This window comes from Bombina bombina, chromosome 1 (assembly GCF_027579735.1).
Source record: "Bombina bombina isolate aBomBom1 chromosome 1, aBomBom1.pri, whole genome shotgun sequence".
Classification (NCBI taxonomy): Eukaryota; Metazoa; Chordata; class Amphibia; order Anura; family Bombinatoridae; genus Bombina; species Bombina bombina.
Window position 1 is genome coordinate 1,483,301,242 of NC_069499.1, and position 144,179 is coordinate 1,483,445,420.

Below are 144,179 nucleotides of genomic sequence, written 5' to 3' on the forward strand. Positions count from 1 at the left end.
CTCGCTGATCATTGAACTACTGGTTTGGAGTTTTGATGTATGGCACACTAGCTTAGCGGTTGGTCTGGGCCTTGGCTGCTGACTGGGAAGTAGAGTGATGACCATTGTGGGAGGGATGATGTTCCCAGGCTGGATCCTGGGGTTTCCCTCCTGGGTTGCACAGGACTGAACAACTCTTTAAGTCAGATCCAGTATTTTTTGCATTGTAGCTCAGGACCGCTTGATGTCAGTAGCCTGGGACAATGACAATTTTTTTTGCAGGGGTTTGTACTTTGTACCCTGCCTCCCTCTAGTCATGGGTGCTGCAATGTTGATATCTAGCTTTTACTGCATTCCAGTGCAGACACATGTTTGCATATGTGCGAATATATATCTCTCTACTTAAGCGCCAACTACACCTTTGTGCCCGGATAAAGGTGAAACCTAGCTTCCACCAAAGAAATATAACTACAAGTCAAAGGAATTCCAAGGCGCCAATAAACAGAGGATAGGTATGACGAGATTACAGTAAAGGTTAAATTTTAATAGACAATATAGCTATTAATAATAGCAAAAAATAAAATATAAAAATTCTGTTAAGATTAAAACAGTGATAAAAACAGTGGAACAGGTTGTAACTTCTAATTCATGGATCCATGAAAGTGCAATACAATAAAAAACAATACAATTAAAAAGATATGCTTAAATGACCTTAGTGTGATCAAAGGCTTGCATAGATAAAAACCATAGGTACTGTATAGAGCTGGGTCTATAACAGATATAACAATGATTGGAAAAATAATGAAAATAACAATAACAGCATGTGTCCGGATAAAGTGTCCTAAAAGTCCTGATACTGGTGACCTAAAATTGAAGATCAAAAAGTCCCATGAAGATAACGTGAATAAAGTCAATCCCAATCCTTAGTGTATTCTTAAAATGATTAAAATGATTGTAACAAATCAAAAATTGTGTCCCAGAAATATTTCAAATCCAATGTATCCAAAAAATGAAAAAAATGAAACAGAGTGTGAAAAAGTCAAATTATGAAAAAATAGAAAAAAATTAAAAAATGAGAAAGTGAAAAAATGTGCTTAGTGCTGATAAACAAGTACTAGAAAAAATATGCTTAGTACTAAAAACAAATCTTAGTGGAGTGTTCCAATCCTAATCAAAAAAGGTGTAGAAACTTTCTTATCCATGGTTCTTCTGTTATGAAGGTGTGATGCACAAAGTAAAAAACAGTCATACAAAAAACTGAAGAATACAAAAAATACCTGTGGAGAAAAAAGTATAGACAATGTGTGGCAAATTCTTAAATAATAGCTCCAATAGAAAATAGGCTTACCAGTCTACGCGTTTCGGCCCCTCTAGGCCTTTATCAAGACTGGTTATTAGTATGTAGACATGTGCGGTTCGTTTCGGATTAATTCGGAAATTCGGTAAATTCGGTAAATTCGGAGATTCGGATCGATTCGGATTTCCGAATTAAAATACTTCCGAATCTACCGAATGAATCCGAAATAGCTGCCGTATCTCCGAATAAATCCGAATTAGCTCGTTAAGATTCGGCATTTCCCCATAGGAAACAATGGGAGTTTCGGCTGAAAAAAAACTAACACCGCAGCCCCATTGTTTCCTATGGGGAAACACTAAGGCCTAGATTTAGAGTTCGGCGGTAGCCGTCAAAACCAGCGTTAGAGGCTCCTAACGCTGGTTTTGGCCGCCCGCTGGTATTTGGAGTCAGTGATTAAAGGGTCTAACGCTCACTTTGCAGCCGCGACTTTTCCATACCGCAGATCCCCCTACGCCATTTGCGTATCCTATATAACTAATAGTTACTTTGTAGCTATTTTAGGATTTATTTTTATTTTACAGGCAACTTTGTATTTATTTTAACTAGGTACAATAGTTATTAAATAGTTAATAACTATTTAATAACTACCTAGCTAAAATAAATACAAATTTACCTGTAAAATAAATCCTAACCTAAGTTACACTAACACCTAACACTACACTATCATTAAATTAACTAAATAAATGAATCATATTTAAAACAAAATACTTACCTGTAAAATAAACCCTAATATAGCTGCAATATAACTAATAGTTACATTGTAGCTATTTTAGCATTTATATTTATTTTACAGACAACTTTGTATTTATTTTAACTAGGTACAATAGCTATTAAATAGTTATTAACTATTTAATAGCTACCTAGTTAAAATAAATACAAATTTACCTGTAAAATAAATCCTAACCTAAGTTACAATTAAACCTAACACTACACTGTCATTAAATAAATTAACTACAAGTACCTACAATTATCTACAATTAAATAAACTAAAGTACAAAACCCCCCCACTAAATTACAAAAAAAACAAACACTAAATTACAAAAAATAAAAAAATATTACAAGAATTTTAAACTAATTACACCTAATCTAAGCCCCCTAATAAAATAACAAAGCCCCCCAAAATAAAAAAAAATGCCCTACCCTATACTAAATTACAAAAGTTAACAGCTCTATTACCTTACCAGCCCTGAACAGGGCCCTTTGCGGGGCATGCCCCAAAGAAAACAGCTCTTTTGCCTGTAAAAAAAAAACACAATCCCCCCCCCCACATTACAACCCACCACCCACATACCCCTACTCTAACCCAAACCCCCCTTAAATAAACCTAACACTACCCCCCTGAAGATCTCCCTACCTTGAGTCGTGTTCACCCAGCCGGGCCGAAGTCTTCATCCGATGGGGCAGAAGAGGACATCCAGACCGGCAGAAGTCTTCATCCAAGCGGGGCAAGAAGAGGTCTTCCATCCATCATACAAGTACCAAAATACAAACAAACACTAAATTACCAAAAATAATAAAATATTACAATAATTTTAAACTAATTACACCTAATCTAAGCCCCCTACTAGCTATTAATATAGCTTCAATATAACTAATAGTTACATTGTAGCTATTTTAGGATTTATATGTATTTTACAGGCAACTTTGTATTTATTTTAACTAGGTACAATAGTTATTAAATAGTTAATAACTATTTAATAACTACCTAGCTAAAATAAATACAAATTTACCTGTAAAATAAATCATAACCTAAGTTACAATTACACCTAACACTACACTATCATTAAATTAACTAAATAAATGAATCCTATATAAAACTAAAGACTTACCTGTAAAATAAACCCTAATATAGCTGCAATATAACTAATAGTTACATTGTAGCTATTTTAGCATTTATATTTATTGTACAGGCAACTTTGTATTCATTTTAACTAGGTTCAATAGCTATTAAATAGACAATGACTATTTAATAGCTACCTAGTTAAAATAATTACAAAATTACCTGTAAAATAAATCCTAACCTAAGTTACAATTAAACCTAACACTACACTATCATTAAATAAATTAACTACAAGTACCTACAATTAAATGCAATTAAAAAAACTAAACTAAAGTACAAACCCCCCCCCCCACTAAATTACAAAAAATAAAAAAATATTACAAGAATTTTAAACTAATTACACCTAATCTAAGCCCCCGAATAAAATAACAAAGCCCCCCAAAATAAAAAAAATGCCCTAACCTATACTAAATTACAAAAGTTAACAGCTCTATTACCTTACCAGCCCTGAACAGGGCCCTTTGCGGGGCATTCCCAAAGAAAACAGCTCTTTTGCCTGTAAAAAAAAAACACAATCCCTCCCCCCACATTACAACCCACCACCCACATACCCCTACTCTAACCCAAACCCCCCTTAAATAAACCTAACACTACCCCCCTGAAGATCTCCCTACCTTGAGTCGTGTTCACCCAGCCGGGCCGAAGTCTTCATCCGATGGGGCAGAAGAGGACATCCAGACTGTCAGAAGTCTTCATCCAAGCGGGGCAAGAAGAGGTCTTCCATCCATCAGAAAAGTACAAAAAAACAAACAAACACTAAATTAGCAAAAATAATAAAATATTACAATAATTTTAAACTAATTACACCTAATCTAAGCCCCCTATTAGCTATTAATATAGCTACAATATAACTAATAGTTACATTGTAGCTATTTTAGGATTTATATTTATTTTACAGGCAACTTTGTATTTATTTTAACTAGGTACAATAGCTATTAAATAGTTAATAACTACCTAGCTAAAATAAATACAAATTTACCTGTAAAATAAACCCTAACCTAAGTTACAATTACACCTAACACTACACTGTCATTAAATTAACTAAATAAATTAATCCTATATAAAACTAAATACTTACCTGTAAAATAAACCCTAATATAGCTACAATATAACTAATAGTTACATTGTAGCTATTTTAGCATTTATATTTATTTTACAGGCAACTTTGTATTTATTTTAACTAGGTACAATAGCTATTAAATAGTTATTGACTAATTAATAGCTACCTAGTTAAAATAATTACAAAATTACCTGTAAAATAAATCCTAACCTAAGTTACTATTAAACCTAACTCTACACTATCATTAAATAAATTAACTACAAGTACCTACAATTAAATACAATGAAATAAACTAAACTAAAGTACAAAAAAAACAAACACTAAATTACAAAAAATAAAAAAAATTACAAGAATTTTAAACTAATTACACCTAATCTAAGCCCCCTAATAAAATAACAAAGCCCCCCAAAATAAAAAAATGCCCTACCCTATACTAAATTACAAAAGTAATCAGCTCTATTACCTTACCAGCCCTGAACAGGGCCTTTTGCGGGGGCATGCCCCATAGAAAACAGCTCTTTTGCCTGTAAAAAAAAACACAATACCCCCCCCACATTACAACCCACCACCCACATACCCCTACTCTAACCCAAACCCCCCTTAAATAAACCTAACACTACCCCCCTGAAGATCTCTCTACCGTGTCTTCACCCAGCGGGCCGAAGTCTTCATCCGATCGGGCAGAAGAGGACATCCAGACCGGCAGAAGTCTTCATCCAAGCGGGGCAAGAAGAGGTCTTCCATCCATCAGAAGTCTTGATCCAGGCGGCATCTTCTCTGTTCATCCATCCGGAGCGGAGCGGCAGCATCCTGAAGACATCCCAAGCAGAGCATCCTCTTCTTTCTTGATCCGACGACTAGGTGACTGTACCTTTAAGTGACGTCATCCAAGATGGCGTCCCTTGAATTCCGATTGGCTGATAGGATTCTATCAGCCAATCGGAATTAAGGTAGGAAAAATCTGATTGGCTGATTTAATCAGCCAATCAGATTCAAGTTCAATCCGATTGGCTGATGGAATCAGCCAATCAGATTGACCTCGCATTCTATTGGCTGTTCCGATCAGCCAATAGAATGCGAGCTCAATCTGATTGGCTGATTGGATCAGCCAATCGGATTGAACTTGAATCTGATTGGCTGATTGAATCAGCCAATCAGATTTTTCCTACCTTAATTCCGATTGGCTGATAGAATCCTATCAGCCAATCGGAATTCAAGGGACGCCATCTTGGATGACGTCACTTAAAGGTACAGTCACCTAGTCGTCGGATCAAGAAAGAAGAGGATGCTCTGCGTGGGATGTCTTCAGGATGCTGCCGCTCCGCTCCGGATGGATGAACAGAGAAGATGCCGCCTGGATCAAGACTTCTGATGGATGGAAGACCTCTTCTTGCCCCGCTTGGATGAAGACTTCTGCCGGTCTGGATGTCCTCTTCTGCCCGATCGGATGAAGACTTCGGCCCGCTGGGTGAAGACACGGTAGAGAGATCTTCAGGGGGGTAGTGTTAGGTTTATTTAAGGGGGGTTTGGGTTAGAGTAGGGGTATGTGGGTGGTGGGTTGTAATGTGGGGGGGGGGTATTGTGTTTTTTTTTACAGGCAAAAGAGCTGTTTTCTATGGGGCATGCCCCCGCAAAAGGCCCTGTTCAGGGCTGGTAAGGTAATAGAGCTGATTACTTTTGTAATTTAGTATAGGGTAGGGCATTTTTTTATTTTGGGGGGCTTTGTTATTTTATTAGGGGGCTTAGATTAGGTGTAATTAGTTTAAAATTCTTGTAATTTTTTTTATTTTTTGTAATTTAGTGTTTGTTTTTTTTGTACTTTAGTTTAGTTTATTTCATTGTATTTAATTGTAGGTACTTGTAGTTAATTTATTTAATGATAGTGTAGTGTTAGGTTTAATAGTAACTTAGGTTAGGATTTATTTTACAGGTAATTTTGTAATTATTTTAACTAGGTAGCTATTAATTAGTCAATAACTATTTAATAGCTATTGTACCTAGTTAAAATAAATACAAAGTTGCCTGTAAAATAAATATAAATGCTAAAATAGCTACAATGTAACTATTAGTTATATTGTAGCTATATTAGGGTTTATTTTACAGGTAAGTATTTCGTTTTATATAGGATTAATTTATTTAGTTAATTTAATGACAGTGTAGTGTTAGGTGTAATTGTAACTTAGGTTAGGGTTTATTTTACAGGTAAATTTGTATTTATTTTAGCTAGGTAGTTATTAACTATTTAATAGCTATTGTACCTAGTTAAAATAAATACAAAGTTGCCTGTAAAATAAATATAAATCCTAAAATAGCTACAATGTAACTATTAGTTATATTGTAGCTATATTAATAGCTAGTAGGGGGCTTAGATTAGGTGTAATTAGTTTAAAATTATTGCAATATTTTATTATTTTTGCTAATTTAGTGTTTGTTTGTTTTTTTGTACTTTTCTGATGGATGGAAGACCTCTTCTTGCCCCGCTTGGATGAAGACTTCTGCCAGTCTGGATGTCCTCTTCTGCCCCATCGGATGAAGACTTCGGCCCGGCTGGGTGAACACGACTCAAGGTAGGGAGATCTTCAGGGGGGTAGTGTTAGGTTTATTTAAGGGGGGTTTGGGTTAGAGTAGGGGTATGTGGGTGGTGGGTTGTAATGTGGGGGGGGGGTTGTGTTTTTTTTTACAGGCAAAAGAGCTGTTTTCTTTGGGGCATGCCCCGCAAAAGGCCCTGTTCAGGGCTGGTAAGGTAATAGAGCTGTTAACTTTTGTAATTTAGTATAGGGTAGGGCATTTTTTTTATTTTGGGGGGCTTTGTTATTTTATTAGGGGGCTTAGATTAGGTGTAATTAGTTTAAAATTCTTGTAATATTTTTTTATTTTTTGTAATTTAGTGGGGGGGGGTTGTACTTTAGTTTAGTTTTTTAATTGTATTTAATTGTAGGTACTTGTAGTTAATTTATTTAATGATAGTGTAGTGTTAGGTTTAATTGTAACTTAGGTTAGGATTTATTTTACAGGTAATTTTGTAATTATTTTAACTAGGTAGCTATTAAACAGTAAATATCTATTTAATAGCTATTGTACCTAGTTAAAATAAATACAAAGTTGCCTGTACAATAAATATAAATGCTAAAATAGCTACAATGTAACTATTAGTTATATTGCAGCTATATTAGGGTTTATTTTACAGGTAAGTCTTTAGTTTTATATAGGATTCATTTATTTAGTTAATTTAATGATAGTGTAGTGTTAGGTGTAATTGTAACTTAGGTTATGATTTATTTTACAGGTAAATTTGTATTTATTTTAGCTAGGTAGTTATTAAATAGTTATTAACTATTTAATAGCTATTGTACCTAGTTAAAATAAATACAAAGTTGCCTGTAAAATAAATATAAATCCTAAAATAGCTACAATGTAACTATTAGTTATATTGAAGCTATATTAATAGCTAGTAGGGGGCTTAGATTAGGTGTAATTAGTTTAAAATTATTGTAATATTTTATTATTTTTTGTAATTTAGTGTTTGTTTGTATTTTGGTACTTGTATGATGGATGGAAGACCTCTTCTTGCCCCGCTTGGATGAAGACTTCTGCCGGTCTGGATGTCCTCTTCTGCCCCATCGGATGAAGACTTCGGCCCGGCTGGGTGAACACGACTCAAGGTAGGGAGATCTTCAGGGGGGTAGTGTTAGGTTTATTTAAGGGGGGTTTGGGTTAGAGTAGGGGTATGTGGGTGGTGGGTTGTAATGTGGGGGGGGGGATTGTGTTTTTTTTTTTACAGGCAAAAGAGCTGTTTTCTTTGGGGCATGCCCCGCAAAGGGCCCTGTTCAGGGCTGGTAAGGTAATATAGCTGTTAACTTTTGTAATTTAGTATAGGGTAGGGCATTTTTTTTATTTTGGGGGGCTTTGTTATTTTATTAGGGGGCTTAGATTAGGTGTAATTAGTTTAAAATTCTTGTAATATTTTTTTATTTTTTGTAATTTAGTGGTTTTTTTTTTTGTAATTTAGTGGGGGGGTTTTGTACTTTAGTTTATTTAATTGTAGATAATTGTAGGTACTTGTAATTAATTAGGTTTAATTGTAACTTAGGTTAGGATTTATTTTACAGGTAATTTTGTAATTATTTTAACTAGGTAGCTATTAATTAGTCAATAACTATTTAATAGCTTTTGTACCTAGTTAAAATAAATACAAAGTTGCCTGTAAAATAAATATAAATGCTAAAATAGCTACAATGTAACTATTAGTTATATTGCAGCTATATTAGGGTTTATTTTAGAGGTAAGTATTTTGTTTTAAATATGATTCATTTATTTAGTTAATTTAATGATAGTGTAGTGTTAGGTGTTAGTGTAACTTAGGTTAGGATTTATTTTACAGGTAAATTTGTATTTATTTTAGCTAGGTAGTTATTAAATAGTTATTAACTATTTAATAACTATTGTACCTAGTTAAAATAAATACAAAGTTGCCTGTAAAATAAAAATAAATCCTAAAATAGCTACAAAGTAACTATTAGTTATATTGCAGCTATCTTAGGGTTTATTTTACAGGTAAGTCTTTAGTTTTATATAGGATTCATTTATTTAACTATAGTAAACTTATTTCGTTTTATTTAAATTATATTTAAGTTAGGGGGTGTTAGGGTTAGGGTTAGACTTAGGTTTAGGGGTTAATAACCTTATTATAGTAGCGGCGACGATGGGGGCGGGAGATTAGGGGTTAATAATTGTAGGTAGGTGGCGGCGATGTTAGGGAGGGCAGATTAGGGGTTAATAAAATGTATTATAGTGTTTGCCAGGCGGGAGTGCGGCGGTTTAGGGGTTAATACATTTATTATAGTGGCGGCGATTTTCGGTCGGCAGATTAGGGGTTAATACTTGTAGTTAGATTGCGGCGACGTTGGGGGGAGGCAGATTAGGGGTTAATAACTATAATGTAGGGGTCGGCGGTGTTAGGGACAGCAGATTAGGGGTTAATAGCTATAATGTAGGCGGCGGCGATATCGGGTCGGCAGATTAGGGGTTAATACTTGTAGTTAGATTGCGGCGACGTTGGGGGGAGGCAGATTAGGGGTTAATAACTATAATGTAGGGGTCGGCGGTGTTAGGGACAGCAGATTAGGGGTTAATAGCTATAATGTAGGCGGCGGCGATATCGGGTCGGCAGATTAGGGGTTAATACTTGTAGTTAGATTGCGGCGACGTTGGGGGAGGCAGATTAGGGGTTAATAACTATAATGTAGGGGTCGGCGGTGTTAGGGACAGCAGATTAGGGGTTAATAGCTATAATGTAGGCGGCGGCGATATCCGATCGGCAGATTAGGGGTTAAATAATGTTATTATAGGGTTTGCGATGTGGGGGGGCCTCGGTTTAGTGGTTCATAGGTAGTTTATGGGTGTTAGTGACTTAGTGTACTAAATGGGTGTTAGTGTAGTAAAAACATACCGAATTTCGGAACGGAATAGAACCGAATTCAGCCGAATCCGAATAAATCCGAAACGAATTTATTCGGATCCGAATAAATCCGAAACGAATTTATTCAAATTTTGCCGAATCAGATTCGATCCGAAACGAAATTCTAAAAGTCCGAATCGATCCGAACCGAAAACGAACCAAATTTTTTAGCGGTGCACATGTCTATTAGTATGTGTTATCGGCCTTTTATAGCCCTCTTGTCTAATTGACCGGAAGTTAAGTCTTCCGGTACTTCCGGTTTCGCCACTAAATGCAAATTTATTATATTTTATTGTTGTACCTTTTCTAAACACTACTGTGTAGTGGTATTGTGTCAGTTTGTAAAATTCTTAACGATTTAATGTCTCAGATCTAAAATCATGACCAAAATTTTTTTGACCGAGCTTAGCCTCCGTTATGAGTGACGTCACTTCCGGTTGGGGTGGTTGCCGATAATTGCGGCTTTTTATCAGATTTCCCAATTCGAATTATAGATATACTTTATGTTATCTATATAGTGAGAATTCTTGTTATTTATTTAATTATTAAAGTCCAACATCCGAATTTTTACTTATTATTAATATCCCGATTTTTGGGCTATCCCATTGGTTGTGACGTCACCTGTTAGCCACATGGTGATTGGTTGTCATAGCGAATGCATGTTCTGCAATTGCTTTTTATGTTTAGTGATACTATTGTTGGCACTTAAGTTTCTTAAGCTGATTTATGTTTGATATGCAATTAATATTATTTGATTATCATGAGGGGTCTAGTTTTAAAATAGCGCTCGGAGACGGTTAACAATATACCGATTTCTGAGCTATCTGATTGGCTTAAACTTATCTTCTAACTACCAATAATTGAATATTTTCAAGAGTGTATAATGAATGATCCATACTTATATTTTCTTATCATATCGACTGGAGAAATAGGTCACTTCACTTAATAGTATTCAATACCTATTATTCTGAGTTATAGAAAGTCATTATTATTTCTTTTTAGGCGTGATATTGCATTAATCTTTACTCTACTTACATATATATGTGTATAGTTCCCTAATGCTTACGATCTGGTGGTGGATTATAATTGTATGATTGAATTATTCCAATTCAGATATATTCTATGTCAGAGGAGTGTAATAATTTTTTGATATACATTTTTTTCAAATTAGAAAAAAGCTGGTAGAGAGATCTTTTATTCAACTGTAGAATATATTAATAGCAGGAGATGTTAATGAGAGGTACTTAGTTTGTATGGAGTGTATAAAGTATATAATGTTTATGCTTAGAATAAGTTTGACCTGTCACTTATATAAAACCTTTAGTGTACAGTGCCTTTGGTGTGATCTAAACATCATAAATCTTTAGTAGATCTCTATAATAAACGACAGTTTTACTGTCAGCGGAAATGTTATTTCATAATTTCCTAATAATGGAAACCTATTGGAATCTGTATTTACTGTGAATGGATCCTTATTGTAGTCTTATATAGAAATCTGGGTTTAGGGAAAAGGCTTCAAACCTATTAATTTAACTGTATTAAGTTCAAGTGTGCTCTATGTCTTACTGGTCATTTCTGGTTGTATATAAATGACAATATAGAATAATTTCTTATTGACATATTGTCCTTTAAGTGCGTATGACTGACTCAGGGGTCATTTTGTAAAATTATGTGTAAAATGAAAATAGAAATGAAAAATAAAAATAAAAATAAAAAGCAGCTATCCAAATTGCTTATCCTTTATGTCTAGATAACTATCCCAGGTATTATACTTATAGGTTATACTTAGGAGTAAGTTTTAATATCAGTAAATTCTATCTCGAGAGATAAAGCTGTTTATATAAAGATAAGGTTTAAGATCTCTGGGGCTCAAACAACTTGTGGAAGTTGAAATGAAAATGGAGGGGGGGTGTCGATATTCTAGTGGGTCAAAGTTACAATGTGAAAGCAGACACATAAGTCATGTTGTCCTTACATTAGGGTACTTAATAGAATCTATTTACACAAGACCACCTAATGGTACCTCTGATCTAAGGGAAGATGCCTGGTCTAATAATAATTTCTGTATATGTTATGAGGTAGATGTTATGTACAAATATATCTATTTTCACGAGACCACCTAATGGTACCTCTAGTTTAAGGAATGATACCTGGTCTAATAGTAATTACTTGTATAAGTATGAGGTAGATGTTAGGTGTATATATATAACACTATATATATATATATATATATATATATATATATATATATATATATATATAATATATGTATGATCCACACAGATTTGTGTGCATGCGTATATATGTTCTAGGGGAGAGGGGCAAGATCTTGATATTGTCAATTCTTTATATAATGATAAAAATTCGATAGGAGTGGTCCTTAAATTATTCTTTGTCTTTGGAGAGGGTTACTATAATGTTTAATGATGACCTATAATGATTGAGAGTCAAGTACCAGGAGATGGAGTTTGTCTTAATACTTGATGGTGGCCCATAACGGTTGAAAGTTAGATGTAATGAGGTAATGTAGTATGGGTCTAGCAGAATTATCCAGCCATATAGTAGTTACTTGTTGAGTATTGGCCTCGTCTAGCTTGTACTTCTGACTCATTTCTGAGGGTATCAAATGATGTTAAACAAATGTGAGAGATTTTCTTTATTATTTAGACCTTTTGGGTACAGACAGTCTAGATTAAAGATCCATTTGGATTCGGCAATACATAATTTCTTATTGTAATTACCACCTCTCCAACATTTTGTTACTTTTTGTATTTCCATAAATGATAGGTCTTTCGTATTTCCTTGGTGTTTAGTCGAGAAATGGCGATATAAGGCTGTATCCATATTTAATTTCTCAATGAGAAGTAGATGTTCACGGATTCTATCCTTCAAGGTCCTCGACGTTTGGCCTACATATTGAAGCCCACAGGAACATTGTAGCATGTAGATGACCCCGCTGTCCTGGCATCTGATCAGATCTTGGACATTATATTTTTCTTTTGTATGATAACAATGGAAGGTTGCAGATTTGGTACCATGCTTACAGGCCTTACATGATAGACAGGGGAAGAAACCTTTTATGTTGTTTCCATATACATCTTAACTCCTGGTTTTGGCGCCTGGGAATTCCTTTGACTTGTAGTTATATTTCTTTGGTGGAAGCTAGGTTTCACCTTTATCCGGGCACATAGGTGTAGTTGGCGCTTAAGTAGAGAGATGTATATTCGACCATTGTTTACCTCAGCTAGCACTACTTCAGCAGCCACCCCCCTTTCAACTATCACATCTTAGGAGTTATTTATCGATTACTGATTGGGCACATATCCTTTTACACATGGAGTCCTTAGCTACACTAAGACAAGATGTTCTTATAGATGTTAATAAACAATCTAAAGTAATTAGTATTAATTTAGAGGAAGATGATACTGTGGATATACAGTCTATATTTAGAGATCTAGAAAAACTTCTCATTTCAGAGGTAAAGTACAAGGAGGAAATTTCGTTTCTAAAAAAGTGTCTTGAATTACAGGGAGTGCAGAATTATTAGGCAAGTTGTATTTTTGAGGATTAATTTTATTATTGAACAACAACCATGTTCTCAATGAACCCAAAAAACTCATTAATATCAAAGCTGAATAGTTTTGGAAGTAGTTTTTAGTTTGTTTTTAGTTATAGCTATTTTAGGGGGATATCTGTGTGTGCAGGTGACTATTACTGTGCATAATTATTAGGCAACGTAACAAAAAACAAATATATACCCATTTCAATTATTTATTTTTACCAGTGAAACCAATATAACATCTCAACATTCACAAATATACATTTCTGACATTCAAAAACAAAACAAAAACAAATCAGCGACCAATATAGCCACCTTTCTTTGCAAGGACACTCAAAAGCCTGCCATCCATGGATTCTGTCAGTGTTTTGATCTGTTCACCATCAACATTGCGTGCAGCAGCAACCACAGCCTCCCAGACACTGTTTAGAGAGGTGTACTGTTTTCCCTCCTTGTAAATCTCACATTTGATGATGGACCACAGGTTCTCAATGGGGTTCAGATCAGGTGAACAAGGAGGCCATGTCATTAGATTTTCTTCTTTTATACCCTTTCTTGCCAGCCACGCTGTGGAGTACTTGGACGCGTGTGATGGAGCATTGTCCTGCATGAAAATCATGTTTTTCTTGAAGGATGCAGACTTCTTCCTGTACCACTGCTTGAAGAAGGTGTCTTCCAGAAACTGGCAGTAGGACTGGGAGTTGAGCTTGACTCCATCCTCAACCCGAAAAGGCCCCACAAGCTCATCTTTGATGATACCAGCCCAAACCAGTACTCCACCTCCACCTTGCTGGCGTCTGAGTCGGACTGGAGCTCTCTGCCCTTTACCAATCCAGCCACGGGCCCATCCAACTGGCCCATCAAGACTCACTCTCATTTCATCAGTCCATAAAACCTTAGAAAAATCAGTCTTGAGATATTTCTTGGCCCAGTCTTGACATTTCAGCTTGTGTGTCTTGTTCAGTGGTGGTCGTCTTTCTGCCTTTCTTACCTTGGCCATGTCTCTGAGTATTGCACACCTTGTGCTTTTGGGCACTCCAGTGATGTTGCAGCTCTGAAATATGGCCAAACTGGTGGCAAGTGGCATCTTGGAAGCTGCACGCTTGACTTTTCTCTGTTCATGGGCAGTTATTTTGCGCCTTGGTTTTTCCACACGCTTCTTGCGACCCTGTTGACTATTTTGAATGAAACGCTTGATTGTTCGATGATCACGCTTCAGAAGCTTTGCAATTTTAAGAGTGCTGCATCCCTCTGCAAGATATCTCACTATTTTTGACTTTTCTGAGCCTGTCAAGTCCTTCTTTTGACCCATTTTGCCAAAGGAAAGGAAGTTGCCTAATAATTATGCACACCTGATATAGGGTGTTGATGTCATTAGACCACACCCCTTCTCATTACAGAGATGCACATCACCTAATATGCTTAATTGGTAGTAGGCTTTCGAGCCTATACAGCTTGGAGTAAGACAACATGCATAAAGAGGATGATGTGGTCAAAATACTAATTTGCCTAATAATTCTGCACTCCCTGTAGACATTATTCCGAAAGGCCTGATGACTCATAAAGAGTGTGCCTTCCCTCTCTCCGATTCTATCTCTGAGAGATGGAAGACAGTCTTGATTAACACATCAAGGCAACTTATTAAACTCATTATTGAATATAGAGAGTCACTCACACTGGACATGGACTCGAAAATTAAAGAAAACGAGGAGATTCTATTAAACTTAGAACACTCTGGACAAGAGTCAAAAGACATATCAGATAAAAAAAGATAATTTATTCAAAAAGGTAAAGAAAGTGAGAGATGAAGTAATTCAAAAAAAGACAACAAAAACTTATGAGGGAATTAGAGAACAAGGATACTAGTACTATTGAACATGAGACTAATGACATTAGGGAAAATCTAGAAACAAATATAGGGAAAGAGTTAATAAATACAGTTGTCAGTTACATACACGAAACATAACATTCAGCAAGGGAATTATCATTTCACTGAATCAAATCAGGATTTCAATAGACACAACATCAGAAATGACCATTATGCGTCTCAGAGATCTAATCATTATAGACCACCTCGGAGAAATTTCAACCGAGCAAATCATCCTACATATCAAACATACAACAAAGGAGGACCTATTATGATAATAGGAGATATGATGAGAAATATCATAGAAATGATGATAAAGATAGAACCTTTAGATCTAGAGGGGAGTACTCACCTGATAGAGGAAGAGATTTCCAGGAAGATAGATGGGGGAACTATTACAACAGGACACCTTATCACTTAAGAAATAGGAATGATTTTAGACATGCACCAAGAGGATATCATGAGGGGAGAACACAACAATATAGATATAATGATGAGGAGCGAGAATATCAATATGGACATAATGGTTTTGAGCCTAGATATGAGGATGAGAGGGATGTTCCTCCTTACAACAAACAGATAAGAACAACAACATTCACCAAACCCCAAGAAATGGTTATAGAATGCAACAGAATAGAGGAGGATATACTCCTCCAAGAAAAGACCCAAAGAATGAACAAGTAAGGGACGAATGGAGAATTCAACAAGGTGCAAAACGGATTGAACAAGGAGAAGGACCTCAAAGGCCGATCATTAATACCGAAATTAATTCACCTTCTTTTTTAGAATCAAACAAAACACACAGCAGGGAGAAAGAGAGGGTACCGAAAACACAAAGAGAAATAAGGCCAGAAAGACCGACAACATCGACATCATAAAGAAGAAGAAAAAAAAACATTGTGGTAAGAGAGGAGGAGCAAATAAAAATAAAAATAAAAATTATAACAATGAAGATATTGAAACCAACCTAAAAGTTGAAGAAAAACTAGGAGGTATTTTTAATTTAAGCTCCCATACACTCTCGAAAGATGAAACATCTGTCTTGAAATATGGCCTTTCCTTTGCTCCTACAAGGAGTCTAAATAAATTCCAAAGGTTTATAAATGTAAAGGAGTTTATTCGAAAACTCACTCTGAAGCGATTTTTCGCGAAATCACCTATTGAAAGATCAATTTACACTTCACAGGGAACTACTGACGGCTACAAGCATACAGATTTGAAGCCAAAGTCAACATTTTACCCCACAAATATTAAAGGAGCAGCCATTGAATCTTTCGAAACTATAGTTTGCAAAGAGATAAGAGAGATACAGTCGGGCAAACTAAAAATAAAAAAACACAATCTTTCCAAACAACAAATAAAGACCATTAGGTCCCTGGAGGACAACTACAATTTAACGATTAAACCCGCGGACAAAGGAGGGGGAATTGTCATTATGGACAAAACAGATTATAAATTGGAGAATACAAGGATCCTGAGTGATGAAGATACCTACCTAAGACTGCCAGGGAATCCAGTAACATCATATAGAAAGGAATTACTGACGATTCTGGATCAGGCCAAGGAACAGGGGATACTCACTAATAAAGAGTACGAATACATTAACATCGATCACCCCATAACTCCAATATTATACCACTTGCCCAAAATCCACAAATCGCTGCAGAGACTACCCAGAAGACCGATTATTTCAGGCATTGGCTCCTTAAGCTCAAATCTATCAGAGTATATCGACCTGAACCTCCAAAGATATGTAAGGCAGTTATCTTCCTACTTAAAGGATTCCACACAGGTATTGAACCTACTAGACGAAATAACCTGGGAGGACGGATACATTCTAGCAACGTGCGACGTCACGTCCCTATATACATGCATTCCACACGAAGATGGTCTCGAAGCGATGGAATTCTTTTTGGATAAAGATATGGAACGTCAAGACGAACAAAAGTCATTCATCCTAGAAGGGATCAGATACATTCTGACTCACAATTACTTCTATGATGAAGGAAACTATTACCAACAGTTATGCGGTACGGCGATGGGGACCAGGTTCGCACCTAGTTACGCCAACCTATATATGGGTAAATGGGAAGACATCTTCTGGGATTCGTGCCCAGCTAGTGCGGACCTGGTCCTCTATTGACGGTACATAGATGACATCATCATCATATGGAAGGGGACACAGGAAGATCTTGATTATACCATTGAAGTGATGAATAGGAGTACCACCAACCTAAAATTTACCTATACTTGGAGCAGGACTGAATTGGTCTTCTTGGATCTCAAAATCGAAATAGAACAAGGAAAAATAGAGACGTCCACTTTTTTCAAAAAAGTGGACAGCAATAATTTTATTCATAGAATGAGCTGCCACCAGGGCCGCTCTTAAGAATAAAGAAAAATTGCTCAACTAACGAGAAATGGGAACAACAAGCAGAACTGATTAAGAACAAGTTCCTGGACAGAGGGTATGATGAGGATAAACTGGAACAAAAAATACAGGAAATCAGCCAAGTTGAGAGAAAAGAATTGCTGAAATATAAAAAGAAACAGAAACTAATGGAAGATGACACTATTAACATCAGTATGATAACAGAATATAGTGGTAACAAAAAGATTATCGAAAACATATTTTGTAAACACTGGTCACTGTTGAAGGACGATGATATCATAGGTGAGAAATTACCATCTAACCCACGATTCATCTATAGGAAGACCAAGAATTTAAAGAGTAGGCTAGCCCCTAGTCTACAAAAGAAGAAGAAACCAGGAGTTAAAGATGTATATGAAAACAACATAAAAGGTTTCTTCCCCTGTCTATCATGTAAGGCCTGTAAGCATGGTACCAAATCTGCAACCTTCCATTGTTATCATACAAAAGAAAAATATAATGTCCAAGATCTGATCAGATGCCAGGACAGCGGGGTCATCTACATGCTACAATGTTCCTGTGGGCTTCAATATGTAGGCCAAACGTCGAGGACCTTGAAGGATAGAATCCATGAACATCTACTTCTCATTGAGAAATTAAATATAGATACAGCCTTACCCAAAAGGTCTAAATAATAAAGAAGATCTCTCACATTTGTTTAACATCATTTGATACCCTCACAAATGAGTCAGAAGTACAAGCTAGACGAGGCCAATACTCAACAAGTAACTACTATATGGCTGGATAATTCTGCTAGACCCATACTACATTACCTCATTACATCTGACTTTCAACCGTTATGGGCCACCATCAAGTATTAAGACAAACTCCATCTCCTGGTACTTGACTCTCAATCATTATAGGTCAGCATTAAACATTATAGTAACCCTCTCCAAAGACAAAGAATAATTTAAGGATCACTCCTATCGAATTTTTATCATTATATGAAGAATTGAAAATATCAAGATCTTGCCCCTCTCCCCTAGAACATATATACGCATGCACACAAATCTGTGTGGATCATACATATATATATATATATATATATATATATGCAGTGTTATATATATATACCTAACATCTACCTCAAACTTATACAAGTAATTACTATTAGACCAGGTATCATTCCTTAAACTAGAGGTACCATTAGGTGGTCTCGTGAAAATAGATATATATGTACATAACATCTACCTCATAACATATACAGAAATTACTATTAGACCAGGCATCTTCCCTTAGATCAGAGGTACCATTAGGTGGTCTTGTGTAAATAGATTCTATTAAGTACCCTAATGTAAGGACAACATGACTTATGTGTCTGCTTCCACTAGATTATCGACCCCCCCTCCATTTTCATTTTAACTTCCACAAGTTGTTTGAGCCCCAGAGATCTTAAACCTTATCTTTATATAAACAGCTTTATCTCTCGAGATAGAATTTACTGATATTAAAACTTACTCCTAAGTATAACCTATAAGTATAATAACTGGGATAGTTATCTAGACATAAAGGATAAGCAATTTGGATAGCTGCTTTTTATTTTTATTTTTCATTTCTATTTTCATTTTACACATAATTTTACAAAATGACCCCTGAGTCAGTCATACGCACTTAAAGGACAATATGTCAATAAGAAATTATTCTATATGGTCATTTATATACAACCAGAAATGACCAGTAAGACATAGAGCACACTTGAACTTAATACAGTTAAATTAATAGGTTTGAAGCCTTTTCCCTAAACCCAGATTTCTATATAAGACTACAATAAGGATCCATTCACAGTAAATACAGATTCCAATAGGGTTCCATTATTAGGAAATTATGAAATAACATTTCCCCTGACAGTAAAACTGTCATTTATTATAGAGATCTACTAAAGATTTATGATGTTTAGATCACACCAAAGGCACTGTACACTAAAGGTTTTATATAAGTGACAGGTCAAACTTATTCTAAGCATAAACATTATATACTTTATACACTCCATACAAACTAAGTACCTCTCATTAACATCTCCTGCTATTAATATATTCTACATTTGAATAAAAGATCTCTCTACCAGCTTTTTTCTAATTTGAAAAAAATGTATATCAAAAAATTATTACACTCCTCTGACATAGAATATATCTGAATTGGAATAATTCAATCATACGATTATAATCCACCACCAGATCGTAAGCATTAGGGAACTATACACATATATATTTAAGTAGAGTAAAGTTTAATGCAATATCACGCCTAAAAAGAAATAATAATAATTTTCTATAACTCAGAATAATAGGTCTTGAATACTATTAAGTGAAGTGACCTATTTCTCCAGTCGATATGATAAGAAAATATAAGTATGGATCATTCATTATACACTCTTGAAAATATTCAATTATTGGTAGTTAGAAGATAAGTTTAAGCCAATCAGATAGCTCAGAAATCGGTATATTGTTAACCATCTCCGAGCGCTATTTTAAAACTAGACCCCTCAAGATAATCAAATTATATTAATTGCATATCAGACATAAATCAGCTTAAGAAACTTAAGTGCCAACAATAGTATCACTAAACATAAAAAGCAATTGCAGAACATGCATTCGCTATGACAACCAATCACCATGTGGCTAACAGGTGACGTCACAACCAATGGGATAGCCCAAAAATCGGGATATTAATAATAAGTAAAAATTCGGATGTTGGACTTTAATAATGAAATAAATAACAAGAATTCTCACTATATAGATAACATAAAGTATATCTATAATTCGAATTGGGAAATCTGATAAAAAGCCGCAATTATCGGCAACCACCCCAACCGGAAGTGACGTCACTCATAACGGAGGCTAAGCTCGGTCAAAAAAATTTTGGTCATGATTTTAGATCTGAGACATTAAATCATTAAGAATTTTACAAACTAACACAATACCACTACACAGTAGTGTTTAGAAAAGGTACAACAATAAAATATAATAAATTTGCATTTAATTTAATTTCCGGTCAATTAGACAAGAGGGCTATAAAAGGCTGATAACACATACTAATAACCAGTCTTGATAAAGGCCTAGAGGGGCCGAAACGTGTAGACTGGTAAGCCTATTTTCTATTGGAGCTATTATTTAAGAATTTGCCACACATTGTCTATACTTTTTTCTCCACAGGTATTTTTTGTATTCTTCAGTTTTTTGTATAACTGTTTTTTACTTTGTGCATCACTTCTTCATAACAGAAGAACTAGGGATAAGAAAGTTTCTACACCTTTTTTGATTAGGATTGGAACACTCCACTAAGATTTGTTTTTAGTACTAAGCATATTTTTTCTAGTACTTGTTTATCAGCACTAAGCACATTTTTTCACTTTCTCATTTTTTCATTTTTTCTATTTTTTCATAATTTGACTCTTTTTTCACACTCTGTTTCATTTTTTCATTTTTTGGATACATTGAATTTGAAATATTTCTGGGACACAATTTTTGATTTGTTACAATCATTTTAATCATTTTAAGAATACACTAAGGATTGGGATTGACTTTATTCACGTTATCTTCACGGGACTTTTTGATCTTCAATTTTAGGTCACCAGTATCAGGACTTTTAGGACACTTTATCCGGACACATGCTGTTATTGTTATTTTCATTATTTTTCCAATCATTGTTATATCTGTTATAGACCCAGCTCTAAACAGTACCTATGGTTTTTATCTATGCAAGCCTTTGATCACACTAAGGTCATTTAAGCATATATTTTTAATTGTATTGTTTTTTATTGTATTGCACTTTCATGGATCCATGAATTAGAAGTTACAACCTGTTCCACTGTTTTTATCACTGTTTTAATCTTAACAGAATTTTTATATTTTATTATTTGCTATTATTAATAGCTATATTGTCTATTAAAATTTAACCTTTACTGTAATCTCGTCATACCTAGCCTCTGTTTATTGGCGAATGGGAATTCCTTTGACTTGTTTGCATATGTGCAGCAGCTTTCTATCAGATACCTGCCGTGAAGCCTACATTTCAAAAGGGCAGCACCTATAATTATAGGCAGGAGCATTGTCATGACCACCTCTCCTAATCAAACTGTGCAGGTGAGGCTGTAACTGAGATGCTCCAGAAAGTACAAAAATCCCTTTATCACCACCCACTATCTGCATCTTTAACTCTAAATGCTGCCACCATGAAGAATATTTAAAACTGGGAGTCTTTAATCCCCCTACTTAACAGAGTAAAATCCAAAAACACAATTGTGCAAAAATCTATCTATTGGTGTTTATAAAAATACAGAATCATATTCATTGTTACCTGTCTCTTAATAAGCATGAATTCAAATGGTAAGACCAAAGCCAACACTATAAGTAATATTTATTATGACAAAAATGATCACAGTACATTAACATTAACAAAATTACAGAAAAAAGATACAAAGATACACGTTGCAATACAGTTTTAAAAGTGAAAAGGATTAAAAGAGAAAGCCTATATACTCATAAACAAGCAAATTTATATACGTTTTCCCAATCAAGGAGAATTGAGATTCAGACCCTGGGTCACTCACGCATTTTCAGCGAATGACATTTTTTGTGTAATTTTCCTCACTTTATACATGGGAAAACTAGTTCAGGTTCCTAAGCCACCCTCTCTGGGTTAGAAGGTAAAATAATCCACCCCCATCTGTCATGACCCTTGCAACCTAAAGTAAAGAAACACACAGACACACTTAATTTACTGGCAAGGTAGTCCAATAAAGTCATTAGGCCGCACAGAATTTTTTGATACCAAACACCATGTATTTTTCATTCTTTATTTTTTCACTTCAAAAACAAATATATTCTTAACTGATGCTTAGCTATGAACTTGGGAAATGACAGAGGTAAATTGCTTCTTGCCACTACAGAACCCTAGATCTGTGGGTCAGTATAGACAGGGATCATGTATACGTTGAGTCAGTATAGGCATGGATCCTGTAGATTTCTGGGTCAGTATCGACAGGGATCCTGTAGACCTATGGGAAAGTATAGCCAGGGATCCTGAAGGTCTCTGGGTCAGTATTGGCGGGAATCCTGTAGATCTCTGGGTCAGTATAAACAGGGAATCTGTAGATCTCTGGGTCAGTATTGGCAGAGATCCTGTAGATCTCCGGTCCAGTATAGAAAGGGGTCATATAGATCTCTGGGTCAGTGTAGACAGGGATCCTGTTGTAAATTGTAGTACATATAATTTTCCTTTGTGTAAACTAGGGTGCCCATTTATCATGTTCCGGGCATTTCTGTCTGACATCGATAAATGCTGACAGCATAGGCTGTCGGCATTTATCATTGAACAAGCATTTAGTGTAAAATTATTGTACAATACCGGCCCCAGCACATTCACGGCCAATCGGCCGCTAGCAGGGGGTGTCAATCATCCCAATCGTATCTGATCGGGATGATTGCTGTCCGCCGCCTCAGAGGTGACAGATAAGTTAAGGTGCAGCAGTCTTATGACCGCTGCTTCTTAACTCCTGATTCCGGCGAGCACGAAGGCTCGCACAGAATAAGCAGCTTGACTGCTTAATAAATCGCCCCCCTAGGTATCAAAGCTGTAAAGTTATCACTTATTTGCATGAAGGGTGGTAGAAGATGTGAGTAGAGAGACATATAGGTAAAAAATCTGTCACTTTCATCATGACTGATAAGCACTGATAAGCTTCCCAGCCATAAAAGAACAGGTGTTTCAATCTATACATTCTATAGCAAACAGAACAGCATGTGATTCCTCACACAATTAGACAAAAAACACATTTAAGTCAAAACTCTGGGACAATGAGCAGGATGATTAGACACACTTATCCTGCCAGTAATTCAGACACTGATTTATGTGTTTATAGGTTTACATTTTAATCATTTATTGAATCATGCTATTGTTTTTGTTGAGCACAATTGATATACTACAATGTGTTATTTTGTTCTCGGCTTTGTTCGAGTATTACAAGTTGTTTGTTTAGATGTTTAACAAAAGAACTTTTAAGGTCTCAAACACAACCTTTTTCTTTCATGATTCAGATAGAGTATACAATTTTTAACAAGTTTCAAATATACTTGTTTAATCTAATTTACTTTTCTTTTGTTATTCTTTGCTTAAAAGCATACCTAGGTAGGCTCAAGAGCATTAAACCACTAACTGTGTGTTCAGCTGCCTCCCAGCAGTCCATTGCTGCTCCTTCAACAAAGGATACCAAAATAATCAATTAAATGTTCTAAGCATTAGAACAAATTAGTTTATCATGAACTCTTTGATATTACTAAGGAAGCTTTGATTGAAGTATTACCCAGCACAAATTTTCAGACAGTCTCACAAACTGCTATATAAATCATACACCCCTAGATTACAAGTTTTGCGCTAAACTAACGGTGCGAAACTAAAGCCAAAAAGTTGTGTTATTTTACTCTCCATAGCGCTGCCATTACAAGTTACTGAAAAGCCTCCTTGTGCGTGCGATATGGTGGTGTTAAGCTCCATTCCGCACAAAATCTAAGGGCTGATTTGACGTGCTTGTGCACGCTTTCCCCCATAGACATCAATGGGGAAAGAGTGTTAGAAAAAAACTAACACCTGAAGTGCAGAATGAAAAATCTCTGTAACGCAAACCCATTGATGTCTATGGGGGAAAAAAAAGTTACGTTTAAACCTAACACCCTAATATAAACCCATAGTCAAACACCCCTAATCTGCTGCCCCCGACACCGCTGACACTAATAAAAGTTATTAAAAGTTATTTATTTTTTGGGTGTTTTTTTTTTTAGATTAGGGATGGTCACTTGTAAAAGAGCTGAATGCCCTTTTAAGGGCTGTGAAAAAAAACTGAATGCCCTTTTAAGGGCACTGTCCATACATAGGGGCAATGGGTAGTTTAGGGTTTTTTACAGTTAGTTATTTTTATTTTGGGGGGTTGGTGGATGGTGGGTTTTACTGTTGGGGGGACTTTGTATTTTTTTACAGGTAAAAGAGCTGTTTAACTTAGGGCAATGCCCTACAAAAGGCCCTGTAATTGTTTGTTTGTTTTTTGATAATTTTCGTTTATTATTTTTTGTAAGCTTAGTGTTTTTTATTTTTCATAATTTAGTGTTTATTATTTTTTGTAATTTTAGATTTTTTTTATTTTTTTATAGTGTTAGGTTTTTTTAAATTTGTAATTTAGGTTTTTAATTGGTAGTATTTTTTTATTTTATTAAAATAGTTATGTTAGGTTAATTTATAGTTTAATGTTAGGTTTATTTTTATTTCACAGGTAAGTTTTTTATTTTTTTAAATATATTTATAATGTAATTTTAATTTAAAGTTAGGGGGGTGTTAGGTTTATGGGTTAATAGTTTAATTAAGCGTTTTGCGATGTGGCAGGGCTGGTAGTCTAGGGGTTAATAGGTTTAGTTTAGTAGTTACGATGTGGGGGCTGGAGGTTTAGGGGTTAATACTTTATTATAGTGTTTGCGATGTGGGGTGGCGGTGGTTTAGGGGTTAATAGGGTTCTTTAGGTGTCGCGATGTCAGGGAGCATCAGATTAGGGGTTAATTACTTTTTTAGTGTCAGCGATGTTGGGGAGCGGCGGTTTAGGGGTTAATATATTTAAATAGTGTTGGCGATGTGGGTAGGCTGCAGATTAGGGGTTAATAGGTGTAATATAGTATTTGCGATGCGGGAGGGTGGCGGTTTAAATAGGTAGTTCATAGGTGTTAATGTACTTTGTAACACTTTAGTTATGAGTTTTGTTAAACATTTTTGTTACACAAAATCCATAACTACTGCTCTAAGATGGCGGTATGGATCATGGCGGTATAGGCTGTAATGCAAGCAATTTTTAGCCGAACTGCACAACCTGCGCTGTGAAAATACTACACAAAAACGTAATTTTTGAGTGCAGAATGGACATTGCGTTACAGGCTAAAATGCTTGCGTTACAGCTTGCGTAATATGCGTTCCTGGCCATTCCTGGCCATTCCAGCGTAATGGCCAATTTTTCAGCGTTAAAAGCCGCACCGCACCATAACGCAAAACTCGTAATCTAGGTGATTGTTATTAATAATTATTTAATAAAGATAGAGAAATATTTATTTTACCTTTCATGAAATTGTATCTTGTGCATATGTACACCATTTCTCAGCAGATTAAATAAATGATTGGCTGGAAACAATATCTTAAATTAAATAAATCATCATCCAGGAAGTACAGAAGAAGAGCATTCTGGGAAAGATAAGTCACCTGATATAAACTGTATGAGGCGTAAAAAGGAAGATACAGCACTAATTGTAATCAGCCACTTAGTATGGAAAGGATTAATGTTCTAATTTATAACAAAAAGAACACAAAGTGTGTGTGGGGGGAAGCAAATAAATGAATGGCTTACTAATTAACAAGCTAGTACTATATCCCCGTGGCAACGCTGAGAAGTACTGAATAATAAAACAGAGCACCACATCATGCTTACAATCTCTTCTTTTTCCATATAACAACTGATACTCTCAAAGTACAAAAATGTTTTAATATTTACACAGAACCAACCCAGGTACTTTTCCCATATTTATTATTTTTTATTACACTCAAAATCCCCTTCATTAACATGTTGAATGAAGCCTGAATAACCCAACAATGTACTTTTAGCAAGCATATGAGCATACATATATTAATCTTGTCGCATCACAAGATTAAAATAAACCAATTAAAATAGAAACAATTTTTTCCGCCAATAACAAAGTGGAAACAAGTGGCAAGTAAATATGGTCTGCACATCAATTTTGCAACACACCCCACCCTTAGAAACATAAACCTGCCTGCTTTGAAAATTATTTTATGCTGTGCATTAATTTGCACATCTGTTAATGACAAAGAAAGTGCATTTAGAGGAATACATTTACAATAATTTATAAATGTTCGCACTCAACTTATTCATTTATAATTGGTTGTTGAGTTGTTGTTTTTTAAAAATATATTTTTTTTTATCTCAATGCTCAGCATTTTTCAGAAGAGTTGTATATCATAATGAAATGATGAAAAAGTAATTAAAATAAAACAATTTTTAACAACACATAAGCTAAATAATAGTATATATTTTTTATTTCATATCGATTAATTACTATTCAAATTATTTAAAAAAAATATAAAAAATTGCAAAGTCTCATTATGAAAATGGAAATATATTGCAGTTGAGGTGTAAGTAAATAATTTAAAAAGGTAAAACTGATTTATTGTATTTTTTTAAAAAAAATAATCTATTTTGCATTTTCAAATTATCTGATTTCTAAAAAATGTAGACATTTTATATATGAAAGCTAAATATAGTTGATGACAAATATTTTTTTAAACGCTATTTAACAAATTTCTTAAACTTTCAATACAGAGAAACTCATCAATGATAAATCCAAATGATCACACACAAACTGATTTGTACTGCTTGATTTTTTATTTCGCAGTATGAATTTACTGACCCATAATGTGATCTGGAGATCAGAGCTCAAATAGTATGTCACAATTTTTCAGAGAGACATGACGTCTCTGAAAAAAGCAAATTAACTTTTCTCTGCTTGTTTACCCTATACATGATCAAAACCAAATGCAGATAATAACAACGTTTTTCTTTGCTTTGCTATGCTAAAGTGACCTTGAAAAATTATATTGTAGCAAGATATGCGTGTAAACACACTGATCTTTGATTCCGTTGTTGCTTTTGTCTGTGAGTTTCAAAAGATGACACGACACTACTATTTCAGAGCATGAAGTCAGTTCACCATTTATACAAGTAACAAACAAGGTATATAAAAACAAGAGGGAGGGAAAGATGGAATCAAGGAACCATCTAGAATTTTCTATGTGCACAAATAAATGAAAATGACATAAACACTTAATAAATATGTGAAAAGTATGTCAGGCCTGAACTCTTATCCAGAGTAAATTGTACTAAATATAATATTATAACTATAAGGCTAGATTACAAGTGGAGCAACTTTGCCCGTTTTAGGACGCACGTTAAATAAACAGCCATTATGGTGTTTAGTGCTACTGCACGCTCGCGGTAGCATTTTGCGCTCAGTGAATTAACAGACCTCTGGTTAATTCAAAAAATTTCCCCCAATTGCCCCAAAATACATTGTACATATCCTTTAAAAAATAAAAAAAAAATATGAGCATCTTTTTTAAAATAAATATAACTGTACAAAGCAGATATAAGGGGTTAAAGTGAGCGGATGTGGGGTGTTATAAAAAAAATGACACTGAAAAGTGCCTTTAAATTGCTGTCTATGGGGACTGTTTTTTAACTTGAAATATATATGTATATGATTATATAGATATACATTTATGTGTTAATATACACATATAAACACATAAATATATATGTACAAATTTATGTATATTTAAATTTTACTGCCCATCACTGCGCGACTTACCCCCGTCACTGTGCTAGGTTCTCTGCCATGATTATCGGCATGTGAACGAGGCTTTGGTCGCGTTCGCATTGCCCTTAACCTTTAATACCAGTGTACATTTGCGTGCATTGGTATTATTACGAGTGGATCGCAAATATCGTGCTTGAGAAAGCACAATTTTGCACTCCACTCGTAATCTGGCCCATACTGTTTAGGAAAATTGTATCTTCAATAATGAAAAGCAGCAAGTCCACATATTTACAAATTGCAAGCAGCATTAATTTGTTTGTCAGTAGTGTCCTTAAAGGGACAGTCTACAATATAATTTTTTATTGTTTTAAAAGATAGATCATCCCTTTATTACACAGTTATATTAATATACTTTTTACCTCTGTGATTACCTTGCATCTAAACATCTTCTATCAGCCCCCTGATCACATGACATTTTTATTTATTATCTATTGACTTGTATTTAGTATTGTGTTTTGCTAAATCTTAAAGGGACACTGAACCCAAGTTTTTTCCTTCGTGATTCAAATAGAGCATGACATTTTAAGCAACTTTCTAATTTACTCCTATTATCACATTTTCTTCATTCTATTGGTATCTTTATTTGAAATGCAAGAATATAAGTTTAGATGCCGGCCCATTGTTTGTGAACAACCTGGGTTGTCCTTGCTGATTGGTGGATGAATTCAGCATTCTGAACTAAAAAAAAAATCTTAGAAGCCCTCTTTTTCAAATAAAGATAGCAAGAGAACGAAGAAAAAGTGATAATAGGAGTAAATTAGAAAGTTGCTTAAAATTGCATGCTCTATCTGAATCATGAAAGAAAAAATGTGGGTTCAGTGTCCCTTAAAATAACTCCTTGGGTGTTAACACATTGTTATCTATATGGCCCACATGTACTAGCAGTCTCCTGTTGTGAAAAGCCAATACAAAAGCATGTGACTAAGAGGCTATCTATAGTGGTTTAGAAACAGGCAGAAATGTAGAGGTTTAAATGTTATAAAGTATATTAATATATAAATGTTGGTTGTGCAAAGCTGGGGAATGGGTAGTAAAGGCATTATCTATCTTTTAAAACAATAATATTTTTAGTGTAAACTGTCCCTTTAAGGAGTGTATAGGGCACAACTTAAATAGACTGTGGACATCTTGAAATTACAAAATGTTTTGCAATCTTCTAATCAGCAGAGTCTGAGCTGTATTACAAAAGAGTCAGACTAACAACTTGTTTACTGAAATTGTTTTAAAATGGTCAAACATTTTCCACCACTTACTTATTTAGAGGATTCAATCGGGTTTGACAGAATTTGCCACTGGCATTGTGCTAAAAGAATCTCTATTGTTTGGTTCAAGCATAAAAGTTAAGACAATAAACTGCACAAAGAGAGAGATATTTGGCAAGGTTTGGCATTTGCAGACAGTTTCCAAGACAGAATAATCCACAATTTGCAATCTTAAATTAAAATGAAAACTTTGCTATAATGTTATAATGTCACTTTGAATAATAGAGTATTTCCTCTTACAATATCTCTTACTCCAATATATACAAGTCACAACCCGGACTCTATTAATGCATCTTATTCCAATATAACAGGACTAATTCAGCACAGCTAGACAGTTACTGCCCCATGGAGACCAACAGATAAATGGGTCAATTCACACGTAAAAATAGCCAGCGGCTAGGTGTACGGAATTAATCTTACAACTACTTCCAATCACTGGTCACCTCTGAGCGCACACTCCCACAGTTGTACCGGCTCCTACCTGGGGTTGGATTCTATCCCGTGCGCTCAAGAGGGCTTATACAGTAGTGTAGCACCCATCTCCTTCCATCTTTATCTCTGCACCGCTGTTGTGGATTCTTTATTATTCACGAACTGTTTAGTAAACCGTCCTCTCCGGCTGTACACAACTGAGTCTTAGGATAATCCGCATCCAAGCCTCAATGTCGTCCTGTGTCGTCATGGTCTTGAGCCCTGGATCCAACAAACAAGCTCCTCTTTCGCTCGTCTGAGGGTCTATGATTGCGGCACAATTGTAAGCTGAAACGCGTAAGACCGTTCTTTTTTCTTCACCAGATTTTTTTATCCAACAAATTGTGTATTTCTTAAGACGCCTGGATCGCTTCTATCTTTTTCTTATATATCTCTTACGTTCCCTTTAAAGAGCAGCTCTGACATTTGGCTGTTTAGTCTCTCCAGTCTCTTTTAGTTTTCCAATCTCATACTGACACAAGTGATGGGCAAATGTGTTTATATTCGAATTTGAATGTAAGAAAGAATGTTATTTGTAGAAATTCGATTTACATAATCGAATGTTGATAAAAACAAATATTCTTAAAAATTCTATTACCTAATGTTATTTACAGTTTTCAAAATTCACTTTCGAATTCGAATGTCACATCAATGATAAATCTCAGTGATCACACACAAAGAGATTTTTACAACTTGATTTTTTATTTTACAGTATAAATTTACGGATCCATAATGAATTACATTTCAAAATTGAATGTGATATAAAATACATAGCTAAACATTATATTATTCAAACTAATATTTTCGAATGTTATTAAAAAATTTGAAAATAGAATGTAAATATTCTAAATTTGATTTGAACGAACAAATGTATTTCCTGTTCTCCAGTTCATTGTGCTAGGCTATGTCCTCTGTTCCTAGTCTTCTGTAGTTTAGTATCCTCTGTCTTGGTTTCAACCCTCTGTTGCAGTTTCCTTGCTTCCAGCCTAGCTATTCTTGTGTCAACCAGTAAAGTATACCGGTATCGGCTGGTGGATGGTAAACCATACTTTCATTCCTGGTGTCCAGCAGTAGCAGTCTGTGGTTTCTGATGCCAACCAGTAGCCTCCTGTGTTTCATGGTATCCAGCCACCAAGTAGCTTGTCGTCCTGGAACACAGCTGGGAGCAGTGTGTGTTCCTAGTACCCAGTTTACAGCAACATGCCCTGTATCTTGGTCTTTCCAGTTACAACTTGTATTTCTGATTTCCTAGTTCTACAGTAAAAGTGAAGAGAAGGGTGACAACGTTTATAAGGAGAATGGAAAATTTGCATCATGAGGTAATGCTGGAAAGGTAGCAGTTATTTATACTGGAAAGTGGAAAATAGGTGTCTTTAAGGGGATATGATTATATACATATATACAGGGCCCACATAAGCAATTATCTGCTGTTTATCAATAGGACTGTACAAAGGACAAGAGGTCATCCACTGAGACTGGAGAATCAGAGTTTTCGCCTACAATAAGGATATGAAATTTTCTGCCTAATGAGGTTATTTTAGCAAATTCAGTACATGCTTTCCAAAAAGGTCTAGATGCTTTTTTGACAAAATGTGATATACAGGGATATAACAGATAGTATTGACAATATTGTAGTTTGTTGATCCAAGAAGAAATCTGATTGACATTTTAGTGTAGATTATTTGTTTTCTTCAAGCCACAATTGGAAATAACTTTTTTTTTCATTTTTGCTTTCTTCTGCTTCAGCAGTAACAGGAATGCAAGAAATGTTGAACTTGATTGACTAGAATATTTTTTCAACCTGTATTACTATGTAACTAGGTACTATGTAATTGTTTGTAAGTGTCCTGTGTACTTATGTTCAACAGCAAATTAACCTATGTCCAGAGGTATATTGGTATAGTATGTAGTCCTGTTTTCAGCAGCCTGCAGTCCTGTTTCCAGTAGTCTGGTATCCTGTTTTCAGCATCCTATAGTCCTGTTTCCAGCAGCCTGTAGTTCTGTTTGTAGCATCCTCTAGTCCTGTTTTCAGCATCCTGTAGTCCTGTTTCCAGCAGCCTGTAGTCCTGTTTTTAGCATCCTGTAGTCCTGTTTCCAGCAGCCTGTAGTCCTGTTTTCAGCAGCCTGTAGTCCTGTTTCCAGCAGCCTGTAGTCCTGTTTCCAGCAGCCTGTAGCCCTGTTTCCAGCAGCCTGTAGTACTGTTTTTAGCATCCTGTAGTCCTGTTTCCAGCGGCCTGTAATCCTGTTTTCAGCAGCATGTACTCCTGTTTCCAGCAGCCTGTAGTCCTGTTTCCAGCGGCCTGTAGTCCTGTTTCCAGCAGCCTGTAATCCTGTTTTCAGCAGCCTGTAGTCCTGTTTTCAGCAGCCTGTACTCCTGTTTCCAGCGGCCTGTAGTCCTGTTTTCAGCAGCCTGTAGTCCTGTTTTCAGCAGCCTGTAGTCCTGTTTCCAGCAGCCTGTAGTCTTGTTTTCAGCAGCCTGTAATCCTGTTTTCAGCATCCTGTAGTCTTGTTTTCAGCAGCCTGTAGTCCTGTTTTCAGCATCCTGTAGTCCTGTTTTCAGCAGCCTGTACTCCTTTTCCAGCGGCCTGTAGTCCTGTTACCTGACCATTGGTAACTTGAATGCACTCTGGATACCCTACCCTTCTCTGCTTTCCTGAATCTGAGAACTGTGTTTATTTCTTTTAAGCTGTATTTCAATTACAAAACAAGATTTGTGATAATCCCACCTGTCCACTTAGGTTCTACTAACGTTTTAAACTATTTTTTTGTATCTTTCTACTTGTGTAGTGCATTTAAACCACCTGATAAACATGACAGGTTGCTATATTCATACATATTTTAAATAAGAATATTTCAGTTCCATGGTTTCCTATAGTATCAGTTATTTTTTTTTCTAATGTATTATGTGTGCATTTTAATTGTGCATCCCAAAAATATAGAATTGGTTTAAATTCATATTTAGGCCTACATTTATGAAAATAGAAAAGTAGAGTTTAAGACATTTAGTATAGCCATTGACCTTTTTGTTTTATTTATTTATTATTTATTTCTTTTTGTTTTTTAACATATTTACATTTATTGATTGAAGAAGCACTGTTTCCCGGAGTTATTTGAAAACAAGAAGATGGGGGGCGGAGCCAACATGGAGTGAGATCGGTTGCACGCAGCAAGAGCTCCTGACTTAATTCTTCTAATTCTCCCTAATATCCCCAGTTTTCCTCTCCATATTAAACCTGTGGGTACTTTTAATAACTTTTAATAACCTCGGTGCTCAGAGGGAGCCATATTGAAGCTGCCTAGAGCCGAACGCCGAGAGGTTGAGCACTGCCAGCTTTCAATATTGCGGGCTCTAGTTAAGGAGGGCCCAGACTAGCGTGCAACAGTAGAACAGGAGCCTGAAGTTGGGAGCGTGTGCTCTTTATTTAGCTCTTTGGTCACAGACCTTTCCCTGGAGCCTCCGCAGCTGTGACACAGGTAGTGCGACCCAGAAGCCATCTTGGTACGGGTCCTGACCCACGTCAAGCATAACGAAGAGGAATCCTCTCTACGGTAGAGTGCACAGCTAACCAGACACCCACAATCCTCATAGAAGGGTCAACTCTGCAGTCCGGACAGAAGAGAGAGACATTTGGGAGATCACACAAGTAAGTCTCAGGGGTCACACTGCATATTAGATAGGTGCTCCCAGGCCTTTAGGCCCTTGCTCACGCCACCACTACACTTAAACCTGTGACTCACTAACTACATATACATGGTAGTAGGCTTTCTCGGACCTGGCTGGGTTATTATAAGGGACAATTAGGGCTCAAGGGCCTAACCCACAGGACGTATCTAACTTATCCACAGCTACCGGGGGCCTCCCAGGAACACACCTGGCTCCACTGAGATAGTAGATGACCCTTGATAGCCCATGAGAAGTGAAGGCATTGGGGATAAACTGTTGATTACTGGTTCCTTTTGCAAGTCTCTTACAGTCAAAAGGGATTGCATTAAATAAGGATAGAATAGAACCCAATTGGCCGCACTCGTCTGTCCACCACCCAGTGTCCCTAACTTAATATCAGAATAATATACCTATACAGTCTTCCTTTTATATTTGGGAGCTTCCATCTGTCATACATATATACTGGACATTTCTCTGTCTGCACGTTCCCAGGTCGGTACTAATATGTCTCAATCGGCCAGAAAGAAAAATAAGCAGCCCTTTCTACCAAAAAAGACAGTGATGGATCACTTCAGTTCTGCCACTCCTGGGCCACACAATGAAACTGATGCCCCAGACTCACCCAGATCTGAAGCTTCTGAGCTTACACTCTCTGCTATGCAGGACATTCACCAATCATCAGGTTCAGATGTTACTACTACATTTATTTTAGATTCCCTGAAGTCGCTGCTAGATAAGCACCATGCTTCCTTCACAGCCAAAATTGTGACCTCTACGAATGAGCGTATTGACACTTTGGAGAGAAGGCATGAAGACTTATCTACTGAACAAGCTAATATTCTTAATTTTACACAACACCTTTCAGATTATTTTGATGTAGTAGAAGACAAGATTGCTGACATGGAGGACAGGTCTCGGCGCAACAACCTTAGGATCCAAGGGGTACCGAGTCTGTCTCCACAAGATGTCATAGTCCGCCTGCACTACTTCACCTACAAGGAGAGAATTCAGCGAGCCCATTTCCAGAGACCAGCCCTACCATATAAATTTTAAAATCTACAAATTTTCCCTGACCTGTCTGTAAGGACACTACAAAAACTAAAGACATTCTCGGAAATTACCTCTACTCTGAGGAAAAACAATATAAGGTACAGATGGGGATACCCTATTAAGCTACTTATATTCAAGGACAATCAGATGTATACCATACTGAAAGTCTCCAAAGGGTATGAACTTTTGCAGTCCTGGAATCTTCTGCCTTCACTGAGAGAAAAGGCCCAATCATCATCTCACCAACTGAGAGCTTCAGCGGAGGAGTGGTCTTCTAATGCTCAGCCAACTTCTAGACAAGACTCACCAAGGCCGACAACAGCCATAGCTTCTGAAAGAGCTTTGTCTGATTCACAAAGATGCACTCAACACAAGTACTCTGATGAAACAAGATGGACAGCTTTACTCCAAAGGTACAGGTCCAGTTCTCCAGACACTTAGGAGAAATACCTGCTCTATAATAAGGAACTGTCTCCAATTGACATTACTCCTAGTCTATTTCGTCGGCTAGGTAACCTGCCTTCAATTGACTGCTCATCAGTTGATAAGTAAAAGATGGCAACTGCCTTTGTCTTTATCTGTATTTTATGCCATATGTCCTTTTTTTTCATATAGTTGTCCAGAGATATGAATCCTTGTTTAGGGGTATGTAATTGTGAGGGGTATGTAACTGTGATCTAAGGTTCAGACAGTCTGGTGTGTGTCCTCTAGGTACTTTTCACTACCTCACTGTACTTAGGGTACACTTATAATAATGGTTCCTAACTATGAGACTCCCACCTTGGGGCCCTCTGACTTTAAACATATATTACACTACTTTTTTGCCCAGCACCAGCAATATACACTAGTGCTTTTGTCGAGGGGGTGACCACAGAATATATTTAGCCTTAATAGCCTTCCCCAAGAAAGTAGGGACTAGTAATGGGGGACATAGGGTGGTTGGTGACATTAAGTGCAGAGAGACCCCAGTTGAGGGCATTCAAGGTTAGATAATCTAAGCCCACAAAATGCAGATATGCTGGCGGGTCACCTACTTATCGTAGTCAGGCCCAGAACCCAAGATACACTGGTTCATATTCAAGAAAACTCTAGATAGAGTGCGCTGACTAGGCCCTCGGCAGTAGATGGACAGATCCCACGCCATAAGGAGGGATGTTATATCCTAACATTCCAAAAATATAAGTATGACATCCTTAGACCTAATATCGCAGTTTATTGACCCACAGACATCCAGGGAAATTTAGGCTCCACACATACATGTCCTGTATTCCTCTCATACAGTTCCTGGAATGCATGTTGTTATGTCCCAGTGGACTAGTCCTAAATCCTATTAGGAGGTAGCAGGCATATGATGGATATTAGGAAACGCACATCATTAGGAGGAAAGGAGAGATAAGACTACTGTTGTTTGTTATTGCTTCAAAACTGTCTCTGATGTATCTCACTGTTTACTTGACTAATGTTAATCACAGTAATTTGTCCCCAGGAAGCTGCAGGATTGACTCCAAAGCAAAAACTTTTACCACCACCCATTCATGTCCACAGTGCATCTCATTGTGGATATCTGAGTCCGCTTAAAACCTGACCTTATGCCAAACATATACCATGTAACACCCCCCCCTTGAGGGTCCCTAATCCTGTAGTATGATGCCAATATGGAACCTTGCTTACTCCCCAGCCACACTGAAAAAAAACTAACATTCCTCTCAGAGGGCTTAATGGGAGGCCACAACTCACACCCGGTCGCCATGCCTAGGCATATACTGTAGTTATTTTTAGGAATATTTTGTGTCCCATATTAGATCTTTGAGCCCCGAGTCTGGGACCACTAAGAAACTGAATTACAAGATAGGTGAAATGCATCGCAAGGCCGGATTGGTTTGCGCGATCTCCCCTAAAACTATAGAGGACCCGAGATTATATTGCTAGCTTGTAACTGGTGTCTGGCCCAGCTTGTATGTTAACCCCTCCCTCTTTTTTGTTAACTGACTATGCCTCCGATGTGCAAATATACTAAAAGGGCAGCAGGGGTTTGTGCTTTGCGAGACTGTTCCTGTTACTATTTCTTTCAATGTTGTCTCCTTTTACAGGATGTTTATAAAGTTGATGTTCTTGTTCGTTGACGATTATTGGTTGACTGTGGTATAAAACTCACATGTTTCCTTTCTTTTTCTTTTCTTTTCCTTTCTGCATTTTGTAAATTGTACACTGAAAAAATGTTTGCTTGTTTTCTTAGGTGTTTTCTAACGTCCCTTTTGAATAGACAGGTGATATGGCCGTTACCCTCCTGTGACTTTTTCTTTTTAGATTCCCTTTTCTCCTTTACTGGCCAACCGATCTCTATACTGTGAAAAAACTACTGGACAGTAGTGTCCACATCCATAACCACGTACCCCCCCCCCTTAACCAGTAAGGAACCCCCTTCCCATAGGGGAACTATCTAAGTGGTTTCTCTTGGCAATACTGCTACCGTAAAATAATTGCTACACTCAAATCTAAACCAATCACAGTGTTGTTGAGTGATTAGCCTTACCCATCCCCTTTACCCCTACTACCTTCCCTGGCCTCTCCTTGCGTCCTCCCCCTTCCCTTCCCTTTTTTTCCCTCCCATCAGACATGTCCTTGACCTGTACGTCCCACAATACAAGAGGGCTTAATATCTGTAATAAAAGAAGTAACCTTCTGAGATACTTGGCCCATACCAAATTTCAAGAGATGCACTGGGCAGAAGGTTCACCTATCCCCTTGAAATCTAAGAATTACCCAGTAGTAGAAATGGCCTCTTTCTCAGGGAAATCTAGGGGGGTTGCGCTATTGATTCACAAGAGCATTTTATTCGAGAAACTTGAAACCCATAGAGACCTCCAGGGCAGGTACATAATTGTAAATTTCAAATGAGATGATGTTACATACACTCTAGCATGCTATTATGGCCCAAATTCTGGACAAATCAGCGCATTGAGAAAATTCTTAAGAGTATTGGCCACTCATAAAACCTGTAATCTGCTTGTAGCAGGAGATTTCAATATGTTATTGAATACAACCCAAGATAGACGCTCGCCTGAGCTCAAACCTTGTGACTCCCTCTCCATCAGGACTGCTAAGCAGTTTAATAATCTCCCACCACCCCTCCTCTAGAGACTACTCTTACTACTCTGTGGTTCACAATACTTACACCAGAATTGACTATATTTTTTGTGAACCCCACATGTTAGATTGTGTGCAGTCAATATGCATGCCTGGTTATGTATGGTCGGACCACTCTCCGGTTCTGATGACCTTGAAAGCTCCTACCTTGCTGTCTACTAGACCCTCTTGGAAGCTGCCTGAGTTCCTTCTTTCTTCTCCCGCTCAGGTTGCACTTATACAGATGGAAATAGTGAAGTTTTTAGAAATCAACGATAATGGCTTAGTAAAAGATTTCACCCTATGGGCAGCCTTCAAGGCGTACATGAGAGGTTTGTTTATTAAGCTCAAGACTGAACATAGGAAACAAGCAGGAGGTACTTTGGCCCAGCTACATGTAACCTTATGAAACTTAACTTCTCTTCATATGCAATCGCTTGACCCTCACATCTTGTCCCAAATAGAGGCAGTTAGATTGCAAATCAAAGCACTGGAGGCTATAAGATACCAAACACAGATACAACAGCTTAAACAGACCTTTAATGCTAAAGGTAATAATGCTGAAAACAAAAAGATGACTACGGGTTTCTATTAGAACGACTTAAAATATCTTGGGATCTACATAGAAAATGTTCAAATAAGATTGGTTTGTTATGACCCGGTCCAAACACGTTCATGTCAGTGCATTTTACAGTGCTTGCGCCTACATTATTGAACTAATGGGATTGCGCCTTTGTGAATGTGCAAGCACTGTAAAATTCCCTGAAGTGTTTGGTGAGCATTAAGGCTGCTCCCCTATAAAAACCTGTTACATATGTGCAATCTCATTTGAACATCTTCTATGCAGATACCATGTTGTGAAGGAGCGAGTTTACAGTGTCAGTACTGTTAAAATCCTGTTTAAGAAGATATCACCATTTGTCCTTCTAATAGAAACCTGTAATCTTTTTCTTGTTTTTAGATCACGGAAATTGTGCTTTGACAAACAATAAAAGTAAATACTGTAAAAAACAATACTTTAAAATAGTAGCATATTAGTTAGATTTTTAATAGGTTGATTAATTGGGGCTGTGGGCGGACATGACCGCTGCTTCTTAACTTATGTTTCTGGCGAGTCTGAAGGCTCATGCAGAAACAGCTGCATTTGCAGCTACATAAATCTACCCCTTTGTATAATGTTAAAAAAATAAACAAATCCACAACATGACTTTGTTTATAATATTTTATTATATTACTTTGTATAAACTTAAAAGCTTCAATTTGAAAAAATAAAAAATTAAAATAAAAAGTGACAACATAGCGATTGAGCAATCATACCCAGTATACCAGTTATGAAGACACCAGTACTGTTAGTGACAATCACAACGCTGCAAGTGTGACCTAGAATCAAGCATTCACAGAAAGAGATTATTCTTCGCCATTTGTAGATGTTGGGGTCCTGACCTCACCTTTTCTGCAGATCCCCTTACCTGTACAGGATATCACATATTCAACATATACAAATATCATAAATAAACCTATATATACAGTCATGGGAAAAAGAAAGTACACCCTATTTGAATGCTATGGTTTTACATATCAGGACATAATAACATTCATCAATTCAACATTCATTCCTTAGCAGGTCTTACAATTAGATAAATACAACTTTAGATGAACAACAACACGAAATATTACACAGTGTCATGATTTAAACCAAAATGGAAAAGCTATGTGTGAAAAACTAAGTATACCCTTACTGCTTCCATAGGAATAAAGCGGCTCAGGGGCTGCTAATCAAATGCCCTTGATTAATTGATCATCAGCAAGTGTGACCACCTCTATAAAAACTTAAGTTTCAGCAGTTTGCTGGTCTGGAGCATTCAGGTGTGTTAACACAATGCCAAAGAGGAAATACATCAGCAAAGATTTTAGAGAAGCAAGTGTTGCTGCCCATCAATCTGGGAGTCCATCATTCTACAGTGAGAAAGATTATTCACAATTGGAAAACATTCAAGACAGTTGCAAATTCTTCACAAGAGTGGATGTCCCAGCAAATTTACCCCAAGCTCATTCCATGCAATGATCAGATAAATTACAAAAAACCTACACTCTACAGGCCTAGAAAATTAAATGTTAACGTTCATTTCAGTACAATTAGAAAAAGATTAAACAAGTATAGTTTGTATGGAAGGGTTGCCAGCAGAAAGTCTCTTCTCTCTAACAAAAACATGGCAGCACTGCTTAGGTTTACAAAGTTGCATCTGAACAAACCACAAGACTTCTGGAACAATGTCCTTTGGACAGACAAGACCAAAGTGGAGATGTTTGGCCATAATACACAGCACCACGTTTGGCGAAAACCAAACTTAGCATATCAGCACAAACACCTCATACCAACTGTCAAGCACAGTGGTGGAAGGGTGATGATATGGGCTTGTTTTGCAGCCTTAGGACCTGAACACCTTGCAGTCCTTGCGTTGACCATGAACTCCTCTGTACACCAAAGTATACTAGAGTCAAATGTGAGACCATCTGTCCAACAGCTAAAGGTTTGCCGAAATTGGGTAATGCAATGGAACAATGATCCCAAACACAACAGCAAATCCACAACATAATGACTGAAAAAGAAAAGAATCAAGGTGTTGCAATGGCCTAGTCAAAATCCAGATCTCAGCCCGATAGAAATGCTGTGGTGGGACCTTAGGAGAGCTGTGCATAAATGAATGCTCCTAAACCTTAATGAACTGAATCAACTTGTAAAGAAGAGTGGGTGAGACTGATAAAAATGACTACTTCAAGTTATTGCTGCTAAAGGTGGTTTTACAAACTATTAAATCATATGGTGTACTTAGTTTTTCACACATGGCTTCCCCATTTTGGCTTTATTTTTGTTAAATAAATTATGACGCGGTGTAATATGTCATGTGTTGTTGTTCATCTGCGGTTGTATTTACTTGCTAAGGACCAGATGATTTGTATTATGTCCTGTTGCGTAAAACCATAGAATTCAAAGAGAGTATACTTTCTTTCTTTGTATTTTTGATGATTTTTTGTGTCACTTTTTTGTTGCATGTAACAGTTATACAGAATCCTTTTTTTGAAGAAGCAGCAATGCACTACTGGGAGCTAGCTGAACACATTGGGGCCTATTTAACAAAGGACTGTCGAACTTGATCTGACAGTGCAGATCAGGTCCGACAGACCTCACTGAATGCGGAGAGCAATACGCTTTCGGTATTCAGCATTGCACCAGCAGCCCCCCTGCAGATTTGCGTCCATTTGGCCCCAGCAGGGGGGTGTCAATCAACCTGATCGTACTCAATCAGGTTAAATTGCAGCGACCTGAGCTATTCAGTAGGACCCCTTTGTACTGCCATAGAGATTACATAGCCATGTGCTAGATTTTATGCACCTGTTAGCAATAGGTGTTGCTGAAACAATTGAACTCAATAATTAGTAGGGGGTTTCTACATACTTTTGGCCATGTAGTGTATATTGCTATTTTGTACTGTAGTGTATAGCTCATATTCTTGTAAAGCCACATAATACATGTAAAATGTATATCACACTGTTTGTACCTCTGCAAAATCCCATATTATTTCCAGTTATTTGCCTGAATATGGTTTGTTGAAGTGCACATAAAAATAATAGTGGCTTTGTACATAATGATCAGTCACTATATATATATATAAACATGTACATAATGATCAGTCACTATATATATATATATATATATATATATATATATAAACATGTACATTGCATTCTGTGTCCTTGCTCTTACAATAGTGTTTATTATCCTGACTGCAATGAAAAGCTTAAGGTAACCAAGGTATGCAGTGTCCCCAGACGGTGTGATGTCAGCAGGAAGCTCAACATTTGTTTCATCGTAGTCTTATCCAAATGTCCCTGTGGGCAACGTACAAGTGATCAACAATCCCAAGAAATAACACAGCAAAGCTATGCTCAAACTCATTAATTGAAAGGTTCACAATTTTTACTGTGTATTATTATTATCTTAATTTTTAATTTGCCAACAGATTCTGCAACACTATACAGGGCATACATTAAATAAAGATGACACAGGGAAAGCAGATTTGCACAGAATGATTCGAAAGATAATAGCCCTCTTTTAGCAAACAATGGACAGACAAGCTTCCTAATAAGAAAACCTGTCCACCCTTGATACAAGCTAGTGGGCAGCAAAAACTGTAAGTCCGCAGCCTGCATTTGCATTGCACTAGGAAATCCTTGTGGAGTGTCACTTTGACCAATCTTGTAAGAGCAGGGTCTGTCAATCACCTACAGGTGGTTAAGAAACAGCTATCAAGGAGCCTGACTTGAAAGTGCTCCAAATCAGCATGTTCTGGTTGATAAATGGAGCCCAATGTTTTAAACATTATGTGAAATATGAATGATGTGATCACACCGTTGTGTAAATACTTTATGAGTTTGTCTGATGAAGGGACAATGTTGCCTTTGCTAAGGGAATAAAAAACATTCTGTAAATTTGCATTTTTTTAGATGCATTTCTTAGGAATATATATACCCCCTTAAAGTATTTTACCTTAGCAAATCTAGGAGGCAATGGTTATGATTAAACATGGATTATTTAGCAATTCAAATACATTATAAACTCTGGCAAATAACAGGCACATACACATTGGCTGCTGCACTGATTAATTAATCACAGTGTAGAATGTTTAAAGGGAAACTGAACCCAAGTTTTTTCTTTTGTGATTCAGATAGAGCATGCTATCTTAAGCAACTTTCTAATTTACTCCTATTATCATTTTTTCTTAGTTCTCTTGCTATCTTTATTTGAAAAAAGAAACTCCAGGACCCTGGACAGCACTTGTATATTGGTGCATGAATTTATCAACCAATCAGCAATAACAACCCAGGTTGTTCACCAAAAATGGGCCGGCATCTAAACTTACATTATTGCTTTTCAAATAAAGATACCAAGAGAATGAAGAACATTTGCTAATAGGAGTAAATTAAAAAGTTGCTTAAAATTGCATGCTCTATATGAATCACAAAAGAACACATTTGGGTTTAGTGTCCCTTTTAGGGTGAATGATTTAAATTCTTTAGCCTGCACTCTAACCTCTCTGGGGCATTAAAAAAAAACATTCTTTTTAGTTAAATTACAGGGAAAGCATTAAAAAAATAAAACAAAGTCACATTATAAAGCTTTTTAACTACATATAATGAAATAGTTTAAAGTATATAACAATGGGCAAGATTACATATGCAGCGTCGCCCACAAAAGCCGGCGACGCTGGTTTTCACGCAGTTTTAGTATCACATATACAGCTCCGCATATAAATGCGGCACGTATATTTCACCCGTCGGCCGCAATTTTTACTCCCATAAGCTAACATAACCGCGTCGCAAATCGGCATCACATATAGTCGGAGCAAGGACTTACGCAGCGAAAATGGATTCACCTCACCACACATACATAGGCAGGCACAGCAAGCCTTGCGCTGAAAATGTGAGCTTCATAACTCCCGTAACTGCCTGAAAATATTAACTAACACCTAACCCATGCACAATATCTATCTACCTCCTGAAAAACACCTAATGAATGCGCAATATCTATCTACCTGTCAACCGCAATCCCCCACCGCAATAACTAAGAAACACCTAGATTACGAGTTTTGAGTGGTAAATGGAAAGTAAATAACACAACAAATGTTGCGTTATTTAACCCCCTATACCGCTGCAATTACAAGTTTAAAAAAATCCGGCTTGTGCGGGCGATATGGATGCATTGAGCTCTATACCACACAAAAAACAAGCAGTGTTTTGACGTGCCCGTGCACGCTTTCCCCATAGACATCAATGGGGAGAACTGGCAAAAAAAAGTCTAACACCTGCGATCGCGGAAATAAAAGCTCTGTAACGCAGCCCCATTGAGGTCTATGGCGAAAAAGAAAATACAGTTTAAACCTAACACCCTAACATAAACCCTGAGTCTAAACACCACTAATCTGCTGCCCCTGACATAGCCGACGCCTGCCTACAGTTATTAACCCCTAATATGCTGCTCCCAATATCACCGTCACCTAAATTATTAAACCGTAATGTGCCGCTCTTGATATCGCTGCTAATATACTAAAGTTATAAACCCCTATTCCGCCGCACCCCAACATCGCCGCAACTATATTAAAGTTATTAACCCCTATTCCGCCGCTCCCTAACATCGCCGCAACTGAAAAAGGTTATTAACCCCTAAACTTCTGGCCTCCCACATCACTACCACTAAATAAACCTATATTTACCCCTAAACCGCCAGTCCCCCACATCGCAACAACCAAAATTAAACTATTAGACCCTAACGTAACCCTAACCCTAACGTAACCCTAACCCTAACAACCCCTAACTTTAACATAATTAAAATAGAACTAAATTAAACTTACAATTATTAACTAAATAAACCTATTAACCCCTAAACTGCCAGCACGCCACATCGCAACAACCTAAATTAAACTATATTAACCCCTAAACCTAACCCTAACGTAACCCTAACCCCCCTAGCTTTAACATAATGAAATTAGATCAAAATTAAATCTACAATTATAAACTAAATAATTCCTATTTAAAACTAAATACTTATCTGTGAAATAAAACCAAAGGTAGCTACAATATAACTAATAGTTACATTGTAGCTAGCTTAGGTTTTATTTTAATTTCACAGGTAAGTTTGTATTTATTCTATAGTTATATATAACTACCAAGCTAAAATAAATACAAACTTACCTGTGAAATAAAACCTAACTTGCCTTACACTAAAAACTACTATTACAAAAAATAAAAAAACCTACCGTTACAAAAAAACTAATGAAATTATCCAGAAAATTAAGATCATTCCTATTATAATACCCTTTTTTAACAAAGCGCCTTTTGTAGGACATTGCCCTGATTTAAACAGCTCTTTTGCTCCAAAAAAAATACAAAAAACCCCTAACACTATACAAACCCCCATCCCCCAAACTACCAAGGGACTTTTGGGGGGGCCTTAAAAGGGCCTTTGTAGGGCATTGACCTGAGTTAAACAGCTCTTTTGCTCCAACAAACCCCCACCCCCCAAACTACCAAGGGCCCTTAAAAAGGCCTTTTGTAGGGCATTGCCCTAAGTTAAACAGCTCTTTTGCTAAAAAAAAACACCACCTAAAAATATACATTACACAAAATAACAAACAAATTATCAAAAAAAAATAAAAAATCCTATTCTAATACCCATAAAAAAACACTCCAAAATTAAAAACCTAATCTAGAAAAAACTACCAATGGCCCTTAAAAGGGCCTTATGCACGGCATTGCCCTAAAGGTAGCAGCTCTTTTAGTGAACAAAAAAATTACAAAGACCCACTAACATTACAAACCCCCACCCCACCGAAACCCACAAAATAAAAAAAAACTATCTACAAAACCTAAGCTACCCATTGCCCTGAAAAGGGCATTTGTATGGGCATTGCCCTTAAAAGGGCATTTGACTCTTTTACTGCCCAGACCCTAAACAAAAAAATAAAACCCACCCAATAAACCCTTAAAAAAGCCTAACACTAACCCCCTGACATCCACTTACAGTTTTGAAGTCCCGCTTGAACGATCTTCATCCCAGAGTTGAAGTCCTAATCCAGGCGGCAAGAAGTCTTCATCCAGGTATCCAGGTGGCCTCTTCAATTTTCATCCCGGCGGCAAAGTCCTGATCCAAGTGGCGAGAAGTCTTCATCCAGGCCGCCTCTTCAATCTTCATACAGGCATCTTGAGCCTGGAGGCGCGGAGCGGGTCCATCCTGAAGACATCCGACACGGAGCATCCTCTTCATACGGTCGAATCTTCAATGCAAGGGACGCAATTCAAGATGGCGTTCCTTGAATTCCTATTGGCTAAAAAATATGAATCAACCAAAAGGAATTAGGGCTGCTAAAATCCTATTGGCTATTTGAATCAGCCAATAGGATTTAAGCAGCTCTCATTCTATTATCTAATTTAATTTTAGATAGGGAAATTGTAATAAAAAGTTAGTGTTATGGTTAGGTTTAGGGGTTACTAGTTTAAATTAGTTTATTGCGATGTGGGGGGCTTTCGGTTTGGGGTTAATAGGTTTATTATAGTGGCAGCGGCGGTGTAGGGATTAATAACTTTAGTATAGTGGGGGTGATGTGGGCGGACGGCAGATTAGGAGTTCATAATATTTAAATAGTGTTTGAGATGCGGGAGGTGCAGCGGTTTAGGGGTTAATAAGTTTATTATAGTGGTGACAATGTCGGGGAGCAGCAGAATAGGGGTTAATAATTATTTTTAGTGGCGGCGATGTTGGGAGCGTCAGATTAGGGGTTAAAAACGTTAAAATAGTGTTTGCGATGCAGGACGGCCTCGGTTTAGGGATTAATTGGTAGTTTATGGGTACTTTTTAACACTTTTATGAGTTTTATGTTACAGCTTTGTAGCCTAAAACTCATAACTACTGTCATGTTCTGTCTCAGGATATTTTGTGAGAGCCTCATTGTCTGGAACAGTTGCTTTAAATGAAGATAAGTAGAAGCCATATAGATTGAAAAGATATCAGATTTATATAAATAACCATATACTTTGATTAAGCATATACTTGCAGAGTATTTTTAATATATACTATTCAGGTATGTTATGTCCACATACGTTAGGAGTGGAAAGGAACAAACAAGTAAGCACAGATGCAGATTCAAAAGGAAAGTCTTTCTCCTGGTAATAACTGAAGTGCAGGATTTGCACAAAGCAGGAAACAACCTTGTAAACAGGTAGCAGGTTTAAAGGTAAAGTCTTTCTCCTGGTAATAACTGAAGTGCAGGATTTGCACAAAGCAGGAAACAACCTTGTAAACAGGTAGCAGGTTTAAAGGTAAAGTCTTTCTCCTGGTAATAACTGAAGTGCAGGATTTGCACAAAGCAGGAAACAACCTTGTAAACAGGTAGCAGGTTTAAAGGTAAAGTATTTCTCCTGGTAATAACTGAAGTACTGGAAATATGTTCTGGCTTGTGTCAAAAAAGAAACAATGTCAAGACAATATGCTGGCCTAACAGCTAGCCTAAAATAGGGAGGTTTTGTACAGGATTGGTTCTAAATCCAAAATTGAGAACACCTGTGTTTTGCACAGGTGTAATTACAAGTAAGACAAGTACTCATTTCACAGATCTTTTAAGTTGCATTTGAAACTCCTAAACTGCTAGAAGTGGCTGTGGCTCAACATACAAGCAAACAGAGTAGTAAACACAGAGCCACAGGTTAAAATCCCCGCACAGCCCTTTCCAGCAGAATGCCTCCCAGACCATTTCTTTTTCTTTTTAGCCTGGAGGCTTGGTTCATGACAACTACTGACTTTAGATGGCGTTACAGATCTTGTCCTTTTAGGCTGTAAAGCTGACTTTTTAGCCTCACTGCAAAACTCGTGATATTGGCACTATGAGAATCCCATGAAAAAACATCATTTTTAGGAGTGCGGTACTGACGTTGTGTTACAGGCTAAAAGGCTTGCGGTACACCTATACTGACAAGAATTGTAATGGCTACATTAGGGAAAATGATGCGTTATGGGCCACAATGCTGCTATTTGACTCATAACGAAAAAATCATAATCTAGGTGAAAGTGTATTAACCCCTAATCTGTCATTAACCCACATCGCAATAAACCTATAAAGTATATGAACCCATTATCCGCCATTAACCCACATCGCAATAAACCTAATAAATTATATAAACCCCTAATCTGTCATTAACCCACATCGCAATAAACCTATAAAGTATATGAACCCATTATCCGCCATTAACCCACATCGCAATAAACCTATAAAGTATATGAACCCATTATCCGCCATTAACCCACATCGCAATAAACCTATAAAGTATATGAACCCATTATCCGCCATTAACCCACATCGCAATAAACCTAATAAAGTATATAAACCCCTAATCTGTCATTAACCCACATCGCAATAAACCTATAAAGTATATGAACCCATTATCCGCCATTAACCCACATCGCAATAAACCTATAAAGTATATGAACCCATTATCCGCCATTAACCCACATCGCAATAAACCTATAAAGTATATGAACCCATTATCCGCCATTAACCCACATCGCAATAAACCTATAAAGTATATGAACCCATTATCCGCCATTAACCCACATCGCAATAAACCTAATAAAGTATATAAACCCCTAATCTGTCATTAACCCACATCGCAATAAACCTATAAAGTATATGAACCCATTATCCGCCATTAACCCACATCGCAATAAACCTATAAAGTATATGAACCCATTATCCGCCATTAACCCACATCGCAATAAACCTATAAAGTATATGAACCCATTATCCGCCATTAACCCACATCGCAATAAACCTAATAAAGTATATGAACCCCTAATCCTAGTAAAACCAAAAAAAGTTGCGCTAAAAACAGCAAGACATTGACCAGTAGAGGGATATATCAAAATTTAATTTACAAATATTAAAACTATTGCAAACAATAATCAGAGAAATTGTATAATCTCAACTACTGGTGGTATATAAAACTATAGATTATATCTATACAATTGCCTATAAAATTGCCTATTAATACACATATACTAAATAATAATAGATTAATTTAGGCAGCTTACATATAAAACATTTTAACAATAAAACTATTTTCTAAGAAAGAAAGAAAGCTAATAAATGCTAAATAAAAGGGCAAGACTGCTGATATTCTTGATATAAAGAGGAATTATTGGTTCATCCAAGTGAAAAAAATGTTTGCAAAGGTCCTCTGGTATAAACCACAGTGTGCCACTCGTATCAGTTCTCTATAGTAAGTGGGGTCCCTGTTGCTCTTCAAATGTGTATGTCTTTAATGTATATTACTTGCCTTTCTTGACTACGTATAGTCCTTCAATGGCTGAAGGTAATCTTACCCCGCAGTTAGAATTGCTTCTTACGACTGCCTTCTACCTCCAAGTAACTTCCACGAACCGCTGCAGCGGCACCCTCCTTTTGTGTATCGTCTCTCCTTCGATACTCACACTTCTGGGTTCTGGTGTCACACGGGCAAGATCAGTCAATCACGGAGTGTTTCTGACTGTAATCCTCCTGCGTTAACTGTGCAGTGTTCAAATGTCTCCCTTATTCTTCACAGAGCGCTCTGAATATAGGGATTGTAGATTGCAGATTTCAATCAAGTCACATCTACGCATTTCAGCTTCCTTAGAAGCCTTTATCAAGATGACCTGTGTAGTATATGGCTTGCTTTTATAGACCAATGGTGTCTTTTGTGGGAGTGGTCACACCAGGTGTTTGTAGATTATTCTTCAAAGTAGCGGACTCTTTGCTAAAAAGTATCTGTCTTACGGCCAAAAAACAAAAAGAACACATTCTAATGTATCCATTAAAAAAACATGATATAAATATAGAGTTAAGGAAATTAATAATATATACAGATTTACAGTATATAATTAAGAAAACGATTATCACATAGAGATAATATACGCTATGTAGAAATTCAAACAAAGGAATAAAAAAAGTTCACATTTGTAACATAAATATGTGAACCATTGTTGCTGTTGATATAGCACTTATATTGATGAGCCTATATAGGAATTCAAACATAAGACTAAAGGATGAGTCACATGTGTGACATAAATATATGAACAAATATGAGTCAATATAGGGGAATCAGATAGATATATGGATATATTGTTGTTAGGGTAAGAAGGGTATATATATATATATATATATATATATATATATATATATATATATATATATACCGGACATATAAAGCATTATTTTTACTTCCTATATCACTTTCCTATAGTAATTAGACAATGAATAAGATACATATGTGCACAAAGACATAGGGATTAAGATAAGTACAATTGTATTTATTTCTATGTTAAAGTGTAAATAATCCACCATTAACCCACATTGCAATAAACCTAATAAAGTATGTGAACCCCTAATCTGTCATTAACCCACATCACAATAAACCTAATAAAGTTTATGAACCCCTAATCCGCCATTAACCCACATAGCAACAAACCTAATAAAAAGGTCTTAAAAGGCCTTAAAAGGGTTAGTTAAACAGCTTTTTTCCTTAAAAAAAATACTAAGTCCCCCCTCTAACAGTAAAACCCCCCATACACCAAACCCACCCAAATAAAAAAAACCTAACACAAAAAAATTCTAAACTACCCATTGCACCTAAAGGGGCATTTGTATTGGCATTGCCCTTAAAAGAGCATTCAGCTCTTTTATTGCCCTTAAAAGGGCATTCAGCTCTTTTAAGAGTGACCAGAAATCCCTAATCTAAAAAAAAAACAAAAAAAAAAACAGGACCTTCTCCGCCAGACTTCAGGAACGGTGAGTACCTATTGGGGGGGGTAGACTTAGGCTTTTTTTTATTTTTTGGGGGTTTATTTATTTTTTAGATTAGAGATTCCTGGGCATTCTTAAAAAAGCCCTTTAGGGGCAATGGGTAATTTAGGATTTTTTAGTGTTAGTTTTTTTTTTATTTTAGGGGGTTTGGTGGATGGGGGGGTTACTGTTAGAGGAGGGACTTAGTATTTTTTTAAAGAAAAGAGCTGTTTAACTTAGGGCAATGCCCTACAAAAGGCCATTTTAAGCGCTATTGGTAGTTTAGCATTAGATTAGGGGGTGTTTTTATTTTGGGGAGCTTTTTATTTTCATAGGGATTAGGTTTAATTTTTTTATTTTTGATCATTTGGTTTATTATTTTATGTAATGGTAGACTTTTTTATTTTTTGTAATTAATTTAAATTTAGGTATTTTTAATTTTAAGTAATGTTAGCTTTTTTATTTTAATTGTAATTTAGTATTTTTTAATTTATGTAATTGGGGTTAATTTAGGGGGTGTTAGGTTAGGGGGCTTAGTAATTTAATTAGTTATTTGCATTGTGGGGGATTGGCGGATTAGGTGTTAATAGATTTATTAGGATTATTGCGTTGTGTGGGTTTGGCGGATTAGGGGTTAATAGTTTTATTAGGTTTGTTGTGATGTGGGTTAATGGCGGATTAGGGGTTCATATACTTTATTAGGTTTATTGAGATGTCGGTTAATGGCGGATTAGGGGTTCATATACTTTATTAAATTTATTGCGATGTGTGTTAATTGCGGATTAGGAGTTCATATACTTTATTAGGTTTATTGTGATGTGGGTTAATGGTGGATTAGGGGTTAATATACTTTATTAGATAGATCACAATGTGGGTGAATTGCAGATTAGGGGTTAATAGTTTAATTAGGCTTATTGCGTTGTGGGGGGTTGTCGGTTTAGGGGTTAATACTTTTATTATTAGTTCCAATGTGGGTTTGATGGCGGATATAGGGGTTTTATGTGGTTTATTTTTGGGAGGCGGGTTAGACTTTTACGGGAGATTTGACTTTTTTTCTTTTCTCACTGGCGACTCCAGATATTTGTATTTATGCACATTTCTGGACATCGCTAGTAGTGATGTCGCGAACATAAAATTTTCCGTTCACGAACGGCGAACGCGAACTTCCGCAAATGTTCGCGAACCGGACGAACCGCCATAGACTTCAATAGGCAGGCGAATTTTAAAACCCACAGGGACTATTTCTGGCCACAATAGTGATGGAAAAGTTGTTTCAAGGGGCCTAACACCTGGACTGTGGGGATCCATGGCAAAACTCCCATGGAAAATTACATAGTTGATGCAGAGTCTGGTTTTAATCCATAAAGGGCATAAATCACCTAACATTCCTAAATTGTTTGGAAAAACGTGCTTTAAAACATCAGGTATGATGTATCGATCAGGTAGTGCAAGGGTTACGCCCGCTTCACAGTGACAGACCAAACTCCCGCAGCGGGTACACCATCATCATCATAAAACCGTACGTCCATGTGTGTAATGCTGCCTGACTGAGACATATCCCTGTTATCTACATCCTCTGGCAATAATGGTTGCGCATCACTCATTTCTTCCAACTGATGTGTAAATAACTCCTCTGACTGATCAAGTGAAGCGGCTGTGGTGCTAGTGTTGGTGGTGGCGGCAGGCGGGCGAGTGGTAACTTGAGAGGTGCCCGAAGCTAAGCTGGAGGAGGATGGTGCGTCAAGGTTCCGAGCGGAAGCTGTAGAAGATTGGGTGTCCAGTGTTATCCAGTCAACTATGTCCTTAGAACTTTTCAAGTTCAGGGTACGTGGCCTCTGAACACTGGGCATTATTCTAGGGAATCACAGCACCACGACCACGATGGCCCCTTCGGGTTGGCCTGCCTCTGCCTGTCATTTTTTTTTCCGATTAGTGGTACTATGCGTGCAAGCTACTGTGACAACAGATATGAGTGGCACTGTGCACTGGCAGAAGTTGGCAGAGTAGACGCTGTAGGCCTGACACACACGCTTGCAGACAACTAACTGCTATTCAATCTATTACAGTCAAAATTGTATTTTTTTTTTTAAATGTACACTACTGTTACACCAGATATGAGTTGCACTGGTGTGACACTGTGCCCTGGCAGGCCCTGAAACGCACACGCGTGAAGGAAACTGACTGCTATTATTTCACAGTCAAATTTCTAGTTTTTTTTTTAACCCCTTTCAATTTCTTTCCAGGGCTATTTTAAATTTCTCTTGTGTTTGTGTTTAGCTGTAATTTTCCTCTTACTCATTTACTGTACCCACACATATTATATACCATTTTTCTCGCCACTAAATGGACTTTCTAAAGATACCATTATTTTCATCATATCTTATAATTTATTATTAAAAATATTATAAAATATGAGGAAAAAATTGAAAAAAACACAATTTTTCTAACTTTGACCCCAAAATCTGTTACACATCTACAACCACCAAAAAACAACCATGCTAAATAGTTTGAAAATTTTGTCCTGAGTTTAGAAATACCCAATGTTAACATGTTCTTTGCTTTTTTTGCAAGTTATAGGGAAATAAATACAAGACGTACTTTGCTATTTCAAAACCACTTTTTTTCAAAATGAAAAGAACCCTGATATCTGTCAGGAATACCTGAATATCCCTTGACATGTATATTTTTTTTTTTTAGAAGACATCCCAAAGTATTGATCTAGGCCCATTTTGGTATATTTCATGCCACCATTTCACCGCCAAATGCGATCAAATAAAAAAAAATTGTTCACTTTTTCACAAACTTTAGGTTTCTCACAGAAATTATTTACAAATAACTTATGCAATTATGGCATAAATGGTTGTAAATGCTTCTCTGAAATCCCCTTTGTTCAGAAATAGCAGACTTATATGGCTTTGGCGTTGCTTTTTGGTAATTAGAAGGCTGCTAAATGCCACTGCGCACCACACGTGTTTTATGCCCAGCAGTGAAGGGGTTAATTAGGGAGCATGTAGGCAGCTTGTAGAGTTAATTTTAGCTTAAGTGTAGTGTAGTAGACAACCCAAAGTATTGATCTAGGTCCATTTTGGTATATTTCATGCCACCATTTCACCGCCAAATGCGATCAAATAAAAAAAAATTGTTCACTTTTTCACAAACTTTAGGTTTCTCACAGAAATTATTTACAAACAACTTATGCAATTATGGCATAAATGGTTGTAAATGCTTCTCTGGGATCCCCTTTGTTCAGAAATAGCAGACTTATATGGCTTTGGTGTTGCTTTTTGGTAATTAGAAGGCTGCTAAATGCCACTGCGCACCACACGTGTTTTATGCCCAGCAGTGAAGGGGTTAATTTGGGAGCATGTAGGGAGCTTGTAGAGTTAATTTTAGCTTAAGTGTAGTGTAGTAGACCACCCAAAGTATTGATCTAGGCCCATTTTGGTATATTTCATGCCACCATTTCAATGCCAAATGCGATCAAATAAAAAAAAATTGTTCACTTTTTCACAAACTTTAGGTTTCTCACAGAAATTATTTACAAACAACTTATGCAATTATGGCACAAATGGTTGTAAATGCTTCTCTGGGATCCCCTTTGTTTAGAAATAGCAGACATATATGACTTTGGCATTGCTTTCTGGTAATTAGAAGGCCGCTAAATGCTGCTGCGCATCACATGTGTATTATGGCTAGCAGTGAAGGGGTTAATTAGGTAGTTTGTAGGGAGCTTGCAGGGTTAATTTTAGCTTTAGTGTAGAGTTCAGCCTCCCACCTGACACATCAGAACCCCTGATCCCTCCCAAACAGCTCCCTTCCCTCCCCCACCCCACAATTGTCCCAGCCATCTTAAGTACTTGCAGAAAGTCTGCCAGTACTAAAATAAAAGGTTTTTAAATTTTTTTTTATTTTTTTTTAGCATATTTACATATGCTGTCATGTAGCATCCGCCCTTAGCCCCCAACCTCCCTAATCCCCCCCAAAACAGCTCTCTAACCCTCCCCATCTGCCTTATTGGCGGCCATCTTGGGTACTGGCAACTGTCTGCCAGTACCCAGTTTGCAAAAAAAAGTATTTTTTTCTGGGGGGGTTTTTTTTCTGTAGTGTAGCTTCCCCCCCCCCCCCCCCACAGACCAACCCACACCACCTGCCTGATCTTTTTTTTTTTTTTTTTTTTAATTACTATTTTTTAAAAAAAATTACACCAACTTTTTCTGTAGTGTAGCGGTTCCCACACGCTCTCTCCCCGTGCACACACCCGCCCCCACCCTCCCGTGCACGTGCGTGCGTCCGTGCACGCCCCCGGATATCCCCGCCCACAATCCCGCCCCCTCCACTGACTGCTATTATTTCACAGTCAAAAAAGTGTTGTTTTTTTTTAAATGTACACTACTTTACACCAGATATGAGTGGTGGCACTGGGCAAGTGGGCACAATATACGCTGTGAGCCTGACACACACGCTGGCAGGCAGGCAACTACAATTAGATTACACAGGGAAAAAAAAGCAGACATATTCTAGCCCTAAAAAGGGCTTTTTGGGGTGCTGTCCTTACAGCAGAGATCAGATGAGTCCTTCAGGACTGTAGTGGACACTGAATACTCTAGCCTAGCTATCAATTTCCCTATTAAATCAGCAGCAGCTACACTGTCCCTCCTCTCACTAAAAATGCAGCTTCCGAATGAATCTAAATGGATGCTGTCCAGGAGGTGGGAGGGTCTGGGAGGGAGGGTCTGCTGCTGATTGGCTGGAATGTGTCTGCTGACTGTGAGGTACAGGGTCAAAGCTTACTCAATGATGACGAATAGGGGGCGGACCGAACATCGCATATGACCTATATTCAGTAAACCATCCACTACAGGGCCAACAATGACTACTACAAAAAACATTGGTAATCCAAATGCACATTCAGTCCCTTTGGATACATACTGTAGTATCCATGTTGAAAATCCACTGGGACTCCCTTTGTAGCATTTGTTTGGCCCTGTCAACCCCTCTGGTACAGCTAGGTATATGATCAATTATGATGTACCGCAGATCAGAAACCCAATGCTTGTTAGTACAAAAATGGTCTGAATCGCCCAACCTAATGGCCTTACGGATGGCCGACCGGTGGTTCGCCATTCTAGTCCTAAGGTCATCCTGGGTCTTACCCATGTAAAACCTGCCACAAGGACAGTGAAGCAGGTAAACAATAAAAGTGGTGGTACAGATGACTCTATGCTGTATATAAAATTTCTTATTAGACCAGGGATGTAGAAAAAACATAATTTATGTAAGAACTTACCTGATAAATTCATTTCTTTCATATTAACAAGAGTCCATGAGCTAGTGACGTATGGGATATACATTCCTACCAGGAGGGGCAAAGTTTCCCAAACCTTAAAATGCCTATAAATACACCCCTCACCACACCCACAAATCAGTTTAACGAATAGCCAAGAAGTGGGGTGATAAGAAAAAAAGTGCGAAGCATATAAAATAAGGAATTGGAATAATTGTGCTTTATACAAAAAAATCATAACCACCACAAAAAAGGGTGGGCCTCATGGACTCTTGTTAATATGAAAGAAATGAATTTATCAGGTAAGTTCTTACATAAATTATGTTTTCTTTCATGTAATTAACAAGAGTCCATGAGCTAGTGACGTATGGGATAATGACTACCCAAGATGTGGATCTTTCCACACAAGAGTCACTAGAGAGGGAGGGATAAAATAAAGACAGCCAATTCCTGCTGAAAATAATCCACACCCAAATAAAAGTTTAACAAAAAACATAAGCAGAAGATTCAAACTGAAACCGCTGCCTGAAGAACTTTTCTACCAAAAACTGCTTCAGAAGAAGAAAATACATCAAAATGGTAGAATTTAGTAAAAGTATGCAAAGAGGACCAAGTTGCTGCTTTGCAGATCTGGTCAACCGAAGCTTCATTCCTAAACGCCCAGGAAGTAGATACTGACCTAGTAGAATGAGCTGTAATTCTCTGAAGCGGAATTTTACCCGACTCAACATAGGCAAGATGAATTAAAGATTTCAACCAAGATGCCAAAGAAATGGCAGAAGCTTTCTGGCCTTTTCTAGAACCGGAAAAGATAACAAATAGACTAGAAGTCTTACGGAAAGATTTCGTAGCTTCAACATAATATTTCAAAGCTCTAACAACATCCAAAGAATGCAACGATTTCTCCTTAGAATTCTTAGGATTAGGACATAATGAAGGAACCACAATTTCTCTACTAATGTTGTTGGAATTCACAACTTTAGGTAAAAATTCAAAAGAAGTTCGCAACACCGCCTTATCCTGATGAAAAATCAGAAAAGGAGACTCACACGAAAGAGCAGATAATTCAGAAACTCTTCTAGCAGAAGAGATGGCCAAAAGGAACAAAACTTTCCAAGAAAGTAATTTAATGTCCAAAGAATGCATAGGTTCAAACGGAGGAGCTTGAAGAGCTCCCAAAACCAAATTCAAACTCCATGGAGGAGAAATTGACTTAATGACAGGTTTTATACGAACCAAAGCTTGTACAAAACAATGAATATCAGGAAGAATAGCAATCTTTCTGTGAAAAAGAACAGAAAGAGCAGAGATTTGTCCTTTCAAAGAACTTGCGGACAAACCCTTATCCAAACCATCCTGAAGAAATTGTAAAATTCTCGGTATTCTAAAAGAATGCCAAGAAAAATGATGAGAAAGACACCATGAAATATAAGTCTTCCAGACTCTATAATATATCTCTCTAGATACAGATTTACGAGCCTGTAACATAGTATTAATCACGGAGTCAGAGAAACCTCTATGACCAAGAATCAAGCGTTCAATCTCCATACCTTTAAATTTAAGGATTTCAGATCCGGATGGAAAAAAGGACCTTGTGACAGAAGGTCTGGTCTTAACGGAAGAGTCCATGGCTGGCAAGATGCCATCCGGACAAGATCCGCATACCAAAACCTGTGAGGCCATGCCGGAGCTATTAGCAGAACAAACGAGCATTCCCTCAGAATCTTGGAGATTACTCTTGGAAGAAGAACTAGAGGCGGAAAGATATAGGCAGGATGATACTTCCAAGGAAGTGATAATGCATCCACTGCCTCCGCCTGAGGATCCCGGGATCTGGACAGATACCTGGGAAGTTTCTTGTTTAGATGAGAGGCCATCAGATCTATCTCTGGGAGCCCCCACATTTGAACAATCTGAAGAAATACCTCTGGGTGAAGAGACCATTCGCCCGGATGCAACGTTTGGCGACTGAGATAATCCGCTTCCCAATTGTCTACACCTGGGATATGAACCGCAGAGATTAGACAGGAGCTGGATTCCGCCCAAACCAAAATTCGAGATACTTCTTTCATAGCCAGAGGACTGTGAGTCCCTCCTTGATGATTGATGTATGCCACAGTTGTGACATTGTCTGTCTGAAAACAAATGAACGATTCTCTCTTCAGAAGAGGCCAAAACTGAAGAGCTCTAAAAACTGCACGGAGTTCCAAGATATTGATCGGTAATCTCACCTCCTGAGATTCCCAAACTCCTTGTGCCGTCAGAGATCCCCACACAGCTCCCCAACCTGTGAGACTTGCATCTGTTGAAATTACAGTCCAGGTCGGAAGAACAAAAGAAGCCCCCTGAATTAAACGATGGTGATCTGTCCACCACGTTAGAGAGTGCCGAACAATCGGTTTTAAAGATATTAATTGATATATCTTCGTGTAATCCCTGCACCATTGGTTCAGCATACAGAGCTGAAGAGGTCGCATGTGAAAACGAGCAAAGGGGATCGCGTCCGATGCAGCAGTCATAAGACCTAGAATTTCCATGCATAAGGCTACCGAAGGGAATGATTGAGACTGAAGGTTTCGACAGGCTGTAATCAATTTTAGACGTCTCTTGTCTGTTAAAGACAAAGTCATAGACACTGAATCTATCTGGAAACCCAGAAAGGTTACCCTTGTTTGAGGAATCAAAGAACTTTTTGGTAAATTGATCCTCCAACCATGATCTTGAAGAAACAACACAAGTCGATTCGTATGAGACTCTGCTAAATGTAAAGACGGAGCAAGTACCAAGATATCGTCCAAATAAGGAAATACCACAATACCCTGTTCTCTGATTACAGACAGAAGGGCACCGAGAATCTTTGTGAAAATTCTTGGAGCTGTAGCAAGGCCAAACGGTAGAGCCACAAATTGGTAATGCTTGTCTAGAAAAGAGAATCTCAGGAACTGATAATGATCTGGATGAATCGGAATATGCAGATATGCATCCTGTAAATCTATTGTGGACATATAATTCCCTTGCTGAACAAAAGGCAATATAGTCCTTACAGTTACCATCTTGAACGTTGGTATCCTTACATAACGATTCAATAATTTTAGATCCAGAACTGGTCTGAAGGAATTCTCCTTCTTTGGTACAATGAAGAGATTTGAATAAAACCCCATCCCCTGTTCCGGAACTGGAACTGGCATAATTACTCCAGCCAACTCTAGATCTGAAACACAATTCAGAAATGCTTGAGCTTTCACTGGATTTACTGGGACATGGGAAAGAAAAAATCTCTTTGCAGGAGGTCTCATCTTGAAACCAATTCTGTACCCTTCTGAAACAATGTTCTGAATCCAAAGATTGTGAACAGAACTGATCCAAATTTCTTTGAAAAAACGTAACCTGCCCCCTACCAGCTGAACTGGAATGAGGGCCGTACCTTCATGTGAACTTAGAAGCAGGCTTTGCCTTTCTAGCAGGCTTGGATTTATTCCAGACTGGAGATGGTTTCCAAACTGAAACTGCTCCTGAGGATGAAGGATCAGGCTTTTGTTCTTTGTTGAAACGAAAGGAACGAAAACGATTGTTAGCCCTGTTTTTACCTTTAGCCTTTTTATCCTGTGGTAAAAAAGTTCCTTTCCCACCAGTAACAGTTGAAATAATAGAATCCAACTGAGAACCAAATAATTTGTTTCCCTGGAAAGAAATGGAAAGTAGAGTTGATTTAGAAGCCATATCAGCATTCCAAGTCTTAAGCCATAAAGCTCTTCTGGCTAAGATAGCCAGAGACATAAATCTAACATCAACTCTAATAATATCAAAAATGGCATCACAGATGAAATTATTAGCATGCTGGAGAAGAATAATAATATCATGAGAATCACGATTTGTTACTTGTTGCGCTAGAGTTTCCAACCAAAAAGTTGAAGCTGCAGCAACATCAGCCAATGATATAGCAGGTCTAAGAAGATTACCTGAACATAGATAAGCTTTTCTTAGAAAAGATTCAATTTTTCTATCTAAAGGATCCTTAAACGAGGTACCATCTGATGTAGGAATGGTAGTACGTTTAGCAAGGGTAGAAATAGCCCCATCAACTTTAGGGATTTTGTCCCAAAATTCTAATCTGTCAGGCGGAACAGGATATAATTGCTTAAAACGTTTAGAAGGAGTAAATGAATTACCCAATCTATCCCATTCCTTAGCAATTACTGCAGAAATAGCATTAGGAACAGGAAAGACTTCTGGAATAACCGCAGGAGCTTTAAAAACCTTATCCAAACGTATAGAATTAGTATCAAGAGGACTAGAATCCTCTATTTCTAAAGCAATTAGTACTTCTTTAAGTAAAGAGCGAATAAATTCCATCTTAAATAAATATGAAGATTTATCAGCATCAATCTCTGAGACAGAATCCTCTGAACCAGAAGAGTCCAAAGAATCAGAATGATGGTGTTCATTTAAAAATTCATCTGTAGAGAGAGAAGATTTAAAAGACTTTTTACGTTTACTAGAAGGAGAAATAACAGACAAAGCCTTCTTTATGGATTCAGAAACAAAATCTCTTATGTTATCAGGAACATTCTGCACCTTAGATGTTGAGGGAACTGCAACAGGCAATGGTACATCACTAAAGGAAATATTATCTGCATTAACAAGTTTGTCATGACATTTAATACAAACAACAGCTGGAGGAATAGCTACCAAAAGTTTACAGCAGATACACTTAGCTTTGGTAGATCCAGCAGGCAGAGGTTTTCCTGTAGTATCTTCTGGCTCAGATGCAACGTGAGACATCTTGCAATATGTAAGAGAAAAAACAACATATAAAGCAAAATAGATCAAATTCCTTATAAGACAGTTTCAGGAATGGGAAAAAATGCCAAACATCAAGCTTCTAGCAACCAGAAGCAAATGAAAAATGATTCTGAAATAATGTGGAGACAAAAGCGACGCCCATATTTTTTGGCGCCAAACAAGACGCCCACATTATTTGGCGCCTAAATGCTTTTGGCGCCAAAAATGACGCCACATCCGGAACGCCGACATTTTTGGCGCAAAATAACGTCAAAAAAATGACGCAATTTCCGGCGACACGTATGACGCCGGAAACGGAAATGAATTTTTGCGCCAAAAAAATCCGCGCCAAGAATGACGCAATAAAATGAAGCATTTTCAGCCCCCGCGAGCCTAACAGCCCACAGGGAAAAAGTCAAATTTTTGAGGTAAGAAAAATATGATAATTAAAGCATAATCCCAAATATGAAACTGACTGTCTGGAAATAAGGAAAGTTGAACATTCTGAGTCAAGGCAAATAAATGTTTGAATACATATATTTAGAACTTTATAAATAAAGTGCCCAACCATAGCTTAGAGTGTCACAGAAAATAAGACTTACTTACCCCAGGACACTCATCTACATGTTTGTAGAAAGCCAAACCAGTACTGAAACGAGAATCAGTAGAGGAAATGGTAAATATAAGAGTATATCGTCGATCTGAAAAGGGAGGTAAGAGATGAATCTCTACGACCGATAACAGAGAACCTTATGAAATAGACCCCGTAGAAGGAGATCACTGCATTCAATAGGCAATACTCTCCTCACATCCCTCTGACATTCACTGCACGCTGAGAGGAAAACCGGGCTCCAACTTGCTGCGGAGCGCATATCAACGTAGAATCTAGCACAAACTTACTTCACCACCTCCCTTGGAGGCAAAGTTTGTAAAACTGATTTGTGGGTGTGGTGAGGGGTGTATTTATAGGCATTTTAAGGTTTGGGAAACTTTGCCCCTCCTGGTAGGAATGTATATCCCATACGTCACTAGCTCATGGACTCTTGTTAATTACATGAAAGAAACATTACTCTGTGTCAAGCCACTACAGGTAGTGCATCCACCCCACCGAAAGCAACCCTTTTTAGTGGTGCTCAACCAAGATGTTGGCATATAGCTATCACCGTTATCCGGTCTCAACAACATGTCTTTCAGTGACCTTCCTCTCTTAAATCCCACCATCGGGGTTTCCATTGTAGCAAATGGTAAGGAATTGTCACTGGATAATATGTCCCAATGTTCCTTCAGAATTTTTGAAAAATACAATTTTTCTGGAGAAAATGTAGTGGTGAAAATCATTCTTTGGTTGGTAGTTCCTTTGTCCCCCTTCTTCAATGCCTGCTCCTGGGTCATGGATAATGACTCAGTCAATGCCTGATCCAGCTGGGTGGAACCATATCCACAGTCCTTAAATTTCCTCTGCATATCCATTAGTTGATTTTCTTTATTAGAAATATCAGTATTATTGCGAACCACCCGCTTAAACTGTGATTTTGGCAAAGATTTCATTGCGCTTGGAGGGTGGCAGCTTGTGACATCCAGTAAAGAATTTCTTTCCGTTTGCTTGTGAAATAGCGTTGTACAGATTCTCATGTTATCCTTGTAGATCCTTAGATCCAGAAAATCTATACTATCCAAATTTAAAGTCAATTTAAAGCGTACCTGTGAATTGACACTGTTCAAGTCAGCAAACCAGGTTAGCAGTTCTTTAGAAGTGCCACCCCAAATGACAAACAGATCATCTATGTACCTCCTGTATAGTTTCACTCTGTGATCTCGGAAAGCATCCGTTTCAACTGTTTTGAACTGTGCCATAAAAAGATTTGCGTAGGATGGGGCCATATTGGACCCCATTGCCGTACCTGATGTTTGCAAGAAGAATTCTCTTTCAAACTTAAAATAGTTACAGCTCAAACAGAAGTCCAGCAATTCCATCACTACATCCACAGGAGGGCCTACATAAAGGTATTTGAGGAGGTGGTTGGATACTGCTGCCATTCCTTGCTCATGTGGGATGATAGTATATAATCTGGTCACATCTAGTGTGACCAGAATATCATCAGCCTCAAAATGTTGCCAGGTTTTCAAAAGATTGATAAGCTCAATTGAATCAAGGAGGAATGAAGTGGTATTTCTTACAAAAGGTTGTAGAATTGCATCCACATAGGTTGCTAAAGGCTGTAGAATGGACCCCGTGCTGATGCAATCGGCCTGCCCGGGGGTGATGTGGGATTTTTATGCACTTTAGCCAGAGTATAGATGACAGGTATGATAGGGTGATTAACCTAAAGATATTCTTTCAGGGATTTAGTGATGACTTCTTGTTGTTGTAAACATTCCAGATAGGTATCAATCCTTGACTTGAAGGATTTCATGGGATCTCCTGGTAAACGTCTATAAGTACCAGTATCGGATAGCTGTCCTAGAATCTCACGTCTGTAATTACAATAGTCTTGAAGAACAAGGGCCCCAACTTTATCAGCCTCCCGAATGACCAAGTCCTTATTGCTCTGTAAACTCTTAAGTGCTTGTCTCTCTTCCCTAGTTAAGTTATTATGGATCATTTCTTTCTTAACATGAAGATCATCAGTCATATCCCTCTAGAGTTGCTACTCTTAGGGTTAAATTTCCCTTTCCTCCGGAAACCGCCGGTATCATCTTTAGAGATGCCAAAATGTTCTTTAAGCCTCAAGGATCTTTGGAATTTAAATAAGTCCACACTAAGGGAGAACTCATTGGCATAGATTGTAGGTATGAACTTAAGTCCCTTCTGTAAAAGTGACTCCTCCACCATTGTTGGAGTATACAAGCTCAAGTTCATAATGATACTTTTGTTGCCATCAACTCCCTCTATTTGCGCCACTGCCGAGGGGGTCTACCCCTTGTTAACTTAGTAAGATGCAATGTTTCAAAATTCTGCAATTCGATGTCCAGTTGCTTTAACTGTTCACTTACTTCCTCGATTACCAATAACATCAAATCCAATGACCCTTTATTGAGAATTACACACCATTTTAAACAAAAAGTTGGGTTATTGCAACCAATTGTGGGTATGTTTTTGATTCTAAAGCCCTTGGGAATGAACAATTTTCTATGGTACTCCGAAAGGTAGCACCCATGTAACTTTAAGTCAATTTTCTTTTTCCTTAATTTGACTAAATAGTTGAATAATTGTTCAGGATGTTCCCTGTGCGTTTTAATAGTTATAGCATCAAATTTTATTCTGTTAGCATCTTCCTCAGAAAATTTAAACAGATTAGCCCCCTCGACCTTATCATCAACCAGGTTATCCTCCCGTGAAATACCTTCCTCCTCATGATTCATGATGCCCACCAGTCTATCTATAAAACTTCCACCACCACTTAAAAACAACTAGCAGCGTGCTGCTACAAATAGTCCTTTGTCCTACAGGTATTACCTGGATAAACAGGATCCCAATACACGGTGCTGTAGAACCAAAATAATATCCAAAATGTGAAGAGTTAGGAACCAGCACTCACAATGTTAACAACCTCCGGGGTGCACTTCCAATCAAAGCAATAGATCAATAGGTAAAGAAGGCACTCTCCGTTTTACAATAAACTTTTTAATTAAACGGTAAATGTTTTTGGGGTCTCCCCCATCCTCAAACCACTTAAAAACAAATACACAAATTCATTATTTATCTCACCTTACCTCCACTGTGACAGCATAATGTCAGTCACCACAGCGTCCGTGAATCGCAACTGCGCATGCGCGAACAGAGTTATGAGGAGCCGACTAGGACACATCTAGAAACGCAAAGTGGAAAAACATAATACATTACACACCAGGTTGCACAGATAGAAAACAAATGGTGTATTGCTATTAAACACACCAATAACCTAGGCACAATATTACAGAAACCGATTGTTAGTACTAGCACAGCCTAATATAAGTGATCATATTACTGAGCATACGAAAAAAAATATTTTAAGTCCCACAATACAGCAATGTTACAGTGTTACCCTCTATGAACAGTCTGTGATAGAGTACTGCATACTATCTCAGAAAAATACATGCTTTCTATCTGTGCAACCTGGTGTGTAATGTATTATGTTTTTTCACTTTGCGTTTCTAGATGTGTCCTAGTCGGCTTCCCATAACTCCGGTCACACAAGCGCAGTTGCGCTTCACGGATGCTGTGGTGACTGACGTTATGCTGTCACGGTTGAGGTAAGGTGAGATAAATAATGAATTTGTGTATTTGTTTTTAAGTGGTCTGAGGACTGGGGAGACCCCTAAAATGTTTACCCTTTAATTAAAAAGTTTATTGCAAAATGGAGAGTGCCTTCTTTACCTATTGATCTATAAATATATATATATATATACACTGTGTGCAGAATTATTAGGCAAATGAGTATTTTGACCACATCATCCTCTTTATGCATGTTGTCTTACTCCAAGCTGTATAGGCTCGAAAGCCTACTACCAATTAAGCATATTAGGTGATGTACATCTCTGTAATGAGAAGGGGTGTGGTCTAATGACATCAACACCCTATATCAGGTGTGCATAATTATTAGGCAACTTCCTTTCCTTTGGCAAAATGGGTCAAAAGAAGGACTTGACAGGCTCAGAAAAGTCAAAAATAGTGAGATATCTTGCAGAGGGATGCAGCACTCTTAAAATTGCAAAGCTTCTGAAGCGTGATCATCAAACAATCAAGCGTTTCATTCAAAATAGTCAACAGGGTCGCAAGAAGCGTGTGGAAAAACCAAGGAGCAAAATAACTGCCCATGAACTGAGAAAAGTCAAGCGTGCAGCTGCCAAGATGCCACTTGCCACCAGTTTGGCCATATTTCAGAGCTGCAACATCACTGGAGTGCCCAAAAGCACAAGGTGTGCAATACTCAGAGACATGGCCAAGGTAAGAAAGGCTGAAAGACGACCACCACTGAACAAGACACACAAGCTGAAACGTCAAGACTGGGCCAAGAAATATCTCAAGACTGATTTTTCTAAGGTTTTATGGACTGATGAAATGAGAGTGAGTCTTGATGGGCCAGATGGATGGGCCCGTGGCTGGATTGGTAAAGGGCAGAGAGCTCCAGTCCGACTCAGACGCCAGCAAGGTGGAGGTGGAGTACTGGTTTGGGCTGGTATCATCAAAGATGAGCTTGTGGGGCCTTTTCGGGTTGAGGATGGAGTCAAGCTCAACTCCCAGTCCTACTGCCAGTTTCTGGAAGACACCTTCTTCAAGCAGTGGTACAGGAAGAAGTCTGCATCCTTCAAGAAAAACATGATTTTCATGCAGGACAATGCTCCATCACACGCGTCCAAGTACTCCACAGCGTGGCTGGCAAGAAAGGGTATAAAAGAAGAAACTCTAATGACATGGCCTCCTTGTTCACCTGATCTGAACCCCATTGAGAACCTGTGGTCCATCATCAAATGTAAGATTTACAAGGAGGGAAAACAGTACACCTCTCTGAACAGTGTCTGGGAGGCTGTGGTTGCTGCTGCACGCAATGTTGATGGTGAACAGATCAAAACACTGACAGAATCCATGGATGGCAGACTTTTGAGTGTCCTTGCAAAGAAAGGTGGCTATATTGGTCACTGATTTGTTTTTGTTTTGTTTTTGAATGTCAGAAATGTATATTTGTGAATGGTGAGATGTTATATTGGTTTCACTGGTAAAAATAAATAATTGAAATGGGTATATATTTGTTTTTTGTTAAGTTGCCTAATAATTATGCACAGTAATAGTCACCTGCACACACAGATATCCCCCTAAAATAGCTATAACTAAAAACAAACTAAAAACTACTTCCAAAACTATTCAGCTTTGATATTAATGAGTTTTTTGGGTTCATTGAGAACATGGTTGTTGTTCAATAATAAAATTAATCCTCAAAAATACAACTTGCCTAATAATTCTGCACTCCCTGTATATATATATATATATATACTGTATATACTGTATATATATATATATATATATATATATATATATATATATATATATACATACACACACACACTCACAAAACATAAAATACACAAATACAACAATATAAAGTGGGTATTGAAAATAATCACCCCCTTGAAAATAATAACATTTTGTTGCTTTGCAGCCTGAAATAAAGATAGACACAGTTTTTGTTTATCTAGTTGTAATTACTCAGTGCAACTTATAACATTCAAGTGAAAGATATAACACCAACATGTCGGGCAAAAAAAAGACAATTCAAAAGCAGAATCACTGAGTTGGAAAAATGATCACCCCCTCCTAAAATTACTTATAAACTCAATCAGGTGTAGCTAATCACCTTCTCAACGGCACACACAAAGTCATTTGACCTTCATCTGTGATCAGCTATGGGCATATTGATAAGCTCATCATGAAAAAAGCTTTCCTGGAGCATCTCAGTCCCTGGTAGTGCAACTGAAGCAAACAATCAACTATGGGTGCCAAGGCACTGTCAAAAGGTCTCTGGGAAAATTTTGTGGACAGGCACAAGTCAGGTAAAGAATACAAGAAAATATCAATACCTAGAAGCACAGTGATATTTCACAGTCTATTATTAAAAAGTGTAAGGTATCTGGTACAACACAGACCCTCTCTGGATCAGGATGTTACTCCAAACTGGATGAAGCAGCCAAGAGTAAAATGGTCAGAGAGACTACCAAGAGGCTGCCCAGTTGCAGGAATTTATAAAAAAGAGTGGTCATTGTGTGCATGTTAGAACAATATCACAAATTCCCCACCAATGTGACTTGTATGGGAGGGTTGCAAGAAAAAAGCCACTCCTCAAGAAAGGCCACATGCAGTTGCAACTGAGCTTTGCCATAACACACCTAGGAGATTCTGAGACCACATGGAAAAAGGTGTTATGGTCAGATGAGACTAAAATTGAATTATTTGGCCTCAACACCAAACGATATGATCCTTTTTTCAACTCAGTGATTCTGCTTTTTAATTGTCTTTATTTTTAGCTGACATGGTGTTTTTACCTTTTACTTGTATGTTATAAGTTGCACTGAGTAACCACAACTGGATAAACAAAAAATGTGTCTGTCTTTATTTCAGGCTACAAAGCAACAAAATGTGACTATTTTCAAGGGGGGGGGGGGTGATTTGTTTCAATACTCACAGTACATGCATACACATATAAACACATACACTCAACACACAAACATACACACATATATACACAACACACACTCACACAAACACCTAGGCACACACAACACACAGTCACACATACACACACATGCACAGACAACACATGAACACATATACACAGATACATAGACAACATATACACACACACGTTCCATGAAATATCAAGGCTTCTTGATATTTACTGTCTGTAAAAGAAGCATAAGGGATATACCTCCTATTACGTCCTTACATACTCTATTGTGACAACCTTAAATAAGTAAACACACAACACCATGCTTGAGAGAAAGACCGGGCACATTCATGTTTATTAAATAAACTCAATTTAACTGTGGCTAATATTTGTCAATATTAGACAACTTTTTTCAACCAATAAATATAAATAACTGAACTTGTAGCAAGTTCCATCATAACCGGTGGCGGCATCTAATCTCTAGCTTAACTCCTACAGACAGAAGTACAAGGCTCCCTATGGTGCTTGCAGCTTGGCATCCGGTTGCTCACGCCCAAATGGCAAAGAGAGAGAGCTGTGATGCTCAGAGCTCTTCAGCCCTCGTTCGTAAAGAGGTGGAACCCCTAGGCTGGCACCTAGTGGGCGTCTCTGTTTTCTAGGCCGTCACTCCTCTCTCTGATTGCCCTCCCCCAAGGCCCTGTCTGACCGCCAGCTAGGGCATATCCTACCAACCCGGTAAGGCAACCCCACTAGAGAATCATAGAAATCCTCTAATAGGGAGTAGAAGGCTATATTTTGGCCCAAGCTTACAACGGCTAGCTCAACTAAACCTACCATCACCGAGAGACCACTTTACCCTTGCCATACCACATTGTTGCCGCCAAAATCAACATCTCAGGGGCGGGTGGGTGGGAAACTCTTCTCCTTGAAGACTGGATACAGGAAGAGTCCATCCTCACTGCTACAGGACCCTATAAAGGTAAGAGCAGAAACACCTGCCCTAAACTTGCAACATTGTAACACACACCTAGAACACTCCAGACTTCAAGTCAGATATCCCTTAATTTTGCTACAGGCCCACTAGAGGGCCCTCTACTGTTATAAGGGATATATACCTCCTATTACATCCTTACGTACTCTATTGTGACAAACTTAACCAATAAAACATATTACACCATGCTTGGGAGAAAGACCGGTCATGGTCACGTTTATTAAATAAACTCAATTTAACTTTGGCTAATATTTGTTAATATTAGGCAACTTTTTCAACCAATAAATATAAATAACTGAACTTGTAGCAAGTGCCATCATAACCGGTGGCGGCATCTAATCCCTAACTTAACCCCTACAGACAGACGTACAAGGTCCCCTACGGTGCTTGCAGCATGGCACCCGGTTGCTCATGCCCAAATGGCAAAGAGAGAGAGCCATGACGTTCAGAGCTCTTCAGCCCTTGTGTGTAGAGAGGGAAATCCCTAGGCCAGCAGTAGGCGTCACCCCTCTCTCTGATTGCCCGCCCCCAAGGCCTTGTCTGACCGCCACAAGAGAAAAAGACATAATTACTCTTGCCGCAACCCTGTAACTGACTAGGCATCTGAAACACAATAATATAAACATAGCTGATTTTATATATATATATATATATATATATATATATATATATATATATATACTGTATATATATATATACTGTATATATATATATATATATATATATATATATATATATATATATATATATATATATATATAAAACAGTCATACAACCATTGCCTCATGCAAAGCTAAACCATAAACTAATACTAATACTAATAACAGTGCTATCCTGATGTCAGCCAGGAATAAATCTAACCCAACATCCATCAGGTGCATTCCATCAGTGCGATACAGGTCTTTTTTGCCGTTATTGACTCGTGCCTGATGACAAAGTCACCAAGGGCCGTGACCGTTCTCCCTACTTCCCTGTTGATCTATTTGTTAATGTTATAGGAAGCCCTGTGTGTCTGGATTTGTCTCTAACACAGATGTGCAACTACGTTGGACCACCCAATATTCCAATACTGGAGCCAAGCATGCACCCACTTAATGTCAGACACCATCCTCCTTATTAAGTCTAATGCTGCCACAGACCCCATGTCATTCCCTCCTGCATGCAACACAATAATGTGAGGCTGCCCCCACCTCCTGAGTGCGTCCTGTAGAAGAGCTGGTAATTCCTCCCAAGTCAACCCCTTGCGGCCTAGCCACCAAAAGTTCGCCCCTGAGGGAGAAAATCCTAATTGCTGACCGTCTGGGGTATGCAGCGCCCTGATGGCCACCCACTGAACAAAAGAGTGACCAATAATCCATACTCGAACTGGAGGGGACTTCCTACCTACAAAGACAGTGAGTCACATGAATCAAATGGTACAGAACTGTGATATATACCCAACCGTTACACTCCCCCCCCCAACACTAGGGAGAGAGCCCTCTCACCACTGTCTCACCTTGCATATGCGCTGCTATTAAAAATATAAAACAAAATTGTCATACGGATGTATGACTTATACCTTGCAGATTTCCACCGCCCTAAACACTTAATCTCAGCGGTAGATGCTCCATGCACAGCCGCACTTGTCGCAGCCCCTATTCTAAATTAATGTGGGACGATCGGGGCAGGGTCTAACTCCAACCCTTCAGCAGATCTTGCCAACACCCTCTGAAATTGAAATAACAACAAAGAGCTGCCGTCCTCATGAATGAGAAATTGCTGTCCACCCTTTGGTCTAAGCTCGCTAAATGCTGCCATGTTCCTAACTGGACAGCACTCTGGGAACTCATGTCTCTGTAAAGACAACCACACTCCTTTACCCTCCTGATCACTCTTAGACCTTGGACTAGCAGTAGTATGCCTTCCTCAGGTGGGCATAAATGATCTACTTTAATAACCCCTGACTCCCCACTTCTGGTTGATGACACTAGTTCACCTAGCCTCAGAGCCCCCGCAAAAGCTAATGAAAATGCCGTCTTGGAAAGGAGCAAATGGAACTGAGTTTTAACACCAGTTGCCTTAGCCTTAGAGGTGTGATAGGCTCCCTCTGATCCTTAGGTTGTGGGTCCAGCCTACGCCACCCTTTGGGACCTGCCTCACCAGGAATGAACTAGAAAAATCAGGAAGCCCTAATGACCTGTTAAAAATGCCACTGCCGATAGCCTGCTCGCTACAGCCAATCTAGACACACCTTCCTGACTCAAGCATGCTAACCACTCGAGCACCTGTACCTGAGAGGTGTGATGCACCTCAAAGCCCTTATATTGACAGAATCTCTCCTAACATCTCCAATTAGCCTAGTATGTGTTCCATGTCTTTGGAGCCAGTGATGCCTTGATTAAGGAAAGGATGGCTTCCCAGCACGTGCCAGCTGCCAGAGAAAGAAAGGGCACATTAAACCTGTGCTCGCTACCTTTGGAGCAGTCTTTCTAAAAATAACCCACTTAAATCTAGAAAGAACACCCGCAACTACGTTCTGCACCCCTGGCACATGCCTAGCAGTGAAACAAATGTTGCGCTGCAAGCACCTCAACACCAAATGCCTGATGTATGTCACAACTGCTGGGGAAGAATCAGATAAACAGTTAATGGCGTACACCACACTCATATTATCCGTACAGAAAACTACTGATTTGTCGGCTAGTTTATCTCTCCACAGATCAATGGCTATCACTATTGGAAATAGTTCCAACAAAGCCATATTCTTGGTAAAGCCTAAGGCCACCCAGTCTTGGGGCCATGGAGCATTGCTCCATACCCCATCCAAGTATGCCCCAAACCCCAAAGCCCCCGCTGTATCCTTGAATAGATGCAGTGACTGATTGGAGACGAGATCCGCCCTCCATAAGCAGACCCCCTTAAACTGTACCAAGAATCGTTCCCATACCTCTAAATCCTCCTTAATTTCTGAAGTGACCTGAAAACTCTTGTGAGACCCCTTGGGCCCCTTCAGCTGCCCCTCTAGCCTCTGGTTAAAGACCCTTCCCATCGGGATGGCCCGACCCATGAAATTAAGCAACCCTAACAAAGACTCTTTTGATAGAGTTTGACAGAGTTTGATAGAGTTAACAACTTTCTTTGATAGAGATAATTTCAGCTTTTTAACCCCCTGCAAGAGACGGTCGACCTTATCTAGTGGCAGCCTGCAAACTGCTGCTACCGTGTCAATCACTATGCCCAAGAACGTGAGGCGCATGCATGGGCCCTGGGTCTTGTCACCCGCTAGCGATACCCCAAAATCAGCCATTAAATCCTGCATAACACCCATTAACCTACTACATTCTTCCGAACCTACGCTACCCACTATCAGAAAATCATCCAGATAGTTGGCAACCACCCCACCTCCTGAAGCTTTACTGACAGCCCAGTGTAGGAAAGAGCTAAAACACTCAAACAATGAACATGACAAGGAGCACCCCATCGGTAAACATTTTCCAACATAGTAAACCCCCTCAAACTTCATACCCATCAACCGAAAGGATGACGGATGAAGGGAAAGAAGCCGGAAAGCGGATTCAATATCCAGCTTTGCCATCAATGCCCCAAACCCCTTTGCCCACACCATTTCCAATGCATCATCAAATGATTGATAATGGGCCAAGCTCAGGTCAGTGTCAATAGCATTGTTGACCGACGCCCCTTTTGCATATGACAAATGGTGGATAAGCCAAAATTTTCCATGCTTCTTTTTTGGAACCATGCCCAAAGGTGAGATAACTAGATCTGAGAATGGAAGGACCTGGAAAGGACCCACTACCCTCCCCATGTTCAATTCCTTGGCTAGTTTGTCCCTAACAATCTGCAGGAATTCGTCAGCTGACTTCAGGTTATGGTGATTAGAGGAACCCACAACTGGAATCCTAAAACCCCCTACCAGCCCAGATCGAAGCAGCTCCGCCGCTTCCTGATCCAGGTAGTGTGCCAGCCATGGTGCCACTGCAACTGGCCTAAGCTGGGATGGAGCTCTTAGCTCCAGCCCCCCCCCCCTCTGGCTGTAGGCTTCTCCGTTCCAGTTTCTCTCTTTTTGGTACACTCCATTCCAGGATGGGGCCCACTGCAGAACTTGCAGATGTGACGAAAGGATTAGCTAGACCCTTTGTCACATTGCTTGTCCTGGTACTTCCAACATTCCCTTCCCCGCCTCTTCGGGCATGGCACGGAGCATGAAAGAACAGGACGTGCACCCGCCAGTGGGGGTCCACCCTCTTACACATCCAATTTGGACCACAAATGTATATCCTGTGTTCCAAAATGCAGCAACGGGTTACCAACCATCTTCCTACGGAAGGCCATGTTGTCCTCATGCCATGCCCCTTCCTTAAACCTATTATAGATATCCTCTATGGTGTCCTGGTATTTGTAAAGATTATGTCCCTGCAACGGCCACTTGTCTACATAACAGGAAGCTAGTACTCGGAAGCACTTGCTCCATTCCTCATATTTTTCTGGCCTACGCACCTTTTTTGGCCCGTGCCATCAGCTGCCCTCTCTTTGGCCCTAAATTATTCGACTGAAAGCTCAAATATGCTGACATAATGCCCCTCTTGAATTTTTTTCACTATTTTGGACTTCAGGTGCCCATACAGTGAATGAAACAGACAATGGTAAGTATCGCCTTGTGCCACCACCTTCTTAGTCACCACACCCCATGGACTGCCTGTCTACTCCTTCTGCTACCAAAACTGATTGAACCTCTGCTAGCTCACTACTATCTGCCTTAGCCTTGTTTTGCACAGCTAACAGTTTCTTAATCATCTTAAATATTTGCTGCTGCCCTTTACCTACTAGGCCCAAATCTTCACCACTTTCAGACCCTGAATCACTAGAGGATGTGCCCATGTCTGCTTGTGTAGTGATCTGCAATACACACTCACCACGTGAGGAACCTTTGTCAACTCCTCCAGATGCAGCAGCTGCTCCTGTTGGCACCAGAGCAGTTACCAGCTCTCTGCTATGCCCAGCACCCCTTGAGACATGGAAACTGCCATGTTGCTTCCAGACGGCTCCTTCCTCACAACCTGGGAACACAAAACATTTTGGGGAGTACTCTGATTGAAGGAAGGGGCCCCATGGGAGCCACCCACAGCATCCCTCCCCAAACCAGACCCTTCACTCAAACCTAGTGCCGCTACCACCGTTCTCCTAATAATCTCTTCATTCACCCCAGCCTCAATCACATTTTCACCCTGGCTTGTGTGAATTTGCTGCCTGTTAGTAGCTGCCACCCCTTGCCTCTGGCATGCAGCTTCCTCATTAACGGCCATACATGTCCTTAACACCACCGAACTGTCCTAATCCTGGACCACACACACATCTCTAGCCCCACCTGGAGTAATACGCTCCAGATTCATACATGTGCTGCCTGCCCCGTCCTGCAAATCAACCGCTGCAGCCACCCTGCTGGCCTCATCACCACCGCTATTTGCCACATGCGTTCCTCTGCCTACCGGCCTAACAGGCCCCACACACATGCCTCCAAATTCATCCTAATCTCTCCATGCAGCACCCCCACGTGACCTGCTGTGCTCCCTACCCGAGCTCTCACCACCCCCCCGAAACTCTCCCCTCCAACTGGAGTCTCCCCATCTTACTTGGTGAACTCCGGCTGAGGGGACCGCTCCTTGAAGGCCTCCTTGCGCCTCCGGTCATGACTGCGCTCTTCCCCACTCAATGATCCTGAGGGGGAGGTTGCACGATACACATGATACGAAGGGGCGTGGTCTGATTCCAGTGCAGGGCTCTGCACAGAAGAAGGCCGTGTCGTGCTCTTCCGCACAGCTCCAGCCCCAGCGACCTCCTGCTCTGCTACTGCTCCTTCTGGTCATGTTACCACAGCCAGGGACTGAGCCAGGGCAAGGATGGCCAACATGCCTGCCAGAGGTAATGCTGGGAGGAACTGTAACACAGCCCTTTCACCCAAACCGGATGCAGCATCAAGATGGTGCCTAGACAAATTAGGCCCTGGGGACTCAGGTATCAGGGAAGGAAACAGAACCTGGGGCGTTCCTGGAGCCTGAGCTCTACCCCTAGCAAAACTGTGAGGGGACCCTTGGAAACCAACCCTCTGACCCACTGGGCTGCTCCCCATCACTGGCCTTAGCAAGGCCTAGTTGCCTCCTAGCCTTAAGCTTATGTAAGGCCCTAGCAGGGGATAGAATCTGGTAGTGGGGGGTACTGCATCCTCAATTGACTCTTCTGTCTCCTTTGCAGGTCCTCTCCTCTCTTCCCGGATGGCTCTTCCACCACCTCCCTATATCTCTTGAGAGGCACAGACTTTCTTCTGGATCAATAAATTTTCTTCACTCGGGCCTACAATGAGACAAAACAGCAAAGAAACTCTTTTCCTTGATGTCTGGATACAGGAAGAGACCGTCCTCACTGCTACAGTACCCTATAAAGGTAAGAGCAGAAACACCCGCCCCCATACTTGCAACATTGTAACACACACCTAGGACACTCCAGACTTCAAGTCAGATATCCTTTAATTTTGCTACAGTCCCACTCACTTCAATATCTCACAGATACATGGATGAAATGTGAATGGAAAGTATGATTAAAGTGCTAAAAGACAACTTTATGAGGTGGATGTTTTTTAAATAAAGTGTGTATAGATTTGTTTGCTAGCTCTTTAGGAGTTTACTGACAAGAATTAAGTCAACTTTAACTGAAACTATATTTGATAACTAAGCCCTTTATCATACAGGGCAGTTATTTTCTAACCCAATCATACTAAATATGCCTGAAGACATTAATACACAATCGGCGATAGTATGGATGACCCAAAGGCAATCTCTCTTTTCATGTTAATATCCAAGTTAAAGGGACAGTCTACTCCAGAATTGTTATTGTTTAAAAAGATAGATAATCCCTTTAAATACCCATTTCCCAGTTTTGCATAACCAACATGGTTATATTAATATACCTTGTATCTAAGCTTCTGCAGACTGCCCCCTTATTTCAGTTCTTTTGACAGACTTGAATTTTAGCCAATCAGTGCCCCCTCATAAGTAACTCCATGGGCATGAGCACAATGTTATCTGTATGGCACACATGAACTAAAGCCCTCTAGCTGTGAAAAACTGTCAATTGCATTCAGATAATAGGCGGCCTTCAAATACTTAGAAATTAGCATATGAGCCTACCTAGATTTAGCTTTCAACTAAAAATACCAACGCCTAGATTTAGAGTTCTGCGTTAGCCGTCAAAACCAGCGTTAAGGGCTCCTAACGCTGGTTTTGGCCGCCCGCTGGTATTTAAAGTCAGTCAGGGAAGGGTCTAACGCTCACTTTCCAGCCGCGACTTTTCCATACCGCAGATCCCCTTACGTCAATTGCGTATCCTATCTTTTCAATGGGATCTTTCTAACGCTGGTATTTAGAGTCTTGTCTGAAGTGAGCATTAGAACTCTAACGACAAAACTCTAGCCGCAGAAAAGTCAGGAGTTAAGAGCTTTATGGGCTAACGCCGATTCATAAAACTCTTAACTACTGTGCTCTAAAGTACACTAACACCCATAAACTACCTATGTACCCCTAAACCAAGGTCCCCCCACATCGTCGCCACTCTAATAAAAAATTTTAACCTCTAATCTGCCGACCGCACACCGCCGCAACCTACATTATCCCTATGTACCCCTAATCTGCTGCCCCTAACATCGCCGACATCTACATCATATTTATTAACCCCTAATCTGCCCCCCCAACGTCGCCGCTACCTAACTACACTTATTAACCCCTAATCTGCCAAACTAACCTCGCCGCTACTCTAATAAATGTATTAACCCCTAAAGCTAAGTCTAACCCTAACACCCCCCTAAGCTAAATATAATTTAAATCTAACAAAATAAAATAAATCTTATTAAATAAATTAGTCCTATTTAAAGCTAAATACTTACCTGTAAAATAAAACCTAATATAGCTACAATATAACGAATAATTACATTGTAGCTATTTTAGGATTTATATTTATTTTACAGGCAACTTTGTATTTATTTTAACTCGGTACAATAGCTATTAAATAGATAATAACTATTTAATAGCTACCTAGTTAAAATAAGTACAAAATTACCTGTAAAATAAATCCTAACATAAGTTACAATTAAACCTAACACTACACTATCAATAAATAAATTAATTAACTAAACTATCTACAATTATCTACAATTAAATCAACTAAACTAAATTAAAAAAAAAACACTAAATTACAAAAAATAAAAAAAGATTACAAGAATTTTAAACTAATTACACCTACTCTAAGCCCCCTAAAAAAATAACAAAGCCCCCCAAAATAAAAAAATGCCCTACCCTATTCTAAAATAAAAAGTTAACAGCTCTATTACCTTACCAGCCCTTAAAAGGGTCTTTTGCGGGGCATGCCCCAAAGAAAACAGCTCTTTTGCATTTAAAAAAAACATACAATACCCCCCCCAACATTACAACCCACCACCCACATACCCCTAATCTAACCCAAACACCCCTTAAAAAACCTAACAATAAGCCCCTGAAGATCTCCCTACCTTATCTTCACCACGTCGGGTATCACCGATCCATCCAGAAGAGGGTCCGAAGTCTTCATCCTATCCGGCAATTAGAGGTCCAGAAGAGGGTCTGAAGTCTTCATCCTATCCGGCAAGAAGAGGACATCCGGACCAGTAGACATGTTCATCCAGGCGGCGTCTTCTATCTTCATCCATCCGGCGCGGAGGGGGACCATCTTGAAGCAGCCGACGCGGATCCATCCTCTTTTTCCGGTGACTCCCGACGAATGAAGGTTCCTTTAAGTGACGTCATCCAAGATGGCGTCCTCGAATTCCGATTGGCTGATAGGATTCTATCAGCCAATCGGAATTAAGGTAGGAAAAATCTGATTGGCTGATTGAATCAGCCAATCAGATTCAAGTTCAATCCGATTGGCTGATTGGATCAGCCAATCAGATTGAGCTCGCATTCTATTGGCTGATCGGAACAGCCAATAGAATGCGAGCTCAATCTGATTGGCTGATTGGATCAGCCAATCGGATTGAACTTGAATCTGATTGGCTGATTCAATCAGCCAATCAGATTTTTCCTACCTTAATTCCGATTGGCTGATAGAATCCTATCAGCCAATCGGAATTCGAGGGAAGCCATCTTGGATAACATCACTTAAAGGAACCTTCATTCGTCGGGAGTCGACGGAAGAAGAGGATGGATCCACGTCGACTGCTTCAAGATGGTACCGCTCCGCGCCGGATGAATGAAGATAGAAGACGCCGCATGGATGAACATGTCTACCGGTCCGTATGTCCTCTTCTTGCCGGATAGGATGAAGACTTCGGACCCTCTTCTGGACCTCTTCTTGCCGGATAGGATGAAGACTTTGGACCCTCTTCTGGACGGATCGGTGATACCCGGCATGGTGAAGATAAGGTAGGGAGATCTTCAGGGGCTTAGTGTTAGGTTTTTTAAGGGGTGTTTGGGTTAAATTAGGGGTATGTGGGTGGTGGGTTGTAATGTTGGGGGGGTATTGTATGTTTTTTTTAAATGCAAAAGAGCTGTTTTCTTTGGGGCATGCCCCGCAAAAGGCCCTTTTAAGGGCTGGTAAGGTAAAAGAGCTGTTAACTTTTTATTTTAGAATAGGGTAGGGCATTTTTTTATTTTGGGGGCTTTGTTATTTTTTAAGGGGGCTTAGAGTAGGTGTAATTAGTTTAAAATTCTTGTAATCTTTTTTATTTTTTGTAATTTAGTGTTTTTTTTTTGTAATTTAGTTTAGTTGATTTAATTGTAGATAATTGTAGATAGTTTAGTTAATTAATTTATTGATAGTGTAGTGTTAGGTTTAATTGTAACTTAGGTTAGGATTTATTTTACAGGTAATTTTGTACTTATTTTAACTAGGTAGCTATTAAATAGTTATTAACTATTTAATAGCTATTGTACCTAGTTAAAATAAATACAAAATTGCCTGTAAAATAAATATAAATGCTAAAATAGCTACAATATAATTATTTGTTATATTGTAGCTATATTAGGGTTTATTTTACAGGTAAGTATTTAGCTTTAAATAGGATTCATTTATTTAATAAGATTTATTTTATTTCATTAGATTTAAATAAAATTTAACTTAGGGGGTTGTTAGTGTTAGGGTTAGACTTAGCTTTAGGGGTTAATACATTTATTAGAGCAGCGGCGAGGTCCGGTCGGCAGATTAGGGGTTAATACTTGAAGTTAGGTGTCGGCGATGTTAGGGAAGGCAGATTAGGGGTTAATACTATTTATTATAGTGTTTGCGAGGTGGGAGTACGGCGGTTTAGGGGTTAATACATTTATTATAGTAGCGGCGAGGTCCGGTCGGCAGATTAGGGGTAGGTAGGTAGCGGCGACATTGGGGGGACAGATTAGGGGTAAATAAATATAATATAGGGGTCAGCGATGTTAGGGGCAGCAGATTAGGGTTACATAGCTATAATGTAGGTTGCGCGGGGGAAAGAAGCGGCAGATTAGGGGTTAATGATAAAATGCAGGGGTCAGCCATAGCGGGGGCGGCAGATTAGGGGTTAATAAGTGTAAGGTTAGGGGTATTTAGACTCGGGGTTCATGTTAGGGTGTTGGGTGTAGACTTAGAGAGTGTTTCCCCATAGGAAACAATGGGGCTGCGTTAGGAGCTGAACGCTGCTTTTTTGCAGGTGTTAGGTTTTTTTTCAGCTCAAACTGCCCCATTGTTTCCTATGGGGATATCGTGCACAAGCACGTTTTTTAAGCTGGCCGCTTCCGTAAGCAATGCTGGTATTTAGAGTTGAAGTGGCGGAAAATTATGCTCTACGCTCCCTTTTTGGAGCCTAACGCAGACCTTCAGAGAACTCTAAATACCAGCGTTGTTTAAAAGGTGCGGGGGAAAAAAAACATGCGTAGCTAACGCACCCCTTCTAATGCAAAACTCTAAATCTAGCCGCAAGAGAATAAAGCAAACTTGATGATAAAAGTAAATTCGAAAGTTGTTTAAAATGACATGCCCTATCTGAATCATGAAAGTTTAATTTTGACTAGACTGTCCCTTTAAGTGGGAAGTTTAGCTAGGGGTATAAAACAAATAGATGCCCAGTAATAAATTGGACAGTTACATGTCCATTTTTTAGCTATTGAGCTATAACTTAATAAGATGCAACAGTGGCAAAAAAAAGGTTAAATCACTGTTCCAACTGGTGCACATGGGGCTTAAATGATGCTATATAAGTTACTGGTACAAAAGGGTAACATTATTTTTCTATTACTAAAACAAGCAGGGTTAAACACTTGTGTGTGTGTGTGATGCTGAAATACAGGGATAACATCGATGGGCTCAGGGTGCTGCTAATTGTTTGTTGCTGAAAGCCATAAAGGTTAAAATCACTGCTGTTTGAGTGCTACTGCCACCCAAGGGGAAGTAAAATCACTTCTCTGTGTGTGTGCTGGCATTTAAGAGGGTCAAATCACAGCTCTGTGTGGGTTGCTCTCAGCCAAAGAGGTAAACTCATTATTTATATGGGCTACTGACAGGCAAAAGGGGGGTTAAAATCACTTCTTTGCACATGTTTCTGGCAGACAGAAGGAAAAATCAATGCTTTGTTACTGGTACCCGAGAAGCTAGAATCACTGCTTTGTGAAACATATACAACAGGGCTTAGAGTAAAGTTGTGGTGGGGTCTAAGATGAGGTCTAAGATAGCATTTGAGAGAGGGTCCATAGCAGGACTGTTCCTACCCTTATTCCCTGGTAACCTGCTGGTTGTTCACTAGTTTGTGGAGGGCAACTGACAACCCTAGAAAAGGAGAGAAGTGGTATCACTGAGAAGAAGCAACAGTGAGATCTATAAATGTAAAAAGAGGCTTGTTGTCCCATCTGTTTATACTGACGATCACTTAAAGGTCATGTATCAAAATTACTGCCTGGGTTGAACCGGCCTAGTGAGACACTGAAGAGATTCCCAGTAGGTCACGGGCTTCTAACATTGGTAAATTCCTATAGACTGGGGTTTGGTCGGTGTTGCTAAACTAGATATATTGGTTAAATAATAAACAAAATGTAGCACAGGTTATTCATTCAAACAGTAAGTATATATCTCTATATTAGTTTGCCTTTTGACCAGGAATCAAGCTCAATGAGTTATCAGTCACCTGAGCCAGCCACCAGAAGTCCAACCACATGCCAAGCATCCTATGTGAAACACAGAAGAACATGCATGTATGTACGTTTCCAAAAAGCAAACCACTAATTTCAGATCAATGACTGCATGGCTGCTGCCTATCATATTGTCTAGATTGTAAGTAGAGCACAATTTTGGACTTCCCCAATCGCAATATTTCCGATAAATTTTTTTCAACCGTGCATGTGAATGTGTACATGTATTACAAGTTAAAGTAAAAGGAATGCAACTTCGTGGTCCCATCCTCACACTCAAAAGGGCACAACGCACAATTGTGATTGCATAATTGCAATTCCCCGTGGACTTTAATGGAGACTCGTTTTCTTACCTAAAAACTAACAGCAACAGCTAACGCAATCCTGATTGCAACAACATATTAATATATATATATATATATGTATATGAATGTATACATAGATATTTATGTGTTTACATGTGTATATATGTTTTGAAATACATTTATATATACATATATGTATACATTCATATACATATATATTTATAGACATACAAATGTGAATAAATGTGTTCACACCTGATATTTCAGAAACTTTTAGCACTTTTTAATTTTTTTTTGTCACTTATCCAGAGGTCTGAGGTTTCAGTGTTTACTTGGGAATAAAATGTGATTGCTCTCACAGACAAATTAACTTCCAACTTGTAATATCAAGGTTATTTAAAGGAACAGTCTGCACTAAAATTGTTATTGTTTAAAAAGATAGATAACGCCTTTACTACCCATTCCCCAGTTTTGCACAGCCAACATTGGTATATTAATATACTTAATAACATTTAAACCTCTAAATTTCTGCCTGTTTCTAAGCCACTATAGACAGCCTCTTAATCGCATGCTTTTTTAATTTGCTTTTCACAACAGTTGATTGCTAGTTCATGTGGGCCATATAGATAACATTGTGATCATGCCCATGGAGTTATTTAAGATTTAGCACAACACAGTACTAAATGCAAGTCAATAGATAATAAATATAAAGTCATGTGATCAGGGGGCTGTCAGAAGATGCTTAGATACAAGATAATCACATAGGTAAAACGTATATTAATGTAACTGTTGGTTATGCAAAACTGAGGAATGGGTAATAAAGGGATTATCTATCTTTTAAAACAATAACAATTCTATTATAGACTTTGCCTTTAACATGCACCCAAAAAGGCGCATTTTTGCCCCAACGCAAGTGCATGGAGATTTGCGTTCCACTTGTAATCTATCCCATAGTGTGCTGTTTGCAAAACACTACTCTTAGCTGGTTATCATACATATAAAGCATTACAAGCTTCATCTGAACAACCAAAGGGAGATTTAATTTTAACATGACCTCAAACAAAACAAACACACAAGTGATCTGTATAATAATGTCCTTACATATATACTATCCATTACAACTGTGGGGAATTGCAATAATTGTATGTCTTGTGTACTTTTATTATTGTCATCTGCTACCCCAGATACTTTTTTAGTCTGGTATAGGGCCAACCTCTTTGTATGGATTGTAGGAGAAATGTCTGTATGAAGAAATGAACATATGGCACGTTGCGCATATCCAGTAAGAATTATTGTAAAAGCTGCTTTTTTTTGGTAAAGCTATTTGTTGCATCTGTCTTTGATTAACAATGTTTAATCAGAGAGTCAAAGTATTTGATTTATCAAAAAGGTCCTGGTTTTAAATATTTTACCACTAAAAGAGCCTTTTCTTTTGCATAATTTGCTTTCTTAATATGAAAAATAGATATTAAGAGGTATGGCAGTGTCCTATTTAGTGCGTCACACAAGTTCCCTATTGTGTTAGATCAGTCTTTGACTATCACCTGCAACAAATCTGCTGCTTTAGACACCTGAACCAGCTCCCTTATTAAACCACCAGTAGCATCTAAACATGATGTTGCCACCAGCTCACTAATTAACAATGCTCAAAAAAAAGTCAAGGCATATGCAAATGAAAGCAACAACACCTAGAATTCCAACAACCAAATATCTGTTAGCAGTTTAATGAACACGCCTAGCCTTCTCCCTGTCTATTTCTCAGAATGCTAATGGATCCACCCTTTGAGCATAAGCCACACAGTGAATGCTTTGGATGGGTCCCACAATCCTCAAGCTTTATAGCAAAAGTACACCACTGCCAACCTAGACAGCATCACCTTTAGGGGTAATCCTCTCTTCTGCAATACAAGCAACCACTGTGCTACCATCTCAACTCTTGCAACTTTCCATCTGACTTGTACATCTTAACAAAAGCTGTACCACTCATGCCAGTCTCTTCCATAAACTGCCCATGTCGACAAGGCCAATAAATGCCTTACCATGTTAAAGGGACAATAAACCGAAAAAATGTATTTCATGATTCAGATAGACAATACATTTTTTAAAAAGTTTCCAATTTACTTCTATTATCAATTTTTTTTCATTCTCATTTTAGTCTTTGTTGAAGAGATACACAGATTACGAGTCTTGCGTTATGAGCTGTGCGGTGCTAACGTGCTGTTTTTTCTAACCGCTCACTTACATGCAGCGCTGGTATTACAGATTTTTACAAACCCGGCGTTAAAAGGCAAGAAGTGAACGTTGAGCAAAATTGTGCTCCATACAGCACTTCAATACCAGCACTGCTTAATTTAGCGGTGAGCTGGTTGTACGTGCTTGTGCACGATTTCCCCATAGAAATCAATGGGGAGAGCCAGCTGAGAAAAAGTCTAACACTTGCAAAAAAGCAGCGTAAAACTCAGTAACGCAGCCCCATTGATTCCTATGGGGAAACACATTTTATGTTTACACCTAACACCCTAACATGAACCCTGAGTCTAAACTCCCCTAATCTTACACTTATTAACCCCTAATCTGCCGCTCCGGACAACGCAGCCACCTATATTATACTTATTAACCCCTAATCTGCTGCCCCAACATCGCCGACACCTACATTATATTTATTAACCCCTAATCTTCCGCTCCCAATGTCGCCGCAACCTACCTACACTTATTAACCCCTAATCTGCCGCCCCCAACGTCGCCGCAACTATATTAAATGTATTAACCCCTAAATCTAAGTCTAACCCTAACCCTAACACCTCCTAACTTAAATATAATTTAAATAAATCTAAATAAAATTACTATCATTTACTAAATTATTCCTATTTAAAACTAAATACTTACCTATAATATAAACCATAAGCTAGCTACAATATAACTAATAGTTACATTGTAGCTACCTTAGGGTTTATTTTTATTTTACAGGCAAGTTTGGATTTATTTTAACTAGGTAGAATAGTTAGTAAATAGGTATTAACTATTTAATAACTACCTAGCTAAAATAAATACAAATTTACCTGTAAAATAAAACCTAACCTAAGTAACAATAACACCTAACACTACACTACAATTAAATAAATTAACTAAATTAAATACAATTAAATAAATTAAATTAGCTAAATCACAAAAAAACACTAAATTACATAAAATAAAAAACAAATTACAGATCTTTAAACTAATTACACCTAATCTAATAGCCCTATCAAAATAAAAAAAGCCCCCCCAAAAAATAAAAAAACCCTAGCTTAAACTAAACTATCAATATCCATTAAAAGGGCCTTTTGCGGGGCATTGCCCGAAAGAAATCAGCTCTTTTACCTGTAAAAAAAAAAAAATACAAACAACCCCCCAACAGTAAAACCCACCACCCACACAACTAACCCCCCCAAAAAAAGCCTAACTAAAAAAACTAAGCTCCCCATTGCCCTGAAAAGGGCATTTGGATGGGCATTGCCCTTAAAAAGAACATTTAGCTCTATTGCAGGCCCAAAGCCCTAACCTAGAAAATAAACCCACCCAATACACCCTTAAAAAAATCCTAACACTAACCCCGAAGATTCACTTACCGGGAGAAGTCTTCATCCAAGTGGCAAGATGTCCTCAAGGAAGCTGGCAGAAGTGGCCCTCCAGACGGGCAGAAGTGGTCCTCCAGACCGGCAGAAGTCTTCATCCAGATGGCATCTTCTATCTTCAGCCTTCCGACGTGGAGCGGCTCCATCTTCAAGACATCCGGCGCGGAGCATCATCTTCAAACTACGTCTTCTTAGGAATGAATATCACTTTAAGTGACGTCATCCAAGATGGCGTCCCTTAGATTCCGATTGGCTGATAGAATTCTATCAGCCAATCGGAATTAAGGTAGAAAAAAATCCAATTGGCTGATGCAATCACCCAATAGGATTGAGCTTGCATTCTATTGGCTGATTGGGTTGGTTTATTTTTTAGGTTAGGGCTTTGGGCCTTCAATAGAGCTAAATGCCCTTTTAAGGGCAATGCCCATCCAAATGCCCTTTTCAGGGCTATGGGGAGCTTAGGTTTTTTTAGTTAGGCTTTTATTTGGGGGGGTTGGTTGTGTGGGTGGTGGGTTTTACTGTTGGGGGGTTGTTTGTATTTTTTTTTATAGGTAAAAGAGCTGATTTCTTTGGGGCAATGCCCCACAAAGGCCCTTTTAAGGGTTATTGATAGTTTAGTTTAGGCTAGGGTTTTTTTTTATTTTGGGGGGCTTTTATTTATTTTGATAGCGCTATTAGATTAGGTGTAATTAGTTTAAAGATCTGTAATTTGTTTTTTATTTTCTGTAATTTAGTGTGTTTTTTTTGGGATTTAGATAATTTAATTTAATTTATTTAATTGTATTTAATTTAGTTAATTGATTTAATTGTAGTGTAGTGTTAGGTGTTATTGTAACTTAGGTTAGGTTTTATTTTACAGGTAAATTTGTATTTATTTTAGCTAGGTAGTTAGTAAATAGTTAATAACTATTTAGTAACTATTCTACCTAGTTAAAATAAATACAAAGTTGCCTGTAAAATAAAAATAATCCCTAAACTAGATACAATGTAACTATTAGTTATATTGTATCTATCTTAGGGTTTATTTTATAGGTAAGTATTTAGTTTTAAATAGGAATTATTTAGGTAATGATAGCAATTTTTATTTAGATGTAGATGAATTATATTTAAGTTAGGGGGTGTTAGGCTTAGGGCTAGACTTAGGTTTAGGGGTTAAAAAATTTAGTATAGTGGCGGCGACGTTGGGGGCAGCAGATTAGGGGTTAATAAATGTAGGTAGGTGGTGGCAATTTTAGGGGCGGCAGATTAGGGGTTAATAATATTTAACTAGTGTTTGCGATGCGGAAGTACGGCGGTTTAGGGGTTAATAGGTTTATTATAGTGGAGGCGACATTTGGGGGCGGCAGATTAGGGGTTAATAACATTATTTAGGTGTCAGCGATGTTGGGGGCAGCAGATTAGGGGTTCATAAGTATAATGTAGGTGTCGGCGATGTCGGGAGCAGCAGATTAGGGGTTAATAAATATAATGTAGGTGTCGGCAATGTCGGGGCGGCAGATTAGTGGTTAATAAGTGTAAGATTAGGGGTGTTTAGACTCGGGGTTCATGTTAGGGTGTTAGGTGTAAACATAAATTTAGTTTCCCCATAGGAATCAATAGGGCTGCGTCACGGAGCTTTACGCTGTTTTATTGCAGGTGTTAACAACAATCAAATCATAAACCATGGCAAGCGCTCCTGATCCCTTGTCTTCCGCCCTGTGCTTTGAAAGAAACTGTAGTTTTCGCCCTGCCTCGGTCTCTGTAACACTGACCCGTATTCACACGATCAGCAGTCCTTACCGGAAAAGCAATGTTTTTCTCACACTGTGCGGGTGTCACTTCCTTAGGGGTCCCACGGGGAACAAAAGAGCTCACAGAAAGGTTCCTCTTTAGCTGCAGGAGTCCTCACCAACTCCCAATGTCAACAATGCAAAAACGGAATACCATAGAAAAGAGTACTCAGTCCTCTCTGGGTGTGAACATGAAGAAAAGCCAGATGTCTTAAAAAATAGACATATTTATTAAATAGCATAAAGTTAAAAAAGTGGTACAATTACAGGTCAAACGCGTTTCGTTTGGTTACACTTTCTCAATGACCCATGATACTCTCTCATACAGACCCTTACTTAAAGGGAAAAGGACATGTATATGCCCTCAAGTAATCAGAGTGAACACATATGTTAACAATAGAAATAAATGACTTAGCAACAAATTACCAAATTCTAAAAAAATAGAGATATTGGTATGATTACATATATCACTGTTTGTTATTTAACATTGCCACTCTATAGTCAATTAACTGTATACCAACTACTTATTCCTAAATGTGAATATTTGAACATCAAAATATAAAATTCAAGGACCGATGTGAACTTTGTTATCCATCTTATTATACAATCTTTAACACTTTCTTTATTATTTAACATATGGTGTGTAAACTTAAAGGGACACTGAACCCAAATTTTTTCTTTCGTGATTCAGATAGATCGTGCAATTTTAAGCAACTTTTTAATTTACTCCTATTATCAAATTTTCTTCATTCTCTTGGTATCTTTATTTGAAATGCAAGAATGTAAATTTAGATGCCGGCCCATTTTTGATGAACACACTGTGTGGTTCTTGCTGATTGGTGGATAAATTCACCCACCAATAAACAAGTGCTTTCCATGGTCCTGGACCAAAAAAAAATAGCTTAGATGCCTTCTTTTTCAAATAAAGAAAGCAAGAGAACGAAGAAAAATTGCTAATAGGAGTAAATTAGAAAGTTGCTTAAATTTGCATGCTCTATCTGAATCATGAAAGAAAAAAATTGGGTTCAGTGTCCCTTTAACATAATGTGTATTTATTATAACACCATTCAAAAAGAAAGAAGTGGACTAACATATATAAATAATGGATCCTTTAAAAGCATACAAACAGGCATTCATCATAAGTTACTACCTATTTAGATATTCTACTGAATTCTAAAGCAAAAATAGAAATATTGCATGTCACCATTTAAAGAGAAAGAAGTGAACTAACATATATATATATATATATATATATATATATATATATATATATATAAATGGATCCTTTTAAAGCATACAAACAGGCGGAGTCATACATCATAAGTTACTCCCTATTTACATATGCTACTGAATTCTAAAGCAAAAATAGAAATATTGCATTTCACATATGATAGCATTATAGGTGATAGCTATTCTATTCACAAAGTTCATGAAGAGTTTTATACACCAAAAATACTGCTAGATTACGAGTTTTTGTCGGTAAGGCTTGCGGGGCTAACGAGCAGTTTCAGCTCACCGCTCACCTACAGACAATGCTGGTATTACAGGTCTTTTCAAACCCGGCGTTAGCCGCAGAAAAGTGAGTGAAGAGCAAAATTTTGCTCCACATCTCACCTCAAAACCAGCGCTGCTTACAGTAGCGGTGAGCTGGCTAAATGTGCTCGTTCACAATTTCCCCATAGGAATCAATGTGGCAGATTCGGCTAAAAAAAAAAACCTAACACCTGCAAAAAAGCAGCGTTCAGCTCCTAACGCAGCCCCATTAATTCCTATGGGGAGATACTTTTTATGTCTACACCTAACACCTTAACATGAACCCCGAGTCTAAACACCCCTAATCTTACACTTATTAACCCCTAATATGCCGCCCCCGACATCGCCGATACCTGCTTTATATTATTAACCCCTAATCTGCCGCTCCGGACACCGCCGCCACCTACATTATACTTATGAACCTCTAATCTGCTGCCCCCAACATCGCCGAACCCTAAATTATATTTATTAACCCCTAATCTGCCGCCCCCAATGTCGCCCCCACCTAACTACACTTATTAACCCCTAATCTGCCACCGCCAACATTGTCGCCACTATAATAAATATATTAACCCCTAAACCTAAGTCTAACCCTAACCCTAACCCCCTAACTTAAATATAATTTAAAATAATCTAAATAAAATAACTTTAATTAACTAAATTATTCCTATTTAAAACTAAATACTTACCTATAAAATAAACTCTAAGCTAGCTACAATATAACTAATAGTTACATTGTAGCTAGCTTAGGGTTTATTTTTATTTTACAGGCAACTTTGTATTTATTTTAACTAGGTACAATAGTTATTAAATTGTTATTAACTATTTAATAGCTACCTAGCTAAAATAAAGACAAATTTACCTGTAAAATAAAAATAAACCTAAGTTACAATTACACCTAATACTACACTACAATTAAATTAATTCCCTAAACTAACTACAATTAAATACAATTATCTAAATTACGGAAAAAAAACCCACTCAATTACAGAAAATAATAAAATATTTAAAAAAAAATGTAAACTAATTACACCTAATCTAATCCCCCTAATAAAATAAAAAATCCCCCCAAAATAATAAAAATCCCTACCCTATTCTAAAGTAATCAGCTCTTTTACCTGTAAAAAAAAATACAATACCCCCCAACATTAAAACCCACCACCCACACACCCAACCCTACTCTAAAACCCACCCATCCCCCCTTAATAAACCTAACACTAACCACTTGAAGATCACCTTACCGTGAGACGTCTTCACCCAACCGGGCAGAAGTGGTCCTCCAGATGGGCAGGAGTCTTCATCTTATCTGGGCAGAAGAGGTCCTCCAGATGGCATCTTCTATCTTCATCCATCCGGAGCGGGTCCATCTTCAAGACATCCGACGCAGAGCATCCTCTTCCTTCCGACAACTAACACTAAATGACGGTACCTTTAAGTGACGTCATCCAATATGGTGTCCCTTCAATTCCGATTGGCTGATAGAATTCTATCAGCCAATCGGAATTAAGGTAGAAAAAATCCTATTGGCTGATCCAATCAGCCAATAGGATTGAGCGTGCATTTTATTGTCTGTTCCAATCAGCCAATAGAATGCAAGCTTTTTATTATTTTGGGTGGATTTTTTATTTTATTAGGGGGATTAGATTAGGTGTAATTAGTTTAAAAAATTGTAATTATTTTATTATTTTCTGTAATATAGTGTTTGTTTGTTTGTTTTTTGTAATTTAGATAATTGTATTTAATTGTACTTAGTTTAGGGAATTAATTTAATTATAGTGTAGTGTTAGGTGTAATTGTAACTTAGGTTTATTTTTATTTTACAGGTAAATTTGTCTTTATGTTAGCTAGGTAGCTATTAAATAGTTAATAACTATTTAATAACTATTATACCTAGTGAAAATAAATACAAAGTTGCCTGTAAAATAAAAATAAACCCTAAGCTAGCTACAATGAAACTATTAGTTATATTGTAGCTAGCTTAGGGTTTATTTTATAGGTAAGTTTTTAGATTTAAATAGGAATAATTTACGCCTAGATTTAGAGTTTTGCATTAGCCGTCAAAACCAGTGTTAGGGGGTCCTAACGCTGGTTTTGTCCTACCGCTGGTATTTAGAGTCTTGTAGGTAAGGGTCTAACGCTCACTTTCCAGCCGCAAATTTTCCATACCGCAGATCCCCCTACGCCAATTGCGTATCCTATCTTTTCAATGGGATCTTTCTAACGCCGGTATTTAGAGTCTTGGCTGAAGTGAGCGTTAGAAATCTAACGACAAGACTCCAGCCGCAGAGAAAAGCCAAGAGTTAAGAGCTTTCTGGGCTAACGCCGGTTCATAAAGCTCTTAACTACTGTGCTCTAAAGTACACTAACACCCATAAACTACCTATGTACCCCTAAACCGAGGTCCCCCCACATCGCCGCCACTCTATTAATTTTTTTTAGACCCTAATCTGCCGACCGCACACCGCCGCAACCTACATTATCCCTATGTACCCCTAATCTGCTGCCCCTAACACCGCCGACACCTACATAATATTTATTAACCCATAATCTGCCCCCCCCCCAACGTCGCCGCTACCTTACCTACAATTATTAACCCTTAATCTGCCGACCAGACCTCACCGCTACTCTAATAAATGTATTAACCCCTACAGCTAAGTCTAACCCTAACACTAACACCCCCCTAAGTTAAATATAATTTAAATCTAACAAAATAAAATAAATCTTATTAAATAAATTATTCCTATTTAAAGCTAAATACTTACCTGTAAAATAAACCCTAATATAGCTACAATATAAATAATAATTATATTGTAGCTATTTTAGGGTTTATATTTATTTTACAGGCAATTTTGTATTTATTTTAACCAGGTACAATAGCTATTAAATAGTTAATAACTATTTAATAGCTACCTAGTTATAATAATTACAAAATTACCTGTAAAATAAATCCTAACCTAAGTTACAATTAAACCTAACACTACACTATCAATATATTAATTAAATACAAATACCTACAAATAAATACAAATAAATACACTAACTAAAGTACAAAAAATAAAAAAAAAACAAAGTTACAAAAAATAAAAAAATAATTTACAAACATTATAAAATTATTACAACAATTTTAAGCTAATTACACCTACTCTAAGCCCCCTAATAATAATAAAAAAAAAATGCCCTACCCTATTCTAAAATAAAAATTGAAAAGCTCTTTTACTTTACCAGCCCTTAAAAGGGCCTTTTGCGGGGCATGCCCCAAAGAATTCTGCTCTTTTGCCTGTAAAAAAAAACATACAATACCCCCCCAACATTACAACCCACCACCCACATACCACTAATCTAACCCAAACCCCCCTTAAATAAACCTAACACTAAGCCCCTGAAGATCTTCCTACCTTATCTTCACCACACCGATCCGTCCAGAAGAGGGTCCGAAGTCTTCCTCCTATCCGGGCGATGTCTTCATCCAAGCGGGGGCTGAAGAGGACCATCATCGGGCGGAAGAGGTCCATCATCCGGCTGAAGTCTTCATCCAAGCGGGGGCTGAAGAGGTCCATCATCTGTCTGAAGTCTTCTATCAAGCGAGGGCTGAAGAGGTCCATCATCCGGCTGAAGTCTTCATCCAAGCGGGGGCTATTCTATCAGCCAATCGGAATTAAGGTAGGAATAATCTGATTGGCTGATGGAATCAGCCAATCAGATTCAAGTTCAATTCCAATCAGCCAATAGAATGCAAGCTCAATCTGATTGGCTGATCCAATCAGCCAATCGGATTGAACTTGAATCTGATTGGCTGATTCAATCAGCCAATCAGAATTTTCCTACCTTAATTCCGATTGGCTGATAGAATCCTATCAGCCAATCGGAATTCGAGGGATGCCATCTTGGATGACGTCCCTTAAAGGAACCTTCATTCATCGGGAGTTCGTTGTGGAGGAAGGATGTTCCGCATCGGCGAGATGAAGATGGAGCCGGAAGAAAGAAGATTGAAGATGCCGCTTGATAGAAGACTTCAGCCGGATGATGGACCTCTTCAGCCCCCGCTTGGATGAAGACTTCAGCCGGATGATGGACCTCTTCAGCCCGATGATGGACCTCTTCAGCCCCCGCTTGGATGAAGACATCGCCCGTATAGGAGGAAGACTTCTGACCCTCTTCTGGACAGATCGGTTAAACCCGGCGTGGTGAAGATAAGATAGGAAGATCTTCAGTGGCTTAGTGTTAGGTTTATTTAAGGGGGTTTGGGTTAGATTAGAGGTATGTGGGTTGTAATGTTGGGGGGGGTATTATATATTTTTTTTTACAGGCATAAGAGCAGAATTCTTTGGGGCATGCCCCGCAAAAGGCCCTTTTAAGGGCTGGTAAGGTAAAAGAGCTTTTCAATTTTTATTTTAGAATAGGATAGGGCATTTTTTTATTTTGGGGGGCTTTGTTATTTTATTAGGGTGCTTAGAGTAGGTGTAATTAGCTTAAAATTGTTGTAATATTTTTATAATGTTTGTAAATTATTTTTTTATTTTTTGTAACTTAGTTCTTTTTTTATTTTTTGTACTTTAGTTAGTGTATTTATTTGTATTTATTTGTAGGTATTTGTATTTAATTTATTTATTGATAGTGTAGTGTTAGGTTTAATTGTAACTTACAACTGGTTGCAAGAAGGGACTTTCTCCCAAAAGAATACACACTATAGCACTCCGGACTTGCATATATCATGTGTACTGAACAAGGATACAGGATATTGACAAATGCTAGTGATTGAATTTAAAATTTAACTTTTAATAGTATGTGTTAAAATAGGATTAGAAATTAAAAACACACTTAAACTGCAAATGGTAGAGGATACATATAGGTTAATTATTGTTGGTTCAGTTCCACCTTAATTTTAATATGTGCTAGGAGTCGTAACTAGTCTGAGCATCTAAAGTAAACAGTGTGATACCTTGCCTAGAGTGAAAGTAAATACAGTACAATTTAGTTAATCTCTATCACTCTAGTTGCTGGGTATGCTTTGGTATCTCCTATATGCCTTTGAGTCTTTTATTATCTGGTGAATTGACTGGCAGACATGTTACTCCGTATTCATGCTACTATCACGCTCTCAAAAGATTCTGGGCGTGTTTTAATAACATTATACCTCCTATATTCCTATCTCTTATGACTCACAATGTCTATTGTAGGTATTCGATGCTGTAGGTAGAGGTTTAATAAATTTTCAATATGGTAGTACTCTATTGATTTCGTCTCTGCATAAAAGCATTACTTGTTTAGTGTGCGGATTATAGCAGATCCGTTATTGGCAATATTAATGCTGTTCCTAATATTAAGTAAGAAGAGCGTAACGAATAGTACGTCTATTTAGATTTGCTATCACATACACTTGCTATTATATTAGCTTAACTACTGCAGAGAAAGTGCTGCATATTAAGTGTGCGGGGATATAGCTAATCCTTTAGTGTCAGTATTATTCGCTGTTATTAATACTTAATATGGAGAGCGTAATAAATGCTTCCTCAATTGGGATTCACTCTCGCATATACTTGTCAGCGTAATAGTATGCAAAGCACTACGAATAATTCGTCGATTAGGATTCGCTATCAAATGTACTTGTCAATGTAAACCCCCACTCCTCACTTTCTGTGCCATTCGTGTTCTGTTGAGCTTATCATTGCTCTTAGTAATTTCCTCTAATAATACCTACACATTTAGCTTGCTGTATAGTACCATTCATAGATTTGTTAGTTATAGTTTGAGCCGCTTATGTAAGATTGCGGTCAGTCATATCATTGTGTTTTAACACAGCTGAAAACACACACGATTAGTAACTGGATTCATTAGGCTTTACAAACTTTAAGATAAAATATTGTTAGTATCATTCAGAGAGAGCAGCTAGACAGTTTGCAACAGGAATTTTAATTTACTTGCAAATACTCTGAGTCTAGGTTGCAGCTGTCAGCGGTGCTTGCTCTCTACTTAATATTAAGAATTATAGGACTATATCATTCCAAAGGTGGAAACTGATCTCATGTAACTCCAATAGTACCAGTATCGACTACAGTAATTTTATATGCAGCTTAAGGCTTGCCTAAAAACACAGGAGCTCCTAGGACTCCTCACCATTTCCCTATCTTTCCTGACATGTTTCGCCGTGACCCGGCTTTTTCAAAGGACATCGCGCCGCGGGAAACTTGGCTTTTTATAGCGTGTGGTTCACGCCCACTAGGGTTGTCATTCATTGAAGTAGACTTTGATTGGTTCTGGGGTTATCACACCCCTTCTATGATGTTCTGAGACATTTCGCATTCACTACTGTTTATTTCCTTCCAATTTACTTTTCTCACCAATGTTAATTGTAACATAAGTACAACGTTTGGGAAATAGACTAATTTTTCGTCTTTATTCATAGTTGATCTTTGATATTTATAGTATTTTAATGCATATTGGTAAAAGTATTTGATACTTCGCGATCCACGATTATTAACTCTTTATAGCTTCTTTTTGGTATCACTCATTAAACAGGTTAATCCTCATCTTGAGTGTTTAATATAACACTGTGTATCGTTTATGTTGCTTTTTATATAATGATGCATTTTAGAGACATGTTTTCTCTGAATGGTATCTTTGCGGACTCCTATATTTTACTTATCTGATTTTTTAGTCTCCAACATATTTACAGTTAGAAGTCTCCCCATGGGGTTTTAGTAACATTCTATATATTCTATATTGGAAAAAGTGGATTAAACCACATTAGCCTCATAGGATGTTGAAGTTTTCTAGCTTCGCCCGTGAAGAAGTTACACTGTCGTAAATTAATTCCTATATTTAGTGATATTATAGTGTCTTTAGTATAATTTTTCTCAATTTTACTTTAATTTAACATCCTTGAGTGAATAGTGAAATAACACAGATGCCTTTATTACATGATGTGTGATTTTAGTACGTGTTTGAGTGTATGGCTGACATTGTCAAATATGTCCATATTGAAATATTATGTGAAACAAACCTGCTATTAAAGTGTGAATAGTGCTTTGTGATTTAATGAACTAAAATTAACTAATATGTGTGTGAAAGTGTGTTTAAAAATCAACAGTGAGTGTTTGTTTTATTAATTCAACTTTGTTGTGTGGGTAAAATCTTCCACTAGGCTAGACCTTATTATTTTATTTTTTATTCGTTATTTTTCTAAGACAAATAGTTTTTCTTGGTTTTAATATCAAATGTTTAAGATGATATTTAACAATTGGTGCATACCGTGCAGAATTATTGCTGAGTGATATTTTTTGTGTAGAGATAATAATACTCATCCCCTTGGATGGTTACATTGTGTTATGTGTACCAAATTGTATCTATATGCATCTATATGATATTGAGATCTTATAGCAGTATTTGTTTGTGCTTTAAGAAACATTATTTATGTTTTTATAATATTATATCCTTGGGATATTATAGGAAGGCAGAAAAGTTGTTTTGTTCATTAAGGCCATGAGGTTGTACTGTATTTAGTAGAAAGATCCATCTACTTTCAGCCTGCAGGAGTTTTGTTTCAATGTCTCCTCCTCTGATGCCTACACTTATTCTTTGAATACCATAACATTTCAGTTCTGATTGTTTAGAATTGTGTTTAGAATAGAAGTGACGGGCTACTGATGTTAGTTGTTTGCCTGCATCCAAGTCTTTTGAGGCATTTTTAATATTTCTTAAATGTTCTTGTACTCTCGTACGGATCTTTCTGGTTGTCATGCCTATGTATGTTAAATTACATTTGCAGGTTAGTGCATAAATTACCCCTTCTGTGTGGCAATTGATGTACTCATTGATTTTGTGAGTTTTATTGAAACGATCCTGAATGTCGAGTCTTTTGACCATGTAGGTACAAGTACTACATGTCCCACATTTATGTGACCCTTTTGAGATTGCTCCTCTGGTTCTCTGGCCTCCAAAGTGACTTGGGCTTATTAGATCTTTTAGATTTTTGGTTCTCCTGTATCCGGTTTGCACTTTGTCTCCTAATATACGTGATAGTATTGGATCTGACCTTAAAATATGCCAGTTGTTTTGAAGTATCTTCACAATTTGTGTACTTTTGGGGTTATATGTAGAGATAAATCTTATTTCTTCCTGTTGAGGTTTGATTTTTTTCTTCAATAATTCCTTTCTCCCAGAGCCCCAAGTCCATTCTCTCAAATAAAACTGAATCAATGAGAATTATCAATTTATCTCAAAAACTACTATCAGAAGATCATATAAAGGTACTTTCTAAAGGGATGTCTTTTTGTCCCACGCCAAAGCTAGATAAATTTGAGACCATTAAAAATATAAATCTATTTATCAGAAAAATAGCTTTACGCAGATTTTACAAGAACAGACGTAATACAACAGACATGCCCTCTAATGAAAACTGGACTAGTGAAGAACTAAACTCTTTGGAAAATCTAGAAAGTCTACTGCAAGATAATGAAGAGCTCAGTACTGAATCAGTAGAAGCGGAAAATAAGAATCAATGGAGAAATAAGATTATTAATAAATCAAAATTCATGCCCAAATTCAATCAATGCCCACAACTCCAAGTTTTCAATGATATTGTATGTGAACAGGTTCTAGAAATCTCAGATCAAAACCCACATTACAACTTAAACAAACAAGAATACTTGGCATTGAAGGATTTAAAATCCTGGAAGGATGTAAAAATCAGGAATGCAGACAAGGGCGGTAACATCGTTCTCTGGCCTCTGAATATGTATAAAAAGGAAACAGAAAAACAACTTAAAGATACCCAATGCTATCAAAAGTTGAGATACAACCCAGGAAAAGAATTCCTGAATCAATACATAACTCTAATAAACAAAGCCAGATATGAGAATATAATAACAATTAAAGAATTAAATTTTTTAAAAGTTACAAACCCTACAACAGCTACTTTTTATCTCATTCCAAAAATCCACAAAAACAGCAAACACCCTCCAGGACGCCCGATCGTATTGGGCATTAATAGCCTGACCGAGAAGGCAAGCAAATATGTGGATTACAGATTAAGAGGCTACTTATCACAGATTTCTTCGTATGTACAGGACACAACAGATGTGTTACTACAACTGGAAAATGTACATCTTTCTGCGGACACTTGGTTAGTGACAGCTGACGTTGAGTCACTGTACACCTGCATAGCACATGACCTAGGTATTGCAGCTGTTAAATGGTTCCTTAAAATGGGCTCTGAAGAAGATCCACTACACGATGATTTCATAATTCAACTTTTGCAGTTCGTGTTGAATCACAATTTCTTTACCTTCAATAATGGCTTTTACCTCCAAAAGAGAGGCACGGCAATGGGTACAGCATGTGCTCCCACCTATGCGAACCTTTTCTTAGGTTGGTGGGAGCACCTGGTGGTATTCTCAGATACCAATGAAAAGCATCTGAATAAAGTTCCCCTCTGCATTCGCTACATTGACGACGTGTTCTTCCTCTGGGAAGGCACAAAATCAGAATTAGAAGAATTCCTAACAATACTTAATACCAACAATCTAAATATTAAATTGACATATGAAACAGATCTAAATGAAATCCACTTTCTTGACTTGAAAATCACAAAAACACAAACTGGCAATATAATAACAGATGTCTACCGTAAAGAAACATCAACAAACAGCGTACTTCACAGCTCCAGTGCCCATGCACCGAATACAATCAGAGCACTCCCCACGGGAGAATTTCTCCGAATGAGGCGGAATTGCACATTGGATACTGACTATCAAGTGAGAGCCAAGGAATTATCTGCAAGACTCCAAGCGAGGGGCTATAGAAAACAAGCTATAAAAAAGGCAGAATATCAGGCCAGATCGACTGTTAGAAAGGAATTATTGAAGAAAAAAATCAAACCTCAACAGGAAGAAATAAGATTTATCTCTACATATAACCTCAAAAGTACACAAATTGTGAAGCTACTTCAAAACAACTGGCATATTTTAAGGTCAGATCCAATATTATCACGTATATTAGGAGACAAAGTGCAAACCGGATACAGGAGAACCAAAAATCTAAAAGATCTAATAAGCCCAAGTCACTTTGGAGGCCAGAGAACCAGAGGAGCAATCTCAAAAGGGTCACATAAATGTGGGACATGTAGTACTTGTACCTACATGGTCAAAAGACTCGACATTCAGGATCGTTTCAATAAAACTCACAAAATCAATGAGTACATCAATTGCCACACAGAAGGGGTAATTTATGCACTAACCTGCAAATGTAATTTAACATACATAGGCATGACAACCAGAAAGATCCGTACGAGAGTACAAGAACATTTAAGAAATATTAAAAATGCCTCAAAAGACTTGGATGCAGGCAAACAACTAACATCAGTAGCCCGTCACTTCTATTCTAAACACAATTCTAAACAATCAGAACTGAAATGTTATGGTATTCAAAGAATAAGTGTAGGCATCAGAGGAGGAGACATTGAAACAAAACTCCTGCAGGCTGAAAGTAGATGGATCTTTCTACTAAATACAGTACAACCTCATGGCCTTAATGAACAAAACAACTTTTCTGCCTTCCTATAATATCCCAAGGATATAATATTATAAAAACATAAATAATGTTTCTTAAAGCACAAACAAATACTGCTATAAGATCTCAATATCATATAGATGCATATAGATACAATTTGGTACACATAACACAATGTAACCATCCAAGGGGATGAGTATTATTATCTCTACACAAAAAATATCACTCAGCAATAATTCTGCACGGTATGCACCAATTGTTAAATATCATCTTAAACATTTGATATTAAAACCAAGAAAAACTATTTGTCTTAGAAAAATAACGAATAAAAAATAAAATAATAAGGTCTAGCCTAGTGGAAGATTTTACCCACACAACAAAGTTGAATTAATAAAACAAACACTCACTGTTGATTTTTAAACACACTTTCACACACATATTAGTTAATTTTAGTTCATTAAATCACAAAGCACTATTCACACTTTAATAGCAGGTTTGTTTCACATAATATTTCAATATGGACATATTTGACAATGTCAGCCATACACTCAAACACGTACTAAAATCACACATCATGTAATAAAGGCATCTGTGTTATTTCACTATTCACTCAAGGATGTTAAATTAAAGTAAAATTGAGAAAAAATATACTAAAGACACTATAATATCACTAAATATAGGAATTAATTTACGACAGTGTAACTTCTTCACGGGCGAAGCTAGAAAACTTCAACATCCTATGAGGCTAATGTGGTTTAATCCACTTTTTCCAATATAGAATATATAGAATGTTACTAAAACCCCATGGGGAGACTTCTAACTGTAAATATGTTGGAGACTAAAAAATCAGATAAGTAAAATATAGGAGTCCGCAAAGATACCATTCAGAGAAAACATGTCTCTAAAATGCATCATTATATAAAAAGCAACATAAACGATACACAGTGTTATATTAAACACTCAAGATGAGGATTAACCTGTTTAATGAGTGATACCAAAAAGAAGCTATAAAGAGTTAATAATCGTGGATCGCGAAGTATCAAATACTTTTACCAATATGCATTAAAATACTATAAATATCAAAGATCAACTATGAATAAAGACGAAAAATTAGTCTATTTCCCAAACGTTGTACTTATGTTACAATTAACATTGGTGAGAAAAGTAAATTGGAAGGAAATAAACAGTAGTGAATGCGAAATGTCTCAGAACATCATAGAAGGGGTGTGATAACCCCAGAACCAATCAAAGTCTACTTCAATGAATGACAACCCTAGTGGGCGTGAACCACACGCTATAAAAAGCCAAGTTTCCCGCGGCGCGATGTCCTTTGAAAAAGCCGGGTCACGGCGAAACATGTCAGGAAAGATAGGGAAATGGTGAGGAGTCCTAGGAGCTCCTGTGTTTTTAGGCAAGCCTTAAGCTGCATATAAAATTACTGTAGTCGATACTGGTACTATTGGAGTTACATGAGATCAGTTTCCACCTTTGGAATGATATAGTCCTATAACTCTTAATATTAAGTAGAGAGCAAGCACCGCTGACAGCTGCAACCTAGACTCAGAGTATTTGCAAGTAAATTAAAATTCCTGTTGCAAACTGTCTAGCTGCTCTCTCTGAATGATACTAACAATATTTTATCTTAAAGTTTGTAAAGCCTAATGAATCCAGTTACTAATCGTGTGTGTTTTCAGCTGTGTTAAAACACAATGATATGACTGACCGCAATCTTACATAAGCGGCTCAAACTATAACTAACAAATCTATGAATGGTACTATGCAGCAAGCTAAATGTGTAGGTATTATTAGAGGAAATTACTAAGAGCAATGATAAGCTCAACAGAACACGAATGGCACAGAAAGTGAGGAGTGGGGGTTTACATTGACAAGTACATTTGATAGCGAATCCTAATCGACGAATTATTCGTAGTGCTTTGCATACTATTACGCTGACAAGTATATGCGAGAGTGAATCCCAATTGAGGAAGCATTTATTACGCTCTCCATATTAAGTATTAATAACAGCGAATAATACTGACACTAAAGGATTAGCTATATCCCCGCACACTTAATATGCAGCACTTTCTCTGCAGTAGTTAAGCTAATATAATAGCAAGTGTATGTGATAGCAAATCTAAATAGACGTACTATTCGTTACGCTCTTCTTACTTAATATTAGGAACAGCATTAATATTGCCAATAACGGATCTGCTATAATCCGCACACTAAACAAGTAATGCTTTTATGCAGAGACGAAATCAATAGAGTACTACCATATTGAAAATTTATTAAACCTCTACCTACAGCATCGAATACCTACAATAGACATTGTGAGTCATAAGGGATAGGAATATAGGAGGTATAATGTTATTAAAACACGCCCAGAATCTTTTGAGAGCGTGATAGTAGCATGAATACGGAGTAACGTGTCTGCCAGTCAATTCACCAGATAATAAAAGACTCAAAGGCATATAGGAGATACCAAAGCATACACAGCAACTAGAGTGATAGAGATTAACTAAATTGTACTGTATTTACTTTCACTCTAGGCAAGGTATCACACTGTTTACTTTAGATGCTCAGACTAGTTACGACTCCTAGCACATATTAAAATTAAGGTGGAACTGAACCAACAATAATTAACCTATATGTATCCTCTACCATTTGCAGTTTAAGTGTGTTTTTAATTTCTAATCCTATTTTAACATATACTATTAAAAGTAAAATTTTAAATTCAATCACTAGCATTTGTCAATATCCTGTATCCTTGTTCAGTACACATGATATATACAAGTCCGGAGTGCTATAGTGTGTATTCTTTTGGGAGCAAGTCCCTTCTTGCAACCAGTTGTAAATAAAATGATTACTAATACACCAGCACCTATACCCACAATAAACTAGTGACTAGAACTAGCTTGATATCTATGGGTGATTCTTAGGCCTTGTCCAATATTAAACAAGTAGTGCCATTGGTTTTGTCTTATATTAATTGTAACTTAGGTTAGGATTTATTTTACAGGTAATTTTGTAATTATTTTAACTAGGTAGCTATTAAATAGTTATTAACTATTTAATAGCTATTGTACCTGGTTAAAATAAATACAAAGTTGCCTGTAAAATAAATATTAATCATAAAATAGCTACAATATAATTATTATTTATATTGTAGCTATATTAGGGTTTATTTTACAGGTAAGTATTTAGCTTTAAATAGGAATAATTTATTTAATAAGATTTATTTTATTTTGTTAGATAAAAATTATATTTAACTTAGGGGGGTGTTAGGGTTAGACTTAGCTTTAGGGGTTAATACATTTATTAGAGTAGCGGCGAGGTCTGGTCGGCAGATTAGGGGTTAATAATTGTAGGTAGGTAGCGGCGACGTTGGGGGGGGCAGATTAGGGGGTAAAAAATATAATATTGGGGTCGGCGGGGGTTAGGGGCAGCAGATTAGGGGTTCATAGGGATAACGTAGGTTGCGGTGGTGTACGGAGTGGCAGATTAGGGGTTAATAATAATATGCAGGGGTCAGCGATAGTGGGGGCGGCAGATTAGGGGTTAATAAGTGTAAGGTTAGGGGTGTTTAGAATCGGGGTTCATGTTAGGGTGTTAGATGCAGACTTAGGGAGTGTTTCCCCATAGGAAACAATGGGGCTGTGTTAGGAGCTGAACGCTGCTTTTTTGCAGGTGTTAGGTTTTTTTTCAGCTCAATAGGTCCCATTGTTTCCTATGGGGGAATCGTGCACGAGCACCTTTTTGAAGCTGGCCGCGTCCGTAAGCACCGCTGGTATTGAGAGTTGCAGTGGCGGTAAATTATGCTCTACGCTCCCTTTTTGGAGCCTAACGCAGCACTTCTGTGAACTCTAAATACCAGCAGTATTTAAAAGGTGCAGGGGGAAAAAAGCATGCATAGCTAACGCACCCCTTTGGCCGCAGAACTCTAAATCTAGCCGTTAGTTAATTAAAGTTATTTTATTTCGATTATTTTAAATTATATTTAAGTTAGGGGGGGGTTAGGGTTAGACTTAGGTTTAGGGGTTAATACATTTAATATAGTTGCGGTGACATTGGGGGCAGCAGATTAGGTGTTAATAAATGCAGGTAGGTGTCTGCGATGTTAGGGATGGCAGATTAGGAGTTAATAAAATGTAACTAATGTTTGCGAGGCGGAAGTGCGGCGGTTTAGGGGTTAATATATTTATTAAAGTGGCGGCAATGTCCGGTTTGCAGATTAGGGGTTAAAATTTTTAAGTGTTGGGGGGGGGCTCGGTTTAGGGGTTAATAGGTAGTTTATGGGTGTTAGTGTACTTTTTAGCACTTTAGTTAAGAGTTTTATGTTACGGCGTTAGCCCATAAAACTCTTAACTACTGACTTTTAAATGTGGTACGAGTCTTGACAGGAGAGGGTGTACCGCTCACTTTTTCCAAGACTCGTAATACCGGCATTATGCAAGTCCCATTGAAAATATGGGATACGCAATTTACATAAGTGGATTTGCGGTACGGTCGAGTCGCGGAAAAAAAGTGAGCGGTACACCTGTACCTGCAAGACTCATAATACCAGCGTTAGGAAAAAAGCAGCGTTGGGACCTCTCAACGCTGCTTTTTAAGGCTAACGCACAACTCGTAATCTAGCCGAATGTGTTTTCAATATAGTGCAGGGTGAATTACTCTTTATGTTTGTTTTTTTTGCATTTTCCATACTGTCCCAACTTTTGGGAAATGGGGTTGTACCACAGCAGCCTCAGAAGCAAAGGTTGTAGGGGATAGACCTAAATTGTGTGAACTTACCCTATCAGCTGGGCAGCATCGGACTCTCCTCCTAGCGTCACACTCTGCAGCAGCCTAGTCCTTTCACTTCGATAGACCTAAATTGCTGACTTATTGCATACTGATACACAAATCAGCCTTTGAAACTAAATTACACAAAAGTTAAGGCCTGCAATTCAACGCTTGCTCCTCTCCTTCTAAATGTTTCTGAAACTGCATCATAGCACAACAGCAGCACCCTAGATCAACACCTGATACAACAACGTAATATTTAGGCTTCCACCAAGAAAGAGGTAAATATTTAATATCCCTATGTTATAAGGAGAGGCAGTTCTATGGGGGTGCTGAGGGATTCTATGTACCTCCAAATGCACATGTAACACCTCAGTTGAGCTGCAAAGGGCTCCATATATTATGTGTGTTGTGTCTATCAACATTTTACCATCAAATATTATGTTCTAGAACTGCCACTGGTTATAAGCCCAGGGTCGGCTCAACCATGGGACCAACTGGGTTAATGGATCCAGGCAGCACTTGACAAGGGGCAGCACATCAGTGACTGAGTCAGTCACTGTCAGACCCAGACCACTCCTGATATCTGTCTCTGTGGGTGAAGTCCCACGCTCCCAGCAGCATAACCTCATCATGCACAAAGACACAGAACCAGTCAGGGACGACATTCAAGGTTGGACAAATGCAACTCTTCTCTAACTTCCTTTCCACTTATTGCGCAATTGTGATTAAGAAATGGTTGCATGCAGGTAGGCAGGCTTAGTAAGGTCAGCGGCCAGGCTAGTAGGTTGATATGTTATTCAGTAATATTGCTACTGAGGGGGCATCATTCTCAGACCCAGTCAGCACAATATCATGAGCCAGCCGAGTATAAGCCCCTCCCACCACAGTAGGTGCAAACTTTACCCCTGGCCTAGTCCTCCTTCTGCCTTAGCTTGGAAAAAGGTTGAACCCTTAATTAATATAACTCCTAAGTTAATTTGTTAATTTTTGCATTTTTTACAATATCTTTTAAATAAAATATGATAAATTTAAACTGTAAGAAAAAATATGAGAAGTTGCTGCACATATATCACAATGTTATATATTATTTGAATGTATAATACTATCATAATTACTCTTTTTCAAATTTTCCAAAGCGCAATTCAACTTTTTATACTGCATTTACAAAAGAATCAAAATGTAATTATGGTTGAGTTTCACAAAAGGTAATTGCTCGTTGACGCTGGTAATTGTTGCTGTCACAGTTCACAATCTCACCTCTTTGCAAAGTTCCTCAAAACAATCAAGAATTTAAACAGTGAGCAACCTAAGAAATAAATCATGTCACATTAAAAAAACATACATATTATTGTATAACTTAATAAATAAGGCGATATTTAGAAAACAAGCAAAAAACTGTTTAACAGATTAAAGGGACCTAAGTCCCCACATTGGCATTTGGGCTTCGGACAAATATGTATGATTTTTCTGATTCATAGAGGCCGATTTATTAAATGTCGGATGGACATGATTCGCTGTAGCGGATCATGTCCGCCCGACATCGCTAAATGCCGGCAGTTAACATTGCACAAGCATTTCTAGTGAAATACTTGTGCAATGCCGCCCCCTGCAGATCTTTGGCCAATAGGTCGCTAGCAGGGTGTGTCAATCATCGTCATCGTATCTGATCGGGATGATTGCTGTCTGCCGCCTAAGAGGTGTCGGACGAGTTAAAGGGACACTGAACCCAAATTTTTTCTTTCATGATTCAGATAGAGCATGCAGTTTTAAGCAACTTTCTAATTTACTCCTATTGTCAAATTTTCTTCATTCTCTTGGTATGTTTATTTGAAAAGCAAGAATGTAAGTTTAGATGCCGGACCATTTTTGGTGAACAACCTGGGTTGTCCTTGCTGATGGGACAGCACCAATAAACAAGTGCTGTCTATGGTTTTGAACCAAATATTTTCTGGCTCCTTAGCTGAGATGCCCTCTTTTTCAAATAAAGATAGCAAGAGAACAAAGAAAATTTGATAATAGAAGTAAAATAGAAAGTTGCTTAAAATTGCATGCTCTATCTGAATCATGAAAGAAAAAAATTTAGTTCAGTGTCCCTTTAACTCGTCCGACACCTCTTAGGCGGCGGACAGCAATCATCCCGAACAGATACGATCGCGATGATTGACACACCCTGCTAGATTGGCCACAGATCTGCAGGGGGCGGCATTGCATTGAATTTGACTTCAGTGTCCCTTTAAGGAGCAGCAGTCTTACAACCGCTGCTTCTTAACTCCTGATTCCGGCGAGCCTGAAGGCTCACGTGGAATTAGCAGATTGACTTCTTAGTAAATCGGCCCCATAGAGTCATCCAATACACTAACAGCCAAAAACATTTTTTGCCAAAACAGACAAAGAAAAAATGATTGACAAAATCGATTCGCTCATTAGTTTGTGCTGTTTGGCACCAAATAAGGTGCAGTAAGGGGAGGGATTATATAGCTTGCAGTTATTCAACTCCTTTGTTTGTAATGATGTACAGGGGATCTGATCATTGATGTGTCCATCATCTCCTGTCCATTCCTACTATAGTATTACTAATGACTGATGTTTGGGACAGCAAGTCAAGCACTAAACGTTGGATTTTAGTCATACAGGCTTGTTCAATCAAGCATTAACCTAGCATAGGGAGTGTCATGATAAGAGTATGTCTAAAAGAGTGATTTCTGTCCATGCTGCAGTTAGCCATACTGTTCCTTTAAGGAGGCTTAGAAGATCAATTAAGCCTTAATTGCAGTAGTCTATATTAGCCCTGTGTTTGTAGAATGTGGTTGCTTGTAAATTAAAGTGAACATTAAGTTACCTGTTTGTCGATCTTGAATTCAATTCTCTGTCCCAAATGAATATGACTTTCATTCATCATCTTGTATAAAATCATTGTTGACTGTAGTTATCGCCCTAATAAATCTATATTTTTAGCTCATCAAATTCAATCCATTTTTTATTAATTTATTTATTGAATGATCATGTTCTCATTACATCCAATTGAAAATCTGGCCGTTAGGTGGCCGTCGATCTACGTCATCCGCATCCCTTTTAAAGTGCGCATGCGCTAATGTCTCATTCTTCATATTGTACTCTATGCGCGCTCCCGTTTCACGCATGCGTAATAGATTGTAGTAGGACTAGCCACATACATCACACTGTTTGTTATAGACATCTCTGAAACTGAGAAGACCATTGTTGTACTTCGGATAATTACTATTATTAGTAAGTATCGATGTGCATCACCAACATTACACTTATATACACACTTAGTTACCGATAGCAATAATTATGCTCGTCATGCTCGCGCTTTGGAGATGCGTATAGAGTGGATGGGACCGCTCTATACGCCACAGCATAGAAAGTGCGGAAGTAGAGTTGGGGAGGAGTTTTCATGTAAACTGTAGGCAGATATCTATTTATAAAAAATAGCGAAATTGATAAATAATATTAAAATAAACTTAGCGAACAGCTTATTCTATTAATAATGTATGAATGTATATCTTCAATTCAACAAAACGTTACCTTCACTTTAAGTTACTGGACCGCTTACACTGGCAATTAATACTTGGACATACTGGTATAACGTCTATTTCCCCTGAGTACCCTTTTGTATATACCCCTTGTTTGCAACTGACTTTATTTTCGACTTTCGCTTGTTGGTGGATTCTGCATTTGTTAAATTATTTTGTGCTGCTTTTTCCTGTAAGGCCTTTACCTGGACTGCTGTCTAACTAAGATTAACTTTACAATGGATAACTCTGCTATCAGAAGAACTGCATTAAGTATCTTATGCAAGTTGTATTCTTCTGGATTGCAAGACTAAGCTTATACAAAGTTATGTTTTTCTTTGATATTCAAATTTATAAACTTACAGTTACTTTCTGGTACTTAGTTGTTTGTTTTGTAGGAGCTGATTAAAGTTCTGGAGAGAGTTCAGCTACTAAGCTTAGTCTCATTGCTCTCTTACCCCTAGCCTTTTTTGAAAAAAATTATTGTTAACATTCAGTGGCTCAGTAAGCGCTTGTTGTAAGCTGTGCTTCTCTCAGCAATTGACTCCAGTTTGTTACATTCAAAACAGCAGCACTCCACCTGACACTAAGAAGACGTGTGACGGGACAAGAAAGGGGTTTGCTATTTGTTAAATTGTGGTGGGAAACTAGAAGATGCCCAGGCATTTTTAAGCACTTTGACTAGAGCTATTGGAAGATGCAGTTGTGTGACTTCTGTGCCTCTGTGAGTTAGTGATCCAATCAAATTTGAACCCTCAACTCCCCCTAGAACTGTCACTACAGGCTAAATATGTTTAGCATTTATCTTTAAATAGTGCTATAAATTTTAAAAGATTGCTCTTGCCTAATATTTCGGAGTACATTTTAGAAAATCTGCTTGAATATGGAATTCTTTAACAAAATATTTATTTACATGTCATGCATGTTGTTAATGGGAAATTATAGAGAATTTACTATACTGAAACATCATTATTGTTTAAAAATTAGAAAGCTCGATTTGTGTGTGTGACCATTAGTAAAAGTAAGAACCCATACAAAATAGCAGCAGTTATGTGTAAACAGCTGCTGAGTGTGTACAAAAGCAGAAATTAATAAGACGTTATGTACTAAATTACAGGGGCTTTACGCGCATACATAGAGATAATTCTAAGAAGCAAATTAATAAAATATAAATAAAACACACAGTCTCATTATTGCTCGCAGTTAGATCCTAATGAACTTGGATCATTTCCTAAAACCATCCTGCTGTAAATAATGGGCAGAAAGCTTTATATTTATAGGAGGTAATGTTCTAATGCATTTGGGTGTATACACCTGATGCCAAAATATTCTGTTCTTTATTTTGTGACTAAAAAAATGACATTGTAAAATTGTATTCTTTAAAATAACCAATTGTTTCACTAAATTATCTTTTTTTCTTATAAAGAACTAAATCAAACACATTTCTATGTAATAAGGTGTAGATTACAAGTAACATGCTAATGTTAAGGGGTAGATTACAAGTGACATGCTAATGTTAAGGGGTAGATTACCAGTGACATGCTAATGTTAAGGGGTAGATTACAAGTGATGTGCTAATGTTAAGGGGTAGATTACCAGTGACATGCTAATGTTAAGGTGTAGATTACCAGTGATGTGCTAATGTTAAGGGGTAGATTACAAGTGATGTGCTAATGTTAAGGGGTAGATTACCAGTGACATGCTAATGTTAAGGGGTAGATTACAAGTGATGTGCTAATGTTAAGGGGTAGATTACAAATGACATGCTAATGTTAAGGGGTAGATTACAAGTGACATGCTAATGTTAAGGGGTAGATTACAAGTGACATGCTAATGTTAAGGGGTAGATTACAAGTGACATGCTAATGTTAAGGGGTAGATTACAAGTGACATGCTAATGTTAAGGGGTAGATTACAAGTGACATGCTAATGTTAAGGGGTAGATTACAAGTGACATGCTAATGTTAAGGGGTAGATTACAAGTGACATGCTAATGTTAAGGGGTAGATTACAAGTGACATGCTAATGTTAAGGGGTAGATTACAAGTGACATGCTAATGTTAAGGGGTAGATTACAAGTGACATGCTAATGTTAAGGGGTAGATTACAAGTGACATGCTAATGTTAAGGGGTAGATTACAAGTGACATGCTAATGTTAAGGGGTAGATTACAAGTGACATGCTAATGTTAAGGGGTAGATTACAAGTGACATGCTAATGTTAAGGGGTAGATTACAAGTGACATGCTAATGTTAAGGGGTAGATTACAAGTGACATGCTAATGTTAAGGGGTAGATTACAAGTGACATGCTAATGTTAAGGGGTAGATTACAAGTGACATGCTAATGTTAAGGGGTAGATTACAAGTGACATGCTAATGTTAAGGGGTAGATTACAAGTGACATGCTAATGTTAAGGGGTAGATTACAAGTGACATGCTAATGTTAAGGGGTAGATTACAAGTGACATGCTAATGTTAAGGGGTAGATTACAAGTGACATGCTAATGTTAAGGGGTAGATTACAAGTGACATGCTAATGTTAAGGGGTAGATTACAAGTGACATGCTAATGTTAAGGGGTAGATTACAAGTGACATGCTAATGTTAAGGGGTAGATTACAAGTGACATGCTAATGTTAAGGGGTAGATTACAAGTGACATGCTAATGTTAAGGGGTAGATTACAAGTGACATGCTAATGTTAAGGGGTAGATTACAAGTGACATGCTAATGTTAAGGGGTAGATTACAAGTGACATGCTAATGTTAAGGGGTAGATTACAAGTGACATGCTAATGTTAAGGGGTAGATTACAAGTGACATGCTAATGTTAAGGGGTAGATTACAAGTGACATGCTAATGTTAAGGGGTAGATTACAAGTGACATGCTAATGTTAAGGGGTAGATTACAAGTGACATGCTAATGTTAAGGGGTAGATTACAAGTGACATGCTAATGTTAAGGGGTAGATTACAAGTGACATGCTAATGTTAAGGGGTAGATTACAAGTGACATGCTAATGTTAAGGGGTAGATTACAAGTGACATGCTAATGTTAAGGGGTAGATTACAAGTGACATGCTAATGTTAAGGGGTAGATTACAAGTGACATGCTAATGTTAAGGGGTAGATTACAAGTGACATGCTAATGTTAAGGGGTAGATTACAAGTGACATGCTAATGTTAAGGGGTAGATTACAAGTGACATGCTAATGTTAAGGGGTAGATTACAAGTGACATGCTAATGTTAAGGGGTAGATTACAAGTGACATGCTAATGTTAAGGGGTAGATTACAAGTGACATGCTAATGTTAAGGGGTAGATTACAAGTGACATGCTAATGTTAAGGGGTAGATTACAAGTGACATGCTAATGTTAAGGGGTAGATTACAAGTGACATGCTAATGTTAAGGGGTAGATTACAAGTGACATGCTAATGTTAAGGGGTAGATTACAAGTGACATGCTAATGTTAGTGCAAGCCGCAATAAGCAAGGTTGCCCTTGAGCACAAACAGAAACTGAGCTTGAAGAATGAGCGTGACTAGAGACCATGAGCCACCCAGAATTTTATGCTGCCTAGATTTTTAGAAGGGCACATTTATCTGCTGGTTCCCTTAGCCCCACCCAATTAATTACCCACACTCTACACACACCTCTGCTGTGCCAGGGGCAGAGTGGGCAGAGTGGGCAGGGAGCGACAGAGAGGCAATTGCACCCTGTTCTACCATTAGTGGAGGAACAGTAGCCAAATTGCAATGGGCGTCTTAGGAGCAATTAGAGTTACGCATCTATGCACCTCAGCGCAGCCTCCTTAACAGTATTGTGCAGTCTTCAGTCATAGCCGGCATACTCATACATTTTTTATTTGCTCGCATTTGGCGGTGAAATGGTGGCATAAAATATACCAAAATGGGCCTAGATCAATACTTGGGGTTGTCTACTACACTACACTAAAGCTAAAATTAACCCTACAAGCTCCCTACAAGCTCCCTAATTAACCCCTTCACTCCTGGGCATAAAACACGTGTGGTGCGCAGCGGAATTTAGCAGCCTTCTAATTACCAAAAAGCAACACCAAAGCCATATAAGTCTGTTATTTCTGAAAAAAGGGGATCCCAGAGAAGCATTTACAACCATTTGTGCCATAATTGCAGAAGCTGTTTGTAAATAATTTCAGTGGGAAACCTAAAGTTTGTGACAAAATTTATGAGTTAACTTTTTTTTTTTTTGATCGCATTTGGCGGTGAAATGGTGGCATGAAATATACCAAAATGGGCCTAGATCAATACTTTGGGATGTCTTCTAAAAAATATATATACATGTCAATGGATATTCAGAGATTCCTGAAAGATATTAGTGTTCTAATGTAACTAGTGCTAATTTTGAAAAAAAGTGGTTTGGAAATAGCAAAGTGCTACTTGTATTTATTGCTCCATAAATTGCAAAAAAAGCAAAGAATGTGTAAACATTGAGTATTTCTAAACTCGGGACAAAATTTAGAAACTATTTAGCATGAGTGTTTTTTGGTGGTTGTAGATATGTAACAGATTTTGGGGGTCAAAGTTAGAAAAAGCGTGTTTTTTTCCATTTTTTCCTCATATTTTATCTTTTTTTTTTTTTTAGTAAATTATAAGATATGAGGAAAATAATGATATCTTTAGAAAGTCCATTTTATGGCGAGAAAAACGGTATATAATATGTGTGGGTACAGTAAATGAGTAAGAGGAAAATTACAGCTAAACACAAACACTGCAGAAATGTAAAAATAGCCATTGTCATTAAGGGTAAGAAAATTGAAAAATGGTCCGGTCATTAAGGGGTTAATAGTGTACATAAGAGCTTTGCTAAGATTTGGAGCTAAGATGGGTATCCAGAATATCAAATTGTTTTAATTTAAAACAGAACTGGAGAAGTGAAATATTATATCTTATGTAATATCAGTTAAGATAGGATTGGAGGACGTGGGTTCATATGGATGGCACGTATTGGATTGTAGATAGGACAGACATGTTAAGTTGTACAGTTACAAACAAGCTGTGCTTGCATAGTGATTGACTACAGAGAGGACTTGTATGTGCCATTAAAACAATCTAGCAAAACAATTTGACAAGAACGGCTGGCAGACTGACTGGCTTTGGCTCTAAGGTGAACTGGCACAGTCTCGGGCTACAAGACGGATAGCAGGTTAGAGTTTCAAGTGGGCAGGTTAGCTTATAAACTTGAGAACAAATATTCTAGATGAAAGCAAGCTATTTGATTAAGTAACAAACTGGATACCATCATAGTACAACTGCAGAGAAGACGTAGGAGTAAAGAGGGGCAAATGTCAACTTGACTTGTGTGTAATCTGATTTTAGGAATAGGCCGTCATTTTTTAACCTATTAAATTCCAGGAATCTCTCCTTTTTACGCTTTGGTTATCATTGATTATCATTTAGATACTGAGAAAATAGAATTGTAACCCAGAAGACATTAGGTTTAAAAATAATAGAAGGGATAGTGCACACATGAGTTTTTTAATAAGAAGATGAGAAATATTTCCTATGCAGGGTAATGTGTCCCTCCATACAGAATGTCATAATATTAATATCAAAATTGGGAATTAATTGATTAGACACTAAGTTTAGAGAAATAAAATGGAATTTCCATTGAAATGGCACTTCCCTCTATACCAAATATAAACCAACAACACCTAATATTTTAAGGAGTCTCTTTTTTGCATATGATCGGTCATATGATACTAGATATTATATGGTAGATGCATAAATATCACTTATTTATCTCATTATTTACTTTCTTTTGAGTTTCTGGCAGGCGTTAAAGCTACATAATTATTAGACATGTGCAGCACTGAATAATTCATTTCAGACTAATCATTTTGAACGAATATTCTGAAAAATTAGTTTTTCAGATTATACATGTGCTGCACTATTCGGTGTTTGGTTCATTTAAAACAAATTAAATACTGAATATTAGTAAATATTTACATTCTTTTTTGGTACAACAAATGTACAGTAAATGTTATCTTGCTGCAGGTGTCAGTCAGGTATATTTAGCTATAGCGCGCTTGGGAGCTACTCTAATCCACTTAATTTTTATAGAGTACAGGGTCCCACTAATAGGAATATTAGCGTAGGGAATCCCTGGGACTGCACAAAAGTAACATCCTTTAGCCCAGACGGGGAGATGCCCCATATCTTCACAGAATCCAGGGCCTAATTTTCCTATTAGTGTGGCCCTGGACTCTGTGTAGAAGGTTATAGAAACAAACGGATAGATTACGAGTCTTGCGTTAGCCTTAAAAAGCAGCGTTGAGAGGTCCCAACGCTGCCTTTTAACGCCCGCTGGTATTACGAGTCTGGCAGGTACAGGTGTACCGCTCACTTTTTTTTCTGCGACTCGAGCATACCGCAAATCCACTTACGTAAATTACATATCCTATCTTTTCAATGGGACTTGCATAATGCCGGTATTATGAGTCTTGGAAAAAGTGAGCGGTACACCCTCTCCTGTCAAGACTCCTACCGCATTTAAAAGTCAGCAGTAGTTAAGAGTTTTATGGGCTAACGCCGTAACATAAAACTCTTAACTAAAGTGCTAAAAAGTACACTAACACCCATAAACTACCTAGTAACCCCTAAACCGAGCCCCCCCCCCACACATATGTGATTATCTTGTATCTAAGCCTCTGCAGACTACCCTTTTATTTCAGATCTTTTGACAGACTTGCAGTTTAGCCAATCAGTGATGGCTCCCAGGTAACTTCATGTGCACGAGCACAGTGTTATCTATATGAAAAACATGAACTAACACCCTCTAGTGGTGAAAAACCTGTTAAAATGCATTCTTAAGAGGCGGCCTTCAAGGTCTAAGAAATTAGCATATGAACCTCCTAGGTTAAGCTTTCAACAAAGAATACCAAGAGAGCAAAGAAAAATTGGTGATAAAAGCAAATTGGAAAATTGTTTAAAATGACATGCCCTATCTGAATCAAGAAAAAAAATTTTGGACTAGACTGTCCCTTTAAATAAATTTTTTAACCCCTAATCTGCCGACCGGACATCGCTGCCACTGTAATAAATATATTAACCCCTAAACTGCTGCACTCCTGCCTCCCAAACACTAGTTAAATTGTATTAACCCCTAATCTGCCATTCCTAACATCGCCGTCACGTACCTACATTTATTAACCCCTAATCTACCGCCCCCAACGTCGCTGCCACTATATTAAATGTATTAACCCCTAAACCTAAGTCTAACCCTAACACCCCCTAACTCGAATATAATTTAAAATAATCTAAATAAAATTACTACAATTAACTAAATTATTCCTATTTAAAATTAAATACTTACCTATAAAATAAACCCTAAGATAGCTACAATATAACTAATAGTTACATTGTAGCTAGCTTAGGGGTTTTTTTTATTTTACAGGCAAGTTTGTATATATTTTAACTAGGTACAATATATATTAAATAGTTATTAACTATTTAATAGCTACCTAGTTAAAATAAATACAAATTTACCTATAAAATAAAACCTAACCTAAGTTACAATTACACCTAACACTACACTATAATTAAATTAATTCCCTAAACTAACTACAATTAAATACAATTTAAATAAACTTTCTAAATTATGAGAAAAAAAACACTAAATTACAGAAAATAATAAAATAATTACAAGAATTTTAAACTAATTACACCTAATCTAATTCCCCTAATAAAATAAAAAAGCCCCCCAAAATAATAAAAAGCCCTACCCTATACTAAATAACAAATAGCCCTTAAAACAGCCTTTTGCAGGGCATTGCCCCAAAGTAATCAGCTCTATTACCTGTAAGAAAATGTACAATACCCCCTAACATTAAAACTCACCACCCACCCAATCCCCCTTAATAAAACCTAACACTAACCCCTTGACACCCTACCTTGAGACGTCTTCACCCAACCGGGCAGAAGTGGTCCTCCAGACGGGCAGAAGTCTTCATCCTATCCGGGCAGAAGAGGACTTCCAGACGGGCAGAAGTCTTCATCCAGGCAGCATCTTCTATCTTCATCCATCCGGAGCGGAGCGGGTCCAACTTCAAGACATCCGATGTGGAGCATCCTCTTCATCCGACGGCCGACGACTAAATGAAGGTACCTTTAAGTGACGTCATCCAAGATGGCGTCCCTTCAATTCCGATTGGCTGATAGAATTCTATCAGCCAATCGGAATTAAGGTAGAAAAAAATCCTATTGGCTGATCCAATCAGCCAATAGGATTGAGATCACATTCTATTGGCTGTTCCAATCAGCCAATAGAATGCGAGCTCAATCCTATTGGCTGATTGGATCAGCCAATAGGATTGAACTTCTAAGGGCTTTTTATTGTTTTGGGAGTGCTTTTTTATTTTATTAAGGGGATTAGATTAGGTGTAATTAGTTTAATTTTTTTTTAATTATTTTATTATTTTCTGTGGGGGGGGGGTTCCGTAATTTAGATAATTGTATTTAATTGTATTTCATTGTAGTTAGTTTAGGTTATTAATTTAATTATAGTGTAGTGTTAGGTGTAATTGTAACTTAGGTTAGGTCTTATTTTACAGGTAAATTTGTCTTAATTTTAACTAGGTAGTTATTAAATGGTTAATAACTATTTAATAACTATTCTACCTAGTTAAAATAAATACAAACTTGCCTGTAAAATAAAAATAAAACCTAAGCTAGATACAATGTTAGTTATATTGTAGCTAGCTTAGGGTTTATTTTACAGGTAAGTATTTAGTTTTAAATAGGAATAATTTTATTAATTGTAGTCATTTTATTTAGATTATTTTAAATTATATTTAAGTTAAGGGGGTGTTAGGGTTAGGGTTAGACTTAGGTTTAGGGGTTAATAAGTGTAGTTAGGTGGCGGCAACATTGGTGGCGGCAGATTTGGGGTTAAGAAATATAATGTAGGTGTCGGTGATGTTGGGGGCAACAGATTAGGAGTTCATAGGTATAAAGTAGCGAGCGGCTGTGTCCGGAGCGGCAGATTAGTGGTTAATAATATAATGTAGGTGTCGGCGATGTCGGGGGTGGCAGATTAGGCATTAATAAGTGTAATATTAGGGGTGTTTAGACTCTGGGTTCATGTTAGGGTGTAGACATAAAATTATTTCCCCATAGGAATCAATGGGGCTGCGTTAGGAGCTGAACGCTGCTTTTTTGCAGGGTTTTTTTCAGCCAATTCTGCCCCATTGATTCCTATGGGGAAATCATGCACAAGCACGTTTTGCCAGCTTACCGCTACCATAAGCAGCGCTGGTATTGAGGTGAGATGTGGAGCTAAATTCTGCTCTATGCTCACTTTTTTGCTGCTAACGCCGGGTTTCTAAAAACCGTAATACCAGTATTGTCTTAAGTGAGCGGTGAGGGAAAACTGTGCACACCGCACACCATTACCGACAAAAACTCGTAATCTAGGCGATAGATTTTGATGGCAGATAAACAAATACGCTATTAGTAAACTTTCTTTGGTTGCAGCCTCATTTTCGTTTCTTAATTAGGTGATGAAATTCTGATATGTTAAGAGTCTGTTTTATATTTAATAATATTTCAAACCATTGCTTTCCTTTGTGTTGGGAATTTTGTTTCAATGTATATTATAGTGCGCCACGATAGAAGACATGAAGAACAATAAAAGGAAGACCAATAAGTTAGTGTGAGGTAGCAACTCACATAGGGAAGGTGCAGAGTTCTATATATATATACCTATATATCCCAAGGACAACTCAGGATGACTGGAACTCCATGTCAAAGGCCCAAATACATCAATGATGAAATGAGGAAAAGGCAGTTAAAGGGACATTATTACCCATTCCCCAGTTTTGCATAATCAACACGGATATATTAATATATTTTTACCTCTGTGATGACTTTATATCCATTATCTAAGACTCTGCAGGCTGCCACCTTATCTTAGTACTTTTTACAGACATTCTTTTAGCCAATCAGTGCTGACTCATAAATAACTCTACGAGAGTGAGCACAGTGTTATCTTCATGACACCCATGAACTAGTGCTGTCTAACTGTGAAAACTGTCAAAATGCATGAGATAAGAGGCGACCTTCAATGGCTTAGAAATTAACATATGAGCCTACCAAGGTTTAGCTTTCAACAATGAATACCGAAAGAACAAAGTAAATTTGATGATAAAAAGTAAATTGGAAAGTTGTTAAAAATTGCATGCCCTATCTGAATCATGAAAGTTTAATTTTGACTAGACTGTATTTCTTCAACAATATTAAAAAGAGAAGGACCTATGACTGTTAGATAGTCCTATAGAAAGACAGGGAATACAGCACTCTTTTAAACACTTTTTAATTATTGTATTAATACAGTTCTAAAATCCTGAACTGCAACAAAATGAGCATAGACAAGTATCATAAAAGATATACATCATATTATATACAAAACACAAACACACCCAAAGCAGTCATTCAAAATGCAAGCACAACCTCCTATATGCGTTTCGACGCTGAAAAAGTAAAAAATAACTTTAAAACAACCTAGTCAGCGCTGATCCTCAAAGCAACACCAAAAAAGACGTGCTGTTGGGAAGATAGACACATTCAATGATATCAAAAATAGGAGCCAGTATAATGTTTATGTGTCACAGTCTGTCAAATGGTCCTCCAAGTAATTAGCACACTGTGTCAGTAAGAAATAATAAGATAGCAAGCAGACGAGTTAAATCAACAAACAGCAAGCCAGTCCAAAGTAAGTCAGCTGTATAACTTTCCGACTTCGTGTAAGATCATACAGTACTGTAATAACAAGTGGGGAACGTTACCTTCCGCAACTCAGATCATACAGTGCTGTAATAACAAGTGGGGAACGTTACCTTCCGGAACTCGGCTTCAAACGTTACAACGCTATATTTCAAAACGGAGCAATTACCTCCTACCTAAAGCCTTTATTTCCTCCTTTACCAGACCTCTGTTTACCGCAGGTTCCTTTAGACTTTAGTACTTTGTGTATACTTTTTTACTAGTTGTACATGAGGCAGCCATGCTGTGCTTGGTGTTGCCACTCGCTTTCTTTTTCCCATGTCACTCAGTGTGTTCCTTTCAAACTTGGAATCTGTTACTTCAAAAGACCACATCCAGATGAGTTGCTTCCAAACAGACAAACCAGCCAACGTGCATTTCACCCATAATCCTTTGCGACAAGGGCTTCATCAGGGCTGTCAATCAAAATGTGAGTCAGTCTTTTAACAGGTAAACTCCACCTCTTTTTCTTGCATCATTGTTTCTTAAGATGGATGAGTACCATCTCCAATAATTGCTCACTAAGATTTTGCAAATGTTTTTCAAACAGTATATATGTATATACACTATATTTAGCATTCATTCACCAAGCATACATTCACACTAAGAATATGTTATCCAATAGTTGGTAATAACTTGTCTTTTTTCTTCACTTAAAGACAATGTATCCTTTCAAGTTTATACCTTATAACTAGTTATAGTAACATATATTAATATGCTCTCAAAAGAGACAAAGAGCCTCTAGCCCTTATACTCTCTTATGCCTAGATTTAGAGTTTTGTCGGTAAAGACCCGCGTAGCTAACGCTGCTTTTTTTTCCCAGTGCACCCTTAAGACAACGCTGGTATGTAGAGTTGTCTGAGTGGCTGCGTTAGGCTCAGAAAAGGGAGCGTTGAGCTTAATTTAGCTACACTTCAACCCTCAATGCCAGCGTTGCCTACGGTAAGCTGGAAAAATGTGCTCATGCTCGATATCCCCATAGGAAACAATGGGGCTGAGCTGGCTGGAAAAAAACCTAACACATGCAAAAAAGCAGCTTTCAGCTCCTAGCGCAACCCCATTGTTTCCTATGGGGAAACACTCACTAAGTCTGCACCTAACACCCTAACATGAACCCTGAGTCTAAACACCCCTAACCTTACACTTATTAACCCCTAATATGCCGCCCCCACTATCGATGACATCTGCATTATACTATTAACCCCTAATCTGCCGCTCCGGACATCGCCGCAACCTACATTATCCCTATGAACCCCTAATCTGCTGCCCCTAACATCGCCAACACCTATATTATATTTATTACCCCCTAATCTGCCCCCCAACGTCACCGCTACCTTACCTACACTTATTAACCCCTAATCTGCCGACCGCACATCGCGACCACTATAATAAATATATTAACCCCTAACCCGCCACACTCCAGCCTCGCAAACACTATAATAAATTTTATTAACCCTAATCTGCCCTCTCTAACATTGCCGCCACCTACCTGCAATTATTAACCCCTAATCTCCCGCCCGCAACGTCACCGTAAATAAAATTATTTAACTTCAATCTGATTGGCTGATTGCATCAGCCAATTAGATTTTTCCTACCTTAATTCCGATTGGCTGATAGAATCCGATCAGCCAATCGGAATTGAAGGGACGCCATCTTGGATGACATCCCTTAAAGGAACCTTCATTCATCGGGAAGTCGTCGGTCGAAGAGGATGGCTCCACGTCGGCTCCTTTGAAGATGGCTCCGCTCCGGATGGATGAAGATTGAAGACGCTGCCTGGATGAAGACTTCTACTGGATGAAGGACCTCCTCTGCACACCTTGGCTGGGTGAAGACGACTCAAGGTAGGATGATCTTCAGGGGGTTTGGGTGGGTTAGAGTAGGGGTATGTGGGTGGTGGGTTGTAATGTTGGGGGGTATTGTATTTTTATTTTCAGGTAAAAGAGCTGATTACTTTGGGGCAATGCCCCGCAAAAAGCACTTTTAATGGCTGGTAAAAGAGGTGATTACTTTTGTAATTTAGAATAGGGTAGGGCATTTTTTTATTTTGGGGGGATTTTTTATTTTATTAGGGGGCTTAGATTAGGTGTAATTAGTTTAAACTTCTTGTAATATTTTTTATTTTTTGTAATTTAGTGTTTGTTTTCTTTTGTATTATAGATTAGTTTATTTAATTGTATTTTAGTTTAGATAATTGTAGTTTATTTATTTAATTAATTTAACAATAGTGTAGTGTTAGGTGTATTTGGAACTTAGGTTAGTATTTATTTTACAGGTAATTTTGTACTTATTTTAACTAGGTAGCTATTAAATAGTTATTAACTATTTAATAGCTATTGTACCTAGTTAAAATAAATACAAAGTTGCCTGTAAAATAAATATAAATCCTAAAATAGCTACAATGTAACTATTAGTTATATTGTAGCCAGTGACGTGCACTCATAGGAGGCAGGTGAGGCAGTGCCTCCCCTGGCCAATGTATGTATTACAGCCTTTTTTATAAAAAAAATAATTTTTTTTTCCAATTTTTTTTTTTTTATAAAAAGGTGACCCAATACCCCCCCACCCCTCCACCAAATTTTAGTACTTTATTATTTTGTTATTTTACTTGTGTTTGTTAACTTGTATATAAAAAAAAAGTTATAGTAATATACAATACATTCATATTGCGCAAGTAGAGGCCAGCTATCCTTCCATTGCGCAATATGAATGTATTGACTGACTGTGGAAGTGTATGGGCCGCTGAGAGACTGCCACCAAGAGGAGAATAAGTGCTAATGCAGTGCTCTCTTGCGGCCCATACTGCTCCCACCGGAGGCTTGACTCTGAAAGCCTCTGGAGCCCTGGCCGCCTCTCAGCCAATAAGACATCAGCATGTCTGAGTCTCTGGGCTGAGTGCCGGGCGGGAAGGAATTGAGCATCATCAGATCAGTCAGAGTCACATGCAGGCTGACTGAGACTCGGTCTGTGTCTGTGAAGAACGATCAACAGGAGTAAGGAGGACCAGCCAGCCAGTGTGCCACTCTAAGTAAGTGCATTCATGCTCAGAGTCAGTACACAGTAATAGTTAGCTAGTGCTGCGGTGGCAGCAGCAGCAGACAGGTCATTTTAACTATCATAAATCATAGAGATCCTCTGACCTCCTCCAGCATAACACTCGGTGCATGAAACAATTTTACACCGTGTGTTGTGCTGTGACTGTGTTACATGAAGCATGAAGGATGTGGGTGGACTCGGGAGCTGGAGTGAGATAAAATAAGTGTCCATAAGTGTTTCTCCCCCTGCTCTTATTTCTCCTGCCTATCTCAGTGCTGCAAGTTATCTCCCTTTTACTGCAGGGACATCTGCTTGTTAGCCTGTGTGCTTTATTTCTCACTAGATGTCAGTCACCAGTAAATAAATCACAAAACGTATTGCTGGAGAGGAGAGGGCTTGGAGTTCCTATTTAAGAACAGATTAACCCCTTCTTCATCTGACCCTACTGATTAAAAATATATTTTGCTTTATATGATCCCTCTAAAACTTTTAGCTCCATTAATGCTTCCATCTCAAAGCATGTGGTTCCCTGTATATTCATTTTTTTCCACATAAAGTCTTTATGTGTTTTTTTTGTGAGGAAGGGGTGCAGTGGTGCTAAAAATGCTACTTTAAATAAAAAATAATCTTGTTATAGTAATAGTCCAGAAACTCTGGGTGAATTTTATCAATATAATTTGTTTATATATAATTGTATACATACACAGTCTAAAAAGCCAAAATCTGGCATATATTATATATATATATATATATATATATATATATATATATATATAATATACTGGACCATTACTATATAAGATTATTTTTATTTACAGTGATCCTTACTCACACCTCTCTAAACCACACTTTAAACAATTAAAAAAAAACCACACACACACAAAGATTTTATGTGAAAAAAAATGCTTTGATTTAATTACTGGAGAGTGCTTTCTGAATTGCAGAGCATATATATATATGTGTGGCTAAGTTTATGAACATTTAAACAATTCTCACACAAGGGCTATATTTTCTTATTTGTGCTTCTTAAGGTGCTTCTGTAGAGAAATGAGGGTGGACCATGATGGGGGTACAGCCAGGGCCAGTATACAAATTAAAGAGATTTTACCACGTTATTGCTGCGCTGTAGGTGGTTGCATGGCTGACCAGTATCACTGCTTTTTCACAGCTCATTTGTGCAACTTATCTCTTTCTGCTCCTCATCTTTATTATTAATGCTGTGCAGTGTTGTGTTGTAAGTACTCCCACACAGAATAGGGCAGTTTGCTGGGAATCCTTATAGTGGACAGACAGATGTTTTAAATATGGCTCTTGTGTGCTGCTCTGCTGAAGCTGTGGAAATGTTGAATGATCAAATCTCCCACCTGTGACAATTCTTTCCCCAGTAAACATTGTACTATATTATTTTATAGTATTTATACTAAAGCTTCTTGTCTTAAAATGATGGTAAATCCTAGCGGTTTTGAAACACTGGGATTTACCAGTGATACAAATAAATGGGATTTTTTAGTCATGAAGTATAAAAAAACTTCATGCTAAAAGTTCCTTTATTTGCCTGCAGCCTACGCCGCACTAAGCGCCCCAAGCAGCCCACAGCAGAACACTTTTTTTTTTTTTAAATGAGGTGACATTTCCACCTCTTAGCCAATAGCCGTGCAGCCCAATTGGCATTATGCTGTATGGTTAGCATGCAATTGGCTAATATCAATTCACCTCATTGATAAATAATGTTCTGCTGTGGACAGCCCGAGGCGCTTAGCGCAGCATAAGCTGCCGACAAATAAAGGAACTTTCAGCATGAATTTTTTTTTACGTCATGACTGAAAGTCCCCTTTATTTGTAGCCCTGGTAAATCCTATCATTTCAGAAACTCTAGGTTTTACAGGAAAATTGATCATCCAGCATTTCAACTGATTTTCCAGCGTGCCTGTAACAGGGTTGGGTATAGGCTAGATAGGAACAAGAATAAGAACCCCTATCAAGGCAACTTCTATATGTCAATAAAGGCTTGAAGAATTCACAAAAATGTGTGTTTGAGTATGTGTGTTTAAGTGTATTTGTGCTAAGTGCATTTATGTGTGCACGTGTATATAATAAGTGTTTATGTAACAATATTTGTGCATGTATAATTGGATTTGTGTGTATATGCATGTATGCCCATAAAACGCAACTCCTATAAATATGTCAGTGAAGTCTTGAAGTAACCACACGTATTGATGTGAAGGCATATTCATTGGTAAGTGTATGTTTGTAGGAATGTGTGCATATATGTGGTATGTGGGTGTATGTAGATGTGTGTGTGTGTACGTAAGCATGTGCGAATCATTGTAATTGTGTTAAGATGTCTGCATGTGTAAGTATTTGTGTAGAAAGTGTGTGTAGGAAATGTGTAAGTATGTGAATGTACGTGTGGGTGTTTGTGTTTGCTTGTGCACCCAGGTGTTGTGTCTGTAGGTGTCTCTATGGGTGCTTTATTTAAAACTAAGTGACAGAGAGCAATGGAACGATGCCCTTTTAGTATTGGAGAGGTGGGGAGCAATAAAGAATTTCACCCTGTGAGCCAGTTTCTCTAGATACGTTGCTGGAGGAGGATAGACACAAACTTCATCTTCACTTCAGGTTAGTGCAGGGCGGCAAGTAAACTTACCTCACTTATGATTTCTGAAGTAGTAGAAAGAAAAATCTTTTATTATTATATCTGAGACTGGGTGAGTGAGGAGGAGACTGTTGCCTGTATGAATTTCATACAGGCAGCAGGTTCATCATCACTCACTTAATCTCAGATATAATATAAAAATATTTTTCTTTTACTTTTAACTATAGAGAAATGTTCATCTCCTTTTTTATGTTTGTGAATATCTTCAGCTTTCTGTTGGGAGTCAGATATTGCTTTATGGTCCAGAGTGTGAAACCACAGCCTATTAATTACAACTCAAAATAAATCTACTTTTCTCCCTTTTGCAATATTGACTGTGGTCTTTGTTTGTGGTTAGCCCAAAGTCTCAACCTGAAGCTTGATGAGAACCACATTTCAGCCAACATGGTTATATTAATATACTTTTACCTCTATGATACTGATTACCTTGTATCTAAGCCTCTGCAGACTTCCCCCTTATTTCAGTTATTTTGAAAGACTTGCATTTTAGCCAATTAGTGAGTAAAATGTTATCTATATGGCACACATGAACCAACACCATCTAGCTGTGAAAAACTTTTAAAATATACAGAGATAAGAGGCAACCTTCAAGGGCTTAGAAATTAGAATATGAGCCTACCTAGGTTTAGCTTTAAACAAAGAATACAAAAAGAACAAAGTATTTTTTATGATAAAATAAATTGGAAAGTTGTTTAAAATGGTATGCCCTATCTGAATCATGAAAGTTTAATTTTGACTAGACTGTCCCTTTAAAGAAACAGTAAAGTCAATATTAAACTTTCATGATTCAGAGCGAACATGCAATTTTAAACACATTTCCAATTCACTTCTATCAAATTAACTTTGTTCACTTGGTATCCTTTTTTTTTTACAAGCATACCTAGCTAACATCAAAAGATGCAATGCACTACTGGGAGCTAGCTGCTGATTGGTGGTTGCACATATATGCCTCTTGTTATTGGTTCACCCGATACACTACTGCTGTACGCATGTGGTAAAGTTTGTAGTCTGTGCATACAGTATTATGTGTATGCTACTTCCTGTTTGCATATGGTATGGTTGGTATACTATGCATAGGGTATAATTTGTATGATATTGCTCTATGCATATGGTATAGTTTGTATACTGTGTATGGTTTTGATACTAGCCAGTGCCTCACCAGTCACTGACCTCACCGCACGTCACTGATTGTAGCTATATTAGGGTTTATTTGATAGGTAAGTATTTAGTTTTAAATATGAATAATTTATTTAATTATCGGAATATTATTTTGTTTAATTAAAATTATATTTAACTTAGGTTGTTAGGGTTAGGGTTAGAGTTAGGTTTAGGGGTTAATAATTTTATTATAGTAGTGGCGACGTTGTGGGCAGGAGATTAGGGGTTAATAATTGTAGGTAAGTGGCGGCGATGTTAGGGAGGGCAGATAAGGGATTAATAAAATTTATTATAGTGTTTTGCGAGGCCGAAGTGCGACGGTTTAGGGGTTAATACATTTATTATAGGGGCGGCGAGGTCTGGTCGGCAGATTAGGGGTTTATAAGTGTAGGTAGGTGGCGGCGACGCTGGGGTGGCAGATTAGGGGGTAATAAATAAAATATAGATGTCCGTGATGTTAGGGGCAGCAGATTAGAGTTTTCATAGCTATAATGTAGGTGGAGGCGGTGTCCGGTCGGCAGATTTTATTAGAGGGTTGGCGATGTGGGGGGCCTCGGTTTAGGGGCACATAGGTAGTTTATGGGTGTTAGTGTACTTTATAGCACAGTAGTTAGGAGCTTTATATTCCGGCGTTAGCCCATAAAGCTCTTAACTACTGACTTTTTTGGCGGTAGGAGTCTTGTCGGTAGAGGGTCTACCGCTCACTTCTTCCAAAACTCCAAATACGAGCGTTAGGCAAATCCCATAGAAAAGATAGGATACGCAATTGGCGTAAGGGGATCTGTGGTAGCCTGGAGTTGCGGAAAGGAAGTGAGCGGTAGACCCTTTCCTGCTTGACTCTAAATACCAGCAGGCGGTAAAAAGCAGAGTTAGGACCCCTTAACGCTGCTTTTGATGGCTAAAGCCAAACTCTAAATCTAGGCCATAGTTTTTTAGTGGACAAGCACCCCACAAGTTATTCTTAGTTTTTATTTGTTACTTCAAAAACTACCTTTTACTACCCATTAGAGTCTAACAGTATATAACTTGGTTCGTGCACTACATCTAGTCTGATGTTTTACTATATGCAAGTCTATATATACCAATATAGTTCTTTTTAATTGTGGGGCCTAATCTTTCTTAGAGTATAAACATATTCATCAACATACACAGGTATAGTGCAAAAATCAGGATATCTTTTACAGAAGAATCATATTTATATTTTGCTTTCTCTTAAAGGAAACTCGCAAATTCTAATTTCTCGTTTAGTCCCCTAGGGGACAATGTTTTTAGAGTATACATCCATTTTGTCTCTTTTTTGTAGAAGGCACTTGTCATAGTCTCCTCCTCTTCCTGATGTGATGCCTCTATCAATACCTACAAACCTCAAGGTTTCTGGGTTTGATTCATGGCATTCCAAAAAATGCCTTGCCACACTTGTATCCATCAAGGAGGTAATATCATGTATATGTTCTCTTATATGATCTTTTCTCAGTCTTTTCGTTTTTCCAACATAGAATTTTGGACATGAAAATAAGAGAAGATAGACCACTTCAAAGGAATCACAATTAGTAAAATGTTTAATCTGATATTGTGTCTCCCCTGTACTAAAGGTTTTTGTCCTCACCATAAATGGGCAATAGACACATTTACCAAATGGAGAATTTCCCTTTACCTTATGGGAGCTCAACCAATTACCCATATGAGGAGATCTTACATAATTACTTGTTACCAGCGCATCTTTCAAATGTTGTGCTCGTTTTGCTGTCATTAGAGAAGTTAGACCCACTGCTTCTTTTATCCCTTCATCCTGGAGTATGTAGTGCCAGTTTTTTTTTTTTAAATTGAACTTACTGATAAGTCTGATTGTTTGACCTTCACTGTCTGTGGTCCTATTTTCTCTATACAAAAGTTTGTCTCTTGTAGTATTTCTTGCTCCCTTTCGTGCTCTTTTTACAGATTTTTTTTTAGTAACCTCTCCTCAAAAACTTATTTTGCATAAGGTCAGCATGTTCTTCAAATTTCCTATCTACTGAGCAGTTCCTTCTGAGCCTCAGGAACTGTCCAGTAGGTACCCCTTTCTTAACACTTACTAGGTGTTTACTAGAGGCCTCCAAGATGCTATTTGTAGCTGTATCTTTTCTAAAATTTTCAGTAGTGAGTAAGGTGCCTTGCTTTTTGATCTTAATATCCAAAAAATTAAGTTCATTTTCATTTATTTCCGAAGTTAGAAAAATATTTCTGTTGTTTTTATTTAGTTCCAAAATGAACTCCTTTAATAAATCCACCTAGGTGCAAGCATGCATACATGGGGGCGCAAACCACCCCTATTGCAGTGCCTTTAAGTTGTTGATATATTTGGTTGTCAAACATGAAAACATTGTGGGTCAAGACAAACTTCAACAGTACAATGAAAAAATCTGTATGTTTATCATATGGCTTGCCTCTTGTCTCCAGGAAATGCCTGGCTGCCTCAATCCCTATATCATGAGGGATTGACGCGTACAGACTCTCCACATCTAGTGACACCAAGATTGTAGTACTTGAAACTGTCAGGCCATCCAGTTTCCTCAAAAGATCTAGGGTGTCTTTTACATATGAAGGTAATGTCACCAAGAATGGCCTTAAGAATGTATCAATATAATTTCCTACTTTCTCAGTCAGGCTACCAATCCCTGAGACTATGGGACGAACCGGTGGATTCTTTTTATTTTTATGCAATTTTGGTATGGTGTAGAATACCGGAGTAACAGGATGCTCAGGGTACATAAATTTAAGCTCTTTAAGATCAATTAATTTCTCTAATTTAGCATCATTCAAGATTTTAAAAAGTTCTGATTGTGATTTTTTTATTGGGTTAAAGGCTAGTTTGGCATATTGATTTTTATCATTCAGTTGGCGTTTTACTTCCTTTCTCATCCATAAGGACAACGTTTCCGCCGTTATCAGCCGGCTTGTGATGATGTTCTTAGCCATTATCAGATCACTTAGGGCTGTCCTTTCCTTATGTATTAATTTGTCATTAATCATCATTTTGTCATACATTTTTTGAAGATCTTTTTCGACTGCTCTTACAAAGTAATTTACTGCGGGACCAAAGATAGTGGGGGCATGTATGTTGATTTTGGTTTTAAATATGAATTAGGGGGCACTGGTATTGTGTCATCTATCACATCTAAATTTGTATTTTGGCTTTCTCCTTCATTTTCACCTAGAAGGGAAATTAGGTCAGTCAATGCTTCACTATCACTAATACCTAGTTTCTTTCTATCAATTTTTATATCCCCTTTGTTTTTCATAATTTGTGACAGGACTATTTTTCTTCCAAATAAATTCAGATCTTTAAGACTTCGAATTTTTCCAATTTTGCTGTGGGGCAAAAAGATAAACCTTTTTTGAGGAGGCTAATATGTGCCAGATTAAGTTGTAGGGATGATAGGTTGACTATTTGTAGGTCATCTTGCTCTGTTGGATGTTTCCCTAAAATTCCTTCCTCTGTCCTCTCCTCCCCCTTCTCCTGCCTTGTATATTGCCCTGATCTGGAAAATTCCTTCCAGCTCTGTATTGTCTGGTTTGGTATCTCCTGTTTGGAAATTCTAAATTGTGCCCCTCTATTTCTCTTTCTGCTTCCCCCTTCTCTTAAGCCACCACCTCTGCCTCTGCCCCCCCCCCCAACTCATTTTTTGACACACTAGAATCCTCTTTTCTATAGAGAAAGAGGATAGTTTTTCATTCCATTCATTTGTGAAATCCTCTCCTCCTTCCTCTTCCCTTGTGTTTTGTCCTGGGTCTATTTTTAGTCTAAGTCCTCTTGGAATTATTTTGTTATTAATATAGTTATTCAAACTAGAATTTTCAGCCCTATATTAATAAAAAAATAATTCCAAGAGGAATTAGACTAAAAATAGAACCAGGACAAAACACAAGGGAAGAGGAAGGAAGAGAGGATTTCACAAATGAATGGACTGAAAAACTATCCTCTTTCTCTATAGAATTAATGGAAATGTTAGTAAAAAGAAATGAAGTAAGATTTGATAAAACAAAGTTAGAAGTTGAGAATGCCCTAAAAACAGTAAATGGCTTTGAAAAGGACCCAAATTTTGATAAATTGAATGGGGAAATGAAAACATATATTGCGAAAATACAAGCAGAGATTAAATCTAGAAAATGTAGAAAACTTTGCAGGGATCAAGACGACTATAAAAAAGGAAAAATATATTCCTATAAATCTGAAAAGGGGAAGTATGACTCAGGGACTGACGCATCAGATATTGAAAGTGAGTCTAGTGTGTCAAAAAACGTTTGGGGGGGCAGAGGCAGAGGTGGTGGCTCAAGAGAAGGGGGGGGGGGGCAGAAAGAGAAATAGAGGGGCACAATTTATAATTTCCAAACAGGAGATACCAAACCAGACAATACAGAGCTGGAAGGAATTTTCCAGATCAGGGCAATATACAAGGCAGGAGAAGGGGGAGGAGAGGACAGAGGAAGGAATTTTAGGGAAACATCCAACAGAGCAATATGATCTTAATCTGGCACATATTACCCTCCTCAAAAAAGGTTTATCTTTTTGCCCAACAGCAAAATTGGAAAAATTTGAAGTCTTAAAAGATCTGAATTTATTTTGAAGAAAAATAGTCCTGTCATAAATTATGAAAAACAAAGGGGATATAAAAATTGATGGAAATAAACTAGGTATTAGTGATAGTGAAGCATTGACTGACCTAATTTCCCTTCTAGGTGAAAATGAAGGAGAAAGCCAAAATACAAATTTAGACGTGATAGATGACACAATACCAGTGCCCCCTAATTCATATTTAAAACCAAAATCAACATACATGCCCCCACTATCTTTGGTACCCGCAGTAAATTACTTTGTAAGAGCAGTCGAAAAAGATCTTGAAAAAATGTATGACAAAATGATGATTAATGACAATTTAACACATAAGGAAAAGACAGACCTAAGTGATCTGATAATGGCTAAGAACATCATCATAAAGCCGGCTGATAAGGGTGGAAACCTTGTCCTTATGGATGAGAAACAATATGTAAAGAAGTAAAACGCCAACTGAATGATAAAAATCAATATGCCAAACTAGCCTTTAACCCAATAAAAAAATCACCATCAGAACTTCTTAAAATCTTGAATGATGCTAAATTAGAGAAATTAATTGATCTTAAAGAGCTTAAATTTATGTACCCTGAGCATCCTGTTACTCCGGTATTCTACACAATACCAAAATTGCATAAAAATAAAAAGAATCCGCCGGGTCGTCCCATAGTCTCAGGGATTGGTAGCCTGACTGAGAAAGTAGGAAATTATATTGATACATTTTAAGGCCATTCTTGGTGACATTACCTTCATATGTAAAAGACACCCTAGATCTTTTGAGGAAACTGGATGGCCTGACAGTTTCAAGTACTACAATCTTGGTTTCACTAGATGTGGAGAGTCTGTACGCATCAATCCCTCATGATATAGGGATTGAGGCAGCCAGGCATTTCCTGGAGACAAGAGGCGAGTCATATGATAAACATACAGATTTTGTCATTGTACTGTTGAAGTTTGTCTTGGCCCACAATGTTTTCATGTTTGACAACCAAATATATCAACAACTTAAAGGCACTGCAATGGGGGCAGTTTGCGCCCCCACATATGCATGCTTGCACCTAGATGCATGGGAGTTAAATGATGTTTTTGACAAACATGGGGACATTGTGGAGAAATACATACACATTTGGGTTTGTTATGTGGAGGAGAGGTTACTCAAAAAAATCTGTAAAAAGAGCATGAAAGAGAGCAAGAAATACTCAAAGAGACAAACTTTTGTATAGGGAAAATAGGACCACAGACAGTGAAGGTCAAACCATCAGATTTATCAGTAATTTAATTGTCAGTGGGAGACTATGAGATCAATTTAAAAAAAAAAAAACTGGCACACTCTACTCCAGGATGAAGGGTTAATAGAAGCAGTGGGTCTAACTCCTCTAATGACAGCAAAACAAGCACAAAATATGAAAGATGTACTGGTAATAAGTAATTATGTAAGATCTCCTCATATGGGTAATTGGTTGAGCTCCCATAAGGTAAAGGGAAATTCTCCATGTGGTAAATGTGTCTATTGCCCATTTATGGTAAAGACAAAAACCTTTAGTACAGGGGAGAAACAATATCAGATTAAACATTTTACTAATTGTGATTCCTTTGGAGTGGTCTATCTTCTCTCTTTTTCATGTCCACAATTCTATGTTGAAAAAAACGAAAAGACAGATAAAAGATCGTATAAGAGAACACAGAGATGATATTACCTCCCTGAAGGATACAAGTGTGGCAAGGCATTTTTTGGAATGCCATGAATTAAACCCAGAAACCTTGAGGTTTGTAGGTATTGATAGAGGCATCACATCAGGAAGAGGAGGAGACAATGACATGTGCCTTCTACAAAAAGAGACAAAATGGATGTATACTCTAAAAACATTGTCCCCTAGGGGACTAAACGAGAAATTAGAATTGGCAAATTTCCTTTAAGAGAAAGCAAAATATAATTATGATTCTTCTATAAAAGATATCCTGATTTTTGCACTATACCTGTGTACGTTGATGAATATGTTTATACTCTAAGAAAGATTAGGCCCCACAACTAAAAAGAACTATATTGGTATAAATAGACTTGCATATAGTAAAACATCAGACTAGATGTAGTGCACGAACCAAGTTACATACGTTTAGAATCTAATGGGTAGTAAAAGGTAGTTTTGAAGTAACAAACAAAAACTAAGAATAAGTATAAGGGCTAGAGGCTCTTTGTCTCTTTTGAGAGCATATTCATATATGTTACTATAACTAGTTATAAGGTATAAACTTGAAAGTGAAGAAAAAAGACAAGTTATTATCAACTATTGGATAACATATTCTTAGTGTGAATGTATGCTAAATATAGTGTATATACATATATACTGTTTGAAAAACATTTGCAAAATCTTAGTGAGCAATTATTGGAGACGGTACTCATCCACCTTAAGAAACAATGATGCAAGAAAAAGAGGTGGAGTTTACCTGTTAAAAGACTGACACATTTTGATTGACAGTCCTGATGAAGCCCTTGTCGCAAAGGATTAGGGGTGAAACGCGCGTTTGATGGTTTGTTTGTTTGGAAGCAACTCACCTGGATGCGGTCTTTTGAAGTAACAGATTCCAAGTTTGAAACGAACACACTGAGTGTCATGGGAAAAAAGAAAGCGAGCGGCAACACCAATCACAGCATGACTGCCTCATGTACAACTACGGAACAAGTATACACAAAGTACTAAAGTCTAAAGGAACCTGCGGTAAACAAAGATCTGGTAAAGGAGGGAATAATGGCTTCAGGTAGGAGGTAATTGCTCCGTTTTGAAATATAGCGGTGTAACGTATGAAGCCGAGTTCCGGAAGGTAACGTTCCCCACTTGTTATTACAGTACTGTATGATCTGCAATTGTTCTTACACGAAGTCGGAAAGTTATACAACTGACTTACTTTGGACTTGGGCTTGCTGTTTGTTAATTTAACTTGTCTGTTTGCTTTCTTATTAACGCTTACTGACACAGTGTGCTAAATACTTGGAGGACCATTTGACAGACTGCTGCACATAACCATTATACTGGCTCCTATTTTTGATATCATTGAATGTGTCTATCTTCCCAACAGCACTACTTTTTTGGTGTTGCTTTGAGTATCAGCGCTGATTACTTTAAGTCTCCAATATGAACTTATCATGGCCATATAGTTTGTTTTAAAGTTATTTTTTACTTAGGTTGTTTATTCAGCATTGAAACGCATATAGGAGGTTGTGCTTGCATTTTGAATGACTGCTTTGGGTGTGTTTGTGTTTTGTATATACTATGATGTATATTTTTTTATGATACCTGTCTATGCTCATTTTGTTGCAGTTCAGGAGTTTAGAACTGTATTAATGCAATAATTAAAAAGTGTTTAAAAGACTGCTGTATTCCCTGTCTTTCTATAGGACTATCTAACAGTCATAGGTCCTTCTCTTTCTAATATTGTTGATGAAATATTGTTTGTAAGGGTCTGCACCATATAAGGCTATTATGCCTATTGAACTAAAACACTCCCTATGAAGAATATGTATATCTAAAAGTAATTTGACTAGACTGTGCCTTTAACTTGATTCCAGCCTTAAACCAGAACAATTTTATCAAAAGAAATTCAGAACCTTGGCAAATGAGTTAAATCTTAAAACTTTAAACTTAGCAGATAAGCTCATAATTTCAAGCTTGGCAGATGAGTTGACACTCACAAATTGAAACTTGGCAGGTAAGCTGATTCTCACAAGCATATGAGCAAACAGGCATTTAATGAGACTTGACAGCAGAGCTTGCACTTAAACTTTGATGTGTAACAGATGAGCAGGAAGGCATAATGCATAGTGATGAGCAGTGATGCTACTATATGAAACTTGGTAGAAGAGCTTGCACTCACAGTATGATATATAGCAGTTGAGCAAGCAGGAACTTTATGACACTTGGCAGAATCAAATTCTGAAAATGGCGACCGGGGCTTCAGCTATTAGCCAGGTAACGTTTATTCGGAAATATCTCTGAAGATAAGTATCTACTAACGATTTCATGAATTAAACTCTCATTCATTTTTTCAATACTAACGTTTTACTTTTGCTTATATAGCTAACTTTACATTCACTTTAATAGATACACATTCCCTTGATAGAGTTAAAGAGAAACGCTTTCTCTTTACCACACAGCCATTGTTTGATCTTAAGTGGCACTAGGAAACCTAGACACAGGTGAGTAATTATCTTCTGTCTAATTACCTAATGCAAAGTTTCTTTCTAAGAAACTTGAGAAGGCAGAGTGCATTCAGGAGGGTGGCACAGGCAGGTATGATTACGGCGTTGACAGCTTCGGATGCCATATGCTGCAATAGAACATTTATCAAATAAAATCCAGACTTAGAAGACAAGACGTGCAGATGCCTTAGACGATGTACAGTGTACAAGCCAGCTCATTAGCATTTTGTGCCATTTAATAGGGCTATTAAATGTTTAATCAGGTTTGGTTGCCTTTTAATGATTTATGATAACACGATGTATAAATGACTGTTCCTCGCTTAAATGAGCCAAAATGACCAATCTGCAGAGAAAGTAAAATGGTTTGCATGTGTGCATAAATATTATTATTGTAATAATCATTTATTTATAATGCACCAACATACAAGACACAGCACCATGCCAATAGCTATAAAATTGCAAAGTACAATACAAGGCATTAACAATGAGATATTGGGCTTTGCCTTTCTGTCACTGTAAGGTTAAAACCATCTTTACATAAAGTAATATATAAAGATTCCAAATGGGCCAGATTTCAGTGCCGTTTTTTTCTAACACCCTACTCCTGCTAACTTTACCCCCAAATACTGCCTAGTGCAGTTGTTTTATTAAAAAAATAAAAAAATGCTACACTTTTTATGTTTTAATAAAATACACTACACTGTATTTTGAGGGCATTTGGGGCACATTTATAAAATTAACCAGATCTCTTGTTAATTTCTATGCACTAATTGCTTCAGTGAGCTTGCGGTAGCAATAACCAGCCAGTGATAAATTAGCCCTATATGTTTATATGTTGTACTTGTGTATTTATGTGTCATAGCAGGCAATAGCAGACACTCTCGACAGAGGGCCCTGGTGCAAAAATGTATTTGATCCTCCCCTTCCTGAAAGTAACTCAGTAATAAGAAAAAGTAATAATATAAATGCTTCACTGTATTATGAGTTTGACTATATATATATATAATATATATATATATATATATATATATACAGGTATATATATATATATATATATATATATATATATATATAAATATACACAGACACACATACGTTATCCAAGTACTTGCCTCAAATTTCTGGTATTTAGAACAATATTCATAGAAAGGCACTCACAGGATTTTTCTTAAAATTCAACAAAACTTTATTTTAAATCCTTTCAAAGCATGATATATATATATATATATATATATATATATATATATATATATATATATATATATATATATATATATATATCCTTTACAATCCATAATGAATGCCTCTGCCAGCCTGATCTTTCTTACGCGTCATTCTTCATCTGCTGCACCTCTCTGCTAATCCCTCAACTGGCTTCCTCTAACCTCCAGAATTAAACACTATGGGGCATATTTAACGATGTGCCAGCAGACATGATACAAAGTAGCGTATCATGTCTGCTGCACATCGCTGCATATCGATAAATACCGACAGCATACGCTGTCGGAATTTATTATTGCATGAGCAGTTCTTGTGAACTGCTGGTGCAATGCTGCCCCCTGCAGATTCACGGCCAATCAGCCGCTAGCAGGGGTGTCAATCAACCCGATCGGATTCGATCAGGTTGATTTCTGTCCGCAGCCTCAGAGCAGGTGGACAAGTTATGGAGCAGTGGTCTTTAGAAACAAGGGGCCTCAATCTCCATACGGAGCTTGATAGATATGCCCCAATATTCTGACTCTGATATTGGAGGCCCTTAATTGCATTGCTCCCCCTATATCTCAGACCTTGTCTCCAGATAATCTCTCTCGTGTTCCCTTCGCTCTACTCACGACCTCCTCCTCTCTTGCTACCTCCTCGCATTCTCCTCTTCTCTCTGCCTCGCTCCACAAAACTGTTCAGGAATGCAAACAATATACACTAAACTTTTCTAACATGTTTCTCTCCATCCCATTAGCATGTAAGCCTACAAGCTCAGCTGTTTGTAGATTATCTTCAGGATTTACAACAGTGCAGGACCCTCTACCTACTTGTTCCCTATAAATGTCACCTGCATATAATGCCTATGTTTATAGTGCTGCAGAATATGTTGGCGCTCTACAAATAACTGATAATAATTTTATATATAGGTAAAGTAAGAAATCCAGTTTATCCTAGGATTACCTGGGTAAAACAGACATTACCCAAGCGGTTGTGGGTAAAGCCCAATGCACTGTAATTCCCCCATGTACATAATTTTTTTTGCCTCCACCTTGGGGGTTGAAGGGGGGCACACCGCCAATCCTCTGGCATCAAAACCAAGTGGAACCCCCAGGTGGAAGAAAAAAGATAGTGAAGATAGGGATATTACAGTGCATGCTATATATGTTTAATGCAGTGACTCTGCCCTAGGGATGGGCGAATGTTTCTAAAAATTTGAAATTTAAAATGAATTTTGATACATTCGTTCGAATCGAATTTCAAATGTTTATATAACATTCTAACATTCTATTTTCAAATTTTCATTTTCAAAATTTTCAATAAAATTTGAAACTATTTGTTCAAATAATAGAATGTTTAGCTATGTATTCATTCAATTTCGAAATGTAATATTGCAATGTGACATTCCATGTTTAATAAATGTAATATTCGAATTTGAATGCTACATTCAAATTCAAATGTCACATTTGAATTTGAAATAGTATTTCTAGTCTAATTCTGTGTTTTTTAAATGTAAATATTCAAATTTGAATGTCACATTCAAATTTGAAATAGTATTTCTTGTCTAATACTGTGTTTTATAAATGTAATACTCAAATTTGAATGTGACATTCGAATTCGAATGTCACATTCAAATTTCGAAATAGCATTTCTAGTCTACAATTGTGTTCTATAAATGTAATATTCGAATTTGAATGTGACATTCGAATTTGAATGTGACATTCGAATTCGAATGTGACATTCGAATTTGAATGTGACATTCGAATACTTTAAATTGCATTTGATAATAGAATTTTTAAGAATATTCGTTCTTATCAACATTTTATTATGTAAATTGAATGTCTACAATAATATTCGTTCTAGCATTCGAATTCGAATATAAACACATTCGCCCATCCCTACTCTGAGGGGATTTATGATTATACTTTAAGCAGAGCCGCTTGGGTAATGTTCATTTAACCCGGGTAATTTATTGTCCAATATATAATATATATACTGTATATCCAGGGATTGGAAAACAAAAATAATAAAAATCAAACAGAATGATTGTGATTTTACAATTGAAGATTATCAGACTGTTAATGTCCTGGAGACTCTGGGAGCCAAGTCAACTAGAGAAACTAAAAAGTGTCCTGAAACACAAAAAATATAATACTACACTCAAACAAAAGAGCACTTTTTACCCCATTCAATTAAGAAATCAATACATTTATTCCAGGAAAAAACACATAGGGATTTGATATGCCTTCATGATTCTCTTAAAGTTAAAGGAGCTAACAATAAACACAGACACAACTTGACTAAAAAACTAAAATTAGCTTTAACAATTCTCCAAAGAAATGGCCTTTTAGCCATCACCCTGTCTGATAAAGGAGGCTTTATAGTTATCCAGAATATGCAAGATTATTACCAAGAGGTAATGAAACAACTTAATGAAACTAACACATATTGTAAACTTAAAAGGGACCCAACAACGATATATCAAAGAGAATTATGTAAACTATTAGTTTGGGGCCTCCATCTGGGCATTCTGGACAAACCTCTATGTGACTACCTTTATAACCCCACCCCAGTCACTGCCAACTTTAGGATAGTGCCTAAGGTCAATAAAAATTTGATCTCTCCCACATACATTTTTAGCTATGATAACATCTATAATCAGCACATTGACTTCTATGCCAGATACATAGATGATCTCCTATTTGTCTGGCGTAGAGACAGGGTGCTTACAGAGGAATTTAATGGGTTTGCTAAATAGAAATGATCTGAATTTAAAATTTACCTTCCAGTTGGAAAATAAATCAATACATTTTTGTATGTTACCCTTAAAGGGACAGTCTAGGCCAAAATAAACTTTCATGATTCAGATAGAGCATGTAATTTTAAACAATTTTCCAATTTACTTTTATCACCAATTTTGCTTTGTTCTCTTGGTATTCTTAGTTGCAAGCTTAACCTAGGAGGTTCATATGCTAATTTCTTAGACCTTGAAGGCCACCTCTTTTCAGAATGCATTTTAACAGATTTTCACCACTAGAGGGTGTAAGTTCATGTATTTCATATAGATAACACTGTGCTCATGCATGCAAAGTTATCTGGAGCAGGCACTGATTGGCTAAACTACAAGTCTGTCAAAAGAACTGAAATAAAGGGGCAGCTGCAGAGGCTTAGATACAAGATAATCACAGAGGTTAAAAGTATATTAATATAATTGTGTTGGTTATGCAAAACTGGGGAATAAGTAATAAAGGGATTATCTATCTATTAAAACAATAAAAATTCTGATGTAGACTGTCCCTTTAAGGCTGAGAAAGACAAAATCCTTGCAGAATTATACAGAAGATATAGCAGGCAACACTATTTTAAGAACAGACTCATGCCATCTATTTCATACCAAAAATGGTATACCAAAATGTCAACTTATTAAAATAAGAAGGATATGTACTACAGATCATGACTATTATTCACACTCACTGAAACTAGTTAATAGACTTACCCAATGTGGTTATGACAAAAAACTCTAATGTCCCTTAGAGCAGAAATAGCTCAAATTAAGCGAAATTATCTATTACAAAAAATTCTAAATAAAAGCAAAAAAACTATACAAGATAAACCTACATTAAAAAATTACAAAGAAAATACTATGATCTTTGTAATCCAGTACAGCAACCAATTTAACAAAATAAGAGCTACAGTAAATAGAAACTTAAACATTCTTAGACTTGATGATAAACTTAAAGGTTGTCTAGACCAAGGTATTAAATTTGTATAAAAAAGGCTCCCACAATAGGAAGTAAGGTTACCCAATACGTATATAACAACAAACAAACATCTAAAGAAACATGGCTGGCAGAAAAAAAGATTTGTCCGGTGTGGAAAAAACATCCTTGCAATGTGTGTCAACATTGCTCAGTGGGAGATACTTTCACCTCCACAATTACAAATAAATCTTATAAAATAAACTATAGGTTAGACTGCTGCTCCCGAAACACTATTTACATGATTACATGTCAAATTTGCAATAAACAATATACAGGGTGCACTAGCAGGTTCCTAAAAGATAGAATAAAAAAGTATTTAAGTTTCAAGCAATTGACTTTGTATCACAAAATACCAGAGGAGGGGAAAGATTTAGGAATCTACTGGATAGAGAAGCCCAGTGGATTTTTAAACTGGCCACAAAAGAGCCAAAAGGTATTAATTCTAGATGGGATATAGACCTTTAAGAGGGTAAATAGGAGCTTGTGTATACAGTCCCTTTCCAGTATCTGCTCTTTTTACTTGCCATTTACTTCATTGTGTACTCCACGCCCTCTAAGAATAGAGTTGTGTATTGAGCAATACTTTATGCATCATTCTGTTTAACCTGACTTTTCCTCAATAGTTACCACTTAGACAGCCCTTATAGTGATTTTTCCTTGTAACACCTATACAGTTTTCCATTATCAATTGAAATTATAAACTAGCTAAAAAACTTTCATTCACTTGCCTATGCATCTTAAGGGTGGAGTTCAATTCATCCGTATAGCAGCTTATATTTTGCTTTAACTTATACAAACAAGGATTTTTTCTATGGGACTTCCATAGCGCTGATATTACGAGTCTCTCATGGGAGGCCAAAAAGTGAGCGGTACACCCTACCCTGTTAAGAGTCCTAACGCATTTAAAAGTCAGTAGTTATGAGTTTTATGGTACAACGCCGTAACATAAAACTCACAACTAAAGTGCTAAAAAGTACACTAACACCCATAAACTACCTATTAACCCCTAAACCGAGGCCCTACCGCATCGCAAATACTAAAATAAAAAATGTAACCCCTAATCTGCCACTCCGGACACCGCCGCCACCTACATTATATGTATGAACCCCTAATCTGCTGACCCCAACTTCGCCGACACCTACATTTTATTAATTAACCCCTAATCTGCCGCCCCCAATGTCGCCACCACCTACCTACACTTATTAATCCCTAATCTGGCGCCCCCAATGTCGCCGCCACTATAATAAACATATTAACCCCTAAACCGCCGCACTACCGCCTCGCAAACATTAGTTAACTATTATTAACCCCTAAATCTGCCGGCCCTAACATCGACGCCACCTATCTACATTTATTAACCCCTAATCTGCCGCCCCCAACGTCGCCGCCACTATATTAAAGTTATTAAACCCTAAACCTAACACCCCCTAACTTAAATATAATTTAAATAAATCTAAATAAATATTCATATCATTAACTAAATTATTCCTATTTAAAACTAAATACTTACCTACAAACAAAACCCTAAGCTAGCTACAATATAACTAATAGTTACATTGTAGCCAGCTTAGGATTTATTTTTATTTTACAGGCAAGTTTGTATTTATTTTAACTAGGTAGAATAGTTATTAAATAGTTATTAAAATAAAGACAAATTTACCTGTAAAATAAAACCTAATCTAAGTTACACTAACACCTAACACTACACTACAATTAAAGGGACAGTCTACACCAGAATGTTTATTGTTTTAAAAGATAGATAATCCCTTTATTACCCATTCCCCAGTTTTGCATAACCAACACAGTTATACTAATATACTTTTAACCTCTGTGATTATCTTGTATCTAAGCCTCTGCAAACTGCCCCTTTTTTCAGTTCTTTTGACAGACTTGCAGTCTAGCCAATCAGTGCCTGCTCCCAGATAACTTCTCGTGCACGAGCACAGTGTTATCTATACGAAATACGTGCACTAACACCCTCTAGTGGTGAAAAACTGTTAAAATGCAGTCTGAAAGAGGTGGGCTTCAAGGTCTAAGAAATTAGCATATGAACCTCCTAGGTTAAGCTTTCAACTAAGAATACCAAGAGAACAAAGCAAAATTGGTGATAAAAGTAAATTGGAAAATTGTTTAAAATTACATGCTCTATCTGAATCATGAAAGTTTATTTTGGCCTAGACTGTCCCTTTAAATAAATTCCCTACATTCAATACAATTAAATAAATTTAATTAATTTAGCTAAAGTATAAAAAAATCAAACACTAAATTACAGAAAATAATAAACAAATTACAGAAATATAAACTAATTACACCTAATCTAATAGCCCTATTAAAAAAGCCAATAGAATGCGAGCTCAATCCTATTGGCTGATTGGATCAGCCAATAGGATTTTTTTCTACCTTAATTCCGATTGGCTGATAGAATTCTATCAGCCAATCGGAATCTAAGGGACGACCATCTTGGATGACGTCACTTAAAGGTACCTTCATTCTGTTTTAGTCGTCGGATGAAGAGGATGCTCCAGCGTCGGATGTCTTGAAGATGGACCCGCTCCGCGCCGGATGGATGAAGATAGAAGATGTCGTCTGGATGAAGACTTCTGCCCGTCTGGAGGACCACTTCTGCCGACTTGGATGAAGACTTCTGCCCATCTGGAGGACCACTTTGCCCAGCTTGGATGAAGAGGTCTTCCGGTAAGTCGATCTTCAGGGGGTTAGTGTTAGGTTTTTTTAAGGGTGTATTGGTTCAACAAAAACATGGCATATTCAGGTAGATATATAACACTAATACCATAACATAAGTAGTAAGTTATGAACACATAGTCCAATTTAACTTAGATAAAGTCCCAGATGAAACATTAACCCACACCGAGTCTGAGTTGTGGCAGTGGGACCTCCGTTGAATAGTCTAACATACAAGGCAAATCTACACATTTGGTATGGAGTTGGCGTTGTGGCAGTGGGACCTCCGTTGAATAGTCTGACATACAAGGCAAATCTACACATTTGGTATGGAGCTTCTGCTTTGACAGGCTAATGCCAGTAACCATTAATTCTTTGGTATCAGAAAGCCCGCTGGAGCGGTATTCTCTCTCCGACTCCCAAGCTGCTCTTATGACCTCACTGGTGAGTTTGCGATGTCTATGATAAACAGAACCATGATCTGTGGAAGCTCCCAAGTGTCGGTCCGACCCCAGGAAATCAGTAGCGCTGTAGTCTCCTAACTCAACACCCCCGACATTCCTGGCTGCACGATCACCAATGCAAGCATTCTCCCGGTCAGCTTCAGGTATATTCACCATGCCCAGATCTGAAGCGGAGGGTGTAGGAGTCAGTGATGTGTGTCTCCCGGTATGCGCAGGCTTATCTTCTCTCATAGATGGGCTCAAACTTGTTTGCGCTTCCCCTAGCAGCTCCTCAGCTGCAGCATGCTTCTGCAGTGTAAAGATGGCCACCTCCACATGTGCGCCCTGAACTATACGCCTGAGATCTTCGAAACCTGCAGACATCTTTTGATCCAATTCTGATAACAGGTTGAGAATAGCGACACTTGCTTCCTCCATGGCTAGATATGTAGGACGTGTCAGAGGTGTACAAGTTATTGCTGTAACTTATTTGCTGGTCCGGTATTATTTAGCTGAACCCTGTGGCCCCCAATGCTCCGGGTCTGGATCCTTCTGCGTTGTTAATCAAGCACAAAATCTGGCCATAGCTATCGGAACCATCGCCTACAGATAGTTAGAGGCTTAACTGTCCATAAAACGTTCTTAAATAAGAGTAAGAAAGTATTTTTATGTTAATATTTATACACGGGGTAGCAGAGCTAAGAAAAAACACATCTATCCCCGCTGCTGGCTGACTCCACCCCCCTAGACATAACTTTTATTTCCCCATAGGAATCAATGGGGCTGCGTTAGGGAGCTTTACGCTGCTTTTTTGCAGGTGTTAGACTTTTTTTCAGCCGGCTCTCCCCATTGACACCTATGGGGAAATTGTGCACGAGCACGTTACACCAGCTCACCGCTGACTTAAGCAGCGCTGGTATTGGAGTGCGATAATGAGCAAAATTTTGCTCAACGCTCACTTCTTGTCTTTTAACAATGGGTTTCTGAAAACTTGTAATACCAGTGCTGCAGGTAAGTGAGCGGTGAGAGAAAACTGCTCGTTAGCACCACATAGCCTCTAACGCAAAACTCGTAATCTAGGTGTGAGCTTGGCAGTCGGCTTCGCTCTGGGAGAGACGCTGAAGCAGCCCCAGGTAAAAGCAAGAGTTTCCACTTCCTAAGTCTGTGCACTAACTTTGTGCCCATATATATATATATATATATATATATATATATATATACATATATATATATAGTATATATATATATATATATATATATATATTATATATATATATATATATATATATATACTATATACACACACACACACACATACATATACATATATACACACACAAACACATACAAAATGATAATGAGCATGCTGCACTTTATAATGATACTGAGTATTTATCACACTGTTCTGTATAATAATTTGTTTCTATACACCGTACTCAGATAAGTCTAGTGCATTGTATAAATATACAAATGTATACTGATGAATGTACTCTGCTGTATAATGGCGGTATCTATACAATAATACTGAACACATTGCACTGTGTAATGATGTGAGTATCTATACACTGATGAGTATGCTGCACAATTTAATTATGTATCTATACACTGATCAATATGTTGCACTGTGTAATGATTTTAGTATATATACACTGATGAGTATGCTGTGCAGTATAATGATGTGAATATCTATACACTGATGAGTCTGCCTCACTGTGTAATGATGTGAGTATCTATACACTAATGAGTAAGCTGTGCAGTATAAGGATGTGAGTATCTATACACTTATGACTATGCTGTGCAATTTAATGATGTATCTATACACTGATGAGTATGCTGCACAATTTATTGATGTATCTATACCCTGATGAGTATGCTGAACTGTGTAATGATGTGAGTATCTATACACTAATGAGTAAGCTGGGCAGTATAAGGATATGAGTATCTATACACTGATGAGTATGCTGTGCAATATAATGATGTATCTATATACTGATGGGTATGCTGCACAATTTAATGATGTATCTATACACTGATGGGTATGCTGCACAATTTAATGATGTGTCTATACACTGATGAGTATGCTGCACAATTTAATGATGATGAGAATAAATACACAGATAAAGATCACATAGGCACATGTCTGTGTATAGAATGGCTTCTATGGGCCCTCCAGCAAGCAGCATGATGTTGCTTGTGTTTTGAGTGTTTTGACCTCTTAGTCTGGCAGTTTGTTGTTTGTATATAATAATTGATTTTTAATAAATGATTTTTGGCTTCCCCTGAATTTGCTTCTGATTTTACCCATTGGTTTGGACTGACTTGGTATTTGATTTTTGCTTGTTTTAGGACTTTGCATGTTTAATGATTTTGTTCTGTTTTTTCTCTGTGCGACTTTGACCCAGACTGATTTAAGAGATTAAATGCCCTATCATCCTAAATTACTGATCTAATCATACTTAAGTGAATATAACTTAAATTTAGCTATAAATAAACACACAAAATATAGGAGTGAATATTGCATTTATTGTGAAACAACGGAAAGCCGGCATGAACTTTTCCAGATTAAATATAAATAACCAACAGGTGGCGGCAATCGGGGCCTAAGTAAAAACCCCAGCACAAGAGATGGTTCAAGCTGCTAACAACAAGTGGAGCTCAGCTACATGAACAATGATGGAACTTAGGGAGTTCTCGGCCTGCCACAACCCAGTAAGGGTCCCCCAGGCTCGAGCCTAAGGAAGTCACCCTTCCTGCAGAGGCCATCATTCAACTTCTCAGATAACAGCTAGGGCCCTGACCACCCACCAAAAGAGGACAGACACACTAATAGAGCCAGACTCTTGCCGCCACACACAGTCATAGATTTAGAAGTAGAGTATGCCTTAAATTACTTAGGAATAAATCAATGCCCTCATCAAAATGATGGACACTGTCTGGGTGATAGAGACCCTTTTTAGCTGCCAATATATTCCCATGTTTCACAATAAAACCCTTGAGTTCCCTCATCAACTTTCTCATGTCCCTATTAATCTTTTTCCTAATTTGGAAAGCTGCTTTGTGACACACCATGTGCCCACACCTTAATCTGTGGACTTTTAATTAAATCAAAAGTGGGATAACCCCACATCATTGCTGCCTAAATGAATAGCAATCACTTGAGGTATTCCCCATCTTCTCACGGCATCTTGCAATATTATTATCAGTTATTTGTAGAGTGCTATCAGATTCCGCAGCGCCATAAACATAGGCATGGTATGCAAGGTAACATCTATAGGGATCAAGTGGGTAGAGGGCCCTGTTGAGAGTTGCACTGTTGTAGTCAGCAATTATGAAGGTGACAAT